This window comes from Lates calcarifer, linkage group LG5 (assembly GCF_001640805.2).
Source record: "Lates calcarifer isolate ASB-BC8 linkage group LG5, TLL_Latcal_v3, whole genome shotgun sequence".
Classification (NCBI taxonomy): Eukaryota; Metazoa; Chordata; class Actinopteri; family Centropomidae; genus Lates; species Lates calcarifer.
Window position 1 is genome coordinate 23,487,704 of NC_066837.1, and position 111,878 is coordinate 23,599,581.

At 41.4% G+C, this 111,878-nt stretch overlaps 1 protein-coding gene and 1 long non-coding RNA gene across 3 annotated transcripts; one reads left to right on the forward strand and one right to left on the reverse strand.

Annotated features, from left to right (window-relative positions):
- The first annotated feature begins 35,243 nt into the window (after positions 1–35,243).
- On the forward strand, positions 35,244–111,617 carry LOC108875693 (xylosyltransferase I). Its single transcript, XM_018664789.2, has 11 exons — positions 35,244–35,638; positions 74,566–75,157; positions 80,016–80,188; positions 80,343–80,545; positions 86,044–86,124; positions 87,758–87,974; positions 88,370–88,546; positions 92,207–92,472; positions 98,031–98,229; positions 104,183–104,516; positions 108,290–111,617. Exons 1-11 carry the CDS (start codon positions 35,357–35,359, stop codon positions 108,610–108,612), a joined length of 2,847 nt encoding a protein of 948 aa, XP_018520305.1. The 5' UTR covers positions 35,244–35,356; the 3' UTR covers positions 108,613–111,617.
- Positions 87,730–91,116, reverse strand: LOC108875694 (uncharacterized). Of its 2 annotated transcripts, none has more exons than XR_001959907.2 (3): positions 89,936–91,116; positions 89,582–89,723; positions 87,730–87,966 (listed from the first exon to the last, which is right to left on the reverse strand). It is a non-coding gene; the product is annotated as an uncharacterized LOC108875694 (long non-coding RNA). The 2 variants fall into 2 exon arrangements; XR_007813286.1 differs by having other exon boundaries at positions 87,730–87,969.
- Positions 111,618–111,878: the final 261 nt, after the last annotated feature.

Here is a 111,878-nt window from a genome sequence, read left to right on the forward strand (position 1 = left end):
ATCTTGATCAAATTCAGGTGCTGAAAAAAATGACGAGTCCCTGCCCAGAGTGCAGCCTAAGCTGTCAGCAAAAAAGGAATAATGACGGCATGTCACAGTGACAAGTTGGTAGTTCCAAGTGTGTTTTCTGTCAGTAGTGTAATATCTCTCTCTCTTTACATGCTGGCCATCACTGCAGATGTGTTAAGATGGGGACAGTAAGATAGAGGCTGAATGAGCTTATTTACAAGAGCTCTCATTGTTGCTGATGATTGCTGAATTAGTGTGTACATGAGATATATATGTTGACCTGAGACTGGGGACAGAAATGTTTAAAACATGAAGATGAATGAAATAAAAATGTATTTTAAAATATTATTGTATCTTACCTTTACTATAAGAGATATGTGAGACTGTGAGGATAAAGGTGGCATATCCTATGAAAATTTGGATTAGCACTAAAACCATTTCACTTGACAGGAAATGGGAAAACTCTTTTCAGAACCCAGAAAAATGAATTACGTACCTGGATTCACAGATTGAGGGCAACAGAACAAACTGCAAACACTATCATCTTATAAAGCTGATATGGCTAACGTGATAGCTTAGAGTTCTTTGCAAATCTGTGGAAGCCATGGAACAACATTAGAATTAATTTGGATTTGAGAGAAGGAGAAAGAAAGAGTCAAATAGTGACTCTCCTTTTAGCTCTGTGCTGGTCTCCACTAACTCCTGACAGAAACATCCAGCTCTTTAGCGGCTAAATGTTGCACTATGTTCACCAGCTAGTTGCAGAATTCTCTATCTGCCTTTTGGTGTTGGACAAACAGTGGATATGTTAAAGCTTTTTCTGCTGCACCTAAAAACAAGGTTGAGTTAAGTTGGAGGATGTAAAACCAAAACAAAGAGTCAAGAGATACGAAAATGTTCGACTAAGGGGAGCTGCAGAGCTGCGTGATACTTCTTTTTGGGCTCCTATAAATGATCCCTCCCATATTACAAACAGCTTCCTTCCTTTGTTAATATAAAAAATATTGATTTAGCAGAAAACAAATTTCTTTGCTATTAAGCAAAATAAGTCCAAGCACAAATCTATACCCCTCACTGTCAACTACTTCCTGTTCTGCTCTAATAATGGTTCATGGTATTGCCCTTTGAGCAGGGGGAGTGGGCTCAAATGAAATTGTCAGTTTGAAGTCAGACAAAAAGCCATAGAGGCATTTGTTCACCCCCAATTCATCCTTCACAAGGCTGCATAGCTGTCTTCACAGAGAGAGCAGCAAAGCCTCTGAGATACACATCTGCACACAACACATCCTGCATGCTGCTGCAGTTCACTGTAAAACATCAGTCATAGAATCTGTAAATTGTTACCTTAGGTGTGAAATTGTTCAAAGGCAGTGTATCATTAATCTTTAATATAATCAGTAAATATGTTGTATACACTGTATTTTATCTGTATCATATTTCTGCTGCAGTAATAACTAAATTCTCCCTCAGAGATAAATAGAGTTCCTCTCAGCATCTTCCTTTACCTCCTTTAACAATAAGGCAGCAGTAAAAATGTCCTCCACAATCAGTGATGTAGCCCTCCATCTGAGCCAGCAACAAATACAGAACCTTAGTTTTACCTGTGGTTTTTAGCGTGTAATTTGAGATATCATCAGTCCCTGCTGTTTGCCGCCTATTTGGGATATTAACTTTTATTTTGAAAACACCACAGTGCAGCAGTGAGAGGGACTATTTAGCAACCAATTTGATCACTGTTTCACAAATCAAAACACAAACAGTAGGAAACCTGCAGTTGTCCTCTAAAGATGCAACATGGGTTTTCATACGTTTGTAATATGTTGAGCAGTAATTCAGGTGAGACACGTCAAGCTTGCTGTTCATGGGTGTGTTTGTTCTTGTTTCCCATTTTATCATTAAACATCTGCTACAGCTCGTTCCAATTCTGTGTTTGTGAATGGTTTTTATCATGTGCACTCTGCAGTTGACTCTGTTTGACAAAACACATTTAAGAGAGAAAAGCCTCTGCGAATAATCTCCTAGACTGGGATAAGGATCAGCGACTATAAAGTGTCCCCTATTCCCAGGGCCTTTATTTTCTCTGGGATGTTAGCACACTCCCTGGTGAATGCTCACACTCAAAGACACACATACACAGAACCATGTACTATGTTCCTCTGACATGAAGAGGGCAGCCGCACTGAGGCGTGACCGGGGTTGGAGGGCATGAATCAAGATCACCATAAACAGAATTAAAAAGAATAAATACTTAGCTATCATAGAGGCCGAGTGATTTATTTTACACTTTCACAGCGCTGGCTGAACAGCGGCCCCCGAGAAATCAATATGTAATTATAGACATCCTACCCTGGGCCGTTCCTCTCCCGGCATTCACCTCCCACCACCTGCCACGCACCAACACCGCCACCCTCAAAACAAATGTCAGAACAGCACTTGGCCTAGAAAAAAAGAACAAGAAATAAAAGACTTCTCCCTGTTGAGCACAGCCTTGTATTTGAGTGTGTTTACTGTCTGCACATTCTTTCTCTTTTTTTGAGCAATTTTGCATTTGTGTATTGACACCATAGACTTTTTAATAAGTTGATTAAGTTAGGAACACACAGAAGAGAGAAAAAAGGTGAGAGCAACCTCCTGGTTAGTTTTGATCAGTTGAAAGCTGAACTGTCACACACCAATGGCACTTATTATGTTTATGCGGTTGTTGCGCAAGTCGCTAGCCAGTGAAAGCAGTTGGTACGTTGGTTGTTTGTCCCAAATGAAGACAGACTTCAATGATACCCAGTGGTCAAATTGTATAAACGCCAGGAGACATTTATTCCATTGATGATAAACCTACATTTAAGCATTGATTTGTTATTAGATTTGATACTCTAATCCACTAAAAGAATACAAGTTTTTGAAATTATATTAAGTGAGTAAGTGAATAGTTCTTAGGAGGAGAGAGTATTTCTTTAAAGATGCTATATGCAAGTTTTTGCTATCACTACATAGCTAACATTAGCATTAACAACTATTTACTTACCAGTCTGGAAGAAACGTTGCCACTTCCATCAAACTTCATTCAGTCTCTTAATACCACTTTGAGATAGTGAGTGCACTGTAGCGTCCAATCTGCCCTCAGTCCAACATGAGAGGATTAACAAGTGGCACTCCCCAGAGTTTTCCAACCTCTTGCCTTGTAAATGCAATGATGGCTGAAGGTCTTGGTAAGTAAACAGCTGTTAATGCTAATGTTGGCTATGTAGCAATAGCAAAAACTTACATATAGTAACTTTAATGCGCATTCCAGGCTAAAATGATGAGATCATATTCCATTTCCCAGTCCATGGTGTCTCCTCAGTGTGTGTTGAGGTGTCAGCAGCATTACATCAGGTGATGCGGTCATAGAGACAGGCCTTGGTGGGCACTGTAGGCCCTGACACATTGATGAACAGGTGTACAGGTCTGAACTCGGCTCATCGCTCTGTGCTCACTCCCAGCTAAATCAATGAGGTAACCAGTCAATGCTTGCCCACACTCAAGCTATTGCTGAGCCCTTATCTGGCCCCAGCAGTTTAACACTGACCCCCGCACAGGTAGCAGGAGACACACTAATCCATCTCTCCTAGCCCAGACAGACTCATCTCATTTCATCCCAGCTATCTCCCCCCTCTCTCTCTTCCTCTCTCAGCCTCACCCATTCAGTTGCTGAAACACCTTTTCTCTCCTCCAGTAACCCCCTCGATGTCTTGCACAGTTTCATTTTCCCTGTATCTATGTACTCATCCATTCCCCTGCTGCTGCATTTCTCTCTGTATCCTGATCCATCTCTAAACCCCCCACCCTACCCCTCCCGTCATCCACAGCCTTGTTCAAAGCTCTCTCTGCCGTTCCTACCCGGCTCATGCTGTGGGTGCCTCTCGGTCTGGCCACAGGAGAGGGAGCTGTGGTCAAATTGACACACACATCATTGCCTATCAATATCTGCTCTCAATGAGGGCTGAAATGATTGGGAATTGGAGCTGTTTTGATTTGTCTCCCCCTCCTTCCGCCTCAGGCTCCAGCGTTTGATTACAAAGAGCTGCAGTCGAGCTGCACAAGACTGTCTGAAAATATCAGTATCCATAATAGCCATATGGAAGTGAAGTCATTTGATACAACACACCTCTCAGATTATTGCCGAGGAACAAGTGTTAGTAGCAGACTGAGGCTGCAGACATATAATTTTATCATAGCAGCAGGCGGGGAATGTTGGAAACAGCTATCGCTTATGCCGTTACAGTTGTGGAAACAATTAGCTGGGGTTGTAAAAGCAAAAGACTTAAACAGCATCTTAACTAAACACTGTTTCTGTGCTGAAATCTGTGAAAAAACACAGCTCACTGGATGCTTCATGTAGTTAATGTGAATATAAACACTTCTCCAGTGTGAGAAAAACCCTGATAAGCAAGCTCTGTAGTCATCACAAAGATATTTCTGCATGGTTGGAAAGTTGACCTTGTAGCTGCATGGTATTTTTCCAATAAGTCCTCATGCCTAAATGGAAAAATAGACACTTATCACTGTTTCTAAAACAACTCAGAGGACAGCTTTGAAATCAATTTTGACCTGATGATACAACCCTGTTTCTTAGAAATTTAATTTCTATACAACTAAACTGCAACAGCAAATCCATAAATTATAATCGCTGGCTGGATTATGTTTTTTTTTTTTTTTTAATGACTAAGGCCCTACCTTAAGAACAACAGAGCTGCCAGGAAGTGGTTGGTATGAATGGTGGGCATATAGAACGCAGCCAAGACAACAGAGGAGTTCACACTCAGAGACCCATCTGTGGTTAAGCAAGAAAAACACTTTGCTTAAGGTTAGCAAAAGACTGAAGAAAAGACTTTTGTCAAATGTAAATTAACTAATGTCTGAAGTCACTTTGAACTTCTTCTGTATTAAACCAGACCACCATCTTCTAACTTTAAAAGAGTGCATAATGCTGTTGTCACTATAAGTAGATTTTGTAATGTCAGATATTTTATATATAAACAAATACATAAATGTGAACATTTACATATTTGGCAAGATATTTGCAACTTGCCAAATATATAAATTAACAATATGTCCTCATTTAATTAATCAAATCAAAATGAATCAAATGTAATCTGGTCAGAATTATGTTTCCTACAAAACATATTTTCTGTTGCAGTTAAGTTGTACATAAACGTGATCTCATTCAGTTTATGTATCTCAACCAGCATTGTGTCTATCAGTTTGAACAGTGGCCCTGGAGCTGGCAAAAGTCCACCAACTTTTGCTGGCAAATAAGCAGAAAGCCCTGGTTTGATTAGCGTGAGTTCATTCAAGTGTTTAGGTCTGCCCTATTCATTCTACTTCATGTCTGTACAATAGCATTTTTTAAAATGATTTACTTTTTAAATTAATATTAGATTTAGATGCTTATTGATGTAATGATAGCAGCTTGAAAAACTGTAACTGACCGATAATGAAGCTGATAAGACTTAGGTCGGCCTTATTTATTTATTTATTTTCTTACCTTAATTTCTAAAAATACTACTTCACATTGGAAGTGGCCCTCTTCTTGGAGCTGTCACTTTTTTCATCCCAATGGAGTTTGCAGTCATGTAAAATATAAAAAGATAAAATACTGTTTTGTGGAATTTGGATCGTCACTGATAATCTCACCCCTCTCCCTCGGTCATACCTCTTCACCTGTCTATGGAGAAATTTGAAGCACACATCTGTTCCCAAAGCATAGATGGAAGCAAAAGCAACACAGAAAGAAGCTATTTGATAGTGGTAGCTTTAAATTATTCACATAGGGACCAGAGAAAAAATATTTAACTGAAAGTAACAAGTAAGGTAAAAGAATTACTGTGAAAAAAAAAAGAGTTTAGGAGAGAGAAAAGACTGCGTTACAAGTGTGTCCAGAGTTCCTGACGATATGGCTATGATACGCTGAATTGGACAAGAATTAAAGAGGGAAGAGATAGAAATTGAGTGCGGGACAAGGATGTGAACAAGAACGAACAAAGAAATGGAGAGGCAGGAAGGAAGAGTGAAGGCCGTATCGCCAGTAGGCATTGGCATTTAAGATTCATTATGGGCAACCGCGCCTGCTGCAGCAGGGAGAAACTCAGCCGTCACCCTGATATATGATAGCACTGTTTCCCCCTAAATTCTGACGGCCCACGGTAATTTGGTATTTAGTAAGTGATGTTTATCTGCCCTTTTTCTCTTTCTCCCTCCCACTCTCTGTAATAGCTGCACATTGACATTCTGGTTGGCTTTAAGGAGGTACTGTAAATAAGCAAGATAAAGTATCTATGAATGTATTTGTATTTGAGACAGATAGCTTGCCATAGCCTCTCTGTTATTTGATCTGAAGTGACATCAGGTCCCAGTGGCAGGTGCATTAAAACCGTGGCGTCTGAGGATTCAAGAGAACATCTATGACAAACTGGACAATCATTCTGCTGGTTTTGGTGTTTGTTCAGACAGGTATGATTTGAACAATCTATGAAGCCAGATATAGACCAGTGTGGGTAAAGTCTGAATCAGTGAATGTCTCGTGGGGGGTATTTAAGTGTCTATTTCAGACGTGTGGGCTTTGAAAACGAAGTCAGATTATAAGGCACCAGTATTTCTCAAACTTTTCTTCTCTGTCACATGCCTCAGTATCTACATCTACGTCTACATTGGTCAATTGCTCTATCCCAGACCAAAATATGTCAGCAACTACAGGATGGATTGCCCTGGAATCTTGTGCATTCATGGTACCTGGAGGTAATGTGGGGATCCCCCTTTCAATACTTTTTTGCTTTGTGTGATACTAGCAAAACTAATGAATTCCTATCAGCCTCAGCTGCACTTAATGTTTAGTGCTAATTAACACATGTTAGCATCCTAACACATTAAGCTAAGATGGTGAGCATGGTAAAGATAATACCTGCTAAACATAAGCATGTTAGCGCTGTCATTGTGAGGATGTTAGCATGCTGACGTTAGCATTCAGCTTAAAACACCACCGCGCTTAAGTGCAGCCTCATCGAGTTTCTAGCATGGATGTAGACTGTTAATAATAAAACGAGCCAAATTGAAAATTATTTTATGGAAATTAACCAAGATTAAAAAATCAGTGGTGCTTTTCACTTTACATTGGTAACTGTTGTGAAAACAGATTAAACTTCACAAACTGCCCGTTTTTAGACACAAAAGTCAAAGGGCTGCTATGTTGATGTGAACCTGTAAACCTCTTTACATTTTCTTGACTTTGCGTGTGACTTTGATGTGTTTAAATGACTTGCCGGTTTTCTTTCCCTTCCTGCCAAACATATGCCAATCTTGCCCTAACATGTTGTTTCGCAGCCTGAATAGTTGATCATCTGAATCTTGACAGCCTGCTAGCACCAAAGCACTTATGTGTGTCTGCCCCCCTTGCAGTGGCACCATATCCCGCAGGGTGGGAATAGTTTAGTAATCACTGTGTTAGGGAATTACCACAGTAACACTGGATTTACTTTATATGCTACAGAGGAAATGCTACTTACCACAAACTGAAAAGAAATGTGGAACATTTCACTTCCATCTTAATCATTATAATAAGATTACAGACCCACTCAAAAGAGTCTGCCTGTAGGCCTCCTCTGTGGAGCGCTCTCGTGTAGCCTCCACTCTCAGGCCCAAATATACAAGCAAAAAAAATACAAAACAAAATTGCAAAGACACTTCGGGTGAGAGCGATTTTGTCATTGACTTATATTTGTTTAATTAGTAAAACATCAGGTCAACATTGACCCTTTGAATAATACTACGACATTTTACTGCAATCAGCTAAATTTTATATGTACTGACAACTGCGGGTGTTTCATGACACGAGAGGCTGACGTGTGCACATGTACCGTAAACCTGAAGATCTCCTGAGGAAATTTAGGCTAATTAAATGTTTTAACCATGAAAGTAATGTCAGCAGTTGATTATGTCATGAGACATCTTATGTATATTTTTTAGCACGTTTTATATATATATAATATATATATATATATATATATATATATATGTGTGTGTGTGTGTGTGTGTACTACTCCGTTGTGTGCTATTACAGTAGCTGTTTCCACTTCCTCTATGTTCTATACTTTGCTGCTACTTTGCTATAATTTAGCTTTTAGATTGTATTGCATTATTGACACAAGTTTATCTATACTGGTTAACTTTTGAATTCTCTCACTTTGTCTTCCCTTGTGCATTTTTATTTCGTATTCTTACCCACTGTTCATTTCATTATTGGCTCTACTGCAATTTCTGTTGCTGCTGGAAAACCTAAATTTGCTCGAGGCATAAAAGACTTAACATACATATACTGACTTAGCTCTTTGTTTTTCATAAAATAATCAAAGAGAATTAACGAGCACTTCACTGAAAAGTAAAAGCAAAAAACATGGACACTGAAAAAATTATGAAACGTTCTAGTGGCCTTTATTCACAGCAAATCACAACAACAGTACTACTATCCTCATCCAGGTCAGGAAGTGCTGAAAGGAATTCCTTCTCTTCCTCATCTCCTTCTTCCTCCTCAGGGTTTGCGTCATCTGAAAATCCAAAAGGACATTAAATACTCCAGCCGTCCTCAGAATTAACAACAATGTGAAAGACTAACAATTCAGACACAGGTGAGTATTTCCTACCAGATGTGCTGTCATTGAGCTCTGTGTGCTCCTGTTCCCTGTTACAACGCTCAGGTACAGAGGGAGGGGGATTCTTAACCCTCCTGTGGTTCTCCACTGGACTGTTATCAGAACTGTTCTCTAGCCAATCCACTGGGTTAAAAACAGACATAGAAGCACATACACACAGTTAATATCAGATTCCTGATGTGTCATGATGCACACACATCCTTAATCTGGTCTCATGGCCTAACTTCTCCATCTGTGTCCTTTATATGATGACTGAGATCATCTCACTATGCATCACTCTGCTGTCCACTGTCCTCTTCCAACCACAGGCAGCATTCAATCAGTGCAGGCCGCACCAAGATAATGTCACACAGGAGAGTGAGGTTCTTTAGGATACCAGCGATTTGTGGGTGTTACCACTGTTAAGAAGGAGCAGGGCCATAAGCGATTATCAAAAATGATTTAATTAAAACACTAAAATGCCTCTTTAAAAAAAACAGAAAAAACATACAACTGTCTTTACAATGTAAAATGAGCAGTCCAATCTTGAAGGGGGAAACAAAGGGCAGAGCAGCTACTCAAGTCCGAGTTTACTTATCAGTTATGTAGCGTTGAACCGAGTCTTTCGGTGGTCAGTACAGGAGGCTTGTCCCAGCCGCTCTGTTTGACTGTGGTCTCGTTCCGTCACCGACACACTCCCTTCCAACCGTGCCCTCTCGGTGCCCACCGTCCTCTTCTCTGTCGTGTGCTCCCTGTCTGGCGTCTCCCACCTGGATTAAATCAAGTCCAAAGCAGTGCACAGTCCCACCCACCAATCCCACACTACAACAGTGGGTGATTGTGTTTGTCACATGTGTCTCTCCATCACCAATCATCCTTGACCCAGAGTCACAGCGAATAAATCCCACCCGAAAACACAACCAATACAACAAAACACTGGCAATAACAAATTAGGTACATATACACAAACCATAGGATAATCATAATGATGATAATAATAATGAAATCATAAACAAAACAAGCAGACCTTGGGTCAATAGATTAATCTTATTCCCTCCTGTGACAATAACACCTGGAGGTAATGTTCCTGAAGCTGATTCCTGAAATCCACTGGAGCTGAGGAATTAAAATCATGCAGTTAATCAAAGCTCCAACAGACAGCTAAGAACTCATCCATCTGTTGTTTTTCTTAGAAAAGTGATGAAAAGTTGGCAAAACTGTAAAATAATTCTTTATAGATTCAAAAAAACAGACATAGTCTCACCAAGTTTCATACCCCCCTTCTCTCTCCTCTTCTGATGACAGGCTGCAGTCAGTTTGTGGAGGCTGATTGATTGTTCCTGGTTCTGTTGTCTGAATAGGTCCTGGGTCTGCTTCCTGGATAGTTCCTGGTTCCATTATCTCGCTGGTTCCGGGTTCAGTGGTGTGGCTGATGCTTGCCTGCAGAGTTTCACTGCTGCTAAAGAAGAAATTCACTCTGTTATATTCATGACCAAACAGCTTTAGCATGCAAGTATTCAAATTTGTAGAGCAAATCTGTGATCAAATTAGAAATCTCTCAATGTCTGTGACAAGCAGTTTGAATATATAACAAGTTTTATGTGACTGTCCTAATTACCTACACTACACTAGTCTTACTTCACAGGTGAAGGAGAAGCATACCAACAGCTTATCACATTATTTAGTAGAGTTACAGGTTACACTACAAAAATCCTGTCAGGATATCCATAACATTAGCTCCTTTTTGTTAAATGCTACTAAACTGTCTTAACCAGAACCACAGCTTCAGTCTAGAGTTTATATGTGTAATAATCTTCATTTTAGATATCCAAAAAGATGACTGAAATATCGTTATATCTGGGAAACTATACTTTGAACTGACATTATGACAGAACCACATATATGTTGAATTTCAGTTTCAACTAATCACAACTGAACTTAAAAACTGTCATTCACATCAGCATCATATTCAGCGATCCCAGGGAAGAGCACATCAAGGACCAAGAAAGCCATCACAACCCCCAGAGACCACATGTCTCACATCACATTCCTCTGAAAAGGGAAGTCCCAAAATAATTTCTGGAGCCCTGAATATGAAACAAATGTAAACCACAGAATGAGGAATACTGTCATATTTGAGCAGCTGGCAGAAATATCCTACAGAGCTGTAAATCATGATTGCTGTCTCTGTGTAGCTCACCTGTAGTGTGTTGTCTGGTGAAAGGTGCCCAGCCTCGCTTTACATGTGGGAAAAGCCAATCCAAAGTCAATGAGCTTCACTCCCAGCAGAAATCAGCAAATCTTCAGCCTCTGTGACCTTCAGGTTGAAGCAAGTTCAACTCAACTCCAGCTGCAAGTTGAGACTCCTTCTTTTTTTACCTCTGTAATAATAAAACAGCTGAAAGCCATGATTTGGTCCAATGTTTTTTCTTCGTCTTGTCTAAAGCTGAGGTGTTAGGTCTTCCAGCACAAATATATTGTGTTTTCCTATATTTTACTCTTTTCTATGGAGAATGATAATCCCAAACAGAATATTTCCACATGAAGGGTGTGTGTTGTTTTGCAGTTCTATTAAAAATGGATTTAGTATCAAATCTCTACTTGGTGTTGGCTAAAATGACTAAATACAAAAAATCCTGTATTTGGTATCAGGATTGAAAAAAATTGTATCACCTATCCCTACTTATCAGTGTGCACATTCTCATCCCAGAGAATCTTTTTCATAATGCTGTGCAAAAAACAAGCCTGAGTAAGTATTTGTAAAGGATTAGAAAAAGGTTCTGGGTGGTGGATACAGATGTTGAAGGGTATCCTGCTCAATCCTGCTCAATACAGTAGCAAGAAAAAGTAAGAGAACCCTTTAGAATTATTTGCATGTATGTATAAATTCATTTTAGGATATAATCTAATACAATCTAATATGATCTAACACAGAAATCATTGTATTATTCTCGTCCATTTTTAGACAAAATATGAACATTGTGTAGGTTTGAAATAAAACCTCAAGACTGACATAACACAATTGGTTTTCAATGTAGCTTTCTCAAACTTACCATTAACTGATAAGAAAAATCACCAGTTACGACAAAACAATCAATCTAACAACTTTATTGTCAGGCCAAAAATATAAAACATACAAACCCACTTCAAAATATGGACCTTTGGTATGCATAAAATGGCAGTAAGGAACAATGTACAAGGAGGAATCTGCCGTTCCATACTTCATTTGAACATCAAACACCTTTACAATCCTGTCGAGATGCAGCCTGACCTTGAAGGCGCGGTAATGGTGGTCAAAACACATTGTTTCCAGCTATTTTCCACAGAGCAATACACTATCATCTTTCACAACAATAGTTGTGATCTTACAAAACAGAAACATCAGCATTCAGTACAGATAAAGTCACGGTGGTACTCTGTACCATGATGTCTTATCCATTAGGCAGAAAACACACTGGGAGACAATATAGCTCCAAGTTTGGAAGAAATCTCTGAAATGTCTTTGAGCTCATGAAGTGTCACCATCTTTCCTGGACCTAGAGTTAATCTTTCCTTGCTAAAAGACTCCTGATACATTCCCATACAAGTTTGATGCTTTTTAGCTAATGTCACTGGTGTTTTTAAATGCTTTTCAAATGTTTCTTGAAAAAATTGTTTGGCTTCATAACACATGCACCACATGTGCAGAACTGGGCCGATGTTGCTAATACTACAAGGGTAGTATCATGAAATGATGCTTTAGCAGGAGACTGATTGCAGGAAATAGGTGCTTGAAAAGCCAATGAGGATCAGTAATTAAAGGTTTGAGGTAAATGGTCATGCCCTCTGACAGGACAGGTGAAAATACAATGTTCACTATCTGTAGAAGCAAAAGTAGAAGATGCCAGTGTTGTCATCTGTCTGTATTAAATCACCAAATATCAGAGGTATATTAAGCAATAAGCATCAAGACTGCATGGCCTTCAACCCCAAATCATTGCTTCCATCAAAAAACTTTACTCTTGGTGGACGATTTCGCTGCTGATAAGCCTCCTCATCCCAAAGAAAACAGCTGTGCAGCCTCTGCCAGTTTGTCTTCTTCCATTGTCAGTGCAACAGGCAACTCCACCTTGCCTGAGAAGGCATGTTGGTCAGCTTGAACCCATTCTACGGGCTTTCTGAAATCATGGACAATTCAAAGGGGGCAGTAGAGGCATGCAGGCAGACCCCTCTTGACCCACTGAGTATATATTTTTCTGTCAGGTTTCCTGACAATCGTACATCTCAAGATATTCAACTTTGTAACCTTTTCTCAAAATCTGAATGCCTGCCATGCTTGCAGGGGCCTTTTGACACAGAACTACCTGGGCCTGTGCTGGGCATGCCAGTGTTTATCTTGTGATAATGTGAGCATGAATATATGTCACAATTGCGCACCTGTGCATGTGTGGCTGTGTAAGTGAAATATACATACAAACAGTACATTCACTTGACGTGTGGGTGTAACACAGTCTGCAGAGTCATATTAGCTATTTCAGCCATGTGTCCTGAGCACACAGCAGATTCATCCGGTACTGTCCACTAGAGGCATTATCCCAAAAGATCTTCGTACCAGTGAAGCAAAAAGGCCTCAGATCAGACCAGCTGCATCCTTCGCTTTGGGCTACGTGGCATAGATATGAAGGCAACTCCAGTCTTCTTCCATGCAGGCTGTTTTCATTCACCCCCCGAGCTGAGCCACATACAGCCCAGCATGGAAAATCTCTGCTGGTTGCCTCGCATTTTCTCATCATCATTCCTCACCTGGGGAGCTGGATCCAGCCGTGGTTGCATATGTGACAAGAGGCTAAGAGAGAGAGAGGACAAGAGAGGGAGAGAGAAAGGGAAAGAGAGATGAAACTTTCATGAGGCGCAGGGTTGGTGTGGGCAACCACAATGAAAATGCAAAGATTGAACTTTTCTCCAGGACTGAGGGTGGGGTGATGATAGTAAAGACAGCCTGGAGGCGTGTGGGTGAGGGAAGGAGAGGGCCGTGAGGGGCTGGGGGAGTCAGGGAGTGAAGATAGCCTCTGGATGCAAGGAGGGAAAAAGAAGAAAGGGTTTATCGTTGGAATTCTAATCCCACTGTTTCTTTCTTTTTCCCTCCCTTTTTTATTGTTTACCCCCTTTAATCTCTTCCTGTCTTTATTCCCCATCGGCTTCATTTTTCATTTGTTTCATCCTCTATCTCATTTGAACCTCCTACTCTATTATATTCCATCTCCACCAATGTTGCACCATCCTTCCGGATGTGGTGGGTGTAGGAACGAGAACTCTGACCACAGGCTGGAGGAAGCGTCGGGAGACCGGGCTGGGAGGTGGCAGATGTCTGGGTGGCACCTCAGAAGATGTCTCCAGAATGTCTTCCTGTCCTCTAGTGTATCTGTATGCACGCACGCACGCACACACACACACACACACACACACACACACACACACACACACCGGCTCCACTGTTCCCCCTCTCCACATCATCTTGTCTCCCTCTTCCAGGAAATGTGCGGTGCTGTGTTATGATCGATGGGTTGCGTTCAGAGACGGAGCAGCCCCCACTGTTTGTTTGTCTCTGTTACGCATGGCTGCAGAATGACAGCTGGGACCAGTGCATGCTTTTGAGTCTGCATGGCAAGAAAAGTTGGGTTCCTTTGGTTTAACTCATCTTTTGTTCCAAAGACGGAAAGAGACAAGAATTTCTGGCTGTCACTTGCCTCAGATATGAATACCCTTTGGTAAGCCATATTCACTCTGGGCACTTGAGAAATTCTGAATATTATATTCTGGTGCTTGAATTTATGTCGTCCAAGTTTGATTTTGTGGCAAAAGAAAGCAGTGCGACGTTAGCTTTGCAAATGTGTGTTTAGGATGTTTGCCATCAGATGGAGCCTGTTTGAGGAAGGAAAAGAAATAAGGGAAGGAGATGAGTGTTTAGGATGTGTGTCAGGATATGGATGCTTTAAATTATTGCTCATCTCTGTGTGTTCTATCCTCTTCTGTGTATATATACATGCTAATCTGTGCTGTGTCTGTGTGTGTGTGTGTGTGTGTGTGTGTGTGTGTACTTCCAAGCATAAAAAGTGAGTAATCAGCAAAACACATACACATACGGAGATGTGTTTTCGATCTGAAAGTCTAACTCAGGAAATGAGAAAGGTCTTATCTAGGGTTCATCTGATAATAAATTGTGCTGTTACAGCCCAAAAATGAAATCCAAGCAATTCCCCATCATGACTCACAATGAGTCACTCTATTCACTAATTATCATTATCTTGGCATGGTGCTTGGAAATTAACCAAAACTACACTGATAAACTCCACACTATAAACACTGTACTACAGCTAATCTTATAACAGCATTTCCTGTTTAATCGAGTTCCAGAGGCAGTTTTGTGCCTGGGCGGAGCGATCAGAAAGCTGTCAATACATAGCTGTCAAAGCTGACAAACAAGAAGAGAATAGGAAAAGGATTGTTATATTTTCAAGTTCCTATTTGAGGGTAAAACACAATAACATCCTTTGAAAATTATGATACCAGTTAAACCAGTCTTATGTTTTGTTTTTCCCTTTTAATCAGAATTTACAATAAAAGAGTTTTCACTATATGTTGACAGCTCAGATATGCTGCTGGGAGTAAAAACTAAACAGAAGAATGGGAAGTAATGCAAATTCACTGGGATTAAAAAAAGAAACTCATAAAAAAAACTCATAAAAAAACATCATATAATGGTTTAACCATAACCATAACCAGAATTCCTGGTAAGTTACAGAATACAACAAATACAGGAGAGGTGCATACCAGTGCTAACCAGCTAACAGCTACAGCTAACATGTACATAATACTGGTTGTTTGTGGTGACATGAACACATAATTTTTCTTACTTTATTTTTTTAAAACCATTTTTAATGATCAAAATAAACACTGATAATATTAAACCTCTAAACAGGAACCACACATACACACTGTTGTCTCCACTTTTGGCTAATTAGACCTCTCTTCTCAAGACTGTGGGTCTGTGTGAGTGTGTGGGAGGATCGAGATGAAGATTAATTGACATCACTTTCACTGTCCTGATAGAATGATTAAACCTGCTCAAGTATATTAAGACTGAACAAGTGAATTTTGAAGTTGGAACAATGAGCAAACATGGATTCACTCCAAATGTTTCACACTACGGAGTTTGTGTAATGGTTTAATCCTAATATTCATGCTTATTGGGAGCTGTTTAAGTGCCTGTAGAAAAATAAGAAAAAGAGTTGGAGATCCTGGTGAGTTTAGAAATCAGTCCAAATCAGACACACTGCATTGTTAGCTAGCTATCACAGTTATAGCTAATACGTATACACAGCCCTTCGCAAAAGTTTTGGGCATTTTAGATGTTTAGATTCTTATCTATCACATGGTACCCATCAGCTGTAGCAGCTGAAGTTTTAGGGACCAAGAGTAAAGTATGTTTGGGCTCATTGTCATGCTGTATAATGAACTTGTGATCAATCAAATTTCCTGATGGTATGGTGTGATGGATAAGAATCTAAAGTGCCTAAAACTTTCACACAATAATATATATGCCAACTGTACTCAAACCTAAAAATGGGGCTGAGGAGAGCCAGTGTGAAATATGTATTGGGATCATTTGAATTATCACTGTTTGCTATCAGCTGGGCCCAAATCTAATGCTCTGAAGCCACAGTAGGATCCTGGTGCACTACTTCAGTCAATTTGTGTTTATATTGAATTATTTACATGCTTTTGCACCTTGAAAAAAAAACAGCAGTAAAAAAAAAGACAATAAAAAATGCATCAGGCCAATGCAGAACAAGTGAACGCACAGCAGCCTCGCATGGTCTCACCACCACCCGTACCCATGGAGACATCAAAGGATTTCTCATCACAGCAGGGAAAGTTTGGAAGCTGGTTAAAATTATATGGCTGAACGCAGCTGTTGTATCATCATATCATCATCCTCATGAAACATGCACACACAAATGCTGGCTGGCAATCAGGCTTCACGCTGCTTCCTGGATCCTTCTGACAGATCATGTATGAACGGTACAGCGCTTAAAATCAACATCCTGTAATATTTAACATTATCCAAATGGTTTCATAGATGTATACTTCTTTAACATCTCCATGAGAAGTACTGTTGTTAAGATATGGTGAATTATAAACCATGCAATACAGTACATTTACATGCATATACTGCATACTTATACAAAAAAAATTCAATACGTGTAACCATGTGTAAATTAGCTCACATTTCCCATTCATGAGCACAGATGAACACACACGTACAAATACAATATTTTCAATGTAATATATAGATACACAGCAGGTTTGAATAGAAATTACTGTTGGTCATTATCACTGCACCACCTGGTGCTCAAGCTTGATGGTATACAACATATATTCATATTCATTTAACATACCAGCACACTAATATGAATACAAACACTAAAAAAAATCACACCCATAAAAAACAGACGTACACAGTAACACGCATGAAAGAAAAAATGCACACAAGCACATAGGGTGTGAATAATAATACCTGCCTTTTTCTCTCTTCCCCCTCACCTGTGTATGCAAATAAATCCCTCCTCCCTCGAGACCCTCACACATAAATACTTACACAGGTAGCGGAGTTGCCTGGGGTTTTCTGTGCACCTTTCCTCTTAACCTTGATGTTCTCTCCAATTCCCACACATCTGCTTAACACGTGTAGCCCAGAGCGTTCACTTCCGCTTGACGAGAGAAAGGAGAGATGAGAAGAGAGGGGTAGAAGGTTTGGGGGATGAGGTGTCTTCAGAGACTCCGATTGGCATCCAGAGACACAGCTTCCACTCCCTGTGCCTGGCATTTTCTCAGAGCCACGACCAGGCCGTCAGCAAGATGTTGAGAAACAAACCAGCAGTCCTTAGAAGTACCTTGCGGATGTCCTCAGTTTCTCTCTGTTGGCAGAATCCCTGATGAATGATATTCAGTGAATAGCATTTGGAAATTGTTTTATAATTAGTTTTGTGTTCCATTCACTTGAATTAAAGCAACAAAATGTAACTTTTGCTAAGCAACAGTGACCTCTGCAACCACGAGTGATAATTAATTCTGGGCTCAGAGTCCGAGCAGTTAGGAGGTTTTCACGTTCAGAAAACATTGGTCTATCAATCACTTGACTGGAGCTCTGTCTGTATAGTCCCACTCATTGAAATAAAACATGGCCGAATGGTATATAACCCTCATGATTCCAGGCCTCTGAGGCCAAAAATGCCATCACTGTAACAAACACACCAACGTTTACCTTGCTGGATATCGTAGTTGAACACTGTTTTTCTATGACTTCGAAGTCGTTTTTGCTTATCATCATTTCCCAACTTGCTGGGCCGGATTACAAGAACAGGTGTTCGGGGCACACAGCAGGGATGACAGAGGCACCATTCTCCCTATTACAAGTCAATGTACCATCAAAATGATTCTGAAGCTGTTATTCTCAGATAAAATTGTTACATAATGTTGCTTTAAATTTTGTTTGTTGTTACTTGTTACCTGTTACCTGTTATGGTCTCTCTCTGCTATGTAGGTGTAATTGGAGAGAGCGGAAGCGACATAGCAACATTTGCTTCAATGTCTTGTCTGCTAGTTATCATTTGCAAAAAGGAACATTTGCCACATTGAAAAGTATATGGTAAATTCAGTACTCAGTGGTAGTTCTTCCTTCTTCCTAATTCTCCCTTTTTCTTGTTCTTTCGTTCTCCCGTTCTGAAAAGTTATGTCTTACTATGAGAAACCAAATTAAAACTACATTTCTTTTCGCATTTTTCATTATGTTGATCATTTTCATTGACTTCAGTGTGTATTTCACAGACTGCAACCCTTGTATCTTGAATATTTGCTGTTAAACAGTGCTTAGAGAAGAATTTATTTAATCCCTGGAAGACATTACAGACCTTAAGAAGCGAACAAGGGCAAACTTTTTTTCTTTCTGGTCACTGGGAGAGGATAGAGAGAGCCAGATGGAAATATCTTTGGTTACAGGAAGAACAAACCCTGAGTATTTCTGCCATCTTATATGTGTGTGCTTGTGTGTGTGTATGTATATGGAGGGGGTGTTATTGCTGAGGGCAGGAAATCAAAGCGAAGAGAAAACAATACAGGCTATTCTCTCCATTCTCTCCCTTGGTGGTTCTCAGAGACGGTCTTCTCTGCAGAGATGTGCTGTCCTCTCTTAATATTTTCTCCTTTATTAGTTTTTTTTTCCCATCTTGTCTATATTTTCCTCTGTTTTTCTCTCTGTTGCATGTACCATGTTTCCACAGTTTTCTTCCTCTGTCACTGTCTCTTTCTCTCACTCTTAGTCTCAGACCCCCTGGAGAAAACGACTGAAGCTGTCTCCGCTTACTCAGGGGTTTGCAGCATGTAAGAGAATGCTGCTTGTGTCTGTAACTTAAAACGGTGCCTAAAGTGAAAGAAATTAATAGTGGCATGCCCCCAACACACACGCACACACACACACACATCTTCATTTCGAGCATCCACAGTCAAGTCATGCCCCCCTTGTAACAACACATCCAGGGATAGATGTTCCTTCCCTCCAGCCACTTCACCCCAACTCCCAGCTCCGATAAACTGTGCTTGTCATCTTGTAAAATACCCTCAATTCCTCTCTGTTTCCCCGTCTGACTTTGACTGAGTCCTCACTCCATCATTCTCCCACTCCATCAGCGTGACATGACTTTTAAAGGAAGAGGAGGAGGAAGGGGGGTGGGGGGTGTCCTCATGGACAAAACTGGTTCCTGTCCAACCATTTGTGGCTTCCATTAGCCCAGCCCATGCAGCCTCACTGGTTTCACACTACATTTCCCTTCATTCACTTTAACACTCCATTGGGTCTCAAAAAGAAAGAGGGCGGGGTATAATTGCATTTTGAGTGATGTTTGTGTCATTACCTTGCTTCAAAGTCAGTGACAACAACAACAGTTTAGCAGCACGCGCTCAGCCTACCTTAAAAGTCGCAGCTGGCAATTTGGAGTGGAGAGGGTCTCGACCTGAAAAACAAAGACTGAGGGTTTCAGGAGTCACTTTCAACAGCGCTTAATGCTGATCGCACATCCTCTCCAGTTAAATAAAGTTGAACTGATATTTGAATCCCCCTCACTTTTGGTGTCAGAAATATAAACTATATGCATGAGGTGTTCCACTGTTGAGAACCAGTGATGGAAGGAGATATGCTATGGTGTGCTAATGACTGGACAGAATCACAGTCCTGTAGTGGGCTTATAAGATTTTCCCCTTATTCAGCAAGCCAACACTGTGTGCCTACTGTCTCATTTAAGATGTTTGACCCTTTACTTAACATTTACAAACTTTACTGATATCCCCAGCAGGTTAAGACTGTTGGAACTGTTGAGATTTTTTTAATTCCTGCCCACTCAGATATTGCACCAATCCAGTTACAGTACCAACACTGTCAGTCAGAACTAAACCTTCACTTCATCCATCCATCCATTGTCTATACTGCTTAACCTTTAAGGGTTGCAGGGGGGCTAGAGCCAGTCCCAGCTGACACTGGGTGAGAGCAAATGAGTACACCACTTAAAGCAAGAATATATATAGAATATATCCACAGTATATACTGATTTCTCAGCCAAAAAAAAAACAAAAAAAAAACTTGTGATTTCAGCTCAGCTTTAAAGCAACATTCTGCAACTATTTCACCTTAAAATAACAGCTTCAGAATCACTGTGATGGTACACTGACATGTGATATGGAGAAAGCTGTGTAACTTTGTTGCAGTCTCTGAGGTGTGTAATGCTTTACGGCACTATGTCCTTTCTAGCTTCCCAGCTCGAAGCATTTTAGCACACAACTTGATGGTTTTGGTCAGATTAGCCAAATGCTGACTTGACATGAGTGGACAGTGTTGTCTGAACAACTGACTGATTTATCTCAGCAAAAAAGGAAAAGATTCATTAGCAGTCAGCAAAATTTGAAATGTATATTTGTGTATTTGTGTTCCTCAGGAGTCCACAGTGTTTGCAGTGCTGTTAAGTGAGAGTTCTCAGAACAGGAATTAAGTTTTCCCTTAGTTGTTAAGTGTTTTTTGGTCTCCTTTACAAGCTACACGATATGCTGATTACACTTGAATATTGCACACGACAGCAGAATGCTTTTAATTTATTCTACTTGAATGCTGTACTTGTTTTGTCCTTTTAATTGTTGTAATTCAGCTTGTTGTTACGATGGTAATATAAATATAAACTATAAATCTGGGTTTATTCTACTGCTGCTCCTATTATAGAAGCTTCTGGTGTTAAAATGTGATTTCCTTTTGGCAACGATGTGATGCACAACATTTTAATGGCTGTGTCTGAACTAGACTTCATTTATACACCATCAGACACCAACAGTTGTGTAAACACAGCTGTTGTTTGTTTATGTTTACAAAGGCTTGCAAGTGCCAATTGTTCCTCGGTTTCAGATAATAAAATTATGTGCTCAATTTCTACTCCAAAATACTACAGAGCATTGACCAGAAATAGACCGCTGTTTGTCAGATTAATGAGGGAGTCATTTGCCAAGGCAAGAGATGCTCAGCTGGACTGACTCATCAAATCACCACATTCTAACCCAAAACACAGCTTTGGTTCAACCTGTCAAAAAGTCAAGAATCATCTTCATTTGCTCTGTTGCCAAATTGCAAGGGGCTGGCATTGTGTGGCACTGCAGCGACCTGGTACTCATTTTTGTCACAGTCCATGCCCATGTGCTATGTTGGCATACATGTGCATCAGTCTGCATATGCAAACGCATGTGTGTAAGCTTTTACCGTTTGAACAAAGTTTTTTTTTTTTTTTTTTTTGCATTGCTTTAAATGTTAATCTGCTCAGACAACAGGACCAGCCATATCCAGAGGCTATGGGCTAAGGACAGAAGGACCTTGACAGCAATGAATCTGTGCGAGTGTAAAGATGCCTCCACCCATACTGACTGGTCGGCCTCTCGCCGCGTGACTGTCAAGACAATTATGATTGCGCCCATGGCGTAGAATTAGATAAATAAGGCCTGGGGAGAAACGGCCGCTTGAAATGTAGACAACCATCTAATGCGTGGGCTCAGAAACAGGTTGGGCATTTTAGCAGCGACGGGAAGGTGAGTCCAATTTTTACATTAAAAGACTTAAGATAAAATGAAAGACAGGCACGCTTAATTGAGTGACAGCATGGAGAACAAGATAACAGTGTAACAGTAGAGCAGTGATAGTAGAGGTGGGGATAAAAAGGAGCGAGCGGGAGAGTGAGCAAGCCAGAGAGATATGGGCAGGCAGCCAGTGGTGGCTCTGGAGGGAGTCTGGGATTGCTGGTGGTTTAGCAGCACGGCAAGCAGCTGGTCAGTCTGCACTATTTGCTATATTGGCCCTTAAAGCACTGCTGAGATGAAAGCCTCCCACAACCCAAAACCCTTATACACACACAGACAAACATATGCCATCCTCTGAGCACATGCACCTGCACTCCTGTGGCTAAAAGGCAACTCCAGTTATCGCATAATAGATCTTTGCCCTGTTGCTGGAACCGAGCCACCTGGATATCAGATGAACTAAACTTCTCCTTCTTCTTCAGCTGTGTAACACAGAGAAGGAAAAGAGTCAGCGAGGGAGATAGGGCGGAAAATAAAAAGAGAGAGAAAAATATTTTGTGGGGTCAGTCCAATATTAGCAGTCTACATGGTGCAGAAATCACATGCATCAACTATAATAGCCCTCATTCATCATAATGTTCATGGAGGAAGACCAACCTTATGCACACAGCACTCTCTGCCAAAGACTTATTGCTCTTTGTCAGAGTGAGGGGCACTTCATAGATTAGATTCATCACTGACCTCATCAAGTGCACAAAGGAAACAAATTGGCTGAAAATGTACAATGTTTGTCATTAGTTGACATGTGGCCTATTTTCCACCACCCCCACACCCCCCTCCCATCACTCCCTAATTTGAAGCCTCAGCGCCGCAGGCCCCCGCAACAATGCAAAGAAATGTAACAGCGCCGCTCTACCGAGAGCGTGTGCTGACTTGTATCTAGGCAAACAAATCAATAAGCAGTCCACTCTGTTCCATTACCGGGCGGAAAAGTTAACCACCAGCACCAACAGTGGGAGCACAACAGCTGCAGAGAGTCGTGAGGAGGAGGAACAAAACAATATGAATTCCCAATTCATTTGAGAGCAAATACTTACACTGGCATGTTATTGATTGAGGACAAGTTGGGTGGAAGCTATTAGTGTTTTAATGCTGAATTCAGCAGGGCTCTCTCTCACTCTCTATGGTGCCACCTCTACCTCTGATCTTAGTTCCATCTGAAGTTCACTCCAAACTTCAGATGAAACTTTGAAAATGTATGTATGTATGTATATTTCTCTCCTGTGTTCAGAAGCATCTAAGGTTGTACTTACTGTAACTATAAAGGAGTGGGGTTTGTCTTTCAGGCCATCTGTCAGGTATATTTAGTTTTTACGCATTTGAGTTCGTATAATCCTCCAAAAATGCAACATTTATCCAGGAATGACTCCATCACAACTTAATTCAATACATCATTTCCCTACAGAAAGATACAAGATGTACTTACTGTTGCAAGCAGAAAAAAAGCCACCCATATTATTCAAATTAGAAAACTTAACAATCCAAATAAAGCTGTGATCTAAGTGTGTTAAAGGCTGCTGTTTGCGATGTCACAGCCTCTGTAGCAGAGGTCATTGCTAATCAGCCAAACCAGCAGGGAACATAATCTCTCTCACCTACGCAGCTGAAAGTTGGGCTCGCTCGGAGGGCTTCTGTAGCTGGCGCATATTATTTCCCAGGCTCGCTCTCCCTCATTACCTGCCTCCTTTCCTTCTCTCTCCCTTTTTTTTTCTTTTTTATAAACACAGCTTCTCTCCTGCTAACAAGGTTGCTTGGTCACAGAGGACTGTGGGTGGGGTGGCGAAAGAAAGAAGTGTTCACTGACATCGAAGATGCAGACATGCTACTTCTGTTACGCCTGTCCTCAGAGCAAAGGGCCCCGGGGCTGAAAGTGGAGCCCTTTCGAGATGGGGAGGAGATGGGAGAAAGACGATGGAGCCGGTGCAGGAGTTGCCGTTGCTGCTGCTGTAGTCCAGGCGATGGTTAGACAAACTCTTAACCTTGAAGACAGATGAAAAGAATCAGCCTGGAGCTGAGCAAATGTGAGGAAGAAAATCAGGGTTTAAATCAGGGTTGTGTGGTGTCGTTTGGGGAGGAAAAGTTGAACCTTTGAAAAGTCAAAAAGGAAAAAAGACTTTGATGTGTCTATTGAATAAAGTGGAACTACAGAGGGACTGTTTGAACTGGTCCTGCCCTTCCACCACGTTAACTTTATCCAGGGGCATGAGTTGATCTAATGATTATTTTGGATTTGTGTCATCCTTCATCCATCCATCCTTTTACCTTCAGACAGAGACATCCTAAGTGTTACCCCTTGTTTCCAGTCTTTATGTAAAGCTGCTGGCCCCAGGTTCATATTTAACAGGCCGATATCTGAAGTTTCTGTGAGAAAGCAAATATGTGTATTGTCCAAAATGTTGAACTAAACAGCATACACTGTTAGGTCAAGTGCAACCAGTTCTCCTTTACTGAAACAATACTTCATTTACATTATAAGGTTCATTATGAGGTTTTCCTGTTATTTTGTCCACCCTAAGCATATACAGTATGTTGCCTTTATTTTTCATTTGAAATTTTGAGGAAAACATTTATTTGCTTTCTCACCAAGAGTTAGATTAGAAGATTGAAACCCTGGTCATCTCTATGATAAATATGAAGCAACGGGTTAGCTTAGCATAGCATTTAGATTGGAAACAGGGGGAGACAGTTTTCATATTCCCAAAATGTCAACCCATGCCTACTATATTTATTTATATGGTATTTGATGCACTGGCAATATACTCTATGTATAGCACTGCCTTAGCAATATATTGTCTGTGTATAAGATGACTTCAAAAGCCACAAGACTGAGAAAAATATTATATCCACCCCAAATGTGGTGAAGATTTCCTTTCTATAGAAATGCTGTGCACAGCTGAGCTCTGAAGGGTCCAGGACATATGAAATCCAATATCTTCCTATTTGCATAGAGGTCACACACGGTCCATTTGATATAATCCACTGGCTTCCATGTCATATGAATAACTCATGCTCAGAGGAGAGGAGCAGACGTCAGTGCACAAAAAGTCATTTTCTGTCTGTCAGACATGGAGACCCATTCAAACCCATTTAACTGTGCTTTACATTATGTCTAGTCAGCAAAAAGAAAAACAGGAGGGGCTGGATCTGGCAAGGATAAATTATTCAGTGCTTTAATGAAGGTGCACAGGGGTAAATTTGCTCTGTAAAATGGTGCGTCCCTGGAAGAGGAAGTTCACTGAGTGAGTCGGGACAGAATAGCTGTAAGGTCATAGAATATCAATATTAATAGATGTAAAGCTACAGAGAGCTGTACTAGTCCCCAAAGGTTAATGCTACTGACAGTTTACATGACACGACATCCATACAGTCTGGCTGAAGAGCACAAGGTTGGGTTTAAAGGTGCCCTCTTTCTGTAGTGTTATTCCATCATGGTGACAGCAGGTACTATGGCTAATTACATCCCAAATAGACAGTATGAGGGTTGACAGACAAAGGCTGCTAGATGTTCAAATGTCATTTAGATCATAATCTGTATATTTCAGATTTTCATAGGGTTTCCATAACATTTGCACCCAAAATGTTTATAGCCATGAATGGCCAACATGGCTTTGGCTAGGATGGCAATGTTGGATGGAGAGTCCAGCACTTCTGTCCAGACTGAAATATCTCAATAATTATTGTATTAATATTACATGATGATCTGTCCTACTGATTTTTGTGATCTTTGATATTACCTCTAACACCACCATGAGGTTGAAATTTTTGGTTTTTATTCAAATATCTCAACCACTATTGAATGGATCCACATGATGAATGAAAACTAGTGATCCTCCTTTTCATTCTGCAACGTGATCAGGTCAAAAGTTCATTTTGTCCAGTGGTTTATGACCAAATACCTACAGAACTAATGATTTTCCCATCAGCCTCAGCAAACATTAGCATGTCAAAAGGCTAAACTAAGATTGTGAACGTGGTAAACATTCAAACTTTTAAACATCAGCTGATTTAGTTTAAGGCACCACTGTGGGTACATACAGCCTCAGAGAGTCACTTTAGATATATGGTCTTGTTTTCTCCTCGCCATTCTCAGACAAACCAGCAAAAAGAAATATAGCAATAAAACAGCGAACCATTTTTGATGGTTGACATGTTGGGAGACCACCAAGTGATTTCAGTGAAACTGTCTGGTCCAAGCTGCTGCTGTCAACATTAAAAACACCATGAGCGGCTTTGTTATGTGCCTGCTGTTCCATTAAGGCAGGAAGGAAGAAGAAAGAACAAATCAATTATCAGAACAAAAGACCACTGTGAATTACTACAATCACTCTGAGAAATATCAGTTGGTAATCCAGGTCAAATTTTGCTCCACATTTTATGTCCACTATTATAAAAATGACATTATCTATTGACTGCCATTATTGTGGACAAAAAACTAAGTGTTGATTTCACCTGCATTTTTTAACTAAACCATTCTATACAGTATAATTGGTATAGATATTTTATTTTAGAATGAAATTGTTCATTTCTTGAGCATTTCCAAAGGATAATACCAGTGTCATTTTACTTGCTTCCTATCACCCATAATGCCTGACAAGACTAAATGCATTTGCAGTCAAGCTTCATTACATTTTGTGAAATGAGCACAGGTTACATATGATTATGCTCCTCTACTGCTAATTAAATCATTTGACTAGGGCATGAACTAGAGATGCCCTTTTCTCTCGAAGGCCACAGTTCTAATTCTGCCCTGCTTCTGTCTGTTTTTATATTCAAACAAAACACGCATGATACTGCAGTGAGTATTCTGTCATTTGTTGTCTAATGAAGCCACTACAGATTTAGTGGAAATCATTTCAGTAAAAGTAAAACTTATTCCTGCAGGGACTGGATGTGGAAACATTTTTTGTGCATATTTGTGCTTGTTCTGATGTGTCCTCACTGCCACCGATGCTCTCGAACAGTGTGAAATAAAGTCAAAAGGTGAAACAGTGAAAAATATTAAAATACACATCCTCATAGGGGTGGGCAGAAACAAGGAGAGAGTACTATCCCTTTCTACTGTTCCCAAAGTGTATTATTTATTAACTTTATTGTTATGCCGTAAAACATGAATACACATGATTTATCATTTTTGCAGGTGGTGATTTATTTTTTTTTTTTACACAGGCATCTATGACTCCAAGGAGGTAAGATGAATCTGCACTGGAGCAGCCGTATCTTCTGAATAACGCAAATACAACGGTGGATTGACAGCATCAATAGGAAACACTCAAATTAAACCGTGCTGTTCTTCCACTATGTGTAGCATGCCAAATATAAATCTCATTATCCAAGTAAGTCAACAGGAAATTTCACTTGACTTAAAAAGGGAAAAATGTCTGTCTGTTGGCAAGTGTACACAACATCTGCTGCTTTTGTTGCTTAGCAACAAAAATATGTTAGGGATCTGTAACAACGATGTGTTGACCTTCTACTAACTCGACAGTGGACTTTGAAGAGGACATTGGGATTCAGAACGGTTGCTATGGTACTTAGATGACTTCAAAAAAGGTGCATAAAATTCTTTAATACGGCAGATTTGGAAATCTGTCCCATTCCAAATAACATATCAAATCATCACTCTGATGTTTCCACATATTTTGATGGTTTTCCTCTTTACAAAACAAGTGGCGTTAATTTTTTTTGGCTGACTTTTTCCTCATCGTTTGCCCTTTTGAAGCGGCGGCTTCACATTGTCCTGGATGGTCTATTTTCCCTAGTGGTGATTTCCGCTTTGTACCTGATAAGAAATGCTGCATTCCTCCAGGATAAGCTGTCTGATGTGAGAAAAGCTTAGTGTCCCATAATACATCCATTTTCTGGGGAAACATGCTCACATTCATACACGTGCACATGTGCCAGTGAAAACTGACATACGGCCTCTTGCCATATGAGACAAGGTAACGGACCTGGTATCATGGGGCTCAGCCACCAAATGAGCCAGTCACAATAGCAAGCTGTCACCAGTGGGCTAAATGGTGCTGTCACACCAAGGATGTTGTCATCAAGTGGGGGGATATTTTGATTCAACAAGCTGACCTTGCTGTGACCTTTGTGAGCCCCAACTGTAGTGGTAGGTAGCTCTGGGACACAGAACAGTGAAGTGCTAATCTTAGCTTGCTGTGGTCTCTGCAAGTCCCCTTACTGACCGTCTGCTAAGTCCCAACCCCCCTTAGTTACTGCTTACAATGTATTACAAGATATCTGAGCTGGTATGGCACACGTGTATTTTGCAATGACATTGGTGGCGTGTTTACCACTTGAAATTGGCAGTATCCTTTCAAATAACAGGTCTTCACTAACGCTAAAACTCTATGAATTGGTCAAAAACTTCATCTGACTTTTTTATGTGTCCATGTGATTTGTCTTATAATAAGAACCCAGTCAAAAGATCTCAAATGTGCACATGATGGCCACATATCGAACCTGATATAACACTAAACATTAAAGCTCCACGTCCCAATCAAAAAGTCTGCATCTCCACCTGCTGATCCGTAAAAGAGAAAATACAGCACCACATGCAACATTGTGTATTTCAGAGTAGAGCTAGTTAGTCCTGTTATCATGTCATTAAAACGTAATGGAAAAGGCAACATATAGGTAGGATTCATGGTTTAAGTTTTGTTTTTCAACAGCATGCTTCACCTGAACAAGAGAAGATGATTGGACAATGACATCTAGTGAAGCCTATGCCTGTCTAAGCCAAATAAAGACCAGGACAGAGCTGCTAACATTGCTCCACACTCTGATGTGGTACCATCTTATTAAAATACAGTAATGCTGTAATATTGTAGATAGAAAGCTAGTTAGCTGGGTATGCTAACGTTTGCAGTTGAACAAACAGTTTAAGCCATCCTCTTACTTTTGCTTTTGCAGTTTTGGCTTGCAAAGACTCAAAAAAAAAAAGAAACCACTTTCCAAACTCTTGAGATACCAGAGTATTGCTCTTACTTGCATCCAGTACACACCATTTTGACATGCAGGAGAAATTCAAAGCTTGACAGGCTGGTTGAGAAACCATGATTGGACAATCACTGTTCAGGGGCGGGGTTTAGTGAAAGGCCAATGAAATCAGAACTACCAGGCCTTCAACTCTTCAGGGCTGTGACATTTTCAGGCTTTGACACAGGCAGCACAGATTAGTTGTGCCCTGGGCCGTCTTATAAAACAGCTTAAACATTGTATGAACTTTTTAACAGCTCTTTGCAGTAACATAAAAAAGTCAACAAATCTTTCTCCCTTCCTCTGCGTGCAGTACCATCAGCCAAGTACGAACCACGTCTCCCACTTTAGTCTCGTCGTATCACAGTGGGAGAAAAAAGGCTCCCTCTGGTCCCCTGGGGCATCGCTGTCAAGGACACCTGTCTGCTGCTGTGCTTCTCTGTGTTCTACTGCAATGTAGTCAGCACGCTGCCGGATTACATAAAACACTGAATACATGAGAGTGTCCTACAGCAGGACGCCTAAGGCTTCACCAGTCATGTTGCGCAGCACCCACCCGAGTTTTTCCTCCCTCCTGTCCCAGACTCACTCCACCAGCTGGCTGCTCATCTGTCTCCCTCTCTCTCTTCCTCTGTTGTGTTATATGTACCTCAGAAGACACAGGCAGAGTGTTTGTGAGAGCGGCCCACGCATTCGCTCCCATCTCCCAGCCAGTTTCTCTGGTCAGTCGATGTGTGTGTGTCTGTCTCTCTGAGTGACAAAGAGGTCGACTCTAATTAAAATCAGCATTTGCTGCCACAGGGAATGGTAACCATTGTCGTGGCGACAGTCGGCCCACTCGGTCCCCTAAGCAACAGAGCTACAGCTAATGAGAGGAGAAGACATAGCTCTGCTGCCAGAGGAGCATGAGCTGTTCTCTGTCTCATTTTATTTTTTCCTTTTCTCTGCATTTCATCTCTGTACATTGTGCTCATAAGTGCTTTTGTTTTCCTGCTCTCTGTCTTCCTCTGACTCTCCCCTCATCTATCTCTCTTTTGCTCCTCACTAATTTAGTAGACCTATAAGTGCAGTTGCCATGCTTTCTCCCATTTTTTAACTTCACTCCTACTTTCCAATTACATCTATTTTTGTCTTTTAACCGTTTTTCATCTCGCTCTTCCCTCATTTTGCTCTCATGGTGGCGTGTGCGACTCCGTCCCTCCTCCCCCCCCCTCCATCCTCTCTTCCTCTTCCTCTTCCTCATTTCTGTCATAATTAACAACTTTACATTTCTTTCATTTGCTGCCTCTCTCTCCTCTCCTGTCCCTCATTCTCCTTGATGAAGTAAGAATTAACATTTCTAAGCTGCTCAAATATTTTTGAGTGAGTGCATGTGAGCACATGAAGACATTTTGAAATTCAGTGCTACATTTATCTGTCTGTGGTCTGCAGCCTTATCTGTGTGGTGCTGGCTCTGTTTGCCTGCAGAAATACCACCAAGTTAATCATTTTTGCGCTGCAATTCAAATGCTAAAATACTTAAAGACAGTTGTATGGCTAGAATACAGATTAAACACTTGATCATAGATGACAGCATACTTAAGCAACTCCTCTTTTTGACAAGTGCTGCAATGCAGTGGCATTATATGCCTGCCCACCTCGCTGGATGATGGCCTGCAAAATGGGTGACATGTACGAATTGTTCCTCCTCATTTTGCTAAAGTTTGGATAGACATGTTGAATTGCCTCTTGTTCCAGCTCTGTGCTACAGGGATAAGCTTAACAAACAGTTTAGACTGAAAATGAGAAGCTATTGTAAGAAGCCCACATGCAATTCTGAAAATGGCAGGAATGTCTAATTGCCTTGTCGATTTAAGAACCACAAGGTCAGCAGCTCACACTCCGAGAGAAATATCTTCCTGTGGCTCCTTCGAAATTGTTGTTTTGGGCTTTGCATAATATGCTTTGTCTGCACATCAGTCAAGGCATTCCTGGAGATGAAAACCACAGTGTGGTTCTCAAAATGATAACTTCTTTTTCTGTGTTTCAACAGCCACTACAGTATATAATTCACTTCCCAATCTGAGGCCTGATATATGCAAAGCTTAGTGTGGTGTCAGAAAAATTTGCATCTAGCAATTTTCTTGTTTTCCTCCCCCAGTTATCTCATGTTGCCCTTCATTCAACATCTTACCACCTATCAATCTGTCAGGAAGCTATAGATACTGTCTGTGTCTGTCAGGTCTGCAATCTTATTTATTCACCTCAGTGGTTTGTTGCTCTGATACAGACAAAAAGACCAAAATGACTTTGACCATGAATTGCTTTCATGAGAGTGTTCCTTCAGCGTTATTAAATAAAGTGTCGAGTGTATTCTCTTTCTGTTTAGTAATATCCTAAGCCCCAAAGCTTTCTGAGCCTTGGATTGCCATTAACAGGAAGCTGAGTTAGTCAAGGTCTACCTTTACAGAAAGTGCGTAAATGCAGACTTTTATTCTGTAGTTATTTCAAACATCCTCAAACTTAGAGAGAAACTTTATGTTGTCTAATAGTCATTTATCCCATGTGCAGCCTTTAGTAGCCTAAAGCTCAATCGCTTATTCAACCCCACAGAGTAAACATGATAAACGCTTAGAGTAGGCAGTCTCGTCTTTCATTTACTAGTACACAGAGTCTGATGTAACTATCCCTTGTGTGTCAGATCTTGGTAAATGAAAAACACTCCCTGCACAGTACAGCATATTTAAAAGCCTCAGTTCTCAGTCAAATGTAAGGCAGATGAAACTGTAGCCTTAACATCAAACAGTGATGTCTGTTTTGAGTCATTAGGCGAACCAGTATTACAGTTGGTAGAGCTTTAACATCAGCAGGCTCAAAACTGTTCTATCAATGGGTCTTGTTTATCACTGTGTCACAGTTGTCACTCAGGGTTGGGAGGACTATGGCTTCTTCATCAGGTGAGTCTGGAGTAGTGTGTCGAGTCTTTAAAGCTGCACCGATCAATATTTTTATATGAACAATGGAATGGATTGATTATGTGTAATCTGAAAGGTGTTGCTCGTAGGGATGAACCCACAGAGAATTATCACCAAGCTGAAATTCCTCTCAGGTCTATGTAACGTTTTAGCCTGTTTCATTTCACTATTTTGGTTTTCTGCCCCACAAACTCTAAGCTTATCAACCTCAGTTCCAGCCAAAGCAGGCAGCAATTTTCTGTGCAACTGCCTTGATTAACCCATTGTATGCTAACTGTATACTAACTTGTCATCCATCCATTTTTCCATTAGCTATACTGCTTATCCTGTGAAGGTTGCGGTTGGGTGGGGTAGAATTTTGAACGCATCATGGAGGGTGAAAACTCTTCTCCTATAGTGTGATGTGTCACTGCCACAGGGAAACTCAAGACTAACTATAAAGTGGAATTTGGAGGAATTCTCCAGTTCTTCAGTATCCAGTGTCCTGAAGTGTAGCAACCGTAACTGAAGCTGCACAGTTTCTTATATTCTGAATCACACTCCTCTCAGGGTGAGTTTTATTTCATGGGTCACTATGTATACAAGTAAATTACAGTCTTCAGTGCGTTAAAATCACATAATTAGAGTCTTATTCAAATTAAGAACACATGCCACACATCAACATTTCTAAATGTTAAGACTTGTTCTTAGCCTCTTAATTATTTAAGAGAGTACAAATGAATCCTTATACAGTTAGGAGCCACCCACAGTGTCACCAGAGGTAAAAGAGGTTTTGGAAATGTAAGCTGACATAAAATGATAAAGCACAGAGGCTCTGACCTAATACCCACACTTGTGGTCTTCATACTATCAAGTAAGTCGGAAAGCAAAATACACTTGGCTTTTTACAGAATCTTCAATCTCCTTATTTAGAGCAACATATATCCTACAATTCATCCTGGTCTGCTCTGTCACATCTGTCCAGTTATTGCTTAAGGTATTCAGCTACAATCTGATTTGCTGTAATATTCAACATAAAGAAGTGCAGTATGTCCTTCTTTACCTAAGTTAATTTATATAAGTATTTAGTATTATCAGCATAAGTGTTCTCATGGGCATGGGCATGATACAATACAATTTCTCTGTTACTTCAGTATACTGAAGCATACACTGAGTGATTAGTGGTCTTTCAGAGATGTGCACTACACCATGATAAATGGTATGATGCAGTCCTGACATGTAACCTTTTTGACACTCACGATTGGCTGATTCTGTGTTGAAGGGAGACCATTTTTGGTAGAGACATTACTTTAGTCCTTATTTTAAAGCACTCAGGAGTCATTTCCATCTGTGCCTGAGTCACAAATTTAAGTTTGTTTTAGAACACGAAGTGTGTGAAGTAGAATTTCTTGACGCATGAGTCAAACTTTAAGGTTATTCTTAGGGGTACTTCTCATTCATTTCATAACTGACTCAGGTCTTAAGCTTGACAGTATGAAAGTCATAATGTACATACCAAGGAAAAATACCTTCTTGTTGTAGGTGAAGTACTGGGCTGTGTAACTGCCAAAGAAGCTTTTCCATCTCTCTTACTCATGGTGTTGGCATGTCAATAGAGCTCAGGAAGTGTATTTAACAAGCATCTCTGAATCACTCCTAAGGATTGAGCTGAAAGTTTGATTGCACTAAAAATATTCCCACCTCAGAGCAGGATTTGAGTTATTTATGTTGCTTCCTACACAAACTCTCAGCAAGTGATAGACAGTCTTTTGAATGAAATCATTGCTTCAAGACATCTTGTAGTTTTTCTTAATAATAACCATGTGCAGCCAAGCTTAACATACTGATCTACATAGTGTATGTAGACTTGATGTAGGATTTCTTTCCTTTGGTTACACTACAAGAAGTCAGTATTAAACATGAAAGTGTATTGGCTTTTTGGATGCATTCATTACAAAGTGTTGTCCTCTACACTGCAGAAATGCTTTCATATGAGCTATTCAGTGACAAACCCAAGGAGACCACAAGTTAGAGAAGCATCTTTTTTAATCATGTTAAGTGGCAGAGAAATGATTGAATAGGAATAGTGCTGATGGAGCTCCAAGGTGCAATAAACCCAATCACAGCTGTGAGGGAGCCCAATCATCTCTGTTGCAGATGTATTTCCTTGTTACCAATTCAACCTAAATTGTGAGAATTTATTTTCTGTGGAGCAGACACAGAATTGTGGTGTGATTACAATATCAGTCAAAAGAAGGTTTAATCCAATCAATAACTTTAAAGATGTCTGTCATTTAATATTAAAAGCCCAACATTCTGTATCTCCATACCTACAATCAGGACCGTGCCACTAAATCTGCAGTACTTCTAATGTCAAGTCTTAACTTTATTCATAACACATACCAGCTTGAAAATATTGCTCTATATAAATGTAATAATAATAAATGAGATTTAAATCTTTACTTTTGAAGATTTCAAACATCCTGATAATTTATGAGCCACTTCTAATCATTTTCTTGAATGTAAAAATAATGTCCAGGGTCCTAGTACTGCGTATGGTGGCTTGCTGTCATGACTTACGTTGACACTTGAACAGAAGTAACTACTTCAAAAGGTCTGCTGTGGAAAAAGGCCTACTCAAGGAGATATACTGTAATTACTTTCTTTGATAAAATGCTTTTATTCCTGTGCCTAAAAAGTGTGTGGCACTGATCAGACTGATTAGACTGATTAGCATCCTTGTGTGTTAGATTTCTGATAAATATGAGTCCAAATCTTATAGAGTGAACAGCTGGATTACATTTTGGTAAAGAAAAAAAAAACAAAATCAGATGACCAACGCACGTAACAGCAACTATCAGCCATGTTGGACTGTCCTCGGGCAAATCACTTAATTCTCACCAGCTCCACGGCACAGCTGTAACATACCTCCTGGAAAGCAGGGAAGAAAAAGTTAATTTTCCTACTTGATTCCAGCTGGGATCCAGTTAGTGGGGTGTGAAATGGAGATGATCTTTCCAAAACTTTGAGAGAAAAAAGACAGATATTCCACTGGGACGTATGAATTAGTTACAAGGTGCCCGAGGAAATGAAATACAGGGGACCCAGAGTTCCTATAGCTACACCCCTGTTGGGATCAGTCAAGTGACTGTCAAGAACCCCTGGAGAACAGGTACCAATGATATTTTTGGGACTGCCTTGTTAAATGGTATTGCAAATTTGAGCATTTACATGTATTTGGTTATTTTCACAACCTCTTACCGGAAAGATAAAATTTTGACTATATTCTTCACACAGTAAGGACATGACCGTCATCCTGTCGCTGAACACCCTCTCGCCGTTTCACCACACGGTGGCCCTGTGCCTCTCCCTCTCGATGCTCCTCCTCGCCTCCCCGTGAAGCTCAGCCTCCCTCGCTCCCTCCCTCCTCCTCCTCCTCCTCCTCCTCCACCACCACCACCACCACCACCACCTCCTCCTCCTCGTCCTCTCCTCTACTTCCACTTCTTCCTCCCCGTCGCGCTGCGCAGAGCCACAGACGGTCCTCCAGCTCCGTGCAGCCCCGGTGCGAAGATGGTCGGCGGCTTGTGCGCTCGCAGGTTGGCCCGCCGTTCGCGGTCTGCCCTGATAGCAGCCCTCACGGTGCTGCTGGTCCAGACGCTGATTGTGTGGAACTTCAGCAGCCTCGACTCCGGCGAAGACAGGGAGAACGGAGGCTCCAGCGTGCGGGGGAAGAGGGACCGGGTCGCGGGCAACAAAGCCGCTGGCAGCGACTATTTCCAGCACGGGTTCCAGCAGCAGCAGCAGCATCTGCCTCCGCCTGGGAGGGGGACGTCTCGCCACATACAGCAGCCGGTAAGACAGATGTATTCTACCGTTGTATTCATATCATATCCCCGCTAGGAATAAAAAGAGAAACGTCTCGCCGGGGATGAAGCCCCGGAGGGGTTGGCAGGCGGGTCAAAACATCTCCGGCTTGCGCCTTTTGAGAGACAAGCACACGGCCGGGCCTCTAAATGAATGTTTGATTGTTGTCACTTGAGCGGGAGGCTGCCTCGTAGGGGGGAAATGATAGGATGTCTGAAGCGAGACAGATGCAAACGAGCCCCCTCTTTCTCACGCCTCCGACGCTGCTGCCGGGAGACGGGGCATCCTCCAGCTGAATGCTCGCTGAGGACACGGAGCCACATTGCGCCGTTTGAATGAACGCACTCCATCCAGCCTCCAGACTCTCAGTTTAAGATGCCAAAGCTGAGTATGAAATCTGAACTCAGCGTGTAGTTCACTCCAGGGCAGAATGATAGCATGGCAGGGCAAATCCTTTCATAAGATAGTAGCCGTGGAGGTGCATGAATAGCAGAGTCACTGACTGGGGTTGTAGCCTGTACCTGTCACGGTCTATTTAGTATTTTAAGTCAAATACAGTAGCTGCATGGCTCAGCAGCACTGTCTGAGCAAGGCCAAATTGAAACATAACCCAATTTGCAGGGTTGTCTTCTGATGAGTGTACAGAGATTAGAGTCATCTGTTGTTTGTGAAAATACAAACAGTTTTATTGGTAGTGGCAACATGGAGCATAAAGGTCAGGATAGATATGGTTGTGGAGCCAAAGCACACATGCAGACCTGCATAATGAACATCTTGCACACAAAATGAATAAATTAAATTAAAGATAGCCTGTGGAACTGTGCCCATTCAGAGGCAGAGGAGCTAATGCCACGCTTTGCACACTGAAAATGTGGGGAAAAAAAAAAAAAATTGCCTCTTAAAATCCAAATGTTTATTTGCAAGACTCCATTGAGTGCTCCCCCGTGCCCCAGAGGCTCACACACACACACACACACACACACACACACATGCACATGCTCACTCGCACACACACCATGTAGGGGAGGTTGTATTTGTACAGTGCTCCTGCGCAGCATGTGATTAATTTTCACAACCCTGATGTCTGGAATTAAATTCTCGAAAATTGAGCTCCTTGCTTTGCATGGTCTCTGAAGCAAGTTAAGGCTGCCTTAAAGAAATTGGACGCAGTTGTTCCTGGCGAGCGTGTAGCATTTTTTCCCTTCATAAACCATTCAAGTATGGCCGTACTCTTCAGCCACCGTGCAACCGGTAGATAACCTGGCTTTGATGTAGTATGATACACTGTGGCCTCCGCACACAGTCAGTCACTCGGAGCCGTGCACTGTATCATCTGTCTCCTCCGCAGATTTTACAGTGACTCACTCACTTCATCTGTGGTAGGACTGTTTGTCCCACCTGCCGGCATCTCCACAGTACAAAGTCGTGCCAAGGACGGGTTATATTTGAGGCAGTTGTCTGTATTTTGACAGTTGGAGAATCCACCAACAAAATATCACAGTAATAACCCTGTAATGGTGCTGTGGACATAAGGCTTTGGTGCTTGTCAGTGAGTTTACATTATAGCACTTTATGATATTATTATGTCTTCTCGTATGAAATTACTGTAATTTTCCTACAAGGACTGTAGTGTAATGACATAACAGCAACTGTGGATCAGTTGTGTCAGATCCTACTCTTGCCGCGTCAACAGCAATTTGTCCAAATGTGTTTTCACTATTAGAACACACAGCGGATCTGCACCCGTGACCTTTTAAAGAAGGGCTTTCCTCTCCATCGCCTCCAGGCACTTCACACAGCCTGAGTGCCAGTCAGTCCACCAGCCAGTCAGCTCTGTCAGATTTGTCGGCCGCGGCTCTCTGCAGTTCCATGGCTCCCGGACTCTTAACATTCAACTGGTCGCCCTCGGCCGCATGCATTCCCTCAACTGGTTAATCACTGTATTTTCAGTCCTTTCTCCCCTTGTGGGTGGTGTGTGTGTGTGAGTGTGAGTGTGGCTTGGCAAGGCAGAGTTGTCCAGCCTAAGGGTGACGCATAAGCGCTAACTGATGCTATATGAGGCACCACGCCTGAGAGAGAGGGGAGCGCAGCACTTTGATCCAGAATAGAATGAGCCAGAAGCTACAGTATGACAATAGCAGAATTTTGAATGTGATAACTTGTGTTGGATGGGAACATTATGCATAGCTTTGAATGTGTCATCCCAGCAGGCAGGAGCTGCAGTTGTCATTAGTGGTTGTCTCCTGTTGTGTCTCTTGAGGAAATGGTGATAGAGAGCGTAGATGTCTTCTTTTGTAGTCCAACTGATGCCACAGCTTGTTGTTCACATCTCCACTGCCTTACATGTCTGGATATAATCACGACTGATATTAAGTTAGCTGTGTGCGTTAAGCCTTCACACAGACTGTAGCTACCTGTTGCAGATTCCCCATCAAAAAATTTCTACTCATTAATTAATCTGTCTTGTTTTGCCTGACATCAGTTTATTACAAGAGATACTCTCACAATTATTATTAATAAGTGCTTATTAAGGCGGTCCTGGTAATGGATGTGAAAAAAACTGTTACTGTGCCAGAATTAAACCAGTCTACCTTCAGCAGGAGACTGAGTAAAGCTTTAAAAGCGTTTGCTCAGGCTCCACATCTGGTCGTCAGCCTTTTCTTTCCATCTGCCGCGGTAGTCATATACCGTCATGATCCCCATGAGCCCAGCGGGCGTCCAGCTCACACATGTTGTAAAGAGTTTCCCCTGTTAGTCATGGTAATACACACGTAACATTACCTCTGATGTATGCTTTTTCCCTTGCGCTAAGTTTTCCTAATGATTTCCTATGGCGAGGATGGCATTACAAATTATCCGAAAATGCACATTTACCGGAGGTTTTTTTTTCATTGTTCCATAGTATGGTGATAACACATACATGACAAGCTTAACCACAAAATATTATACATTATGTTTTATTATAGAGATGTTCCCCACAGTTATTTTTCCCACAGTGGTACACTTGGCTCTGCTGCAGATCCTAATTTATATGAAGATAGCAGATTTCTTACTTGAATAGTTTGTGACTGACAGAAACTCTTGTTCATTTTGTGTCTGAGAGGGAAACACAAAAGTGGAGGAGGTGGGGGGTGTCCCATATGTGACTGTAAATGGCCTGATATTCATTTTCTCTTGTAACTTTAAAAAATGCCCCTTATTCTCATATCGTTGTGGTTACTTTTACTGCAGTTAAAGTCTGTGAAGCTGTTGTGGAGCTTGACAAGGAATCTGAGCCTGAGATATTTGGCAAAAGTGATTTTGAAGACTGTCAGAATTAACATGAAAGGGACTGAAAATGAGTTGTGCTCGATTATCATCTAAATTATGATCATGTACAGTACAAGTAGTAATGCGCTTGTACACATGTTTTGCATTTGGGAACTTTGAAATCCATTGTTGCTACCAGTCTATTCTCCGGCCACCACCACAACCACAATGTGAATCATCCCCACTGTGTCCGTGATCACTGTGCTGACTCACACAGACACACACTCACACACACTGAAACTCACATAAACATCCAAAATTACGTACCTATGTAGAGCAGCTACACACAAAACACACCCACATACACTTACATATTTATAACTATACGCACTCACACTCGCATATACACAAAGTAGAGTCCATACTGTATATCCATACTGCGCTTACTGTAGTGCTACAACATAGGTTGTGACGAGGAGGCGTACAGTCATAGGTGATGCAGTTCTCAGAGCTGCAAGGTCTGTGTATCCACGCTGACACTAAAAAACACTAGGATTAAGCTCTTTGTGTTTACATTTAATTTTATCCGAACAGTTTGTGCAACGTGTTTTTTAGGGCCAGTGTTATCATATTTCATTTCCTGAAAGTCTTTTCATTCCATTTTTAACAAAACAGCCTTTCTCATCTTTCCCACACCCTTCCTCACATACAGTTTGTTCCAGCGGCATTTGCCAGTGTGCCAGTCATTGTCAGAGCTGGTTTCTGTATCATAGCGAAGCCACTTTGGCGATGGTAATTGGCAGTTAAATTGGCACTCCCCGAAAGTAAATCGTCTCGGAGTGTGAGCTATTTTGCTTTAAACAGACCTTCGAACATACATAATTACAGTCCAGAGACACCCCAGAAGATGCACCGTGCGATTTAAAATTTCAGACGTCCCAATCATTACATCAATAAAGTGTTACTCTGTAAAACCGGTAATGAGGGAGAAAGTAAAGTACAGCCTGCCTATCAGTCCATCCATCTGTCTGTTATGATTTCGCACACAGAGGAGCTTCTTTTTTCAAGTGCTGGTAGTCTCGGAGAGAGTTGGAAACATATTCAGATCTGAGGGAAGAGGCACGCACCTCAGACTTGAAAGAGACACGTCGAAAACCCAAGACACTTTGATGTTGAAGTGTAATTTGTATACATGACACCATCCTTCTTCAAAACTTGCAACAGGGGAAAAAAAAAATCATTTTTATCATAATGCAGTATGCCGTTAAAACCCTGTCATGTTATTTCACTAAGCTGATCCCACTACTATGCAAAATATCAGTGTCAGTATGGAATCTCAAAACTTCAGACCATGTATAGTTTGTAGACTGAAAGTTTGGGTATCCATAGCAGCTCAAACATCACACACCAGACACTTCCCTGCTAAACACTCCTTCTAGCACAGGTGCTAAATGTACTGCAGGCCTCTTCAGTGTGGTATCCATGTAATCTGTTTACAGCAGAGGCAGCAGTCTCTCTCTTCTCTCTGTCCTCTTCTGTCTCTTTGCTGACTTTGTGTGAAGGAGGAATAAGCCATTTGACAATTCAACAGGTGTCAGGATGTTAGAAATACTACACATTCGCTTGGAACACACTGACATGACTCACGCAGTTCTGTCAATTATGTTGACTCTTGCTCAGGAGATGAGAGTGGCACAAGCTCCATTATCGTATTATATTTAGCAGGGCAAATGGGCAACTGCATCATCAAGTTAATAGCAAATGGTGTGTTGAGGGTTTAATATCAGCACCGCATGCACAGTATTCTACATTCTAGTCATGCAGATGTAGGGTGTTTGAAATTTCACCACAACAACTCCTCCTGCCAAATCTGATACTCATTGCTATGGACACAGTTTAATCAACCCTAAAAAGGTATTGAGGCTCAGCATAGAAGGGTGCAATGAGATTGGAATCTACTCTTATTCAACAGCCACATGTTTTATTTTGAACATTTCATCATGAAGGCAGTGTGTGTGAATGTGTGAATGCCCCAGGTGGATGAGAAATAGATGTTGCCTCATAGTGATTTTTTTATGGTCAAATGGACAGAATTACTGGATTTTCTCTAGAAAAGGGCAAATAACTTGTGTTGCAATAACACAATAAAATGGAACCAGGATCAGTATGTAGTTTTTTAAAAAAGGATTAGTTGCACAAGTTTTGCAGCTCCGACTGTACTATCACATTTGAGGACAGTTAAAATGGGGTTTATATAGAGACCTACAGATGGGTAACAGGTTAAATTAAAAACCAACATAAAGGTCACCATAAGCCTTCAAAACTGATTCTGTAATCCATGTTTTAGATTCTCCAAGACTGTGTAACTCTACTGGAGGGGAGACCACCATTCTTCCAAAAATGCTGGTTTGATGATGGCGGTAGAGAGCTTCGTCTAACGTGTTCATCCAACATCTCACACAGGTGTTGAGCTGGGTTGAGATCTGGTGACTGTGAAGGCCATAACATATGTGAGCCCTTGTGTCATGTGGAAGCAGTGGCATCTGTTATATTTCCCCACATACTTACTCAGGTTTTTCCTTTAAGTTGTCATCTGTCTGTGTGTTTGAAAAGCCAAAACCCACCATTTTCACAGATATATGAACAAAGACATTTTACAGATATGATGTCTGAAAAGGGCAAAGTAGGGGAGACTGCCAGAAAGACCTTCAAAGAAAATCAACTCAGAGTCTTTTGTGAGCATTTACAGAGCGATGTGCATGTCTGAAAGGGGCTTAACAAACACAGAACTTACTATCCTCTCTCCTCTGTTGGACTGTGTGTCTGCCTGCATGTCTGTGTGCACTTTGAGCTCAGCTTGATGCCTCTGTGAGCCTCATCTTCAAAACTGCAAAATCAAAGATCATTACTACTGTTCAACCATCTCCTGTCAAATCTGTTCAAACAAACCTCACCATTACCACCAATTAGCGTTGCATCACTCTGTATCAACTATCCCCCAGCCCCCACCCCACCACCGAAAATCTTCCCCTCATCCTCCCATCATCCTCGGCCGCTGTTACAGATGGTTTCATTCCCCAACACATTAATAACACATCATCCAGATGAATGAAGCTATATAATACCTAGCGTTGCCAATAATCCCATAGGTAAGAGGCTTAGCAGACAGCCCTGAGAGAGAGACAGAGAGAGAGAGAGACATAGAGAGACATAAAGAGAAAGATAGGAGGACCAGGCTGGGAAGTCAGGTCCATGTTGATATTTAGCGCAGAGCTAAAAGACTGCACACACACACCCATACACACACACACAGAGGTTTGGACTAGACCGTCACCATATGGAGGGGTTATTAGGCCAATTGCTCAACTCCCTTGCTGTTTAGTAGTTTCAGGATTATCCCTTTAAATAGATCTACTGTATTTTATAAAAAGAGATTAGTTGCAACTATTGTAAGACACTGCAGTTGAATTACATAACATTGCTTTGATCTTGATCACATTAAACTGCTCAATACAAAGAATAACTAAAAAGTTGTAGTTGGATTTTTCATTGTCATTAGGGTTAGTTTTAGATACAGCACGATAATGGGTACAAAAACACAGAGCTCCAATAGCCACATGATCAGGGGTTTATGTTTAAGCCCAGCACACAGCATGTCTCAGAGTTCAGTCCGGACTGAAAAAGAAAAACTTCTTTTGAACTAAGAAAACTGCATTTAAAGCCCCCGAGAACTTCTTTTCTCAATCAGCTTATTATTATCTGCAGTGGTTCTCTACATGAACACAAAATAATCAGACAAAGTTAGAACAGTTTCGTGAAATTGCTGTTTCTTTGTTTTTGTCCTTGATCTTCCCACTGGTTTCTTTCAGTCGGGGGGGAAAAAGCTGTGATGAAGCTGTGTCATGTATTTCTGTGCACCAGTCACGATTTAGTCTGATTTATGTTGCCAGCACTGCCAATCAAATCTGATGAAACCACACCCACACAGTCCTGATGATGCAGATTAGCTGAGTTTTTGAATGGTAGAAATTATCTTTAAAATAATAAATAAGAATGTTTTTTTTTTTCCAAATTGTGACTTTATCCTTGTTTTTTTTGTTTTTTTTTTTTTTACTATTTAATGTTGCAGCTGTAAAAATGACCCTGATGATGTAATAGTGAAGTCATCAGGGTTATCTCAACTTAAACTTGGAGACTTTAAATGTATAACAGGTAACCTGCATTACTGGAAATGTCGAATTTGAAAGACTCTATCCTGCTGTGTTATGGGAAATAGGATTCAGCATTTCTGGATCTTGAACTCTACTAACCACTTACCATCAGGATATCTTGACCTCTGCTGCTCAAATTTAGTCTTTTTTTAACCTGGCCCCTACAACTCAGGGGCTTAAAGATCACGAGTAAAAGATAAATTTGAATATATTCAACAAATACACTTTTTGAATTCAACAATTCCCCAGGACAGATGGAAATTACTGCAGGAACAATAAAACTACTGCTGACGCTAATCTCTATATCTTTATTTATAGCAAGCAGAGGAACAGTCACTCGTAAAATAAAATTAAAAAGTGTAACGTTTTATTGATTGTGTTTTGATCCACAAATTCTATGGAGACTTGTATTTTATGGAGGATCATATGTTTTCTCTATAATGGAACATAAGTGAATTTTCTCTTTATATTGTTGCTGCCAAGCTGGGAGGTGTGACATGATGAGAAGCTGCACCAGTACATTCCCATCAGGTCAGATTGCCTACAGCGACAGTCGTATATCCTTTTTGTTGCTGATTTTTCAGCCTCGATCACAGTGTGTACTGTATCTGCAGCATCTATACTGTGGCCCCTGCAGCACTCACTGTGAATAGACTTGTGTAGGAGATCATCAGACAGTATGGAGTGTGTTTGTCTCTCAACCGTAATGGTCACATTGCAATGAAAAACACTTGACAGCCTCTTCGTTGGGGAAGCATACGGCAGATTGCCCACTTATCTGAAGCCGCTGCAGTGCTGCTACATTGACATGCAACACGCTGATCCACATGTAACACGCAAATGCACATGAACATGTAATCACACCCACACAGACTAATGACACTGAGCATGAGCCACTGCCTTGCTATCTCCTCCTCAACACACCATACACTAATCCCCATGTATTGTGTTAGTCTAATAAGACAGGGGGTTTGTGACAGCTAGAGGAAAGAGTACGTGGCAGTGTGGTGAAGACACAGGGTGATGACACGTCGGTTGGGTAGAGATAGGGGCAATCCGGCCTGTCAGGGAAAGCTTTTGTCCTTCCAGTCCCATGGAGCAAGAGGAGAGGAACTGACAGCATCGCTTTTTTTCTTCTTCTTCCTCCACCTCCTCCCCCTCGTCCTTTTTTCTTCTTCTCACCACTGGAGCTGAATGCCAACAGCCCAGAAGACTTGTCTCTATCTGTGATTAAGAGAGAAAGTGAGAGGAGAAAGAAAGAAAGTGAGATCGAGACAGGCAGAGAAAGAGAGACAGATATACAAGACAGAAGAAAGCTGGAAGAAGAAATTTTGGGGGGAAAATATGAAAAGATAAACGTCTCATCCCTTCTACAAATCTGACGTCGACTCAAATCCCAGCGTAATCCTTAGGGGAACCCGGTTTGGTTTGAAGTCTTGTTAGTGTAGCTAGGGTCCGGCTGGCAAAGACTGTGTGGTTGCAGACCATTTCTGGAAACTAAACCTGAGTCCAAATGGCCTCCACACACGCAGCGATCAGGTCTGTAATTTTCCCCTCAGTTGGTGAAGTTTAGGATTTAGAGGTAAGCTGATGCGAAGACACTGTTCAAGCTGGTTTTATCAAGCATCTCTAAATTGGAGCTCCCATTCAGGATTATACCGGAGGAGCCCATGGTTTAGCGAATCTGCCCAATAATCCCAGTTCCCCATTTCCACTTGAAACAGATTGTGATTCCACTGGTTTAATTATTCACTCAAATGGATACTTGTTTTTGATACAGTGTTTGTTTGTATTAGCCACATCTGGATAACATATTGGATTTAAATGAGGAGTACATTTGTTATGATTCATGATGCTATTCAACACTACACACTCTTAGACAGGCCAGTGTTTATTATTTGAATCCAAGATCCAAAGATTTTCACCTAATATGTTATCCATAGATGCAGAGAAATGTGTATCGAATTTTGCAAAAGGCATATACTGTACAATTTTACATTTGATGTAATACCACTTAATGCTGGGTATTGAATCTCACAGCTTTTTTGGCACTGAACGACATGTTCCCACCCCACCAAATATCAAAAACTGTCAAGTCCTGCAAGTTGCTTTAAGTGTCTGTCAAACTAATCTTACTCAGTCTTATATCAGATAGTCCCTGTCCCTGTCTGTCTGCTTGTGTTTAGACAGTATGGGTATGGGAATGTGGGGTTTTTTTTTCTTCCAAATTTAAAGCCGCATGAACTGATTTTTCTTTGTCCTTTTTTGCCATTTAGTGTTGGACAGGTAATGTACAGTGGGTTTTCTTAAGGTTTTTTCTCTGTTCACAAGGTGAATAGGAGCGGTGAAACTGAATCAAAACAGTAAAGTTGCTAAAATGCTCTATAGAGCTGAGGGGAGATGCATGACTGATAAGTGATAATTGCCTGTAGATTCATCACTACAAATGACACCTTTAACTTTACCATGATGATTTGGATCCACTGTTTATATAAAAATATTGATTAGTGCAGCTTTAAAGCTACATGAAAGGATAGCTGAAGGAAACTTAGTATTCACATGGTAAATGAGTAGTAGGCTGATTTTTGACCTAGCAGGTGATAGCTACAGAATTGCCCCATATTTAACCCATTACATGCTCCATGACGCAGTAACCTCTACGTTGTACAGTGAGAGAATCGAGGTTTAGGTTTATGGTCAAGGTCATGTTGAAGAATCCCTCAGCGTGAGGTCAATGAAGCAGTTCAGCTGAGGCTGCCTTTGCGTCAGGGCAGCTGCCGTACGGGATGTTGGACGGCACACTGGAGACAGCCGGGATGTACTAGTTAACTGTACAAGCTCACACACACACACACACACACACACACACCTGCAAACAGCCACAAAAGCAGACACATCCATACACACTCCCACACACTCTTCAGAGTCCCCTCGGTGCTAAAGGCACACACCTACAGAATGCATAAAATCATAAAATACTCTCCTTCCTGCATCATGAAAAACACTCACCCACACAATCTCCCTCTCACAAACACGTACACGCACACACACGCATACACACACACACACACACAAAAGCTTGCAAATACACAAAGGCCTCTATCTCTCTGCTCCTTCCCCCCTTGGCTCATGCACAACATTTATGCACTTTGAGGGTAAATAAAATTCTAAAACACTGCACCACATGAATAGCTGCTCTTCAGTATTCATGTTAAACCGTCAGGACCAGCCGGAGAGCTGGTACTCATTACTGAACAGGTGTTTCTCCATCAGCAGTACATTTAGATCCTGCCTGTCCTTCCTGCCTGACACCACTCTGCCAAACACCTCAAGTGCGGAGCTCGCTTTAACGGCTCCAGGTTTTCAATCTTGCCCCCCGACTACTTCCTCTCCCTCCTCATCCCTGCGTGCTCCCACTCCTCTCCCCAGTCGTCCTCTCCTGCCTCTTCTTCTTTTCCCATCTCAAGTGGGGATGTCTCACCGCACCGCTGAGTCGTTGACTGGTCCTCCAAGACACCGCAGGCCTCCCAAATCAGCTTCAATGAGGAGCCCTGCAGAGGCTGTCGCTGCCGGAGAAATTGCGCTGTAATTGAGCTGCGTGATAATAATACGTTCTTCTCTCTGATTTCTTACCAGCGGTGAATCATCAACACCATCATCATCGTGCCATCACATCAGCAACGCTCCGCAGACGCTTCCACACTGCTGCCACTGGAGTTGACCTGCTCCTTCACTTGGCTCGCTCTCGCTTTCTCTCTCTCTCGTCAATTGCTGTCGTTCCACTTATTTTATTCCCATTTCCTCTCTTTCACTTTTGTCTCTCTCCGTTCTCACCACTACTTGCTCCTCTCATTTGACTCCAACCATCCTTCCAGTTTCTGTTCCATTTCATTGGATGCCATGCCTCAGAGGTATATAGAAATTACAATGAACGAAAAAAGAGCGTGTGTGGGGGCAGTGGAAGAGAAGATGATTGGGGGTGGGGGGGCTTTTTGCCATGTACTTAAGGCATTCATGCTCCTGTGGTGGGAAAACGAGGGGAGTTTGATCATTTTCGTGCAACTGTCTGAGTTTCCTTTTTTGGGAAAACTATTTGAATTTCAAACATTTTGAACATTTAACCCACGAGCCCTCTCCCTTTCATACACACTCTTGTTTGTGCATTCACATGTACATATAAAACTTTCAAGGGGCATAAAGGTTTCCCCTTGATGACAATTACAAGCAGCTTGTAAAAGGTGAGAGAGTGTGCGCGCGTGTGTGTGTGTGTGTGTGTGTGTGTGTGCGTGTTTGTGCATGTGGGAGACAAGAAGGAGTAAAACTGGCTGAGCAATATTGGAAAGTTGGTTAAATTATGAGAAGAATTTTAGAAAAGACTGTGGAATAAAGGGGGAAAAACCCAGACAGAGGGTTAATTGACTCAGAGACACACACACACACACACTCAGATGTAAAGAGAAAAAAGAGGTTAAAGGAAAGCAAGATGGGCTGCCAAGATGGGTTTTAGACATCTGTGTGTGTCTGTGTGTGCGTGTTAGCAAGCTACTAGCAAGAGGGGAGTTTACACATGGCTTTCAGTGCTTTAACCATCCTCATGAGAACTGCCTTTCCATAGAAGAGAACCATTAGGAAAATCATTGACTGCTTATTGGTGTCAGCACTCTATTTGTGTTTGTGTGTGTATTTGTGCGAGTGTGTGTGTGAGCTTAAACAAAGAACAATACTACTCTTTTTTTTCTCCGTCTCTCTCTCTCCCTTCCAAATGGCTAGTCTAGCTTTTTTGGGGGGAGGTGGGGGTGAGAGCTTTTTTTTTTCCTTGACTTCTCTCTTTGTGCTCAACTTTCCCCCCTCAACTGCTGCGAGTAAAATCCATTTTACTCTGTCAAATAGCCCTACAACAATCTTTTTATGTAACTCTCAGTTTATCCGCTGGGTAGATGAATATGTCTTTTTTCATGGAGAGCCAAGTAAGTCTCACAGCACTCCTCTCCAGTACATACTTAATGGTTTTGTGAAGTTATCTCTGGACAAGGCTTGGATGCCGAAATTTGAGTAGCACATACCATACATGCACATGCAAACTAGTAGCAAGTAGCTGATGTAAAAACTCTATGTATGTACTTCCATGCGTGACCAAGTTGGTCTGTTTATTAATATTAACCTCCTGCACATATGTATGAATTCCAGAGGCGTGCAGAGTATGCAGACATAATTGTCTTAACTGCTGAGAAAGAGATTTGGTCAAGGCAATTATAATTCAGCCAGGGCACGTCTGCTTGCTTAGCACTCAGTCTATTTGCCTAAGAGACACAAATGACTGCAATTTAACTGCAATAGAGGAGGACTGTAATGAGTTGGTAACTGTTTGCCTGATGTGAGCGTGTTGCTCTAAGGTGGGAAGAATAATCAAAGGAATAGGACTATATTTTCACTGGCATTATGTCCAGTGGCAGCAATGGAGATTAATGAGGAGAAGGTTTATTAGCTTCTCAGAATTATTCTCTTACCTTTTTTTCCTACTTTTTCTTTCTTTTTTTTCCTTAATAGACTCCGAATATAGCTTATGAAATTATTCTGTATGATACCCAATGGGGAGGTTGGTGGTTATGATGGTGCCTTGTACCATTAGCAGTGAATGTTAACCTCCACATACTAGATGCGGAGACAGTTGGTGTGTTTATTTGCAATTTAGTGCCCTGGTTAAAAGAATAGTAGTACATTTTGATCATATTAAAATTGCTCATTACACAATTCTGTCATTATCCTGGTTTCTGATTTGTCTTTGAGTCTCTCTTTTGTCTGTACTGTCTGAGCTACTCCAGCAGTGGAGGATAAAACCCTCTTTGGTTCTGGCTGCCTGGACATTTCAGCTTTTACCACTCTGCTGGATTTGGCTTCTCTATCTTATCACTGGCAATTTGAGATGAGAGCTACAAGTGATAAAACTTATCCCCCTATTACCAGTGTCAGACTTTCACTACAGCGTACATCATCATTACATCGTTTATCATCACAGTTTTTGTTGTACCAACTATGTGACTCGAATCGAGCATGCTCCTGGACACATAACAGCCAATTATTAGAGACCTGTAAAAAGTGTTTCATTCACACAGCAGTGTCTATAGGAGCAGCATATTGGAGTCTAAAACCAGCGTGTGTACATACTAAGCCTATCGAGGGTGTATTGAAGAGTTTTTGGAAACCCCCTTCAACCTCGTCTTTTCAACATCACACTGGAGGGAGGTTGGGTCTGACCAATTCTGTAACTTTCTGAAACCAACAATCTAACATTCACACCCACTTCAGAGGAGGATGAGGAAGTGAGGATGAGAAACTCTTTTTCATTCCTTACTTAACTAGTTCCACAACGCAACTACGAGCACCTAGCATAATCTGGCCCATAGGTGCATATTCTAAAGCTTTCGACCATATCATAGTGGTCCTCATCAGCAGATGTTGTAAACCATAGCTATTCAAACCTTTGATTATACTGACCAGCTTCTGTTAATGAGGATAGTGTGATATGGTCAAAAGCTCCAGAATAAATGAGTGAGTGGACCTTAAGTTGAGATTGTTTTATCAACAGGATGAAATATTTATGTGTGTAAACAGAAAAGACCAAAACCAAGACTTCTTCTAGTGTGCATGTAAAGAGTTAAGTAGTTTTCTAGTGGATTTGTAACATAAATAAAAGAGTTTTCTGCATTTTCCCCTTATATAGTAAAGATTCACTATAATGGTGTAGGTAGAGTATGTCCAAGTAGCTCCTTTGGATCCTGTAATATCATGCACCATTGACACCAGGCCAAATTCCTTTACATGTATTTGACTTTTAAAAAATTGAGTAAGACTATAATCCCTACTGTGCTGTGCAGTATTTGCTGAATTATAAATGCAGTGTGTGTATTGTGTGTCACAGATGCCTGAGATCAAACCGTTTGAGCTCAAAAGATCCAGTACAATGTTATGTTACTTATGTTTAATGGATGAGGGGTTGTGAGTTTATGATGGCCCATGGCTGTACAGATTCTTTATGTGTGTATGTCTGTGTATAGGAGTGTAGTGGGGGGTGATGAGATATGTGCATGCTTCGTTGAACACCAAAGGTCAGGGAAGGTGATAGTTCTCTCTCGTTCTGTGTGTGTGTGTGTGTGTGTGTGTGTGTGTGTGTGTGATGCTCCACATGGCGTCTTGGAGCCTGGAGCGGGCCCAATGATTCAGAGGACACAGGCTGCATGACGTGCACTGTCTTTGACCCTTTTCTACTGCAGCTGTTAATATAGTGCTGCAGCTGTGTGTTTGTTTATGTTGTAGTTTTGTGGCGATGAGGGGAGAGGACCATATAAATGGGCCTAAATATGTACGTTTGTCATACACTTGTCACTATTAGTATGCACTCATTGTGAATGATATGCGCATCTTTGTGTGTTTTTCATATCATTGTACAGCTGTGTGTATTTAGCGCTTGCTAGGTCCCCCCAGGCCCTCTGCGCTCCTGCCAGTGCCCTGCTTTGGCTCCCAGGGGCCCCAAAGGATTTTTGCTGGGATATGCTGACAAATTGATGCTGCCGGACTGGCTAACTGCTCCTTCTGTGGCTGGCACCGTCCACAACGTACTCTGAATACCAAGCGATGGCTGTGAGCGCTTTCCTCTATCTCTTTGTTTCCCCCAAATACACACACACACACACACATACAAACAATATGACATCACTGCGCAAAACCCCAGAATTTCAGATGGGCCCAGCTTGAGGAAAAAAACCCAAATCCAGCCTAAAATCTGGATCAAAAACTTAATCCCCAACTCTGGGGGATCTGATCTGCAGGGTCTGGCTATTGGCCATTGCTCCATTCCTCATTGCCCCTATCTCTCCATGTTTCCCCTTTTCTCTCTCTCTCTAGTTCACTCTCTAAAATTTTGGACAGCTGTTTCACTCTGTGAAAAGGAGGGAAAGTCGCTTTAATTCTGCCAATAATGCCTTAGTCTGTGCATCTGCTATGTCAAAGTGATTAGCGCAGCAGAAGCTGTCTTTACTATGGTGACAAGCCCATATGGTTTGCGTATGTACTTGTAAGCATTAGGCTTGATCTGTCACTGTGTATTAGAATTTGTTTTACATGGTAATATAATCATTAAATCTTTCCCACAATGCAGTGGGACTAGGGAACATTTGTGTGTCTGACTGACATGTCCTTGTAAATGATTGTCCAAGATGAGCTGACTCTTAAATCATGAGCCTGTGCTGTGTTGGACATCAAATGTGGTTTAGAAAAGACAACAGACGTCAATGTAGAGGGTCTTAATCCAAAAGAAGTATGTGTGTGTTTCTGAAGGGATATTAGCTTGTGATTTGGTGAACATGATGCATGACACATTTTAGCTATATTACAGGGCTGCACCCTCCAGTCTAATCTCACACTCCCCCCACACACATACACACAAAACAGTCTTTGCATTCACAGTGTGACTAAACCCAGTGAACCTCAGCTGTCCCTACACTCCCCAGTAAAGGTACTCCTCCTCTTTGCATCACACACACACACACACACACACACACACTCACTCACGCTCGCACACACACACAGAGGAGGCTCTGTGTGGCTCTTTAACAGTTTCCTCTCAGACAGAGGCAGTTCAGCCCCAGCCTGGTTTTCAGTTTGCCACACAGTGCACCACTGTAGCCGGCTAGCCGTACCTTCATCTTCAGCCTTTATACCAATAATCAGCTAGCCTCCACCACTTGCCAAGGCTAACCACATAATTACTGCACTCATCTGGCCGAAACTGCTTCTCAATGCAGCGCCGAAGCTTGATCCTGCAGTTGCAGAGAGCAGCTTTAGCCGAACCCTCAAGCGCATGAGACTACAAGGCTAGAGCTCAGCCCTCCTAACCCTCGCTGCAGTGTGGTGAAGATAGAGCCAACATTCTCAGCTTATCTTTCTCAGAAGGTCATGGATTAGCAATCCTTGGGCCTTGTAGCAATGTAGCCCTAGCTCTGACTCATTCTTATGGATCAGCATCAAGCACAGTCAACAAACCAGAATCACGGTATGAGCTGCTCAGAGTTGTGGTAGGAAAGTCTGATTGGTGGTGGTCGGACTGTGGTGCAACAGGATCTTACAGGCATTCCTCTGGAGGACTGGAGAGTCACTCTGTCTCTAAAGCAGAGCAGAGGAAGAGACCAGACAGACTGAGGAAGCTAATGAATATGTTTTGGGGTTTGTGGGAATGACAGGTGTGTACGTATTTGCATGTGCTGCAGAGCGTCTGTGCCTTCCTATGCCTAAATTGTGTACATAGTACGTATGTGAGAGTGAATGACATGAATTTCCCCTGACTACATCCCGTCCCCATAACAGGAAAAGAAGAAGTAGACAAAACCAGGCCAGGAAATACTTAAATTGACCGTCTCTCTGTGCACTCATTCATGAAACATGGGGACTTCCTCAGCCTTATGTTTTTTCCTGATTCGTACATCAGAGAGTAACAGCACGACTGTCGAGAGTGTTGGATCTAAAATAAGTGGATTAGTGTGTCAGCTAAATAAAATGTTGTCATTGCAGCTTCAGTCAGCTTTTTCTTTTCCGGCTCTTTGCTGGTTTCAGTGTCTTAACATCAGAAAGATCTCAGAATGTTAAAAATGCTATAACTGATACAGTGATGTTGAATAAACCTGCATGTGTCATCAGACTAAAAGGATCAGCACAAGTTCTGACCTGTTTTTGCCACCACTTTTCCAGTTTGGGGCCATGGACCTGATACTGTTTGGAGATGAGTTAACATGTGTCTAGAGCTTTCTATGCAAAAGTAGAATTAGTATAAGGTTAAAGAATTATTATATGATAATTAATAGAGTTGACACTGGCTGTGATATCTAGCCCTATCAACCGACACTTTATTGTTTCCAATCTTGGAGATTGTTTCCTTTAACAATTGTAATTTTCTTCATTTCATTTATCTTTTTCTGTTTCATTAACTTTTCATAGGTAGAGAAAATTAGGATCATCCTGTGAAGTCACACCACTCATCTAGGGCTGCAACTAACAATTACTTTCATCATTGATACTGGGTGGAAATAAGAATGGGATGGACAGCTGTAGTCTGGTGTAATTCTGTGGTGAAGCTAAGCAAACTTGTCAATTGTGTCAAAACCAGTGTGAAAGTGGCAGTGTTTCATTGTGATGGTAACACTCCTCACCTCCTTTCCTTTCATCCTCTAATTAGTTTGACTGGCATCACTGACATCTATGCCATGCATGTAAACCATGCTGAGCTTACAACAGAGACCAGGGCTGATACTTATATGACAGTAGACGTCTTAAACTAGAGCCAATGGTGCCACCCATACGGCCAAACACTACTGTTGACAGTCGGCCAAAGACCCGTTTTCTGACAGACCGACAGTCGGCTTGGAGCATCAGGGGCTTACACCTACTGACTGATTGTAAAAGAGAATTGCAACCAGAAAGGTACCACCTCAGTTGTGTGTTAGAACCCTTCAGCAAAGCACTCAAGTCATAGTAAATGTCCTGCTGTGTTGATGGAAAACGTGTAAAAGATTTTGCCTTGTCAGACACTTTGTAGAAAAGTAATTTCCTCTTGTTTTTCCATTGAGGCTGGAGATAAGCCAGGACTCCTGGCATGCTGAGGAACAACGTACAGATTATACACTTTCTCTTATAGCAAAGAACAAACAAGCTCATACACACACACACACACACACACACACACACAGTATGCTACATACTGTGGGACTATCACACAAGGTCTCAGGAGCACACTTATGCAAAGTATAAACACCTATGCATACTGTGCACACTGACCCACATAAGCATACATGTGCACATGCGTACAGTACAGACACTGTTGGCCAACATCAGGCACAACATCTTCTATCTAAAAGTTGACAGCACCACCTCACTGTTTTTACAAATCTTGTAGTTTTCATCCACCGCTGAGACACTGAAAAGAGGTTTCTTTATACTCATTTATTTAATTCCACGATTCAATTATGTATTTACCTCTGCAGTATTTACTTTTGGCAGCAGCAGGATTTGGTCGGAAAAAATGGCGTACATCATTAGCAAGATAACCCGCTGAGCAAAAGTGACAAGTGCGAAAAAGAAAGGGAGAGAGAGAATGAGAGACGAAGGAGGAAAATGACAAACATGATGAAATAAAAAAGTTTTCGGAATAACGCTGCGTGGGAGGAGATTTGGAGTGACCTAATTAAAATGTTGGAATCCTGAGAGGAATAAATTAAGAAAATGTCAGTTAGGCTGAGCCGGAGGAGGGGAGATTAAGAGGCGCAAGCTCGAACACTGTCTGATTTCTGCTCTTCTTCTCTTTTATCAGTGCTGCATGGGAACATTGGTCTTTAACAACAACACAGCGAGTTGGTGTTGCCCTAATATTAACCATCTGAGTACATGTGGAGTGTCGGCAGACAAGTGTGAAAAGAGAAGGGATGGTGCTGCAGGTTGAGAAAGTTTTAAACTTTAAAAGTTGAACGGGCTGTAACTCGTCTTGACACGGCTGATGCTCTATTCTTCAAAGTTCCTGAGGAAACTGTGAAATGAAAATGGAAATCTTAGAATAGAAGAGAGAGAGAGAGACAGGAAGCTACAGAGCTTCATCAAAATAGTCCCACCTTGCAGTTTAAGCAGCTTAAGGTTTCCACATCATTACTGTACAGGAGCACTATGAAAGTCTATTATCATCATCTAGCTAACATCCTCGCTGACTTCCGCCAGCCGTCCCAGATACATTCCCCCTGCGGAGACGCTCCATATGGGGCCAACATGTTTCTGCTGTGCTGGGCAGGACGGGACCATACGGACGCTGTCGGCCCGCTTGTGTAGCGTGTATTAGAGCAGATGACAGCAATGGCAAAGTGTCGATTGTCAACATGGAGGAGGAAGGAGATGGGCTAAACAATAAGAGGGAGTGAAGCGGGAAGGAGGAGGAGGAGGAGGAAGGGAGGAGAGGGAAGAAAGGACAGCTGGTACCAAGATTGGTGTTAGTTAAGGATGACTAAGTGACATGTTGACAAGAGACAGATAAGAGGACTCTGTGGAACAAAGATGAAAAAGGCAAGTATCAGTGAGCCTCTGATGCCAGTGTGCTCCAGTAAAGTACAAGATCTTTGATTCCACTTCCCTTTGAAGTGATCCATGGAAATAACACCATGTGGCATGCATGAATTTCAGCAATGGATGAAAAAAAAAAAACAGTCGGGTGCAGCATCCCTAATGCCGAGGCTTTCACAGTCTTCACTGACTTGCACAGCCGCACTGTTTTCAGTGTGCTTTGACGACATTACACTGGCATGCACCCCGACACTGTTTGTGCAATAAGCACTCACTTTACTTTCAATTGCAATCAATTCAGAAAGTTGGATTTCATCAAAATTTTAACAATGAAAAACTTCTGTGCTGAAAAAGGATGTTATATCTAATCTATTGGACAATAATCGCTTGCAAATGAACAGCAGTTTCAGTTTACATTTTCGAGCGAGCTGAAATGAAAGGGAATTGCCCCCGATGCTTGCGTGCCACACTCCAGCACCCAAACCCACAGTGTAATCCAGGCGTGCAGTGTTTGTTTAGAAGGCGTCCATTTCAGTGCTGCACTCCAAAACAACAACAGCAGGTCGTTTGTTTCAGTCTAACAAGAGATGGTGGGAACAAAAGAGGATGTTTTGTTTTTTTTTTCCCTCAAAAACCTTGCGTCAGCTGGGGGAGGCTTTACAAAATTTCTATCATCATTCCTTATCCCAACCTTAAATCTCCTGTGGACTGGTGTGTGGTGCTCTGCTCTCCTGAGCAGTGCCATGAAGCGACAGTGCTGTGTTGGTGGTTATTGGTGATAGTGTTACAATAGCTGTGGGGTTACACTCTACTTAAGCTGTCATGCCTGTAATGAACAGCAGATTTCAGTGTGAAGCAGCTCATTTACTGGTGTGTGTGAGACAAAGAGAAGGGAGGCAAAACTATAACATGGCAAACATGGTACCTTAGATGTAGGTCTGACCTCAGTGGGTCCTCTTCCATCCACTTGTTGTTATGGGCTTTTTCACTTTTCTCATTAAAACATATTTAATATAATTGTGTATTGTATTGCATATAATTGTAGATATTTTTCAAAATGTAGATATGGCAATGTCAGTCAGTCCACCTCTTACATCTGAACTATTAAATGAATTACCATGAATTTTTTTGCGCACTCATGGTTCCTAATGGCTTTGTGTTTAGTACTAATTAGCGACTTTTAGCATGTTCAGACAAAGAACAGCAAGCATTGGGAGTTCAGTGGTAGAATTCTTGCCTGCCACATGGGAGGCCTGGGTTCAATACCTGGCCAATACATTGGCATTTTTAACATTGCCATATGATATGAGATACACTGCTGTATCTTCTGCTGAAAGCACAGTTTGTAGTTGAACACTACAGAATGTGACATGTCATACTTTCTACTGTTCTGAAGCTTCAGTATCTTGTAGGCTACTTTGGATAAAAGCCTCTGCCAAATGAGAGCATGAAAATGGAAATATAAACATTTCTGCACCAGCAAGTTAGCAATGTCATTATGTGAATGTGAACATGCAGACACTAGCACTTAGCTCAAAGTACAACCTCACAGAGCTGCTAGCATGGCTGCAGACTATCATCCTATCTATCTTAAAGCAATACACTGACATTTCATGTGCATTGAAATAGTTATTTGTTGCTGTAATCTGTTCACTTGTTTGTGGCTATCATTTGTAAAGCCATCCCTTTGTAGAGTGACTACGCTGTAAGAGATGTGCAAATAACTTCAAATGTTCAAATGTAGCTAAAAGGAGGAAGTTAGCCAAAGCAAATAGGTATCTTTGTTCTTGCATTTGAGTTTTTGCCAGTGTACAAAAGAATATCCTTCCAACACAGAAAAATGGAGATATTGATGTAATTTTTCAAGCTACCCACTTGATCTGCCTGATTCAGATTGCTCAAAGCCTCATATTAGATTCAGCTCAAACTATCAGATTTTACAAAAACAGATCAGATTTTTTGAAAGATTGTGAAAATGTTCTTGGTGCTTGGTGGAAAAGTTGGCACTCTGAAAAAGACGAAAAAAATGATGAAGGCAGACAGGAACATTTTTCTCAAATACACCTTGACGTTGGAGAATGTGCTTCTGCTTGTACTGAAAACAAGACAAAAAAATAAGATAAAAGCCAACAAATGGAGAAGAAAAAGTCTGGGGTGTTGAGTCAGGAGTGTATGCACTGTAACTACAACTTTGAGTCCAGACAGGGCCCTGGTTGCATGTCAACCCACCTCCACAGCATCACTGAAGCTGATAGACATCCCATTCATAAAGTAACACAAATGCCCTCTCGGATATGAAACAGTGATGAAATGACTTATCAGTGTTTCTGGTGCTTGATAAATTATGTAATATTGTGATGTCATCTTAAATGCCTCCACTTCAGCTGTAGTTGGAGGAAACATGTACTCTTTTTTTTAATTTAGCAGAAATTTTGCCATAATAAGGCTCAGCAGTGTTTGTGATGTTGTCTGGCAGAGCTCAATACGCTCCTCTCTACAGTTTCCCTTCCTGTTCCTCACTAGTGTTTTTTAATCATTTTTCCTCTTTTGCGCAATTCCCTGCATCTTTTTCTATTCTGCTCTACGTCTGTGTCTCATTTGTCTTTTCTTTGCCTCTCTCTGTTTCCTTCTTTTTTTCTGCTTCCACTTACTTTCACACAGTAGCTCTGTCGCCTCAGCACTTCTCCTGCTGTGTGTGTCTGCTACGCCTAGTCTGTGTGAGTGTGTGTGTGCATGTGTGTGTGTTTCTTTTCCTAGTGACATTTCCGTGCCAGGTGTGACAAATGGCAGGCAGAGAGGAAACATTTATTCCCTGTGGTGAGCTTAATTAGCCTATCAGCTAAGCCTTGGCACCAGCTTGTTTTGAAAACCACACACACACACTTGCATGCGCACACATTTATCCTCAAGTAAGAATCCAACAACAAGTGCACACTCAAGCGTACGCATACACACACACATACGCAACAGACAAATCACTTTTGTACATGAACCGCACAGATAATTGGACAGTACAATTAAATGATGTCTAAATCACAGCTCCAATCCTTATTTTTCTTCTCTGGCTTCACATCCAGAGGGACTCAGCTGTAGCCAACCTCATCTTTTCTCTATTAAAAGGTTAAATCATTTACAAATTACAGCTCTCTTCCAGCCGTTAGCATATGGTGGGTGTGTAGAGGCCATACAGGGCCAGCAGGCAAGACTGGAGGAGAGACAGTGAAGAGAGAGCATGTGTGTCTCTGCTGTGTGTGATGTTGTGAGCAGGGGATCATATTCAGTTCGGTTTTACATCATCTATTCATCTGTGTGTATCAGTGTGCGAATATGTGTGTGTGGAAACATCTGTCCGCTTGTGCGTGGGTCCATTGTCGTGCCAAACCGCACATCTGCAGCTGAGTGATGGAAGTTTGTGTGTGTGTATATATGTGTGTGTGTGGGGGGGGCTTCTGGTGTCCAGTAACCCTGTAACACACTGCTGCTAATTACACACACGAATACAAACACACACACACACACACAAGAGCATAAAAGTGCTTTCAGCTGAATGAGTAGCGTCTGAGGGGCTTTCTTTGTCTCTTTTCTCCTCAATATGTGGACAAATTACTGACATTATTGGCTGCAAAAGGGACTCCCTGTCTACCTCCGTCTTTTTCACACTGGGACAGGGCCATGGCACATCCCCCATGCACCCCCACTGCAGAGAAGGAAATGAAAGCCAAAAATGTTGCTGATGTGTCTCCCTGCTAAGCACTGGATTTTGGGGCTTTGATGCCAGCCAGGTGGTGGTGGTGGGGTATTAAGGTGCCCTTTAAGGGTAGAAATGGGGGAGGTGAACATTGTAATTTGACCAGATTGTGTTGCGACTTGTTGCGGGTGTGGCCTGGTCCGGTAGCCCTGCTGGCAACAAGTGGCTTTTGATGTTGGGGTTAAAAGGTTTGCTTGGATTTTGGAGAGACTCCATGCTGTTCTGAGGTGGGATTAGTGTTGGAAAGTCAACAGTGAGAAGAGAAGCATAGTAATTGTTCTCTGGATGGTATGTTTGCTTGTTAATGAGTGCTGAAAGGCATGTTATTGAGATGAAGCAGGACCTGGGTTCAACAGATTATTTTTGGTGATAACAAGCAAGACCACATATCATGGTAAAAAGAGGACATATCTACATTTTGGTGGTGTTATCAGTCTTGTCCTTCTTGGTCCAGACAGCAAGTTTCCATTTTCAGAATCTGTCTATCATTTTCTCCACTACTGCAACATGTGACCATGTGACCCAATGGTTAATGAAGACAATCCACTTTGTCCAGTCAGGGTTTGGCATTAACTGCCAGTAGATTAAGAGTCATGCTGGAGTAAGTGAGAAGAGAAGGGAAAGGCAGGAAAACTTGTGCGAACTGATGCCAAAATTAATACTTGGGTCAAGCAGGGAAATCAGCTGCCGCAGTGTCATACCAAACAGGATTAGAATTAATCATTAGCTCCTTTGGTAAATACTGTTACTGTAATTATTGGAATAGGAAAACTAATTCTTTCACCAAAGAACTAAAGACTTTTTGTTTTTTTTTTAAGCAAAGCCTGTGTACAAAATCTTCACCCTGTGAACGTTATCACTAGACTGTTGATTTTTCCTCTGATCCATTTGAGGTCCTTAGAAACAGCTTAAAGTCTGAAATCTCCTTTTTGCTTCAGGGTCTGATGTGCTGGACAGTGGGGCCTTCAATCATTTAGAAGTTTTAATGATCTGGGTGTCAGACCAAAAGATCGTATCAGCCGTCTGTCCGCTCCTTATTGCGAGCTTAGGTGCTTAACTCCTCACCTTTACTTCCCCCCTCCCCTACCCCAGCTTTCCCTGTTTTCCTCTAATCTTTATCTCCTTGTCATTCCATCAGACAGATAACTCTGTAGACTTTTGTGACTTTAGAAAGTTATCAACTACATTCTTCCGGAACTGTAGCTTGTTAAAGGAGTTTATTTTTTCTCGTTCCGTGGTGGCCAAGCATGACTGGCAACATGTTGCACTGTAGAGACTGATGAGAGTATCACAGCTGCTTGGAGAAAAGTCATTAGTTGCTTATATTTGTTGTTTACATGCAAATCTGACCACATGATGTGACTTCCAAATTAATTGATTATAATCATTTGGAAAATTATATTCAAGACAAAATGTTTAACTGCTCAGCATACAAAATGCATCAAGCAATTGTAAATGCAACAACTGGGCCATTCACACTTTTGAAAAAGTAATTTTTTGTCTATTTCTGCTTCAGTGAACATTTGTGCTGCACCCTGACAGATTTTCACCTCCAATTCTCTCGACGGATACCCAACCAACAACTGTCTCCACAGGCTACTTCTGATTCCTGCAACATAGTTTGAGCCATTTCTGTCAGACTGACAAGAAGTGATTATAAGACTGTGACCAGACTCAAAATATCCCCTCTGGAAATAATTGGAGCCCTAGAGGGGTCCTCAGTTATATCGTAATGCATCATGCATTTATGCATAGATGAAACCTCTGTATTTGTCTTGTCCTGGGCCTGATGGCTGTGCAATATCTGTCTAAGCCCAAGGCCTCCTCAGTACCAGCTTTATTGAAGTGATGGTCAAACACTATACAGTCCCATTTAGCTAAATGCCTGGTTTACTGTGATCCTACTACAGACCAGAGAGTTACTACCTTGGTGGCATATATGGACAACAGAAGGGAGAATGCAGAATAAACCTCTGTTTCTTTCTTTTATATCACAGAGAATGGCTTACCTTTTTTCTAACAGCCCCAAAGGGCTTTCATCAGGACCAAAATCCTCTACCTGGCCCCCTGTCCCTATACATCATATATCATCACAAAAGGTGTCAGTGTGCTTCAGTCTAAGGCTTCCCAACATGTGAATTTGTTGGACTGCAGATGACAATTTTTGTAGCTTTCCAAAGCCAGCAATCTGACAAGCATGCCTACATTGATTGGGCATTTGAAAGATTGGGAGATTTTCCAGGTGTGCAGAGGTTAGACAGTATGCAGGGTTTGAACCTCTTTCAAGCTTTCTTTTGTCATTAGTATGCCACTATGTCTGTAACTTTCTGTGTGTGCGAGTGTGTGTAACACCATAAATGCCTTTGAAGAGAGACTGTCCAAAATTATGTATCATTATTCACATTTATCACGTCTTGCCTCTCTTTATGATTGTGGGCTTTTCACTGAGTGGAGCCATTCAGAATGGCAGTAAACACTTTTAGATGTAGATGGAGGACTGTTTGTAGTAGCTAGTTAGTTTCAAGCACACCTTGGTCTTAAGGCACGACTAAAGACTCAAAAGCTTTGTTATTGATACAAATTCAGGAATTTTAACCCTTTTAAAACCAAGCCATTTATTGCTATTTTTTGTCTGCCTGGTCTCTCTGTGTATTAATGCATGTATAATCGCAACCCTTTCAAGCACAGTCAAGTAATAATTTTTTTTTAAGGACAACCTGGGCTATCACAATATGTATACTGAATACTGTATACTAATGATGTCACATGAAGGGATTAATAGTTATATGACTATATAAACAAAAGAACAAATAAAACGGAAATTGAATTTCACAGAACTTAATTTAAAAAACACACAGATCAACAATGAACAAGCTTTTTCATTTTCAAATATGGTTCTCTCCGGCCTTAGCTATCAGAACAAAAAAATTCCAACCTTCTAACACACACACAACAAAAAATATTTACATTTTTATATGTCATAAAAACAAGAGAAAAACAAGAGAAGAAGAAATTGGAGCATCTGATTAAGAGATTGAGAGACGATCAGAAGTTGTCATTGTTTACATCAAGGCTCAAAATGGAGGAACGATATTGTCAATTATACATTTTTTATCACAAAATGTAATAAATAATTGCATTATCACAGAGTTATGGTGGATTTACTGTGCGAAGTTCCTGAAAAAAACGCCACACTTAACGGCTGGATTGAAAAGATATAATTTCCCCATGCCCACCATAGATCGCCCAAAGAGTAAGCTTCTGATCACAACATTCCCCATTAAGTTTTGTTGTGTGGTTTTAGAGATATTCGACTGGATCCAGTGGAGTTCTGAGGGTTAAATTCATGTGTGTCACTTGTAATGTTCCTAGAAATTGGTTCCAAGATATTTGTGATGACATCTGAAGCAAGCCAAATTAATCCCTAATCCTCCTCACCAGTAAGGCTAATGTTTGTCTTCATAGTGAACTCAGCTGTCTTGATGACTCAGTCATCCATCCTGAACTCTCACTCTACTTCTTCAACCAGGCTATCAGTACCTCATCTAGTCTTAGTTAAATGTGTTTCTTTTGTGTGCACTCTTAACTCTAACTCTCTCTAGTCTGTATCTTTCTAAGTAACCTGTAGCTGTGCAGTTAGGACAAGCTCAAGCCCTCACAATGAGCCTAGGTGATTAAAATTGTATCTCTCCCCCATCTTTTCATCTTGTTTTTTCACCCCAGTCAGTCTAACAGTGCACAGAAATTCATTTCCTCTGCAGGTGTAAACAGAGCAGATAGGGTCCTAACCTCTGCGCACAGTACGTGTCCTCTTTGTATTGTTAGAGTGACATAGGTCACTGACAATTTATGTCATTTGCAAAATTGTGTTCCCAGAAAAATACCTCTCATTATTGCCTGGTCCTGACGTAGTCATATAGTTTTCTTTTCCAGAGCTGGATTCATCTTGACACTGCATACAGATGAGAAAGAGAGAGATGGTGTGTGACAAGTGATGAGCTTCATTTGAATCCATACTGAGATGTTCAACATCTGAGTCACCAGGTCTACCAGGAGACCAAAACCTAATTAATAAATGTAATTAACAGGTGCCTTACACTTCTATGATAGAGGGGTATAATTGGAAACACATCAAAACAAATTAAAGCAATCCCCTGCACTGTTATTATCTTTGATAAGAAGGTAATGTTTATCTCCTGTTTGTTTCTCAGTAGGCAGAATATCCCAGAAACCTTAAGTGCGACAGTTCATTCTTAACCTTGGAAACAGTTGGCAAACCTCTCAGCTGCATTGGGACACTTCATCAGCAGAATAGAGGATTGTGTAATGTGGTTGTTATCTCTGTAACAAGACGGCAAGTGGTTAAAGTTATGAGGTAGGACATTTTTCAACAAGTCCTCCAACCTGAACAACTATGTCAGGTAGTTCGTCCCCCTGATACAACCCACAGGACCAGAAATATTTACCTTGTTTGCAATATACGTTAAGTGTGTTTGCATGTTAATTTCACTAATTACTAACATTACATAAACAAGGCTTTGTGCAAACTGAAAACTAATGATGTCACTTGATAAAAAGTCAGGGTCTGTCCCAAATTTCATGGTAATCCATTCAGTAGATGTTGAGACATTTTAGACACAAATATCAAACTCATAGTGGACTAGAGGAAATATCATGGGATTGCCAAAGTCATTGGGATTTATCCTCTGGGCACCATGAATGTCTGTACAAAATATCATGGCAACAACATGGTTCTTTTATATATTTCAGGCTTGATCAAAGTGGGCTGACATGGCCCTCACTAGAGCCATGCTGCTAGCGTTATTATTATTATTATTGTTATTAAAATAAACAACAAGGATTGTGCAGCCGTGCTGGACATATGGATTCTCTATGGGTGTAGTTATCTAGTTGCATTGTGAAAGTGAAACCAGACCAAACCTCTCATTGTTGTGATATATTTTAGGAGTGCAACACACAAATGTACATGCACAGACATGCCATTTTTTTTACTCAGAACAATTCAGCCCGTGAATGGATCTTGCAGAAACCCAGAGCTTGTCATTTTCTGTTGTGCCATGACCCACCCAGTGTGACCATCTGACCTTTGCGTCAGGGTCACTCTGGGGTCAGGCTGTGTCACTGCTATGTCACACAGATTCCTGGAATCTCAGCTATGTTTCGTGACAAACTCGCCACAGACCTTACATCACACATTGACATGTCATTCCCACCAGCACATTCATGCAGAGGAAAGAAAGGGGATGGGGGCCTTTCCCGTCAATGGTCTCTTGCCCCCTTCTCTCTCTCTCTCTCTCTCTTTCTGTTGTTCTCCCCCTCTACTCCTCTTCTTTGCTTTTCTACTTTTCTTGTAGTTTTTATCTTGATGTCCCCTCCACCCTCATCCACTTGTAATCTCTCTCTCTCACAGCCCTTTTTTCTCTTGTATCTCTGCTATTCTTAACCCCTGTTCTTTTTGGGGGACTTAGTAGAAAGTTTGTGAAGGGTTCTTCATTGGTAGCACACACACACACACACACACACACACACTCACTCTCACACCTCCTTTGCACCCCTATACATAAGCTGTAGGACCCCACTGTGCTCTCTGACCACGTGGGCTCAATGCACAGAAGGGACCCTCTGTTGCAGTGCCATTCAGCACAGGCCCATGATGTCACAGGGAAATCGCCTTCATCTCATGCATACACACATATACACACACGCTGCACAGAGACGCAGCTCCTCCCCCACGCTCTTTTCTTCTCATCGCCGTGGTGAATGGAATTGCATGCCTGTGCAGTTCAATCACTGTCAAGTGCAAAGAAAAGGAGTCTCTTGTGCAAAATTTCATGATTCACAATTGATTAAATAGGGGTGTCATTTCATGGCTGAACAGGGAGGTGTGCAGAGAGGAGAGACGGGGTGGGGGTAAGACTTTTTCATGCCCTTGTGAGATATGGCTCAGAAATCGCCTGATGGGCCCCATTCAAAGCTGGAGATGTAAAGTTCTGGGGTATTCACAGAGGAAAATAAGAGGCCGGTATAAGAGAGAGGAGGGGGGTAAAGGGACACAGTAAGGAAATTGCCAGTATCTTCTCATGGGTTGTTAAAGGGCTTTCATGCCCTTGAAAGATACAGACCTAACATACTGTATGTAAGCCGTATAACTTAGATTCCTGTTGTCATCTGGAAACTCCCAGGGTTTACCCAGAGGGGAGGCAGATGGAGACAGAGGAGAGGAAGTGGTTTGGAAAAGAAAAGGGGATGTTTTTGAAGGAGTGAGTGGGCATATATCATTTCACTGTTCTTTACAAAAGGATACTGACTACAATAGTAATGAGGTTAGAGAGAAATATTTCAGCACTGTATTGTGGGCACTGTATTGAGTTGCAAACCTCAGATTGTAACCGATGAGGTTTCTTGATTGTAATACAGTTATTCTAAAGTCAGAACTGTGTCTGACCTTGGTAGGACAAAGTGTGGCAAAGCATTAGGTGACCTGCACTCTCATAGTTAAACCACAGCCAGACACAGAGTCAACCCACTTTAGCCCTCCTGTGTTCTAATGTCGATAAAGACAATCTAATGCATTGCTCTATCACTGAAACAATTTTATTGGCGAGCGCACCTGAAGTGCATTTATAACCTGATGTCATAAACGTTGTGAGGTAAACTGTGCTAAATATGCACATCCAAGCCAAACCAAACAATAGCATTTTTTTTAAAAACATGTTGTTTTTTTGTATTTTCTATAAAATATAATCACATGACATCTTCAGAACAATTCTGTAAGGTTTTTGATGATTAGACATCAATTTCAGTTTGTTTTATTTTGAAATACTACTAAAATACAGTGTACTGAGGAGTGTAATTAGCAAACATTAGCGAGACTAACTGCTAGTCACTGCAGTGAGATGTAATGTTTTGTAACATTTTAAAGTCAGAATTTAGAACATCCAGAACAAAGCTTGTTTGGAACAAAATTATAAAAACACTACACCAGCTGGTACTTTTCTGTTTATCTTCACAAGTTATCACAGATGTGTAGCACATATTTACTTGCTTAGCCCACATGGCATCATGTCAAGTTTTGGCTACCTGAGTAATGCTAGCTGTAGATTCATGAAGCATTGTTAGCTTAATGTTACATCTCTAATGAGGATTATAAAGTGTGTTAAATATCAGGCTTTGTTACTTTACTTATGGATCCAAAAGTGAGAGGATTTTAAAATGAAATTCCATATGGAGAATTTTAGACATAATTGTGCTGCTACATCACTCCCATGTTCATTCATGTGCAACCCTACATAATAAATACGAGTGGTAAATTAAGATCATGAATGCTTATGATACATCATCATTTTGCATTATTACTGACATCTATTACACAGTTACCAGTGATTTTTATCCCCATGACATGCAAAGATAACCCTTGTTTTTACACATCTTTACTGCCTGGACAGTAAGTAACTGCTCAATAGTGCAGCCAGCTTTTTAACACATAGCATTTCTATTTCACCAATACATTTTGGCCATGACAAGCAAACATAATTATTTTGTTATAGATATGAACACTGAAGAAAATAGAAATCATTTTATTCTAAATGTGTATTTGTGTGTGACAGATAAGCAAGTAGCATGAATTTTGTTGTTTTTGCAGTCAGACACATGTATGACATAGAAAACCTCTTGTTGGGTGGGAATATGTGAGTTGTATTTCTTTGCTGTTGTTTGCTTTGTTTTGTATGCGTGTGTGTGTGTGTGTGTTTGTTTTTGCATGTTTACTGTACTAAACACTCACACCCTCAGACTCAGTACTCTGCCCGGCCTCTGGCTTCTGCTGCCTCCACAGCAGAGAAATCATATATTACTACATAAACGTGCACACACATACACACACTTACATGGACACGCATACACAGGCAAGGGCACAAAACACACACAGGCCCCAGGATAAATGTACCTTGCATTAAACCAGTCTCACAGGTGCCTTGTGTGTGTGTGTGTGTGTGCGTGTGAGCAAGTCTGCAGATATATGTGTGTACAATACGGTGTGTATTAGACAGTACACAGAACAAGTTAGTCTGGAGACAAAGTGCGTGTGTGTGTGTGTGTTGAGTAATTCATCTATGTAAGCTGCTGGGATGCCGAGTAAAGATTTTTAAGGGGAGAAGGCGAACCAAACCTCGTGAGACTCAGGCAGGCTGGCTTCAGTTTTGCCACATGCTTTGGGGATTTTAGCTCTAACATTGTTCTCAGTGTGAGTTTCCTTGTTGTTGGTACACGCTAGGAACAAATCTTTGAGGTTATTTGAGGTTGTCTCTCAACCCTTGTCAACTCTTTCCCCTTAATCCAATTTACGGGGAAAGTTCCAGAAGAGAATAATCTTGATATCAAGACATTTATGGTATTTTCTTATTTTCCCACTGTAGCATTTGCTTCAGTTCATTTCCACATGAGATTCTAAATTAAATTATACCCATTAAGTGACTCATTTACATTTCAAGTATTTATCTGATGCTCTTATCCAGAGTGACTTATAGTAAGTGCAATAGATGAATCAGCTTTAATTCCTGGATTTCAGATTCTCAAAACAGCCAAGAGAGAGGATTTTAATGGCCAAGAGTGAGTGTAGAATACTAATGTTTGATTGTGCTACATTAAGTATTAGTGGCTTGGAAGAACAAAGGTTTTTCCACTGCAGGAGGAAGCTAATTAAACATGTAAGTGGTTGTATCGAACATGTAGTTCACTGTATCAACACTGAGCACAGTGGAGGCTATGAACCACTGTAAAGTAGTTCTTGAACTACCCAGAGACAAGGAGAGATTCACATTAACCTGTTTTATTAACTTAAACCAAACCTTATTGTATTATATTCATACTTCTGCACCCCATAATAATGTGTGTAATGTAATGTGTGTCTGTTCCTACACAACACTTTTATATTCTCTTGCAATAGATTTTGGTTACCCTGCAATGATGCAATTTGTATATTCAGTCACAGCAAACATTTTATTTTGAGAAATAAGAGTATTTCTCAAACAAGTGTTGCCAAGAGTTAGACGAGAAAAAGATTTATACCACTCTGACTGGATTGGCTTAGCTTAGCATGAGCTTTCTCACTGTGACAGGTTAAAACATCCTCTATGAAAAAAGGCATATTAGCACTACAGCAAGCTGGAGAGCTCTACTTTGTGCTAACCATTATCTCAATGTCAAAGGTACTATATGTACATTTTTGCCACCACATAGTCAGTGTTAGCTTTAACAGCTGTTTACTCACCAGTCTTGAAGAAATGTTGTGGGTTCTGTCTCTGTCTGTCTGTCTGTCTCAAAATACCACTTTGTGATAGTGAGTCACTTTAGCATCCAGTGGGTATGAGTATGTAGCAATAGCAAAAAAAAAAAAAACTTGCATATAGAACCTTTAAATATAAATATATAATCCTGGGTTTAAAGATAGCTTCGGGTTAACATGTTTAAGTGTGAAACAGACATAATATGTACTTAGATTTTTAAATATGATGTTTAATAATAAGCAAATATGGCTGATTGAGTTGGTATCATCTTTTAAATCCTCTTTTTAAACTTTCTTCAGTGTATTTATTTTTATATAGGTGCCACAAATCTATCAGGAGAGTGACAAAAATGTCAATCAAGCACAGTCCGTACACACCCACACAGTCCTCAGAAGCTCTAAATAATTTTAAATGTAATCACTTGTGGGTTTACAATGAGTTTGTAATAATCTGTCTTATCCTAAAATGATTTGGATGAGACTACACAGGTTGCTTCACATATCAACAGCACTGAGACATCATCATTTTTTTATTATTTTTATTGTTTATTGTTTATTTTTTATTTCTATACTGTTTGCAAGCAGTTGCTGTTGTTGTTTGCAAACTGTCCTGTGTGCTGCTTCTGTCCATATAAGCTGCTGGAAACTTAATTTCCTTGAGGGAGTCATCCCAAGGGATCAATAAAGTCTAGTCTAAGTCTAAGTCTAAGTCTATCAGTGCTGTGAGTGGGCTGAGCATTGTGTGTGTACACAAGCAGAGCTCTGGGGAAAAACTGTTATGGGAGATCACAAAAGTATTGCAATAGAATGCAAACATATTGTTGGGGAAGCAGAAGTATTTTTAATTCCATTGTGGCTTTGTAGAAACTCCTCAGAGAATCCCCCCCAGTAAATACATTTCTTCATATGTATCCTTGTGGTTTTCATGCAGAGCTATGCTGTATTTAAAAAGGTTTTGAGGAAGAGAAACTCCTTCTAACTTCCTTGCGTCTGTGGTTGAGTGCAGAGGTCTGGGATTTTTGTCTCCTGGCCCAGTTGAAATCTACGCATGCAAATGTAGTCAGTGAAGCTATATAATTACATCACAAGAATATCCACCAGAAAGAAGTGGAAATTCAACAGCAGTTGGTGAGTTCACCTCTGCCCTCTGGTCTTAGTGAATACCCACGAGTCTCAACCCTTAGATCCTGGTATCTGGAAAACTTTGATCTCTATTTCAGTGGTTTCAATAAGAAGAAGCCAATTACAATCATTTGTCTGTTTAGGGAGATACCCAGAGGAGAGGCACTTTATTTTTTTTTTTCTTTCAGATAATGCATCCATTCTCCAAATTTCATTTTCCTAAAATGAAAGCTATAAAGTCATTTTTGTCTCTTCACACTGTCTGTCTCTTCTAGGTATTTCTAACTCATTTGCTCGCGCACACTCACACACACACCACTCACACACAAAGGCACACTCCCTTTTCACCACTTTTGCTCCAGGGCTTGTCGCAGGGCACACAACAAGAGGCTTCTGTGCATACCAAACTCATACTGTTCATTCAGAGCCGCTGCTAATCACGCATTTGCGCGTGCACACGCACACACACACACACACTCACTCACTTACACTACATGTGACTAGCATTCCTTCAGTTTTAGCCTCTGGAAAAGAAGGGGATTGGAGGGATTGACTGAAGGGGGGAAAAGGTAGCAGCGACTAAGGAAATATTCATAACTAGAAGACAGAATACAACAAAAACCCAAGTGAACCCAAACACAATATTTCTTAGGAAATCCACTTGACTGAAGCATCAGCAATATCTCTCCATGACTCATCTGTGTATTTCTTCACCCTGTCTCCAGCATGATTTTTCACATTGTCAGTTTAGACAGTTCCGACCCTTTGAAAGTCTTGACTGTAGGCTATTCGTTACTGAAAGCTCGGTATACTTTGTAAATCTTTCTGGATAAGAGTGTTTGATACCTAAACTGTGAATCTAACAACGCAGAAAAAGAACAGCTGTTCTCGCCCCCAAACTCTACAGCTGATAAGCTACGATAAGTAAGACTTCTAAGAAGTCACTAAGCATTTAGGTCATCCCCGCTCCACCCTGGCTCAGCTCTCCTCGAGGTGTCCTGAGGTGCTTGAGCAGCTGTGAACTGAAGTCTGTCAGTGTATCAGTCTCCCGTCGTGCCAAATGCCACATCTTGCTCAGAGTATCGCGGGGATTCAGTCCAGGTAATTAATCTGAGCTCGTTAACCACATGGCAAGCAGGTCGTAGCAGAATCTGGCCTGCGTGCTGCCACCGTGACTCAACACCCACCTACTCATACATAGTTAGTGGCTAGTTTGCTCTCAATAAACCTGACTATATGTTTATGTATGTTGTGGTGTGGGTTGTCTGCATACTGTCCACACACCAGCTTGTGTTGACAGAGTATGTGCTGCTGGCACACGCAGTAGCTTATCTCAGCTCGGCCCCCATAGGAATAATGTCTTTTAAAGCTAGCGGGCTGGGAGGGTGGGGTGAAACTGATATGTGCTGCTACCTTGCTCTCCCTCACATCTACCATGGGACTGCAACAGTAAATGATGGCATTAGGGAGGAGGGGAGGGGGCGGAGCAGATGAACTGCTTTCCTTCCTAGAGCGAGGGATGATACGTGGGCCCGGGAGGAGGTGGAGGAGGAGAGGGGTGAGGCTGGACAGGTGCTGAGAGAGAGATATGTGCTCTTTTTTTCTCCACTGCACAGGAGCATGGAGGGGGTGAATGGAGAGAAAGGGAGAGAGAGAAAAAGGACAGGTGAAATATTTCCCCCTGTGGCAGAGGAAATGAGGGAAAGTGGAAAGGGCCAGCTCTGTGTTGAGAAATGGACTAAACCATTCCCGGAGGGGGTGCTGAAACTCTCGGCCCCACAGGCCTCTCTCTAAATGTACCCACCAGTGATGGATGATATTAACGTTTACCCCCTCTGCTTTTTCCTCACTCCTCAGCAGAGCTTAGGGAGCTCACTGTTTGTGTGTGTGTGTGTGTGTGTACCAGTGTGTGTGTGTGTGTGTGTGTGTGTGTGTGTGTGTGTGCACAGCCAGTACAACGCATGCCAGGCAATCCTGGCTTTGCCTCCCTGACACACCTAGGGAGTAGAAAACATATCCCCTGCAACAATCGATAGCTACCCCCAGCTCCCAGCCCCATCTGCAGTCTAACGCAACCCCTATCTCCAATGGCTCCCACTACTATTAATTCTGTGCCCCACCGCTTCCTGCTTGGAGCCCAGTCCCCAAGATTAAAGAGCAACACAGCTACTGGAGTCTTTTGCTCACAGGAGGAGGGGGAGAGGGAGGGAGAAGGGGGGCACAGTGTGAAGATTGTTTATCCAGAGGAATCTCCTCACTGCCAGCTTACAAATACTACTCATTTCCACTTCAGGGCCACATGGGGCTAACCTCTTCTAACTCTCATCCATGTCAATTAATCTCCAACAAATCAACATCTTTGTGATTCTTTTTTGCTTTTTCTTCCCTCAAAGAAAACAATTATAGCCAGCTGGGTGCAGCTTAAAATACAGTAATCTCAAGCTAAAATAATTAGTGGATTTATTAATTAGTCAAAATGAATCATGGACAGTTTTGATAATCTAATAATTGTTGATTAGTCATGTGATTATGTATTTATTATGTTTATTCAATTCACCAAATTGATAAATAGAAAATTTTGTTACATTTGGACAGTGCTTGGCTACATGTAGCTCTTTCCCCCTATTTGTAGTCTCAATGCTAAGCTAACCATCTCCCGGCTACGACCATATTGCTTAAAATGTCAAACTGGTCCTTTAATGAATTTAATGTTCTATTTCATAAAGAGGAAATAATTTGCTTTGAACATTAGCAGGAGTATTCCTTATTTCAGGTGAGGTGGGACACCTGTCAATTAAAATATTCTAAGAAGCATAAAAATGTCCATTGTAATGTCCAATGTCCCAAAGCCCAAGTTTTTTAAATACCAAAGGCAAAACATGGCATTTTAGCCTAAAAAAGAAATCATGATTTATCAGTGATCAGCAGTGATTAATACATTTTGTATTGACAAACAAATTAATCAACAAATAAGTTCACCTCTAAATGTGTCTTTCAGCTAGTGTGTTGTATCTTTCTGCTGTAAATGAGATGAGTTGAGGGACATTTTGGATTGTTTTTTTTTTTTTTTAGATTTGCACACTTGGGCATTTTTCCAATTTAACTGTGTCCCTTATCTTCTCATGTCTCTCGCAGTGGGACTCAAAAGTGGGAGTATCCGTTTCTCCAGGGCGAACACATGCTTCCTCTACTTCACTTGCTGTTACTCTCTCTCTCTCTCTCTCTCTCTCTCTCTCTCTCTCTCTCTCTCTCTCTCTTTCTTCGTTAAACTCACACACTCAAGTGAACACTTTTAGAAAAAAAAATCCACATGAAGCATACACTGTACACACATAATCCTGAATGCACACAGACTCATTTTACCTCTGCAAACATCCAGTGACTTGCACTGCATGGATTAGCCTCCTAAAGCATTCCCTTTGAAACTCGGCAAGTAGGGATTTCTTTTTAGGTGATCACTGGCCTAAGCAGCTGTTACACACAGGATTAGCAGGTTCTGCCATTCAGACAACATGGTCTGTTTAAACTGGCGGAGTGAAGAAAGTAGAGAAAGACAAGGGAGGGAGAGGAACAGGAGAGAGGTTATGACAGGCAGGAGCAGAGGTGAAGTCGAGAATAAAGGGGGAAGACAGAGAGTGAGAGAGATGGGAGAGAAGGAGGTGCCAGAGATGTGAAATGGGGTTCAGATGATAAGAAGAAGTGAGATGTGGAGCAGAAGGGATGAGAGGTGAAAGGAGCAGAGCAGAGAGAGGTGGAATTGGGATGTGTGAATAGAAGTGTGAAGAGAAGGAGAGGCAAAGAGTGGAAAGAAGTCAGAGATGCATGGAGAGACGTGAGCGAAGGAGGAGAGGAGAGACAGAAAGCTGAAACGTATCCAGTGTTGTGAGAATCAGATCTCTGCCAAGGAAGCTTAAAAGCAGCTGACAATGAGAATATTGTTCTCCCTCTGTTTTTCATCCAGTTTTTTGTTTCTTGTATCACTTCTATAATATCGTCCCCCCTTTCTGTCTCTGCGAGTGTAAAAGTGTGTCATCGAGCCACCTTTGTAATTGTGCTGGTACAAGGTGTTTGCAGAGAGAGAAGCTTGATAGGCTGATAACAGGCCTGGCTTTAGGGGTGGAAAGACATTTCCATGCTGAGCACCTGACTCACAATAGCATCTCACTTGCCTCCCTTGTGTCTCCCACCTCTCTTGCTTCCATTCTGTCTCACATATCTTATACTGCACTTAACACTCCCCCCTCATTCTTTCCCCTTTTCTGTCTTGTAAATGGAGAAACACATCAGGGATCTGTGTTGTTTTGAGCTCCATCTTTCCTCAGCTTTAGTTTGGCGTTCCATCCCCCCGCCCCACACTCTTCCCCTTCTTCCTCCTCTCTCATGTATCCAGCAAGGTGTGCAGTGGTGTGGCAGCCAGTCAGCTTCCTTAGTTTTCCGTTTGATGCATCGTGGCACATTTCACTGGAACAAGCCAGCGCTTCCTGGGAGCAGAACTCACGCCTCGTGTCAGCGCTCCTTCGCCTCGCGCTCCCCGCTTTCACTCATTACCCTTTTTCCCTCTTTTCTGCTGTCCCTTGCGCCCCTCCTTTGCTTTTAGCCTATTCTGCTGGAAAGATAGGGAAATTGTACATTCAGACGTTCACACACGTGCACACACTATCTCATATATGCAGACACACAGCGCTGACAAGTGCAGCCTTTTCTGTCACTTGCCACACCACTACAATTTCTTCGCACATTCTCATGTGGCCCCAGTGAAAAAAGGAATCGTACACATGCATACACACACACACACACACACACACATAAACACCAACACCCTCACAAACTCACAGTCATATTCTGGCCCTTTATCCCCTCTTGGTAATCTGTTTACGGAGTGCTGGGCCCATTTGAGGGAGAATTTAATTGAAACCGGGGCTAATCTGATGATGGCGCGCCACAGCAGAGCCCTCAGCCCCTGCATCACCTCCAGTTAGGTTGTACCTTGTAGTCCTCACACTCAATACCTTGCTTCTTCATTTCATGCCTCACGGTTCAATGCCACTCATACATGCCACATTGATTGTTAATCTGACATTTGATATGCACCATGCCCACTCAATTCTGATCTTGTTTTTCTTGTTTGTATCTCCCCCACCCCCAATGCTTCCCTTGTCTTTCTCCCTCTGTTCCCACTCTCTCAATCCAGGATGGCTATTACTCCCACCGGCCAAAGGAGAAAAGTAGAGTGGACAGCAACAACGAGAACTCTGTGCCCAAAGACTTCGAGAACATAGACAATAGTAACTTTGGTGCGCGCTCGCAGCCACACCGGCAGTCTGTGGGGGCCACCAGCAGCAAGCAGCAGCGGGAGCATCTGCAGGAGAAAGCCCACGCCCAACAGCAGGCCTGGCGGGACAATTCCCCCGGCCTGGGCCGCAGCTCAAACGAAGTGCTGCCCGTAGGCCACCAGCCACTAGCAGTTGGCAACAATGCCTCCTACGCAGGCGGTCAGGGTGTCGCGGCGGGAGTTTCGCGACAGCAATACCGTGCCTCACAGGCCCAGCAGGCCCAGTCGCAGCACAGACATCAACACCCCCACAAGAGGCAGGCAACTGCAGCGCCATTGGAGGTGACCTATGACCAGCCACCCAAATGCGAGATCAGTGGAAAGGAAGCCATTTCAGCTCTCTCCAGAGCCAAGAGCAAGGAGTGCCGGAAACAGATTGCTGAGGTGTACTGCAGACACAAAGAAGGGCAGCTGATGCCTGAGAAGGTCACTCGCTACTGCCCCCTTGAGGGTGAGTCCCTGACTGTAATTAGATTGATTGATTATTTGATTTTAGTTAATTCAAGTGGTTATGCCTGTGGAGGTAGAGCAGTCACTTTGTATTCTGCACAAAAATTCTCTCACTGAATGGGTCGATATCTATCAAGCTACATGGGGAGATCTGATTTAAGAATGTCAAGTTCCAATTAGTTGAGTTGTACAATGTCTGATGCCACGTAGATAGCTTCAACCTCCTGAAAACTCACCGTCAAATCTTTTGAAGTTTGGGAAAAAACATCAAATGTTACTATGTACTGTATGTACTCAAGTGTGGTTTATCAGATTTGATTAACAAACATCATCACATTTTGATTCAAATGTTGCTTAAATGTTCTGATTTAGTGCAATGGATGAAGATGGACAATATGATAAGGATGAATATATCTTCCAAATGCACCATGTTTATGTGAGAGCAAAAATGAAAATACATGTGGAAGAGGAGCCAGAGGCTGCAGTGCTCTTTAAATGATCATTCAAATCAAGTCACTTTAAAAAAAACTTCCCAAATAGATCCAGAATCAGGATATCAATAAGCTAATTGAGATTTAGCTTGAGTTGATTTTTCTGGCTGGCTAAGTACAAAACACAAAGTAAGACTTCTTTGAAATAATGCTGACAGGTTGTCAATGTCCTCTCTTGGTTTTGTTTGACATTTAATTTTTTCACATTATTTCCTCCAGCTCTCTGCTGTACAAGTTTTTTCACAGCAAAAACAAAAAATAATATCCGCAAACCTAAGTACAAAGAGTCTACTCTGACCAGCCGGGCTTTAGTACATGGTAAAATATTTCCTGTTCTCGTGATTGCAGTTCTCGTCAAAGGCAAGAAATTTCTTTTTTGCTGATGTGTAATTGGTAAAGCAAATTGCTGGAGAAAATGGGGATGCTGCTTGTATTCTCTCCAAATTGGTCTCCAATTTTCATTTGTTTTGTCAAGCTGGCCACAGAACACAGGTTCTCCTTTCTTTTGCTCAAAAAGACACACAAACCCACGCACACACAAGATTTACAGACATCTGCAGTCTGGTTGTGGATTCTGTAAACAAAATCTGTTGCGGCTGCAGCCGTCGGTGAGCGGCACGCATCAGCAACCATGTTTAAGTGAACAGCACATACACACAGAAACGGTAACACACATGGGAGCGGACTGAATGCAGTATGGACAGCAGGGGAGGAGGAGGAAGCTATTATACATCCTGCCAGTTCTAGTCAGATACCTTCCTGGCCCTCGCTCATGTTATTAGAACTCGAGGAGGCACAGTGACTTAGCAACTTTTGTACATTCCCCTTCCCAAGAGCAGGAGTATCGTTTGTCTGCGCCTAAGCTCCTGTCATCTAACACAGCAACTCACCATCCCACTCAAACTGACAGTTTGATCAAAAGAGACAAAGAAATTGAAAAGGGTTTTCCCCTGGTGGCTGGGCTGTAACAACACGACAGCTAAATTAAATCACTTTTCTTTCTTACTCTCCGTCTGCCTGCCTGCTGCCAGCCAATGTGTTATCTCTCTCTCTCTCTCTCTCTCTCTCTCTGTCTCTCTCTCTCTCCTCCGTCCTCCTCTGTTCCCCATCCCAATTCATACCCTAACCTTGTTAGCAGAGAATTGTCCAATTTGATTTGATCGGTATTCTGTCCTTGAGGCATTGGCTAGATTAGCAATTGTGTTAGCTCTGGTATTAGCATTATTGAATACAGGAGGAACATGTTCAGTGTCTTTGCCTCCTATATGCTAACTTCGCTAGTCATGATACGACTGGGCTACATTGCTCCAGCAGGTTTATTGGCTGGCAGATGGTGATCTTGAACACATGTAGCGTTAACTTAATGGCCTTGTACTGAAAAATATTTGATAATTAATCAGACTTAATGCTGCTATAATCAATATTTATGTGGGATGGGATCGCTTGTAGTGACGAATCTGCAAAGAACTATCACCCACCTGCAGTTTATCTTAGGTCTATAGTGTTTCATAACCTCTTTTAGCTCATTGTTTTGGGTTTCCTGTAACTTTACTGCTGTGGTTCACTCCCAGTAATCTAATAGCATGGTTCTCGGCCACAGCATTGTGCTGCTTTCAGCAGCTCTGATATACTTCCTGCCTGAGGAATTAGTGCCTGAGTAAGCTGATAACTGATTAGGTGATTGCTTAGCCTAATCAGAATATGTTTAGCAGATAAAAGGCCAGATATTTCGGTGTTTATTTCTGGTTGTTGCTGATGTTGTTAGGTGTTAATGTTAATGTTAATGTGGTAGATAGGAGTGTATAAGCTAAAGCGGGTTGAGCAGCATGCTGCCGGTCATAGCAACATATTTTTCTTGACATGTTGTTAGCTGGTTGTTGTTAGCTAGCTCCAAATGAATGCTATTGTCTAAATTGGCAACTACCTGCTAACAAGCTGTATCAGCTTAAAAGGTGCTAATGTCAGTGTCATGTTTGTTCTGCCCTCCAAGTGGACAAAAAGAAAATGAAATGAAATTAGTTATATTCATATAAATCAAACCCACCAATATGATTTATTTATATATGTCTGCAAACCTGGCTTTGTGGATGGTTTCAAGGAGCAGACACTGTCCCCAAGACATTTTCAAATGCAATTTGGTACAAGCCCTTTGGGATATAGCTCAGCTCTTGTTCTAACCTCTCATATGAGCAGTTAAGATGGAGGGTGGGTAAGAGCCCGAAGTTACACAAGATGATAGAGGGAGAGAGTGGGGTGATAGCAGATGAGGGAGAGGCAGTTTAAAAGATTGATGATGAGGGGAAGCATGATGAAGAGTGATGAGTTCAAAAGGAGGGCTTCTAGTTTTTTTGTTTTTTTTGTTTTGTCTTTTGGAATAGGCCTGGTCTCAAGTGCAGGTTAAAAAAAATACAATGAAGCTCTTCTGCTGATAAACTCACATGCACAAAAAAAAATGATAGTAAAATTTAAGTTCACACACACACACACACACACACACACACACAGCAGTGCTCATTAGTTCAACTAGCTAGCATAGCACACACTCTCAAAGTGCTTTGTGAAGCGACTGGCCAATTATCCGTGTGCAAAGCAAACCAGTGAACCTTCTTAGCTGGCCACCAATTACCGTTCAATCTGATATGGCCCACAGCAGATTTCCCCCCTGAGCTGTCACACACACATGCAGAGACAGAGCGAGAGAGAGAAAGAGCAGCAAGAAATAAGTATGAGTGACTGACAGGAGCCACAGCCAATTGGAGCCAATGAAGCGTGTCATTAACCTCACCCTGGTGGTCAGACCTTTAAACAAAGCCATGTTGGACACCTGGCCTTACATTTGAATGAATGAGATTAGTTGAACGGGAGGGACCAGGCCTTCTTCTCCAACTCATGAAAAGAAGACATGTTGGACACTTGCCCTTAAATTTTGAGTAATTACAGGACCCCAGGGCCAGACGGTTAGAGGAGCCGGGAGGAGCTGTTTTTTTTTTTGGAGGTAATGTCACCTCAGGGGAATAAACCCACCACCACTTCAGTATGCCCTCAGCTTCCCTACTTCTTTATCACAGACAGGCTTTTGGGAGCTGAAGTCCCAAATTATAGTCATTAATCTCCTTAGGACACGTTCTGTGAACAAACATGTCTCATAAGCTGCGTGTGCACATTTGCTGTAATAACTGAAGATTCAAAAACAAACAATGTCTGTGATAATGTTCAGGGGACTTGACAGCACAGAACTGCTTCAAGGAGGGTTTTTTTCAGGTTTGAAGCAAAAGTGTTTGTTTTTGTGTGGTTAAGGGTGGTACAAAAACCACACGATGGAGCTATTTGAGGTTACCAATGGCTCTCTGGGGATTGTTGGAATTGTTTAATTTGATAGTGGCTTGGCAGGCCACGACCAGGGCGTTGCTTGTCTACATACTTATTGTTGTCATTTGTGTGAAATCCAAGGCATCTTCTGGGAGTTTTGCCTGAGAGGAATGATAGCACATTGTCAAACTGTGCTCCACCCTGGAAGCCCCAGAGGAGTCGCTCATAGGATTCCTGTCTGAAAGAGGATAGTTAAAGTGTGTGTAGTGTCTGGTTGAAATTGTCATAGTTCCAATTCAATCACTTAAGAGAATGGATGACAGTGGTACTGCTTTTTGCTCTACTGCAGGGCTGAGATAGTTGTATGACTTTTTTGTGCTTGTTTATTGTTTAGTCATGAATATTTTAGTTGCAGCATGGCTTTGGTTCTCTGCATAATGGTGACCGATTTAGCCTCCTGAGAACGTCTGTATGTAAATGACACAGCAGAGAGCAAAGGGAAGTTACCTATGTTATAGCTACACCAACAATCAGAGTGTTTTTCAAGGCATAATAGTTGTATTATAGTCCTTAATACACATCTTCAAGAGAGCATCTTGATTGGTAATTATAAAACAGGTATTTCCTCAGTTCAGACTAAGTGACATTCAGACAGAATCTAAAATATCCACTGAAATCTGGCAGTTAATTATTATGAATATGCTAATCACTGCTCAGACTGCTACTTACTGTGTTGCTTAGCAACCTTGTTGTTTAGCTATTTCCGTTTATTGTTTAATGAAAGAAAAACATTTAATTATCATTATTAACTATATTCATTATGCTTTTGAATTTGCTTTCTTTATCCCTTGAATATATTTATAGGTGCTCACCATCCTGTAATGACTAATGGCGAGGCCTCTCAGAGCTTATCAAATAAATAACAGACTTGATTTTGTAATCAAATATGCAAACAGCCACTGATTATATTACTGATGAAGAATTAATTAATTATTTGCAGGAAAAAATGATTGAATGACATACATTAATCTTGCCCGTGTTGGCTTAATTCATGCACAGGCAAAGCCAATGTGAATGTCCAGTGGGATGAGGACTCTGCAGAGAGCTTTCCATTCAAACCAGTGAAGATAGCGTTTGTCCTGGTGGTCCACGGACGAGCCTCTCGCCAGTTTCAACGCCTCTTCAAAGCCATCTACCACATCTCGCACTACTACTATATACATGTTGATCAGGTGAGCTACAAACATGATGTGCTTACTGTGAGGCCCTTTTAAATGTAGTATTTTTTAATGGAAATGTGGTTTCAAGTAATTACATCTACTTGTTTTTCAGTTACATCAACAGACAGAATATTAATCAATGTCTGGTGAATTCCTTTGTTTTCAGCGCTCCAACTACCTGCACAGGCAGGTGCAGGCCTTGGCTGCCCAGTATCCCAATGTGAGGGTGACACCCTGGCGCATGGCCACCATCTGGGGTGGTGCCAGCCTGCTGACCATGTATCTTCGCAGCATGGCTGACCTGCTGGCCATGAGGGACTGGAGCTGGGATTTCTTCATCAACCTCAGTGCTGCTGACTACCCCATCAGGTAACGGGAGCACATTTTCACACCACAGGGAGTTGAGTAAAGGGTAGTGGAGGCAGGCCTGAGGAGAAGGCAGTCTGGTAAATTCTTTAAGAATTGTCCTGCAAGGAAATAAGGTAAGGTCTGGGGGCAAGCATCCAATATAGGTGACAAATCTGAATTGGACATGGTTTTCTCTTTAAAAAGGAAGTCGCCATGGATGTACAACAATAGACAGCTCTGAGCCAATATGGTAGAAATTCAATACGCACTCTTCTGGGCTCCTGTGGTTAACTGTGAGCTTTAAATACAGAGTCACTCAAAACCAAACAGATCAATGAAGTAGAATCTCTGCTTTTCTCAAACACTATTCGTTCACACCTTTTCTTCCAAGTCCCTGCTTCCTTGCTTGCACTCCATTGAATGGGTTACATGGTGAACTGATTACAATTTAATTGCCCTGGGTCAATACCTATTGACTTTCCCGGCCTGTTGTGTACTGTACAGTCCGAAAGTCGTCTCTCCCCACGAAAACATCCCTTTTAAGAGGCTGTAAAAGGTAATTAAAAGCCACAAAGTCTATGTGAACTGGACAGGAAGTCATGGAAATGGGCTACTGGAGGAGAAATTTCGTGACTTGTGCTGTTTTTTTAATGTGAGTTTATAGTCCTCCCGGGAGTTCAGGGTCTGCTGGGTTTTTGATGTAGCTCCTGCAGCAGCCAATTAAAATCCTCCTATTAAGGAGAGAGTTATCTCTTCTGCACAGCCAGATGTCCACCAGTTGAATTTAGACAAGCTGTAATGGCCACTGGGTAAAAAGAAGCTGGATCTGATGTCTCCACAGCTGGAGCTGAGATGCAGGGGCAAATGCGGATGCTGTTCAGAGACGGCTTCAGTCTTGTTGTGTTTACCTGTTTTTGCCATATCGATGAACGCTGCTGACACGCTGTCTGTGTCCGTTTGTCTGCTCATGTGTATGTGTTTCTGCACCAGTGTGTTGCACATCTGAGTGTAGTGTCTGTCGAGTGTGTCTCAGCACCTGTCTGCGTACATGTGTGCATATTTATCCTGTTTGTCTGTCTGTCAGTGCATGATTAAAGGTATTTGCAAGTGCACGCACCAAGACACTGTTTTCTTCCCGTCTTTCGCCTCCTCATTTGCATGAGGGTGATGTTTTTGAGAAAAGGGCTGACAGTGGAGGTTTTAAGCTCCATCTGTTGGGAAACGAAACGACTGATGGAGCGAAAGAGGGAACCGAGAGGCAGAAATGACAGGGAGAGGCAAGGGAGCAAGAATAAGCAGTTAGGGAAGGGGAACGAGAGGGAACTGCATGTTTTGGATCCATGCAATATGGAAATATGTAAATTGCACTGTTGTATCTTTGCTTAGCAAGTGCATTTGTAACCACAGCTCGGATTTGACTGAGTCTGTGCGCTGCATATTTACTGACTTGAACTCGCAAATGTGGCCCTTTAAAGTGGTGGGCTCGGGTTCAAGCCCCTGTGAGAGTGAGCATCCGTGCTACTCGAGTGTCCTCAAGCAAGAAACTGAAACCCATTCAGCTGTTTTGTCGCCAACAATCCTTTCTGATCTCTTTGGGAAGAGGATCAAGCAAAAAGAGACATTCTCCTTCAGAAATAAACACATCAGCATTACATTATCATTATGGACTTACTACAGCACAGAAGAACATGTTGGCATAAGCAGAAGGCTCACTCTTGCCAGACTACAAACCCCAACAACAGCATGTGTTATTCTTCCATTTATTTATTTTTTTGTCAATTCATTACAAGCTTTAACCCATTACTTATACTGATCCTAATACATTCATCCAGCTAAAACTGCCCAGCCTGCACCAATATTTCCTTACATTAGAAATATTATTTGGTCACAGGCTTGGTCAGAGTGCTGCTCATCTTTCCGTTGCGACCATACTGTGATGGTGCAGTCAGGAATGCGGGGGGCTCCCCTGCCCCGCGCTGCCCCTGACTACTGCTGTTGTTATCAGTGGGACTGGAGACAAGCATTATTTCCCCTCTAATTCCCTGATAATGTCTGTCCTGCCGCATGGATGGCTCTCAAAGGCAAACCCAGAGCCCCTCACACCAGCAGAGGGGCTGTGTGTCCTGGGGGAGATATACTGTGTGTGTGTGCGTGCATGTGTGTGTGTGTGTGTGTGTGTGTGTGTGTGTCCAGAGAGAGGCCAGAGGATGAGTTACACGCTTGCTTTGTCAGAGAGTACAGCGCTCTTTCCCAGCTTTTATCTACAGTCTCCTTGCTTTTAACTCTTTTTTTTTCTTTAAAGCCCCTTTCATAGACTTTACAGCAGCTTTTAAGAGGTCTGAGCTTTTGTGAGACAATGACTGGCTGCAGGCGTCGTATCTTCTAATCTCTTTTCATTTTGTCATCTGTGTCAGGGAAAAGTGTTGCATCTCATATTTTAGCTTTGCTCCATAAGTGATAGGTGTCATTTCCTGCTGTGAAAAAAAGTCTTTATAACCCATTAAACTGAGCCAACTCATTTGAAAATGGAATTCTAAAAATTAAAGAAACTCAGGCAGGATTTTTAAATTACTGAAGTTAGAGAACTTTTTGAAGATTTTTCAAGGACAAAGATGATGAATGTATGATCCATCTCTCATCAGTCTGAGTGTTGTCAGAATGTGGGTTCATAACCCGACAGCCGTGGCATTCAGCTCTTCCCCTCTGGGATGGTATATTTTAAGTCCTTGTTAGAAAAAGGGCACATTATGAATTTAACAGTAAGACCATGGGAGTGAAACAGTGGCATAATGATGAAGTTTAATTGGCTATGATATTGAAAAGGTGCACATTTTTTTGCAGGTTTGAAACACACAGCAGTGCGCGTGTGTGTTAATGTGTGAACACCACTGTGAGAGAGAGCAGCCACAGGGCTGACAGTAAGCAAACTAGACCCAGTGGACAGGGTGACCACTCAGGTGGCAAATGTGGAGCTTGACATGAATTCCCCTTGCTCTGTGTCTATGTGTGTGTGTGTGTGTCTGCATGCCTACAAGCATTTGTGTGTCTCTGTGCATGTGTATTACATTGTCAGTGTGCGTACAAGCAGATACACAGCATGCGTGCATGTGTGTGTGTATGGGAAGTAGAGACAGAGAAGACTGCATGTGTCTGTACAGCGCGTCATCAGTTAGGCTTTATGGCTCAGGACCTCCTAAGATAAGCCCCCCAGGCTGTGAAATTGCTCCTTCAAGAGAAAATGACATTAATATGCACTTGTCCCTCCCCCCACTGATCCTTGAGCTTTTTACCACAGCCTCGCTGCTCTTTTAGAAAGGCAAACCAAGCCATCATGAAAGGCTCCACCAGAGATGAAATGTTAGAGCCATTGACTGGGGCATAGCCTGCAGAGCAAAGCTTTTAGCCTGTCTGGCCTGTGTATGAAGGAGTAGACTGCTCTACAGTGTAAGAGCAGCATGAAGTCATTCATCAACATCATGGATGGCACAATCTTTTGTATAATCCTAAATAGTTTTAACAGTTTGAAGGGACTAAGGGAGTGACACTGAGAGCAGTCAAGGTCATTAATTGATCGGAAGTTACTGAAAGCCCCAGTTACTTAAAGCTCCCCCCCAAAAAGTATTTCCCCTTCCACTCAAAAATGTGTCTTGGTTGTTGTTACTTGAACGTTTGAATGATGAAAGAATGATGTTTGACACTAGAAGGACTGTTTTCTTATGTATCTGCTGAAGTAAGGAAAAGGATCTCACTGTTTTCACCTTCTCATCCGAGTTCAACACTTGCACGTACGAGCAGGAGCTGGAGACATCACAGCTGGTTTGGAAGCAAGTCATGGTTCAACAGGCAACTTAGACAAGTGTGATGTGGAAATGTGAAACTTGCAGTGCACCTACACTGTGTAATGTCTCCTACTCAGTGAAGTAGGAGACATTACATGTTCAGCTTTTAACTTTTGAAATTACTAACAATAATTCATTGATAGACTCTGGAATGAGTAGATTTAATCCTAAGAATTTTTATCAAGTTAACTGAACTTTGAACATTGAACTGAAAAACTGTACCCAAAAGAAATTTATAGCAGAATATTTTGTGTCTTAAAACATGCCTGGAGGGGATGTTGAGATATTCATGACTAAATAAGCAACAGTGACAGTTAAATTTTGGGATGATAAACATTCTTGGTTATTATTTATTAAGAGTTTATCAAAAATTCAGCTTCGTCATTGATTGACAGTGACCCCTACATGTCGCATTACATTGTTATTCAGATTTTGCTTAATTGTCAATGGTGCACATAAGAACATGGCATCACTTTTTCCAACTGAGCCCCGTCCGTTTTGAACCAGTGAGGTGAAAAAGACAAATAAAATAAAGCAAAAAGACACATAAAATCAGGAAGCCTCTCCAATAAAAGTATGTTTTAAGGATTTAAAAGATCTCACTGACTCGGCTGCAGCCTGATTTCCTCAGGCAGGTCATTCCAGAGCCCCTGGGCCCTGACTGAAAATGCTCTGTCCCCTTTAGTTTTCAGCTGAAAGAGATAAATGACCTCTGCCTGAGGATCTCAAACTACATACATGACTCATATGGTTCTAAAACATCATTAATGTAAGTGGGAGAAAGGCTACAAAGAAACTTAAATGTAATCAGTAAAATCTTCAAATCAATTCTAAAACATAACGGGAGCCAGGGTAAACAAGCTAAAACAGGTATGCTGTGGTTATGTCTCTTGGTTGTGGTTAAAAGCCTGTAGGCTGAGATTGGTAGGTTTTTGGTTAAGACAAGTGAAAACACTGTTGCAATAATCAAGGCGTGAAGAAATAAAAACACGTAAAATGTTTTTTGAAAATTTCTGAAATATTTCTAAGATAATAAAAGCATGATTGGACCAGCTTTGTGGTATGCTGTTCAAAACTTCAATTACTATCAAATAAAACCCCAAGATTTCCTGCAACAGGTTCAACATGTTCCAGCAGAGAACCAGCACGGCAAGATAGAGAACTGTGGAAAATGTTGGCATCCACTCATTCCTCACTTACCTGCTTTGTTAGATCAGGAGGAGGCGGATGAGGAGGGAAATTGATAAATTAGACTTAATTCTGTTTTTTTGAAACACTGAACAGGTAACACAGGGACACAGTATTACAACTAGCAGTAAGCTCAGTAGTAGAGATCAAAAACAGAGCCTCTGAGAGAGTTACTATTGAACTTACATTTACTAGGCAGCCAGAACTGCAACTCCAAATGAAAGCTGATGTTGCTGTGCAGCTACTAAAGTTTGCTTACAAGTTTGTCATATAAACTTAAAAGGTGATGACAACAACCTCCAAAAGGCCAGAAAGATCATGTATTGCAGGTTTAAGGAGCTTTTCCATAGCAGCCAGTAAAAGGTGAATTCATTTGCATAACTCAGCTCAAAATCTCAAATTTCTTTCTGTAGCACACACAGCAAAATCACTGTTCCACTTCTAGCTAGCTATGTTTGCCTGTCAAAAGTAAGTCATTTTCATCCTTTTCAGGACCAATAACCAGCTGGTGGCCTTCCTGTCCAAATACAGAGACATGAACTTCATCAAGTCCCATGGCAGGGACAACGCCAGGTAAGATGCAAATTCTTCTAACTTCATTTTAGTCTCCCCACAACACCACACCCTTTCTCTTACTCTCTGGCTAGCTATCTCTGTTTCTCTTTCTTACACACACGCACACATAGCATACTCCTGCCAGCACAGCGTGGTCACTGAATCATAATACAATTAGCTCCCATCTGTGGCTTCATTAATTAACCTTCTTGGTGGGGTGAACTAGCTAGGTCGCTGCCAGAACGCCCGTCTCTGCTGCTGTTTTCTGCTTTCTGCCCCGGTGGCAAACCAGTCACCACCCAACACTGTGGGCAAAAAAAAAAAACACACATGGAAAAAAAAAAAAAAAAAAAAAAAAAAACAGCCAGCACGGATACATGAGTCAGCGTGACTCAGCAGTACCTTTTCGTGTTTGCAGTCACAGTATTTTATTCAGTGCTGTTTGATGGAGTGAGTTTTGTTGCTGATTTAATTCTGTGTTAACAACAGCAATGATCTCGGTAATCCACCAGTATATGCATATGTTTTAATGGCTAAAACAAAATGAGATGCTCGAAAAATTGCATGAGTGCATTTCTAAAATGTCATCTGCAGATGTAAACGTGCATGTGAGCCTGTGAGCCACAAGGTCAGTACATCAACAGTTTTTGTCACCTTTCAGAAAACAGAGGGAACTATCTGACCTGCTTGACCTGAATTTGACTCCCTCTATCCAACACTCGATAGGTTCACAGGAGTAGCACCATCCATTATGCATGCAGGGTGTCACTTTTCTTGCTGTTGATTAAAGTGTGTAGTGACAAGCGCGAACAACATACTTGTCAAGTCCTTTAAGGCCAAGGACAGACGACCAAAATTGGGAAGTAATGTTTGGATATACAACTACTGCAGTACTTACGTTTTAACTGGTGTAGCAGTTGAGTCTCTGCAGCCACCTGAGCATATTTTCAGTGCACTCTTCTTCGCTCATCTCTTTCAGTTTTTACCAATATTCATCCAAAAAAAAAAAAAACAGACTCTAACACAGACTTCCACCCAGTTTGTTACAAGCAACCAAAAGTTGTTTTCATCCTGAAAGAAGATGATATTCACTGAAGTTTACAGTAAACAAGGTCCTTTTGTGACAAGCACATCTTAAAAAAATCAATTCAATTTCTGGAAAGTAAAGAGAAAAAAATGGGAGGAAATACAAAAGAAACAAAAAAATAGCACAAGAGTACAAAAACAAGAACTGCAGAGTGCTTGTTTTTATGTAAATGATATTTTTTTACAGACTGATTTACATCTGGATTTTTGTATTTTTGGAATTTACAATAACTCCTGAGACTCGCCATTCATTTATTCATTTATAATGACATTTTTTACTTTATCTTTTTAGTATTTGAGTTACTTCAGCAATATATCTGTCTTTTTTTTGTTTTCTATTTATTTATTTTCACAGATATGTCTGTTGTCTTACATGACATGCTGTGAATTAAAATAAAAATATATTAAAAAATTAAATTGTAAGTTTTTTGAAATAATAAAATACAAAAAAAAAATGTAAACACTGTTCAAATAAACATAAATTCACTGAACTAATGAGCTCTAACTGTTTGTGTATTTAGTCAGTAATCAGTGGTATAACCATGCATTTGTGTGTGTTTATTAGGTTTATCCGTAAGCAGGGTCTGGATCGTCTCTTCTATGAGTGCGACACGCACATGTGGAGGCTGGGCGACCGTAAAATCCCAGAGGGAATCTCGGTGGACGGCGGTTCCGACTGGTTCCTTCTTAACCGCATGTTTGTGGAATATGTCATCAACTCCAAGGACGACCTGGTCACCAACATGAAGCGCTTCTACGCCTACACTCTGCTGCCTGCTGAGGTAACGTGCACACACACACACACACACACACACACACACACAGACATGTGTTCAAGTGTTTCTTAACCTTTAACTGACAGGTGAGCACCACTTTGTACCAGCACTGCATCATTTAGAGAAGCAGCGCTCACTGTTCTCTTTTCGTGGCTGTGTCAGATGTGCCGGGGAAGAAAAAAGAACTTGGAGACATGAAATCATAAAGTGAAGGGAGGGTGTAACGGCTGACTTGGAAATTGGATGTTTATCATGAGCTACTGTGAAAGTCCTTTCTCTTTTGCTACTCTATTTCCTCTTGTGAGTTGGATAGTGTAGAAAGAAAACAAAAGGAATAAAATCTTCTAATTTCGTCTCTCTCTCTCTCTCTTCCCCATCCAATTGTGCTTCCCGCCTCCCAGTCGTTCTTCCACACTGTGCTGGAGAACAGCGCCCATTGTGAGAGCATGGTGGATAACAACCTGCGCATTACCAACTGGAATCGTAAACTGGGCTGTAAGTGCCAATACAAACACATCGTGGACTGGTGTGGATGCTCCCCGAATGACTTCAAGCCTGCAGACTTCCACCGCTTCCAGGTAATGATAACACACAACACTGGGATGCTAAGATTGCAATTTATACAAAGGAGTGGCAGTGTGGTTAAAAGACATGGCTGACCATTTTCATATTTCATATATCTTTTCATTTTTTGGTTAAAATATTTTGAATAGGGGTTAACTGCTCTTTCATTGCTTAATACCTTGGCAAAATCTTTGATAAACCCATGGCACAGGTTAAATACCTATTTAAAATACCTTTGGCTGTTAGTAAGAAAGCCATCACATGGAAAAGCTGCAGGTAATATCAACCAAGGACGATTGGACTTCATCTTTCAATGAATGGAGAAATCAGTTATCTCAGTTTGACATTATGTGAAATATTGGAACAGCTGCCCACATGTTCAGTCGTATAAATCATATAATTTTAAAGTACAGACAAAAAATGTCACATATAATAATGTGTCAGACACAGGAGACGTCAATTTACATAATGAGTACTTTAGATACTCATACATTTTGCTGATACTTCTCTTCTTTTACTTTTTAATACAGGACTTTTACTTGTAATGGAGTCTTTTTACATTGTACAACTATTATGTTTACGTAAGTAACAGATCTGAGTACTTCTGTCACCTGTGCATGCCACAATTTTAACAAACTATACAATAAAAGGTCCATTTGGAGAGTAGTAGAGAAGTAATATCTGCAATGAATAAGTCAAAACCACCCTATTCTGAATTAATAATACATGGTAACGATTGATGTATTGTGCAGTCGCTCTAAAACATGTCTCAGAAGGTGTGCTCTCTCCTTTGACTCTGTTACATCTAGGACCCTAAAAAGATGCAACTTAAGAGTTGTCAAATTTAAAAGGCTTTAACTAAGAGTAAAAGTGAGTATTTTTTATTCTTCCTCCTCACCAAAGTCTGAAATTTCACTTTTAGCAGTTTGATAAATACAGTCCCTGGGATTTAAGCGGTTTGGATAAAAGGTCCATCAGAGACATCCAATAAACCTAAAATGAAAATGAAAAGAATACAGCAATTTGGTGGATGTTTGCAGCGCACACACCTCGGTACGTCGTGGGAAATCAGCAGCAGTCAGTCTCTAAATTCTCTGCCCTCAAGGTCTGTCCTCTTGCTCTCAGCATCCAGCCTGTTCCCACAGCTTTCACAATCAATATGTGCAAAATTATGTCTCCATTAGTATGACCCTGAAAGGGAAAAAAATTAATAGTAATTAGATCCTCCCTGCCTTGGGTATGAGGGAGAGAAGAGGGTTAGTTAGCTTTTTAAAATGAAAGTGAATGAGTGGCAGTGACTCCAGGACCCCAGAGAAAGTCAGTATCGCACTTTGACTTTTAATGTGCTCCTACAAACTAAAAATGAAAACATTTCTGCCATAGTTAAATATCCTGTGACTCACTTCGTCTCTCCTGTCCTTCACATACCAGTCAAAGCTGCCGCGCTGACCTCAGTTCTGCTTTCGCCATTCCTGTCTGCCGTCTGTCTCGCCTCAGTCTCTGGCAATTCAGTGCCAGTGCATTACCACGGGTCCTTGGCACTGTTCCTGTGTCTGGTTGGCACCCTGGTATCAGTGAAGTCCAACCCTGGGAACAAGGCAGCCTTTCCAGAAGCCAAGCAGGCCCCGGTATTAATAGGACTTAATATCCCGTTGAGCTCACGATCCAAGTTTCCCTTTGAACCTTAGCAGAGGGGAAGATACAGACAATTAAAGTAGGCTTGAATTTGGATTGCAGATGAGAGGAATAATTCAATGTACAACTGTTGAGTTTTTGAAGTGCACTCACCAGGCGAAGGGGATGTTCTAGAGAGAAAGGGTGGCGATGTGCCTTTTGTCTTAGTGCATCATTGTTTAGTAATGTTTTTCAGAATGAGGTGCATTTGGGAAGTCTCTTGGAAAAACAGGCTGTGACAGGTTGGTGCTTTCAGATGACTGCACAGAGGGCATGTCAGAACACACAAGATCTGGAAACATGTAGACACAAAAACTCTCCTCCTACATGTTTCATTTGATATCTCTGCCCAATCACGGAGGACTAATGCATCATCTGGTACCATGTGAAGTCGCACCAGCATCCCACAGTCGCCACTCCAGCCTGAGAAAACAGTGAAGTCTCAGAAATGTGCCACAGCTTCATTAGGTCTCCTTTTTTTCTTTTTTTTAGCAGGTAGCACAGAGGTGTTCAGTGCTGAGCAACTATCAGTAAATAGTTTTGTGTCTGGGACTGAAAAGATGTCTTTGTGTGAAAGCCAAGCTGTGTAGGCGGCAGATTTCATGATGCACCATCAAACATACAGCGAGCAAGAGAGCGGCAGGGACAGAGAGGGTGAGAAAGAGATGGGTGGATTGGTGGAGGCCAGACAGAGCGACCTTTACAAAGAGCTGCTGAGGAAAGAGGTGATGAATGGATGGAAAAATACAGACAAGGACAGGTCTGAGAAATCATGCAGCTGCTGATGTAAGATATCCTCTTACCTCTCGCCGTCAAACACCTTTGCCCACTAGCATTGACCTTAATTCCTGTGATCAGACTGTCTTACACAGATGTCCAGAGTGACTCCAGTGAAGCACCCAAAATCCCTTCATCAGTAGGTGCATTGTTACATCATTATCTTTTAAAGACCTCTCCTGCTACATCATTTATTTTCTCCCCAAATTTTTCCCAGATCTCCTCCTTTCTTCCTTGGACTCTGCTGTGCGTCTGACATAGCAAGAGCAGAATATTCAATTCAGACATTTAACAGTATGTTTTCCCCTCCCGTAAGACAGGGTATTTAAGATGGGTAGTTTCCTTGTTAATTCAAATATTATAGTGAGTGCATTGTGTTGACTCACTGGAATAATGTTTAATTGACTCATGGGAACCACAAAGAGCAGTGGCTCCCAAACTTTTGGGCTTGTGAAAGCAATGTTTACTTGCATATGTCAGATGTGTCGGATAATTTATTTCCCCCGTTAGATCATTTTAGAGCCCTGAAGAAGAACATTTATCCAGTAAAATTTAAGGAAGAAAAATAAAACAATGCAAATATTAGAGGAAAGTCTGAAAAAAGAAAGCCACTTGAAAAAAGGAGTAAGAAGTTGTGGGCAATGTAGGCACCAGATTTTGACAAAGAAGAAGGCGTGAAATACAAAAGATGATATCTCTGGTTCTGTTGCCTCTTTTTATTTAAACTGCCCATCTTCAGTCAGACACTGTCACAGGAGTGCAACGCTAAATCAGTGGAGTGCTCTTTTAATCACCTCACGACACCTCAAATTTATCTTGCGACGCCTTGTGGGCGTCCTGACTCCCAGGTTGGGAACCACTGACATAGACCTAATGCAGATAGACCATTTGTTCTGCAAGTGAAAGAAGGAGAGAGAGAGACTGAAGAGAGAGTAATTTTGATTTAATGTGTGTAATAATTCATTCACTACTCCACAGAGAAAAGATTTACCTCCTTTTTATCTGCTGCTTTCTACCACCTCTACTCTACCTTCTATCTTCACATTCTCCTCTGCCCACACGTCACTTCCATACACATCTCACACATCACATTTGTTCCCCTGCCATCCTGGCACACCACCATGTCTTAATCTTCTCATTTTTTTTCTTCTTTTTATCTCATCCCTCCCTGCTTCGCTCCTCTGTTCCCCGCCCTCCCGCCTCCCTTCCCTTTCCCTCTGCAGCAAACGGTGCGACCCACCTTCTTTGCCAGAAAGTTTGAAGCCAGCGTGAACCAGGAGATAGTGAACCAGCTGGACACCTACCTGTTTGGACCGTTCCCCCAGGGGACGCCGGCGCTCAGCTCATACTGGGAGAACATGTATGATGAGCCGGACGGCGTGGCCAGCCTGTCGGACACGCAGCTCACATACTACCACTCCTTCTCACGCCTGGGCCTGGCCAGGGCCACCGCCTCGCTGCAGGGAAACCCCAAGGATCACAGCTGCAGGTTTGTTTTGTAAACATGCACAGATTCGCCTATGCAAATACTTCTTTGTTCCTTTCCACGTCCACACACACATCATCATCACTGCAGCACACCTGCATCTGCAGGTGCATTTCAGCTTGATTATGCTCTCAAAAGCCACCCACACCCATGTTAGCATGAGAAACCACAACATATATACAAATCTTTTGTATCTCTGTTAATACATTCTCTCTGCCTGGGATCACATGTCATGGAAATAGGATAACAATGAATAGTTCCAATCAGCAGCTGAGAATTCTGGGTAATGCTTTTCATTTTGTAACACAATATCTCACCCTGTCAATTTATCCCTGAGATAATGAGGCTATATAGGCCACAGCATTGAAAGCTGTCCCTTCAAGCCAGTGTATTATTAGTGGAAATGTATGAATTCCAGAGTGCTGTTAACATATGTGGTTAAAATGAAAAGGAAAAAACCACACTATGCTTTTATGTTGAATGGCCAAATGGAACATTTCAGCTTGATGTACCTCTGTAAGGATTTCGACAGCATATGTTTTCAGTAGCATCTGGTGGAGGGGCATTTCAGGTTAGCTTTCCTTTAGTTTATTTGCACAGCAGTGAAACCCAGATGCAAAGTGATTAAAAAACAGTGACAAATTAAATATGCTGATTCAAAACAGAAAGCGGAGGTGTAAATCACTAATTTGTGTGACAGAAAGCTCCATGCATCTCATAAAAAGCATCTCACCTTGAAAAAAAAGATGAAACAACCAAACAGAACACCTACAATAGCAAAAAAAAAAAAAACAGAAAAAACACACACACATACATTAACATGACATCTTTATGATCATCTTAACGACATCAACAAACATTAAGATGACTTTTTCCTACATGATACAGGGTAACACTATTTAAATAGAACACAGCATGAAGGAAAACTGTTATGAAGACACACTGTGCTCTGATCTGCTGTAGTTTTTGTTGGTAGTCATCCAAGCTGCCAATTCACATCGTTCTACTGAGGAAAGTTTCACAGATCCTCAGGTAAACTGACTGATAACGTCTTCAAGAGCTGTGTCACTCACAGTCACAGAGGACACTGAGGAGGCAACAGGAAACAAAACCAATCATCTTGTGCCAGATGAGATGGTTCACTCCCCTTAAGCAGGGCATCTAGTCCAACCACCGCACCCACCCACCCAAACCCTGCTGCATTGTGGGTGTTCTGTAGAGTCCTGTGGGTAAAGCCAAGCAGAGAAAGGAAGCATGTTTCCATCTGTCAAACCTCAAAACCACCTATCCGCTACAGCTGTTTCTACTCATATGCTACATCTGTTAAAAGAGAGAGCACGAGCAGACCAGGGGAAAGGCAGCTTCAAACGTGTGTGTGTATGAATATGTGTGTATTTGCATGCATAAGAGAGACAGAACGTGGGGGTCTCCAAATCTCTGTCGCTGCTGGGAAATGAGGTCTGTGAGAAAAAGCATTTCCTTAGGGCAAACAAGCATACCCAGTCTTTAACGTTTACTTGTAACTATTTGAAATGGCTGGGAGGTCAAAGGTCACAAAGCAAGGAAACACAGAGAACTGGTGTGAATGTGTGCATGTAGTGTAAGATTTGTATATCTGAGTGTTTATCCAAGTAATTTAAGACCGATCCTGTTGACGCATCTGTGTATATGTGTGTGTGTGTATTTCTTCCATCTAACCTATACACAGAGAATGAAGTGTCACTTTATGTGTGTGAGTTGTATTAAGACTTTTGGGTCAAGTTCAGGTCAGGTCTGTAGTCCTTATACGGAAACTGCACATCAGTCATGAAGTTTATGACGTGTCTGAATGCTGCACCTCTAGTGCATATCAGTGTTTCCCTTGAAAAATGTTTCAGTGTTTTTTCACTATATTTTATTTGGGGTGGAGCTAATTGAGTACAGACTTTCTGAAAAGATCAATAGCACAGCATAACATGTGAAAAGCAGATATTGCTTAATGGTACTAAGTGCTAAGTAGTACAACATTTGATTTTTTTCACCTTCCAACACATATTTCCACACTCACCTCACAGCAAGAAGGTTCCAGGTTCAAACCCCAATTGGAGTTTGTATGTTCTCCCTGTGCCTGCGTGGGTTCTCTCTGGGTACTCTGGCTTCCTCCCATAGTCTAAAGACATGCAGGTTAGGTGAAGTTAGGTGTGAATGTGAGTGTGAATGGTTGTTTGTCACCTATGTCAGCCCAGTCTACTACAGGGCAGACGTACTGTAGGTGAAGCCTGGACATGTTGCCAGGGTGTATCCCACCTCTCACGCTGTGTCCACTGGGATTTGCTCCAGGCCTCCCAACAACACTCAAAGTGTTCTAGATAATGGATGGATGTATTTCCAATGACAGCATTAGGGAAAAATAAACCTGTAAGCTTACCTAACATAAGCCCTCAGTTTGTGCCTCTCATGTACTTTATTACCATTAGAGCTTCAGTGATTAGTCACAAAATTAATTGGCAACCAATCAGATTTTTATATTATTATATTATTAATATTTGCTGTCTAACTTCTAAAATATGAAGACTTAATGTTTTTCTGCATCACACATGAGCGTAAACTGAATATTTGTATTTATATTTTCAGACAAAACAAGATATCAAAAGATGTCACCAAGACCTATGGGAAACATATAACATTTTTCACTCTTTTCTGGCATTTTGTAGACACAACAGTGAATCAAATATTCAAAACATAAATGGCAGACTAATCAACAATGAAAATAATTAGTTGCAGCACTAAGTCACTTAGCTAAGTGCCTGATTTTGTCAAACAATAATTACCTGTTGATCTTTGATTATCTCACATCATCTTCATCATTATTTAAGATCACTTATGGCTGTTCTGAAAGTATTTATCCTTAAAGCCATCTGGATTTAGAAAATGTTTGCTGCACAATAACAATAGCTACACAATACATAACAGGTGAACATTTTAACCCATTTCTGAATGTTACTTGTTACTATGTTTCTATTATTTTCTATTGTTATACAAAGACAGTTTGGATCGGGAAATACAGTCATAACCTAAGAAACATTTTTTTCCTCAAACAAACATTTTTTGATTCAGAATATTAGAGGACTTTTTTGGAATTCTTGACATACCGTCAAGACAGCAGTAAACAACCCTGTGGGGTTCTCAAACATTAGAACATTATTTTACCTCCAGGTATTTACTTTTCAGAAAATCAGATGCTTAACCCTGTGAGTTGAATGTAATGGTAACACATGAGAGGCCCAAACTGGGTTTAACCCATCATATCTATGTTATGTTGTGTGCTGTCATAAAATATTGAAGTCTACTTTTTCTTAGGCTTAATATGACCACAGAATTTAACACACAGTGTCAGACATCCCTACTAGTTATACCTGGTTTATGATGTGTTCTGTCATAGATTGATCATTGCAGCATTACTGGATGGAGGCCATGAATAATACACTATTTCTATTTCATCACTAATAATCTTCAGTGTGTTGCAAGGCAACTCTATGATTCTAGTTTATGAAGTATATGAGCTGCAATGAGTCACACGGCTGCAGTGAGACATTGCTCAGATTAGGCTGAACAAAAAGGAGAAATAAAAACTAAAATGAGCCTGGTGATTTTCTCTTAATTCAGCCACACTCTGGTTTATAGGCCTAATAATTAAATACACAATGTGTGTGGCGTGACTACACAAGGCCTGCCTGGAGCTGTCTTATTTATGTTTTACTGATCTGGAATTTTACTGATGAAGCCAAGCAATTAAAACCAATCACGTTTTTGTTTTCAGGACTAAAGCAAGTCACAGCAGATGAGTCAGTTTATCAGGAACACCTCACTAAAACTGATGCAGTCTAATACAACAGTCCTGCGATGAAGCCTCCATTCATGAAAGTTTCACACTTTTTGTAACATTATAACTGTCATGAAGGAGGATTGCTGTATTAGACTGCATTAGCTTCAGCTGGGTGTACCTAATGAACTCACAACTAAGTGTATTTTGCATGCATAGAATTCAAATGTGCCACCAACAGATGGACGGGTCAGCCTCAGTGTGAGACTTAAGCAAAAGAGAGGAAAAGGCCACAGAGAGGGATTTGGCTCTTTTAGAAACCCGCTGTGACTTGACTGGAGAGACTGCGGAGTAAAAGCCTGAATGGAGCTTCTGTGCAGGCTACGCCCCAGCCCCTTCTCACTGCCTCTCACACTGGCAGCCACACCACATCTCTTTTGGGAAAGACAGGGGCAGGGAGGGAGGGAGGGGGGAATGAGAGCCGAGAGACAAAGATACAAAGCAGGATGAAAGAAGGAGAAGAGAGGAGAGGAGCAAAGAGGAAAAGGCAGGTGGGAAAACAGAGAGGAGGAGAAAGGGAGAAAGACATGGGAAAGGGGAGCAGAGGAGGTGGGAGTGTGCGCTGCTATCCTTGTGGGTGTAAATATTTGCTGTTCTGCTTGTCAGGGTAGCATTTACTGGGACGGGTTGACTCCTGGTCCTTTAGTGGAATACTGATGAGGCCATGTGCACTGGGGAGCAGGGAGAGACAGTGTGTGTGTGTTAAGCTGTGTCCGTGTGTGTGTGCGCACAATGGCAAATGTAAAAGAGGAGGAATAAAGACAAGTTTAAGGAAGCAGAAGAGACAGAGGATGAGAAATCTGGGTGAGAGGGAGTATGCAGAGAGCAGCTGTGGAGTGTTCCCCGGCAGTGCCCACCCTGGCACCCTTTTTGTTTTTCCAGAAGTCACTCGGGCTGGCTGCCCTGAGGACCGGCCCTCTGCCACGTACGAAGCGACACACAAACAAACAACAGACTAATCAGAGGGGCAAGACCTTCATGCGGCTTCAGCTGACTGGATGACCTAGTTCAACTTTGTTCGGCGGACTTGTAATGTGTTTAGTTGGATCGTGTGCGTTGTGTGTGTGTTCTGAGGTCTGACTAATCTGATTCTCCTGCCAATACAGCCCATGACTATTCTGTAATTTTCTGAAGCTCGCAGACTGCAGTGGTCTCGACCATCATGTGTCTTCTTTAACCATCCCTTCCACTTCAGAACCAAAGCACATGTTGTTGCAACCAACACATTGTAAAGCATTAATTAGCATGGAAGAAGTTTGTTATTTATTTACTTAGAAGTTTTCAAAGGTACTTGCACTTTTAATTAAGTGTCCACAAGCCCATTACTCATCTTTGATCTACTGTAATGGTCGTGTAGGAGCATAAATGTAGTTAAAAACCTCTGTTACGCAAGTGTGAGCAATACTTAATGGGAATTATCAGCATGTTCAACACATATCTTTGACCAAATTGGCTTTCTGTTAAAGGTCATTGAATTAATGTCCAGCATATCACACACTGACAAAGCACATTGACTCTCCTCTAACCTTCACTGCAAGCACACATTAGCATCCAACCACATTAGCATGTCCAAGGCTATCCCAGATATCTAGATATTCTTCTCCACTTACACTGTTGGCCCCGAAAAGCGGCACAGCAGGTAGGTCAGCAGCTATCAGGTTTTGCTAATGGATTCTCACTTCTCTCTATGCTATGCCAGGTACTTCCCCATGGGCCACCCGGTGTCAGTGCACCTCTACTTCCAGTCAGACCAGTTCCAGGGCTACTTGGTCAAGCACCATGCCACCAACCTGGCCACTAGCAAGCTGGAGACCATGGAGACCTGGGTGGCGCCCAAGAAGAACTTCAAGCTAACCACCCCTCCCACCAGCACATTCAGCAGGTTGCAGTTTGCGGAGGTGAGTCAGCATATTGGCTTGTGTGGTGTAGCATTTATTCTTACATTAAGAAGTCACTTGTGTGGCATGAGTCACAAAATAATCAGTCAGCGGTTGCCAGTGTCAGGCAATGAGTTCCATTAACACCCTAAGCACCACATAGGAAAAACACAGCTCTTCAGCATATAATTAGAGGTGAGATATACAGCTCATTGCCATGGTGACCTTATATTCATTGCTATGGCGACCTTGCCAAGACTCATAGCGGTGCATCTCCACACAATTAAACTGGTGCCTGTAATGGCCTTGTAAAATGTAAATTGATTGAATTCATCTAAGTTTATAGGGATGAGCGCTTCATGTGCTGCTTATTTGTTGTTTCCTAATAGAACGTCTTCTCACCTTCACAGTGGAATGCTTCCCTTGATTGTCTTGTTATGTTAATCTGTGTTTCTGTTTACCACAACGCCTGTTTGGGATACAACTGCTCGGCTGTGATGTGACAGCAGCAGAGTGTCTTTTTAAAAAGGACAAAATTAACTGTGTGAATGTAAATTGACCTTTTTCTCTGGTTTATCATGCTTTGTAGGAGGCAGAAATGTCAACAAATTTGTGAATGAATTTGTTTGCTTTGTTTTGCACCTGTGGAGCACAGTCATACACCTTAACCCTGTTTGACCTTTTTCCAGCGGTCTCAGAGTGAACTCAAAAGCATCCGGACGCCCAGTCGCCGCGCAGCTTCCTCTTACTGATCCCTGTTTGTGTGTCTAGACTATGAAACCGTGAGTGACAGAGAAGTGATGTGAGCTGTGGCTTTTATCTGGATGCTCAGCCTGAGAAAGCATTCACTGTCTGGCACTGTGCTGTGGCTGTCAGTCAATCAGTCAGTCTGTCCATCTGTCATTCAAAACAAGAGCAGAAAAGGCTTAAATAAGACAGCACGTAGCTGCAGTAGCTCTGTGCTCTTTGTCAATTTAGCAGATATGACCCATTATACTAAAGCTATACACTGGAGTTTGCTAGATAAACCATATGGTTGGCTTAACAATAGGTTCCCTGTCCTCCTTTAGATATAAAGGAAGACAGATATGTCTTACTTTTCACTCCTCTACTGCTGCCTCCCAGCTGCCTTTATAGGCCTTTTTACAGCATGATTTAGTGTAGGACCACTTACAGCCTACACAGTTAAAATTAGTATTTCACCTCAAGTCAGATTTGACATTGAGAGGTATATTACGCTGCATTGGATAAATCTAATACAGTAGAATGACTGACCGTGACTGATGGTTTATAGTCCTCGTGCTACCACGATGTATATACACAAGTATATTGTGGTAAAGGATATACAGGGGATGACAACGACAGCAACACAAATTTACCCCAATACAACAACTTCACAAACTAAAACCTCAAAAGAGTGGAATCAACATTTTCCTGACATAGTCTGACTAAGCCTCAAAAATCTGTTACAGCACTGTTGTATTAGATACAATGAGGTGTTCTGTAATTTTGTCCAGCCCTTTTGTTTATACAGTGAAATATTCACAAAAAGTCATATATCATGTATAATCCCAGGCTCCAGATCCAGCCTGTGAGATTTCATAAGGCTTCCATATGTTTTGAATTTATTGTTGTTTTTTACCCAATTTTGAGTATCCACCAGTCTTTTATTTATGACTAACAAGTCTGAAAAATGAAAGCCTAAAAAATTTTATTTTTATGTTATATATAAAAACGATATTACTCGAGCTGAGCCTCAATGTACAGTTTTATCAATATACTTTACACAGAATGCCTGACATCCATGTGCCTTCATATTAACCCTAGAAGAGAGGTTGATAGTTTCAGGGGAGCATTTCTGTGGCCAGTGTGACACCAAAATATAACTGTAATTAAACACACACAGACACACACACACCTTTATATGTCTCATCTAATATTTATTCTAATTTTATTCTAAATTTATGTCCTGTACAGTTAGCTTACTTCTAGTTCATGGTACACTACTGACAGACTTGATAACCAGTTATCTTTGTTTTCTTGCCAAGAGTTAGATGAGAAGAATGAAGATACCACAAGCAACACGTTAGCTTAGCTTTGTGCAAAAACTGGAAATAGAAGTAACAGCAGCATGTATAAACCCATAAAACCACAATGTGTTATTTTTACACTTCTTCTTCCGTTAAATAAGACTGAACATGTTAATCAGTGAGCTTTAGCAGTGTCAGTAGGCAGATATAGTCTACCTTTAGACAGAGTCATGCTAGCTGTTTCCCTTGTTTCCAGCCTTTATGTCAAGCTAAGCTAACCAGCTGGTGAGTCTACAGATATGAGAGTGGTATTAATCTTCTCATCTAACTCTTGACAAGATGAAATGTATTTCCCATACTATATACTGTATTTGTCAAACTATTTATTTGTCTGTTCTGATGCATCACACAACTCTGAGCTTGCATCTTTTACTACATGGTTTCTTTACCTTTTTAGCACAATGTTTTTGTGCTCCACCCTCCCTTCCTTCATCCATCGCTCCACAGTGTATCTTTATTAGCAAGCATCCATCCATCCTACCCACAGTCCCTCAGTAGTGTAAACGTTGCCCCGGGGGAGTCCTCTGATGCTGCTGCTGAACACCTGTGTTTGATTACCCTTCATAAAAAAAGTGCCACTAATAAGCCTCTGAACAGAGGCTCTGAGGGGCATTCATTCCCTGTGGTTTTAATCAGGGCCAGATGCAGACTGGGACTGTCCATTCCACTGCCTGATCAAATTGACCTGCCTTATTTAATGGAGGTGTCAGACTTTGGGTGCCGCCAAGCCGGGTGACGTGGAGAAGAGGTTTGCAGGGTCACAGGGTCAGAAGGAAGAAATGGAATAGAGGTCGATTATGAGATAGGAGCATTTTATGTTTTCTATTACGTCAGATAGGGAATTGAGCCGAGGATGAAACAAGAAATATGGTTAAAAGACATGAATTATGAGGCATATATGAAGAACAGTAATGAGAGTGAAATGATGTATGAGTTCCCGCTTGTGTTTGTCAGGTCAACAGCAGAGAATAAATGATGGTTAAATCTGCTGAAGTTAACAGTGGTCATTAGTAATTAACGGTGATGAACGGAAAATCTGAATGATTAGTTCTGGTGAGTGGAAAGTGTGAGTAAACAAGGGAGTTACTGCCAGGACAATATAGAAAACAGGAGCAATAGAAAACAAGGAGGGATGAGGGGTGGAGGACACGATGAGGTTGCCAGATCAGCATTAGTTCCACAAAAGCATGTTCTTCTAAGTATAGCCACAAGCGAGAGAAGGTCATAAGCCTCCAACTTGGTGAGCAGTCGTAAGGCTTGATTGGGTATTGGTCTTAAGCCAAAGCTTATTGGGTAGAAGCAGCAAGGGACAGGTTGAGTGTGGAGGTCATTGTAAACTATAGGCTGAGGCTGAAATAGGCCAGAAGTTAATCCCTGTTTGACCCACTTTCATACTGGAAGAAAGAATTCCTTGCTTCTCCTGGCTTCCTTTGTTACCCACAGACGTACCTCAAGCTTCAATCAGTGAGAGACTGATACCTTAGCCACAGAAAAAAATCCTATATTTAAAGCATTAAACTTAGTGAATGTAGTTAAAATGTTTAGCTAATGTGAAAACAATGCTGGGTACTGTGTTTGTGTGGGCATAAGGACCCAAAGCTGTCTGCATAAATATACAATAGGTCAATGCATAGTAGCATGTTACCTTCTTCTGCCCAGTATTATAGTGTAGTGACCGGGGGACGGGATTGAGCTTTGGTCATGAGGCAAACAAGTCAACAAGTTGCGTGTGCACCTTATTAAACTGTGAGTACATACCATATGTGTGTGTGTGTGTGTGTGTGTGTGTGTGTGTGTGTTGGTGCAGAGAGCCTGTAGGAGCTGCCCACTCGTCTGGCCTGAGACTGTTGGAAAAAGTGGAACTTGGACTGCTGCACCAGTTGTGCATAATTTATGTTTACACTTAGTTGGTGCATGTTACCAAATTAACTACGGGCAAGAACCAGAAGCAAGTCTTAGGGGGGCGGTCCCCCTCCTACCCGCAGCATGTGAACATTATCAGAATCTCCCTCTCACAACTCCCAACTTTACTCGGCGGTCTGCAGGCTCTCTCCCAGGTGGATTACAGTGAGATTCCTCTGTCAATACTCCCTTCATTTCTTTCTGGGGCTTAGAACAAGAGTGCTGCCAATCAACTGGGGATGTAATGTGCACCAGCCAGTTAGCCTCAAATAAAGTAATGAGCTACAGAGGTGCCAGAGAGAGAGTTGATTAGTAATTTAAAGAGAAAAGAGCTGAGGTCCAAGGGGCAGAAATGGCAGAGGTCAGTCCAATAATTGAGATGAAAGTGAGGTGTCTTTTATGGATGGCCAAGACACACACACGCACACTCTCTCCATGTGTCTCATTTATGCAAGTTGTGTCTATTTATACTGTACATCGCAATCTCAATTCTCAAAGGATGTAATACAGAGTCAGTTCCAGTCAGCCATTGATCGTCCAGCCGGGTGAGGCTGAGTTAATCAGCTACCATTGTAAGGATGAGCGCTTCCTAAAGCCGCCATCCCTCTCACATTTCTGCCAACACCCCAGACATTTTTCACTGTCAGTGCGTGTGTGTGTGTGTGTGTTACCTCTATCACCCTGTCTCCACCATCAATCTCGATTGCCTCACGTCTCTCATTTTAAATACCGCACGGTTTTGCAGTCTCTGCAATCCAACACACACACAGATCACACCTCTTCAGTTACAGTTTTGACCACAATGAACACATTGAAAGCTATTGTACTTATGTTCCTTTCCTGTTCTTGTAATTTATAATTACACTGTTCTCTCTCTCTCTCTCTCTTTTTCTTTTTTATTTCATTTCAAGTCATAAATCTTTGCCCAGTCTTCTATTGTCAAATCAGTTTAAAGGACATAACCTGTAATTCTCATTTCAGTCAAACAAACAAACTGGCAAACTTGTGAACATTAAATGTTAATTATGTAAGCTTACAAGATGTAATAATCTTAAATTGGCTCATTGTTCCACTGGCAGTCCTCCAGTGTGTTACAGGCTGGCAGCTGGTTCCACGTTGTGCAGCCAGAGGCACTGTACTGTGTGTCTCATAATTCACCAAAGATATATTTGACTTTGGTATTATCTGTTACATTTTTATTCAGTTTATTTATCTCAAAATTGTCAGAGGGAATGCAGCTTTTCCAGTTTTTGTGGAAGCTTTGGAAGCTGATTTTTATGGTTTCCTCCCTTGACTCCTAACCACCCCACCCCTACCCCCACCGTCAAAGAGGCAGTGGTCGGATGTAATCACTGTCTTCCTCTGTTTGGGGTTTTTCACTGATGTCAGGTTATAATCTTCTCCACTGTAGTTTCTGTTTTGGACAAATACTGAATACTGGTGTTCATCGCCTTACAGCTCTCTTTCTATTGCTCTGAAATGTTGTTCAGAGAGCAAACAAGGTTGCATTTGATCTTCACCCCCATGGGGATATGGTTGGGGTCTAGTCACACAGCTTCCTCAGCCTGCCTCTTATATTCTGTGTTAAAGATATACCTGTAACTGTGGACGAATTCACTCAAATGTGCAGGACAAAACAATCAGGCTTGTCAGCTCCTGCATATTATAACATTATATAATGCCTTTGTGGAGGGGCTGGGCTGGAGTGTGGGGCTGTTTGATGAAAAATGCATGCTGAAGATTATTTCCCAGGATAATTCAGTGCAGATATTGGTTATCTTAATAGTATGGCCAAATGGAGGCACATGCACAGAGCATGTTACTTATTTATGATCACTGTGCACTATATGCAGTAAGTAGTAGGAGTGAATTTATATAGCTTCATCTCTTGTGCCTTTTGGTGTTGCTTCTCCCCTTGTCTCTGTACCTACCCCATTCTGTCACTCACTCTTTTAACCCCTATTCTTGCTCTCCACTGTCAGATCGGCACGGAGTGGGATGCCAAAGAACGTATGTTCAGAAACTTTGGAGGCTTGATGGGGCCCATGGACGAGACGGTGGGCATGCAGAAGTGGAGCAAGGGCCCTAACATCACCGTCACGGTCGTGTGGATCGACCCCACCAACGTCATCGCGGCCACCTATGACATCCTGATCGATGCCAGCGCAGAGTTCACCCACTATCGCCCGCCACTGAACCAGCCTCTGCGACCTGGTGTCTGGAGCGTCCGCATCCTGCACCACTGGAGCCCTGTGGCTGAGATGAATTTCCTTATTGCCCCACTATCCTATTACAAACACCAGCCCATACGACAAGGTGAGAGAGAGATTTAAATAGCTTCAGTGGTTGTCATGAGGCTTATCTCTAACTAGCACCTGCCATTTGTTTCATCTTTAGCATATCACAGAATGACTATTGATTGTGTGATTTGCACAAATGGCCTGCTAGACGTATTGCACTGCTGCTCCTTGACAACAGATAATCATTCATCAAACAAGTACCTACTGTATGGTATAACTCTAAATGACAGACATTTCACTACACATCTAAGTTTAGTGGAAGTCCTGTGCTGCACACATACACCTACAAACAAGCTTATAACATTGATACTGTTGGACGGTCATTTTTAAATATTGTGCTTTTTGTTGTGTAGTTGTGTGAAGTACCTTGATATCACTCTGCTGCATTTAAGTGCAGTTTTCAGGTACTTGTACTCAATTTGAGTACTTCCAGTTTATGTTAATTATCAGAGAGTATAGTACACTTTACTCCTCTACATTTAGCTGACAGTTAGGTCCATACTCTATAAGAATCTCTTTTTTACTAAGTTAAAAAAAAAAAAAAATTCTTAAAACAAGTGAAGAAATATGTCACAATGGTGGGCTCATCTCTACTTCTTTCAATAGAAGTCAACTGGTTTCATGAATTTTCAAATTTCATTATTCTCTTGATTCAAGAGCAGTGATGTCCTGTATTCTGTCTTCTTTGCAAAAGGCATTTATATATTATATATAGAAAATGTCTGAAACAAGTTGTCTTGTACAAAATAATTGCAAAATAATCAAACTAGACTGGCAGATTGTTTGCACACATCATTTTTAAGAAAACCTCTAGGACTCAGTAATAATAGATATACAAAAAAAATTGTAGTGTAAAACATTATGATTATTATATATAGTACTTATTACCATCATCATCATCTTACATAAAAATGCTTTTGACATGTGAGGGCATAAGAATAATAATCAAATAATATAACATATTGAAAATCTATGGAAATGGCAATTCTGGGGAGCAAGTACATTACATTTGACACATTCTCCTGATTAAACATGTTTACTTTTACTTATGTAACATTTTGAATGCAAGGCTTTAGCTTGTAATAGAGTATTTTACAATATAGTATAGTTACAGATTTGAACCAACACCTGTCTGACACAGTCTCAGCCAAAAATTTAACATAATGAGCTTTTAAAAGATTATTTATTGTACATTATTGCAGAGTGGAGGCCCCTACGTGGCTAGTGGTACTTGCAATAAAAAATGATGGACAGGCTCATTTTAGCTGTGAATCACACCAACTGTCTCCCTTCATCTGTTATAGATCAGTAGTTCATATACAGGGTGTTGAAAATGAAAATGCAGAGCTTGAATACACACAGTAGTTGTGTTTGACAGACTGAAAGAAAGTCTATATTCACTTTACATTCTTCAGTATTTTTTTGTGGTTGACACCAACATTCTGCTGTTGAGCAGCCAGAGAAACATCGCATTCACTGTGAAGTAACAATTGCCAATTTAGGTGTTCCAAAATGTCTGCACATACACACACACACACACACACACAGACAGGGAGAGGGAGAGACAGAGAGAGAGAGAGACTTGTATTTGCTGTGATGCCCTTTCTAATCAAGCCTCTGGGCCTTTGCAGACCCTGGTTGTTTGTCATCAAGTCACCCCTAATAACCCAGTGAGCTACTCATACATACTAAACAGAATGTTAAACAACAGCGCACTTAGCCCTCCAAAAACAATGACACAATTAAATCAATCAGCCAGCATGGATAAGGGGCAAGACTGCATTGTTCTAGTCCATAAGCAGCCGAAAGTCACATGAGAGTTGCGACGCCAGCTCCGGCATAATCACGTCTTTCTCAGTTTAATAATCTCCCTGAGCCGTTTTAATGATGAGGAGAAACAACAAATAAAGTTTCAGCTTTTGTCTTTAACCTGAGTCTCGGTGGGGCTGTGAGGGGGTCCGTTGCAAAACAGTTTCAGTTAAATATTAATCAGCAGTTTACAGACGTTTAGGTTCGTTTGCACCACGCAATTATGTTTTGGCTTCTTATTGAAGCCTGGTTGGAGACCTTTGGTACTAATTTAACTGCATGTCACCCCAACAAATCAACTGCCCTTCCTGCAGTGTTGTCGCTCAGTTATAAGATTAGTGCTGTCAGATACACTCAGTTGCCTATTCAATATGTGCGCCTATCTAAAACTAATGTAGTCTAATGCAGCTGTCCAGCAATAAATCCTACCATGAAGGTTCTAATGGTTTTTGTTGAAACAGTTTAAGAGAGGAGTTAATTCATTGGTGATTGATAGATATAAAAGGAAGGGACGAAATACAAAACATTCTAAAGGTTTTAAAAAAACATTATAACAGCTCTTTTACTTGATATAAAGTAAACATAAGTAAAAGTACTTCCTTTAAAATCTTACTGAAGTACATAAGTATTGTCTGCTAAATTTGATTAAATTATGAAAAGTAAAACCACCAGACTTTGCTGTATAACTGGCAATAATGAGTCACTCTATGTTTTAGCATGTCACAGATCAACAACTCAGCTGTATTATCACAAAAGTAGTAAATTGTCACTTACAGTAATTACTGCTTGTGGCCACAGTGGCCACTGTTCAGCAAAAGTCAGAGTCTCATTTTAAGCACCAGAAAAGGTAAATAGTTATAATTAGGTTGTTCCCTTTGTTGTTAGGGCGACCCTTTAGTTTACATTATGGTGAGGAATTGTGCCTTGAATTGACACATCATTAGAAATGGCTGACATGAAGTAGAGTTATATAAGTATATTTTGCATATTTTATAATGTAAGATACATTATTTGTTAAATAGCATTATCAGTGTTGATGTCTTTAAGTGGAGTTTATAATCATTATCTCATAATGTTGTGTGTGCTTGGCTAACTATGTCTCTGTGTGTGTCAGTGTGTGCGCGTATGCTTTCGTCTTCCATCCACCCGCCCATAATTTACTGGCATGTCTGGCACCAGGTTTCCCTCCTACATGCAGTGCCAGTAAAACTTTATGACGTGGCCTTCCACCAGCATTGGCAGCAGCAGACTCATGCATACACACACATGCACATATGCACAACTGCATGTTTCTATACACAAACACAAAACTCTACACAGGCGCATGACTTCATAACACACACTGCTACCACAAAGCTGGCTGGCATGAATCGGACATTGCCTTGTGGAGCACCTCATGTCTGACTGCATCTTCCTGTCACCAGTGCATGAAAAGCGCTGATGTCTGCAAACATCTGGGTGTGAGGCAAGTTTGTGTTCCACAGTCGCACTTAGAAGGGACGGCCAGCGCCCTAGTTAGAGGAGCAGTGAGGAATGTACAGCTTCACTGGAGCCCAGGGTGGAGGAGGTGTTTTAAGGAGAAGTTGTGTCTACGTTTTCTGTCTTTCTGCAGAGCTTGACCGTCATGGGAAGAAAGAATGAGGGCGCGTCTGAGTGTTTCTGACCGTTTCCAGAAAGTCAGCATTGCAGTGGCTTGACATACCACATCAAAGACTAGAAGAGTCCAGTCAAAAAAAATCAATCCAAGCAAATTAGCAGCCACTTTAAGCTTTTCAGTTAATAATCAAGCAAATCACGTTCACTACTTTGATATCTTACCATTCATGTCTCCTCCTGTCTCTCCTTTTTTCTTCTCCCTTCAACTCTTTTTCCCCCCTTCTATAATCCTCTCTCTCTGTCTGACCACTGATTATCAACTCTTCACACTTCATCTATCTCTTCCTCTCTGCTCTTTGTTTCTTCCTTCCCACGTTTCTCCAGAGGATACCCTGAAGCTGCACAATGGGCCAGCAAAGAACAGCTACATGGAGCAGAGTTTCCACGGCCTCAACCCAGTGCTCAACATCCCTGTCAGCCTGGGCTACGTAGAGCAGGCCAAGAGGAACGCGGCACTGACCGGCCCAGAGCTCGAGCATTGGTTAGACAGCCTGGTGGGCGAGCTGTGGGAGGCGGCCGACGTCTGCGCCGTGGGCCCTACCGCCTGTCCTGTCATGCAGGCCTGCTCCAAGAACCCTTGGAGTTCCCTGAGCCCAGACCCCAAATCCCATCTGGGAGCACCACGCGCAGACGGGCGCATCAGGTAGCAGTGAGGCCTCCAGCTGGACGGGAGGTCGCGGCACAGGAGATTTCACTGTCGATTTTTATTTATTTAAGGGGGTTCGTTGCAGACAGAGGGAAGGAGAAGCGTTCTTCCTCTGTCTCGGGAGAAGAAGAAAAGAAAAGAAAGAGTGGATTTCTTTGGGAGGTTGGTGAGGGTGTCTGGACAGAAAGCAAGGAGAATGATTTTCAGATCCTCCCACGGGGTTCCTCCTTTTAGGGGATTATGCTGGCTTTGCTATTTCAGTTTCTCAGTGTATTTATTTTTCTCCTCATGGCTGAGTTTTACTGTGATCAAACGTTGCAATTTTCAAGCATCTATTTTGCTGCTGAATGAATTATGAAGTCAGCTTTTAAAGAACTGCACGGGCACAGCAGTCATGTGAGCGCGGATTGTCGACACTGGCAGCAGACTAAAGATCTGCTGCAATAAGGCCTTAGCTGTAAGACATATCTGAGGAGGTAGCCTGGTACTGAATTAAATGTGCCTCCCTCAGGTTTATGTCAGCATAAACAAAATGAGATGATATCTGAGCGGTCAGATAACCCAAACAGGTGAAAAGATTATTTTGATACGACTCAAATGCAGCACCACTGAAAGCAAATTTCCCAATTATGAAGAACAACAAATATTTTAGCGTTATTAAAGTCAATTACAATTAAAAAGTCAATTAAAAAGTCAAACCTCTGAGTTTCTGATAGATCACTGACTCAGTTTGTAAATCAGTAGAATAAATCAGTAACAGCAGCACAACTTCCTTCAGTTCAGTGCCTGATCAGGATGTGGAACTGTTGTGGCTGAGCTCACCATCTGCTGCAGTCACATTTCGTAAATATGGAGGGGGGAAAAAGAGAGAAATGCAAATACAGAGGCCTTCTCAGAACAATTACAATTATTTGGATAATAATAGAAATTTAAAGTAGACATGTTAGTATTCTAAATTCATAAATGCCTCATTTGTGGTTGTTGCACAATAGTATTTTAAGACCTAACATTGACATAGTGTTGTTTTCTTTAATAAAACCCAGATGTTGTGACAGGCAGAGGACAAAGAGAGAACTGTTTTGTCCGTCTTATTTTTTTTGTTTGTTTTTCTTTTTACCAAACTGCCTCAAACTTGAAACACGTTTATCTCAAGCTGACCTTAAAATTGTCATCCTTGTACTCAGTGTCATCCTTTTTTCTTTACTTTCTTTCCAATCTTTTCAGTGATTCTTTATGTTGTACATAATTATACAAGAAGTCTCAAAAATTGCGTGAATGAGGGGGGGGGTGAGTCCATGAGTCGCTATTTATTTATAAGTTTATATTAATACTGATATTTTTAGTCAGTGACTAAATAACTGCGACGCTGCTTTGGCAGCATGATAAATATTTTTTTGTAAAGAAAGCCGCCTTTATTTACAAAGGCCAACACCCCAAACTTATACTGTACCTTTTTATGGCCCACACCTGTGTGTCAGTGTTGTCCTGTCTGAATAGATCCTCTTGTCCTGGTTTCTTACATGGCTTTTTGCCAAGTGCATCCCAAGAGAAAGCCACGCTGACCTACAAGGTCAAAGGTCAGCTGCCTAACAACTTCACCAAACAGAGAAGGTGAACAGAAACACTCCTCACAAAGCAAAACACCTTGGACAACGTCTGGACTGAAGGAGAAACTGTGCTTTTTTTGGTGTTTTATGGTTCCTGTCAGTTTCCGAATGATAGTGAGTGGTAGTGATCTTCATGCTGTGACAATAATGTACAATTTCAAGTGATTATTATATTGTGTCTTGATTGCAAAATGCATAATTTATTAGATCGGGTCTATGGCACCGTTTCAACTCTTATCTACATTTGAAGTACCTTTTCTGCCATCAAGACAATCTCTGGACATTTGAGACGAGTTAATTCCACTGAGGGTAGCACTGTACCACAACACATCCTGAACATTGGATATTTGTCTTACTTTGAAATAAGTTTCATCTGAAGCCAATTAGGAGTTCAATCTGTGATTGTCAACATTGTTTAGCCATCACACGAGCTAAGTGAGTGTTTTTGCACTGGCTAATTAAGAGACATTACTGTTCATTAATGTCAAGTTCACCTTGCCTTTCTGTTGGATGTGTCTATTATAATTGCTATCACTCCTTCCCTCTCAAATCTACACTGTTTCTGGGGTTGGGTTGTAAAGAACAATTCTGTTTTCCACTGGCTGGCTTCTGCTGCCATCTTTTAACTTTAAGTGCCACCGTGCTCTGGATAATTACTTCACACAATACATATTATGTAAGTTCAATGACAGTTTCGGAAAAAGGTGAATTGAATAAATGTAACTCAATGTGAAAGTCCTATTTTGTAACAAAATGATTAACAAATGAAGATGATGTACATAGGTATTTTGTATTGAAATATTGTTTAAAAGGTATTCTACATGTAAATACAGATGTGGTTAAAAAAAAAAAAGACATTGAATTATTAAGAGTTTTTAAAATGTCAGTAATTGGGCACAAAGAGTGAATCGATGGTGTTTATTGATCTAAGTACACAACCTGTTTCAGTGTTTTTGGACAACAACCTTGTCCTGTTTGCCTCTCAGAGAAAATCACATGCCAGATTGTTGTTGTTCTTGCTGGAATGTATTGTTGAGCAACTGTTGCACAAATTTCTCTGACTGATGTTTCCCCCATTGTTTTTTTTTTGCTTCTTCTTCTTTCTTTCCGGGGAGGCTCTGTGTGCCTTAGCTGACTTTTAGAACCTTCTCTGTCCATTAAGAAGAAAATATTTTGTTATTTGTTTTTGACACATGTGAAGAATACCATGGGTCTGTCAAGTGATTCACTGGTACTGCAACACCAAAAAGATGTCTGCTATTGTATATATCATCAGGCCTTCTGTCTTTATCAGCTTTTTTTTTTTTCTGCCCTTTGGGGCACTTAGTTTGTTGTACTTGACTGGCTTGGTTTACTTTTCTCTGACTGCTTTTTGGAAATAAAATTCTATGGAAAAAACTGTTTGTATGGACTCTGTGCGGTGATATACTGCCAGACAGTATGTTATGTCTGATAAGAAAACATTAAGCCTGCTGAAGCATCTTTCCACCATTACTCTGTTGTTGCTTATTAAATACACATAGCTTTGCCCAAGTCCATTTACCTGGATACTATGATGCTTTTAATCCAATGTATTTTTATTCATTCGTAGGGATCATTAAACTTTAATCATATTTGAGCATTTTAATTCAGGGATATTCATACAAAGTTTTACTAATGG

Bases quoted from the DNA above. Each gene is read 5' to 3' on its own strand.
- LOC108875693 (XM_018664789.2), top strand. From the start codon at position 35,357: ATGGTCGGCGGCTTGTGCGCTCGCAGGTTGGCCCGCCGTTCGCGGTCT. The intron at 92,473-98,030 runs GTTTGTTTTGTA...ATGCTATGCCAG, and splicing joins CCCAAGGATCACAGCTGCAG to GTACTTCCCCATGGGCCACC. The intron at 98,230-104,182 runs GTGAGTCAGCAT...CTCCACTGTCAG, and splicing joins GCAGGTTGCAGTTTGCGGAG to ATCGGCACGGAGTGGGATGC.